This window comes from Orcinus orca, chromosome 11, assembly GCF_937001465.1.
Source record: "Orcinus orca chromosome 11, mOrcOrc1.1, whole genome shotgun sequence".
NCBI lineage: Eukaryota > Metazoa > Chordata > Mammalia > Artiodactyla > Delphinidae > Orcinus > Orcinus orca.
The window spans coordinates 37,675,761-37,819,939 of NC_064569.1; the positions used below are offsets into that span (position 1 = coordinate 37,675,761).

General features: G+C 38.0%; 1 protein-coding gene across 5 annotated transcripts; it reads right to left on the minus strand.

The window, feature by feature from the left end:
* Nucleotides 1-7,988: 7,988 nt before the first annotated feature.
* SLC38A4 (solute carrier family 38 member 4) lies at nt 7,989-76,049 on the minus strand. 5 transcript variants are annotated; one of them, XM_033436491.2, is made up of 16 exons: nt 75,916-76,049; nt 38,032-38,261; nt 33,610-33,700; nt 32,987-33,102; nt 29,910-29,983; nt 29,352-29,444; nt 25,125-25,206; nt 24,956-25,038; nt 24,797-24,855; nt 23,636-23,911; nt 23,425-23,504; nt 21,994-22,094; nt 20,149-20,273; nt 12,968-13,112; nt 12,000-12,097; nt 7,989-10,496 (listed from the first exon to the last, which is right to left on the minus strand). In XM_033436491.2, exons 2-16 carry the CDS (start codon nt 38,148-38,150, stop codon nt 10,395-10,397), a joined length of 1,644 nt encoding a protein of 547 aa, XP_033292382.1. In that variant the 5' UTR covers nt 38,151-38,261; nt 75,916-76,049; the 3' UTR covers nt 7,989-10,394. The 5 variants fall into 5 exon arrangements, with proteins under 5 accessions (XP_033292382.1, XP_033292381.1, XP_004274468.1 ...); XM_033436490.2 differs by lacking the exon at nt 75,916-76,049 and adding an exon at nt 69,091-69,292; XM_004274420.3 differs by lacking the exon at nt 75,916-76,049 and adding an exon at nt 47,549-47,691.
* Nucleotides 76,050-144,179: the final 68,130 nt, after the last annotated feature.

Here is a 144,179-nt window from a genome sequence, read left to right on the forward strand (position 1 = left end):
TAAAACTTGTTGATTCCAAAATTTTAAGTTAAAAACCTGTCAATGACAGAAAAAATAAGCCCATCACTTTATGGAGAACAGTCAAGTTTTCCTTTGAGATAACAATACCAGGAACCTGACCATAAAATAATCAATATCATGTAGCTTATTCACAAACAACCCTGATAAAATGTTCCATGACCCTGTGCCAGGGAGGCTGAGCTATGAACAGGGGAGAACTGGGGTTCTGGTTTTCTCCCTGCACCCACAGGGCTGGTGGAAATACTCCAGCTTAGTGACAGTTACACTTAATGTCAAACTAAGAGTAAAGATTCTTGTCTAAGAGGCTTATTGCTGGAACTACACACTGCATGAGCCAGGCTTGGGACTTACGGAGACCAGGAAGGCCAAGTGCAGTGTGGAGACCATTTCACTATTATTCCTTCATTCCTGGAACTTCAATTTCCCTTTAATAAAATGAATATAATATTTTCTTCCTAGGAGTCTACTAAATTGACCAGTTAGTCCAAAATTAGGCTGATTCGGAAAAAATTCAGATTGCAGTGAGTTCATGTTTTATTTGGTCACCTTCTGTAAGCCTCCTTTGGTTGGCCTGGCCTGCTCCATCCCACCTCCAAAGCACAGACACAGACACAGACACACACACACACACACACACACACACACACACACACACATACAATACCATTCTAGAATTAGAGTAGCCCATGGTGATAGTAACCATACTGTTTTGTACTACCATGCACAGGAACTCTAGAAAAAATAGACTCCATATACTTTTGACCAAAGAATGTTAATAAGGTGGGGTTTGTTTGTTTTTTTACAAAAGTATATTTTGTTAAACTTAAGATGTTTTTAAATTTTAAGATGCACCATTATTTTATGAACCACTAGAAAAGGAAAATTGCTGTCAATTAAACTAAAACACTGCTTTCTTTTCTCTTTTTATTTTGTCAGTCTTGCTAGAAGTTTATCAATTTTGAATTTTCCAAAGAATCAGCTTTTGTTTTGTTGATTTTCTCTATTCTTATTTTCAGTTTCATTGATATATGCTCTTACCTTTGTTGCTTTTCTTCCTTCTGCTTTCTTTTGATTTATTTTGTTCTTTATTTCCTAGTTTCTTAACATAGGAACTTAAATTATTGATTTGAGACCTTTCCTCATTTCTAATGTAAGCATTTTTAGTGCTATAAATTTTCCTCTCAACACTGCATTAGATACATCCCACATATTTTGATATGTTTTTTTTTTTAATTTTTAGTCAGTTCTATGTATTTAAAATTTCCTTTGATACTTTTTCTATGACCCATGGATTATATAGAAGTGTGTTGTTTAATTTCCATGACTTTGTGTTATTGATTTTTGGTTGATTCCATAATGGTCAGAAAACACACTTTGTATGATTTTAATTCTCTTAAATTTGTTGAGGTTTGTTTCATGGTCCATGATATGGTCTATCTTGGTCAATGTTCCATGGGTGCTTGAAAAAATTCTGTGTATTCTACTGCTGGAGATGTAGTGTTCCATGTGTATCATTTAGAACATTTTGGTTGATTGTGTTGTTCAGATCTCTATCTTTGCAGATTTTCTGTCTGGTAGTTCTATCAGTTTCTGAGAGATTAATGTGGAGATCTGAAACTAAATTGTGGATTCATCTTTCTAGTTCAGCTCTGTCAGTTTTTGCTTCACGTATTTTGAGGCTCTGCTGTTTGGTGTGTGCACACTTCTGCTGGTTTGATCCTTTTATCTTTATTTACATGATAGGGACAAAGGCTCATCTTTTTGTCCCTAATAATTTTCTTTCCTCTGAAGTCTACTTTATCAGATATTAATATAACCACTCCTGCTTTTCTATTATTATTAATTTTTGGTCTGTATATATTTTCTCACCCTTTTACTTTCAACCTATCTATGTCATTGAATGTGAAGCAAGTTTCTTGTTATCAGCATAGAGTTGGGTCATAATTTTTATTCATTCTTCTAATCTTTTTTTTTTTGATTGGTATACTTAACCATTTACATTTAAAATAATTACTGGTATGTAATTGCTTAAGTCTGTCACTTTATTTTTTCTTTTCTTTTTGTTTCTTCGCATTCTCATTATTCTGTTTCTCTTTCCTTGGCTTCCAGTGGGTTAACCATTTTTGAGGAATTCATCTTGGTTTATTGATAGTGTTTTTGAACATATTTCTCTGGATAGTTCTGTAGTGGTTGCTCTGGGTATTGCAGTATACATATGTTGCTTATCACAGTCAACTGGTATCAACATTTAATCACCTTGAGCAAATTGTAAAGACCTCACTTCTATTTAGGTCTCTGTTACCTTCACCATTTAAAAAATTATTTCCTTGAGCATGAGATGGTATTATGATTTTTGTTTCAATCACAAAATGTATTTATAAAACTCATGAAGAGAAGAATAGTCTATTGTATATATCCATATTTCTGGTCTTTCCTTTGTTTCTTCTTTACTGTTGTTCTAACATCTGTTCTTTTATCATTTACTTTCTTTTTGAAGGATGTTCTTTAGTCAATCATTAAGAGTAGGTCTGCAACAATTCTTTCAGCTTTCCCTTTTCTGGGAGTGTGGTTATTTCCCTTCATTCCTGAAGGATAGTTTTGCTGGATATAGAATTTGCAGTTGACAGTTCTTTTCCTCTCAGCGCTTGAAAAATGCTGTGCTGTTTCTTTCTGATCTCCACATGTTTTGATAAGAAATCCTCAAACATTTGAATTAGTGTTCCTCTATAGATAACATTTTATTTCTCTTGAGATGCTTTCAAGACCTTTTCCTTATATTTAGTTTTTAGAAGTTTGACTATTATTTGGTGTGGACTTTTTTGATTTATCCTTTGGGTATCACTGAGATTTTTAAGATATGTAGCTCTGTATCTTTCACCAAATTTGGGAAATATTTAGTCATTATTTCTTCAAATAGTCTTTTAGCACCAATTTCTTTCTCATTTCCTTCTAGGATTCTGATAATACAAATGTTGATTTTTTTTGTTTGTTTTTGCCACATATGTTCACAGCTCCGTTCTCTTATTTCCTTCTCTCTTTCTCTCTCCCTCCCTTCCTTCTTTCCTTCCTTCCTTCCTTCCTCCCTCCCCTCGTCCCTCCTTCCCTCTCTCTCTCTCTCTCCTTTTCTTTCTTTCTATCTTTCTTTCTTTCTTTCTTTTTCTTCCTTCCTTCCTTCCTTTCTTTCTTTCCCCAGTCTCTTTCCTTTCTTTCTGTTATTCAGATTAGGTGAATTCTATTGATATTTACTCAAGTTCACTGATTCTATCCTCCATCATCTCCATTCTACTACTGAGAACAACCAATGTATTTTTCTTTAAATTTCTGTTATTGCATTTTTCAGTTTATAATTTCCATTTGGTTCTTTTTTGAACTTCAGTTTCTTTGTTGAGATGTTCTATTTTTTTCACTCATTTCACGGAAATTGATAACTGTTCATTGAAGCATTTTTATGATTGCTGCTTTAAAAAGCTTTGTCAGATAATTCCAATATCTGATTCATCTCAGTGTTAGCATCAGTTGATTATCTTTTTCAGTCAAATTTTAAATTTCTTCATTCTTGGTATGACAGATGATTTTCAATTGTGTATCATTCTATTTAAATTTTTTACTGTAGCAGGCAGTCACTCTGTTTAGATTTGACACAAAGGTCCTGACCTACTTTGTGGCTGTAGTACTAAGTACAGTTTAATGTTAAGAATCTTTGTTGTTTTATTTGCTCTGCTTGGTTTATGTGACTCTGCTGGGGCTTCTACTGATCCCTGCTATTTCTGTGGTAAGAAAATAAAATATATTCTTTTAAGTCACTAAGTGTGTGGTAATTTTTTTTTTTTTTTTTTGCGGTATGCAGGCCTCTCACTGTTGTGGCCTCTCCCGTTGTGGAGCACAGGCTCTGGATGCACAGACTCAGCAGCCATAGCCCATGGGTCCAGCCTCTCCACGGCATATGGGATCTTCCCGGACCAGGGCACAAACCCGTGTCTCCTGCATCAGCCGGCGGACTCTCAACCACTGCGCCACCAGGGAAGCCCATGGTAATTTTTTATAGCAGCAAAGGAAATCTACTACACAGTATGTGGAAAGCGTGTGCATATATGTGTGTGTGGGGGTGAGTGGTCAAAGAGAGGAATCATGTTCTTGTGCATAATGCTTGCTCTTGTACTCCATCTCTTTACCTGATAACTCCAATGTGTACTTTAGGATTTAGCTTATGGAGTATCTGTTGCCAGCAATCTCTGACAACTTCTCTTTCCCAAGGCTGATGTGGGCATTCCCCTTAGTAGTTCCAGGGAATCCTGGGTATATACTAAAGAATTTTCCATTTTATATTGTAACTATCTGTATACATGTGCTCCCTCCTCTAGACTATAAGCTCCTTAAAGATGAGGACTACTCTGTATTCTTGTACCTAGTGTGGAATCTGGCACATGTTCCTCAGTGAGTAGATGTTTACCTGTTAAATTATTCAGCCTGAATGGCAAGGCAGAGTGTTCTTCAGAAGCACTTGACTTATCTACTCATTTCCAGGACCAAGCTGCAGAAATCATTGCTGCATGGTATGCTTTGGAATTCTCCCATTGGAGAGAGTTCTTCCATCCCTTATTCATGACTATTGCCAAACATTTGAACTAGAGTTGTGACTATGTTCAAGAAAGAATCTTCTGACATTTCCAAAAATTCCAAGCTAAATGATCTTGGGAATTGCATTACACAGAAATTATTCCAGCAAAAATGAAGAAACTAAAGCTCAATAAAATTAAATGACTTGACCAAAACATGTATATGGGACTCAAATCCTGGTCTACTGACTATGCTACACCATTTTCTTCATGTCATCCCTATCTTGTCCCAGCCCTACCTCTGGCCATGGTCTGCCCCATCCTTTTAGGTTCTGCTTCAGTCGTCAATGACTATTCCCTAATTGTGAATTGCAATTTCATTTAATTCTGCCTTTAGACTCAGCTGAATATATAGAAATTGGGAGTATGCATTCATTCTTTTTCCAGAAAATATAAATAGAAAATTTTTTTCTTCTGAAAAGCTTTTCCTAACAATAAAAGGAATATATAGTCTTTGTAGAAAATTTAGAAAATAACAGAAACATATGAAGATGAAAACTAACATTGCTAATTATTTTACTACTTACAAATATCTACTTTTAACATTTTAGGTCTCTTTAATTTTTTTCTATGCCTATTTTTTCTATTCCATGTAGTTTTAATATGTAAACTTGAGATAAGAAAGCATTTATTCTTGGTTTTTTTTTTCACTTAATATTATACCATAGTTTTTCATTTCATTGGTGATTATTCAAAAACATTTTTAATGACTGTGTCATATTCTAGCCTATGAAGGTCATAGAATTTATTAAATCATTCCACAATTTTGGATATTTGGAGTATTTCAAAATTGTAACCCATTATATGTTGAAAGAATACATGAGTACATATTAGTCAATTCACTTCTCTGATTATTTCCTGAGAATAGATTCTTATAAAAGAAATTGGTGGATCAAAAGACAAGAACATTGAATTTTGTAGTTTCATATTGCTGCCATAACAAATTATCACAAATTTAGCAGATTAAAATGACACATTTATTATCGCACAGATTTGTAGGGTCACAAGCCTGGCTGGCTCAACAGAGTACTCTGCTTAGGGTCTCTCAAGCCTCAAATCAAGGTGTTGGTGCCCTAGGCTCCTATTTGGAGGCTCGGAGAAGAATCATCTTATTGGCTCATTTAAGTTGCTGGAAGAATTCACTTCTTTTTCACAGTTTCCATGTGGTCTCCTCCATCTTCAAGCCATCAATGACAAGTTGAGTCCCTCTTACACTTTGAATATTTTTGACTTTAGCTGAAGAAAGTTCTTTGATTTTAAGGGTTTATGTTACTAGATTATTCAGGATAATCTCCCTGTTTTAAGATCTGTATTTCATTTATATCTACCAAGTCCCATTTCCCTACATATTTTCAGGTGCCAGGGATTAGAGTGTGAATACCTTTGGGGGACCATTCTGACTACTACAAACATTTGTGAGGATCTTTATAAGTATGGTCAGAATGCTTTCCAGATAAGATTAGCAAAGCAAAGATTTCTGTCACCAGAATGAGAGTGATCCACTCCCCACACTCACCAGGACAGAATATTACTTTTTCTTTATCTTGGTACTCTGATGGGCAAAACAATTTTATTTAATTATGTTTTTACTTGCCTGTCTTTGATTCATAGCGAGGTCATACTATTTGTAAATACTCATTCACCATCCATTTCTTGTCAGTGATTTCATGACCGTTGCCCGTTCTTCTATTAGATTCTTGGTATTTCTCTTATTAATTTGTATTATCTTCATACATTAAGGATATATTGGTCTGTATTTTGTAGTAGCTATTATTTTTAATTGTTTATTCTTTAATGTACAGAATTATTTTTTACTGTTGTGTAGTTATGTGTATTCATCATTGCCTTTGTGATTTCTTCCATTGTGTTCTACTTTCACATGCAGCTATCAAATAGTTTTTCCTAAAATGTCTCCTGGTTATGTTTTGGATTTCATATTGAATTTTTTCATTTTGGTGTGCGGTGTAAAGTTTTTTTTTTAAACTTTAAAAAAAATCAGTTTCTTCATCAGTAATAATTAGTACAAATTTTTTTATTGGGAAAAGACAGTCATGAAGATGCATGCTACAGAAGCAAAGATTATGCAAACTGCTTCTGCACATGAAGGAAAATGCAGAGAAACTGGCAGAACTTCCAAGCTGGTAAGTAAGAACCAAATGAAATAATTTCTCATTTCCTTTATATGTGCCTGTAACAAGGGATGAGAGAACTAATGAAGTTGATTACAAGTAGCCAGAAAGGATTTTTGATGTTCTGGGCTTATCTAGGTAGTTCTGGGCCTCCTAATGAAGATTTAAAGTGACTTAGAAAAAGTTATTTTTAATCAAAGAGCTGTATAAAAGAAGAACTAAATTAGCATACATTAACTAAAGCTAACTACAAGGCAAAAATACACCAACATAAAAAAAAAAAGAGAGAGAGAGAGAAAGAAAAGAAGACTCTTACCCTCCAAATTTGAAAATCTAAAAATTAATTATGACAATACCATTCCAATTAATCTTATCCCAGTAAGAGAGGAATTGCAGAACACCTTTAGGAAAATGAGTAAACATGCCATAGACTGGGAAAATATATTTGCAATTTGACAGGGGACATGTATTCAGAATACATAAAGAACTCTGACAAATACACAATAAAAAGACAAACAACTTAATTTTAAAAATAAGCAAGAGATTTGAACAGACCCTTTACAAAAGAATAGATGAATGGCTATTAAATACATGAAAAGTGTCCAACACTAGTCATCAGGGAAATGAAAATCACGATGAGATAACATTTCACACCTACTTGAAAGGCTCTGAAGTACAAAAGACAATGTCAAATGTCAGCAGGGATGTGGAGCAACTGGAACTTGTATGTATTACTGGTGAAAATGAAAATGGTGGAACCACCTTGGAGACCTACTTGGAAGTTTCTTAGAAAGTTAAGCATAAACTTAGCACATGACCTGTCAATCCCACTACTAGTCCATTTCTACCCAATCCTCATCACTCCCATGTTGCTTTCCCTTGTCCCAAATCTTCCATGTCTTTATTTTACTATTTTCATCTTTCTTCTAGTCCCTCTTTTTCCATCCCAAATGAATTCTCCCTAATTCACCATAAAGAGTCATTTCTTCCACACTCATTCTAGGATGATATAAAATAAGAACGATTTAGAATTAGCTGTGTATTTTGCCAAAATAAGATGGCAACTATATTTTTGAAAGCTATAAATGTTAGTTATATGTCAAGAGTAACAATAAAAATGGAACATATACCAAAATAAAAGAGACAATATTTAGATTAAAAATGTTTTTTTCATGTATAAATAATTCACAGCCTTCAACAATAGAAAGAAAATTACATCATAGTCATTTGAAAAGTTCATTTATTATATACCAATATACACTTTCTGTAATAAAAAAGCCTCCCAATACATTGAACCATCTTATAAATGAAATAAGAAAATAAAGTTTTCATCTGTTTTGAAATGGGGCTAAATTAACCAGTACAAGATGCCATATGTATGTCTGCCCTGCAGTCTATGAGATCTATGATCCTGAAAAAGGCCGTGAGAAAAAAATGGTGCTTTATTATTTGGCACTGTAGTATTGCTCTTGAATATTTATATAATTAAACATGTTGATATTTTCAAGTCAGTCATTTCAAATGTAAAGCATTCAAAATATATACAGATTTTACAGTTTTTCAATTTTTTGGATCAATCTTTGTTATTTACATTTAAATACATTCAGACCAAACATTTTTTTTAACACTCAGAAGGTACCTTTTTTCACTTTCTGTTTTGATACACTCTTTAGATGAATGAAAATAGAAATATATCTTAAAAATGTTATTTGGCAAATTTTTTCCAATAATAGTATGTCAGAAGTTATGATAGTTTCTAGTAATGCTCAATTTCCTTAACAAAGTGCACCATTTTACAGTATTATGACTCTAGAAAATAATACAGAAAACAAATATATATTTACTTAAGGCACATTCCAGCAAAAACTATTGAAATATGATTTAATTTTATCATACTTATATATACCTATATTTCATACTTGGCTGTACTAAAATATACAATAAATGTGCTTGATACTGATTGAGAAAAAAAAAAGGAGCAAACTCCAGAAATTCTAGGCAATGAATACTTAATTTTAAATCCATTTCATGAAACTATGTTGTAGAAGTGAGCAAGAATAATCATTTGCATCTCTTTGTAGTGTTAGCATTTTTATTTTTATAGAAAATGGCTCAATATTGTATTAAATAGCAAATGAATGTCAGCAAATACCTGTGCAAGCTAAACTGAATGAAATCCTATTTTAGACCTGCTAAATTAAAAGAACAACCTTAGGGCTTCCCTGGTGGTGCAGTGGTTGAGAGTCCGCCTGTCGATGCAGGGGACACGGGTTCGTGCCCCGGTCCGGGAAGATCCCACATGCCGCAGAGCGGCTGGGCCCGTGAGCCATGGCCGTTGAGCCTGCGCGTCCGGAGCCTGTGCTCCGCAACGGGAGCGGCCACAACAGTGAGAGGCCCGTGTACCGCACAAAAAAAAAAAAAAAGAAAAAAGAAAAAAAAAAGAACAACCTTAGTATTGATAATTATTTGCAAATAGGGAACTTACTTTCTTCTAGATGATTACGATAATATTGTAAACATTGAAGAAGAGCATTACTGAACTATATAACTCAGATTTCAAATTTAATATATCCCCAATAAACAGATACGTACACATGGATTTTTGAGCCCATCAAATTAATTCCCTACTCTCATCCCCAATAATATAAATGTTTGACTGTGAAGAGAGAAAACTACACATGTAAAAAATAAAAATCAAATGTACCATACATTAAAATTCTGATGACTACAGAATAAGATTATATACATAAACATATAGCAATCACAGTTTCCTGAACTGAATGTTTATCAAATAAAAATGTATCAAACAATACTGGGTAGTGTAGCTCCACATGAATCGTGGTCTTCTAAAAATTCTGAATGAGAATGGAAGACGAGAGGGAGGGCATTGTTCAGTGACAAAACTATGACAAGAGGATTGGGAATACCATTGATAAATGCTTCCAGAACACACAGTTTAGCTATAAGCATTGTTTTGCTGTTGTTCTATAATTTAAATAAAGCCCCTCTCTATGTTTCGTAAGATGTTTTAACATTTACAAAAGATCTACTGAATGAAGAAGTCACTAATTCAATGTCACAAACAGGATGGGCAAAATATTCCTTTAGCGTTGACCATAAGATGTTCTAGCCTGGTGTCTCATGTACCGTACAGAGACAGTTCATAAAACATGCCTTTTGCCTCTGTTATTAAATACACCCAGAGTATTTGGTGCAAGATTGAGGGAAGGCGTTAAATAGTAATAGCTTTGCCACCAGGGCATTTTTGTTTGATGTTCTGAGAATACAGGAATTTGGTACTTTTGTGGGGGGAGAAGGTGGGAGGAGAGGGAAGAGGGTATTATCATGCAGCTACCCTTATTCTGCTTGTGCAGAAGCAAAAATACATCATCTCACACTGCTCTAGTAAAACCTGGGTAGAAGTGTGCACCACAGATTTTAAACACATAAACAGCCGTTTGTGATGAAAATGATGATTTCCTCTTCTGCAGGTGCCTGGTGATATTGCTGGTAAACATCTTTGGAATCTTCCTGTTATTTCCTGTGAATAACATTCCAATCGAGATAACTCAAAAGTCTTTGGGTTTGCAACTACCTCCAACAGGAAAATACAGTATTTTTCCTTGGGTTAGTGATGCTTGGAATTTGGGGGATTGTAAATCCAGTCAATTATAATGAGTGCCATGCTTCCAATCATAAAGATGATTCCAACCACAAGGAAAATTAAAGCCTGTAAGTCAGAGAGAACTTGTCAGGGAACACAGAAACTATACTTCCTTAGTACAGTTTGCTTTTATAAGTTGCTTACTTAAGGCAGCCATCTGATTTGCATATTGAATTGTATTATCCTTATAGCTTAGATGTCCATGCCTAGCAGTTCAATCAATTTAGAACCCTAGCTGGGGAAAGAGGGTGAATACAGTAGCAGTGAGATTTAACCCAAATGTTCAAAATAGAAAAATGGTTAATTGATTTGGTACATCAGAATGATGGAATACCCTGTAATCATTACAAATCAAGCAATAGAAAAAGATTTAATGACCTAGGGAGCGCTCACAATCTTTTAGGTGAAAAGGGTCAGGTTATAAAAGAGTCGTAAGTATGATATGATTAAATTTTTTAAAGCAAACAGAAACAAAAGCCTACTATAATGCATGTTTCATATTCCTTGAAAAAAACTTCAAAGTGTATGCATGTGTATGTAATTACATATATACACATATATATACATGTACATATAATTACATACAAATATTTCATAATTTTAACACTAGAAGGAGCCTTATATATTACCACACAGATCAATCTCCTAATTCTGCATATGAGGAAAAAGCAGCTAAAGTTTTTATTTCACTAGAAAGGATCTAGTAGATAATTTTACTCGCTTTTATATCTGGTCAAACTGAAAATAAAAAGACAAGTAATTTGCCAAGGTCACACTGCTATAAAAGTCCAAGCAGAATGGACTACATTGAATGGAAATTATGGGGCAAGATGATGGGGGGAGCTTTTGATACCAAAGTCCCTGAACCATCTAGAGAGGAGAATGATTCCCAGGCAAAACTCAGGGTCAGTCAGTCAGACTCAAGCCTTAATATAAGACTTTATCAAGCAGTCATTGATAATATTTAATATTGGAAAACAATTATTTCTAGTACATATTTTTGCAGTACTATCATGGGAAAGAAATATATACTCCCCAGGTTAATAAGACTGTAAATTATACTGTAAGAGATTAACTGGAAAACGAATGGTTCTGTTTCTTAGTCCACACCAGGGAACAACAAGATACCGAGGAGGGGAAAACAGAAGCAACATTTTTTTTTTTTTTTTGGCCTTACAAACCTAACGAATATGACCAAAATGTTTAAATTTTTTCATCACACTGCTAGGGAGCCTAATTCCTTTCTGCATAATTTCCGGCGGATAATGCAGCAATAGCTTGGTGGTGGAAACTGGAATATATGGAAACCTGTGGGCAAACTCCATTAGCATTTGACAGGTAGGAAGGACTCAGCACAAGACATTTAATATTTGAAGAGAAGAAGTCCTGGAATCATCTGAGTGACAGAAATCCATGCCCCCTTTCTCTCCACCAGAGAGTTCCAGCCCATCTTTGATTTTGGTTCTTGTGCATCAATTCATTTTTTGGAACTGTGTGCATGCATTTCCTGGTTTACTCTATGTAGTCAAAGAGCAAGTTATAATGGGAGAGATTGCAAACCTTACTTACCCCGACCTTTTGGGGTGACCTAAGAGGTTCTTTCTTGACAAGTTTAAGATAAAAAACTGCTGGAAGAATGAAAATCAGCATAGTGGCAGAAGAAGCCCCTGAGGAGAGACACCGGACAGGTCAAAGTCTTACTCAGCAGGGCAGAGACCCAAGGGCATACACTTGAAAAAAACCAAATCTAAAGCGACCCTAATCAAAGCATGAAAAGCTCTATAAGTTCATGGATGCTTATTCAAAGAAGGTATGTTTATAAATAAAATTTAAATGCACCTAACATCATAGCTGGCTAGTAAGTATACATCACATATAATAAACAACAAAAAGGCTGAATGTTACAAATTTATAGGAAATTAGTATTATAAACACATACTAAGAAGGCTGAACTCATCACACACCCTTCTGATCCACTTCTAACTTTTCAAGTTGCCTACACCTGAGTTTTTAAAGTTTTATATTGTATTTAAAATGTGAGTAAACCCTCAAATCAGCAGAATGGAAAATCAAATATATTACAAGGCCACCCAGTTAAGGGAAATAATATGCTTTACAAAGTCAACCTCCTCTTCCTCCAAAGACATCCTTTAAGGCTCAGCTGATACTCACAGACCTAAGAGGGCATCCTGTAGGTAAAATCTATCTTCCTTCCTCTTTTTGATGCAGAGTTAAGACCTAGGTCCAAATCCTGGGTTCACTCCAAGGTATATGACTTGACTTCTATGGGGCTCAGCTGCCTTGTCTGTCAGAAAAGGCAGCTAGACTAGATGATCTATAAAGTAGGTTTTAGCACTAACATTTTCTGATCCCATGAATAACGTCCAGTGTTTCCTGGGAGGGAGGGACGGTGACCAGCTGGACTACTAGGAATTCTGTGAGCCTGAGATGGACTGGGATGCTTGACCTCCCTTCACTGGCTCCCTCCATTTATGGACAGCTTGAGTTGATTCGATAAAAACCTTTCTGAAACTTACCTATGAATCCAAAGATGTATTTTATAGTTGGCACCAGGATGACCAAAACATTATTAAGTGCAATAAGTATGGCTGCAATCAGGAAATGTCTTATCCAGCTGAAGGGTCTTTTGGGAAATAACAGTGTGATCACTGATGTACGAATCTACAGCAAGAAAGTGCAAAGGCAAGGTCACTGCTTTGTTTTTGTTTTTAATTGAAGTATAGTTAATTTATAATGTTGTGTTAGTTTCAAGAGCATAGCAAAGTGATTCAGTTATACATATATATATATATATATTTTCTCTTTCAGATTCTTTTCCATTATAGGTTATTACAAGATACTGAGTATGGTTCCATGTGCTATATAATAGGTCCTTGTTGGTTACTTATTTTATATACAGTAATGTGTACATTTTAATCCCAAACTCCTAATTTATTTCTATCCCCTGTCACTGCTTTGTTTTTAACTTTATCTACTATTTCAAATATTCTCACCCCTCTAAAGCATTTTCTTTGTTTTTCCTTTTTCTCCCAGAAAAGATCTTGATGCTGATCTTTTTTCAAATTTTAAAAATTTCAGTAAAGTAAAAATAACATAAAATGTACCATCTTAGTCACTTTTAAATGTACAGTCCAGTGGTATTAAGTACATTCATATTGTTGTGTAAGTTTGACGCTGATTTTTGATGTTTGGGAAAGTGTCATTTTCCTTGGTATCTATCTTGTGCTCCCTTTCTCTGCTTTCAGAATTATTTTCTTGAAAATAATCTCAGTCAGAAAGAGATAAAAGAACAGATAAGATATATAACTCAGAGACACAATAAAACCCTTGTTGATTTCTAATCATGTCTCATCAGCCTGGATTAAGTATGAAGGGCAAGCACTGAATTTATTTGCATGTGATTGTGAACAGAATTTTTACACACCTGGTGTTTCTTAATTTTACATTTGATTTACCATTTTTGCCACCTGATATTTTAAAAAATATGATATATTTTGCGTTCATTCCTTTCACCTCCCCACAAGTATAGATTATAAATGCACAAAAGGAAAAGAACAAGACCTAATAATCTTAACATTCCTCATTTCTACCTTAGTGTCTTGAGTGCAGGAGACACTCAATAAATGTTGACTTAAATTGAACAGAGCAAAACTTTTTCCTCCCTTTGAGATCCTTGACAGATTTCAGCCCTATTTCAGCAGCTGAAATAAGTAGGGGAAGGGTCAAGAGAGGCTCCAGTTGTAGCACCTGCTCAAGTTACCCTGATGTAACCGGATAAAAAGATCCTTGTGGGTAGAGGGAGGGAGTGCCATTTATGTTTGAACAGCTTAACAAAGTTGGAAATATTCTTATCTTTGGAATCTTTTAGAGGACACTTTTGGACTTAGTGGAATTCATTTATTGGCTTTTCAATAAGTGAGCACTTGAGTTAAGCTAGAACTTCCCATTTTTAGAAATGCTAGGATTGATTTTCACTTTAAAATTTTGCTTCTGAAGTCTCTTAATGGTGTGGAGATGGGAATTCACTTAAAAGAGAGAAAATGTAAAATATATTTTGAAACACACATATGAATGACAAAAACTTCGAGCTGAATTGCTTGCAGTGTCTAATGTGACATTCTCTTCATACCAGTACACCAAAAATTAAAGCCATCTGCTTAGGTTTAAAAGGCAATTTCACTTCCAGAATGGCAAGGCCAGAGAGTCTCTGGAAATGGTTTGTTTGTAACGGATTTTAAAATTTGGATGAGTGAAAATTATGAATGTCACTCTGAAAAGTAGACTGAGGAAAACAAATGGTTTGATTTTGTTTTCCCCAGCAGCTTGGAAATTCTCCATTATGTCCTACAATTAGTTCTTATTCAATATTGTCCAAACTTAATAAGCTTAAAATAAGCTTTCTATGGTTCATACATAGTGCTTAAGGATCTATTTGTCTGAAAGTGATAAACTTATAGCATACACAAGTAGAATACAGGTTATTTTCAGGCAGGGGTCACATGTATGTGCTTTTTTAGCCCTTTGTTGAAATAATGCCTTTAATTCTATAAGCTGAGTTAGAGGCAAACCTATCTGTACAGGGCCTCTGAATGTAAATAAATACAGTTTCCTAAGGTCTCATGTCTCCCAGAAAGATTAAGATTTGGCCTAATGATGTAACAGCATAGAAAGTTTACGGGAATAATGGTTGAAGTAAATGGTGAAATCTTGCTCTTCAGAATGAATAAGGAGTAACAAAATCCCAAACAGAACTGAAGGCATTTAGAGTTGCCAATGCATTCCTAAAATGGGCAACAGGGCAAATAGGGAGATGGAAGGCTGCTGATGGTGGTAGCTGGTGGAAAAGAATAGAATGAAACTTGCTAGTCATTCCATGTGTAAACGCTGCCTTGAGGAGTGAGCCTGGGATCGCGAGGTCCCCAGCAGCTCTGTTTACCTGTGTGTCAAGATAGAGGTGACTCTGACTTATTACCCAGAAAGCCTTGCCTTCTGCCCCACTTATCTCAGTGCCCTTTTCTCTCTGACACAAACTGATAAGAACCTGGAAATGTGGGTCAGATGCTGCGCGTGGGGAAGTCCCCAGCCACAGCCCCGTGAATAATTCTAGAAAAGTTCCATGCAGTTCTAGAGAAAACCTCTGTTATTTCCAGAGACAGCGTTCTGAACAGGAGCCTGTTAGGACGTGCTGTGTTCTAAAGTGGGGACTCAATGTGAGGTCAGAAACGTGGAGGCTGAGTAGAAATCGGGAGCCTTAGTTTGCACTCTAAAAAAAAATCCATTCTGTTGCTGAGAAGTGAACCATACTTCAGTAGGATTGCATAGGACAAGGGTGTAGCAAATACCTCTGCATTACTGTTCTATTCCAGTTCATAGCAACATCTGCCATATTTCTAGGCCTATATCTATATTCACTTCAAAACAGGAAGTCTGAAGGCAGCATAAGTGAGAAGATTGGTTTTACTAAAATAAAATGAAGAGGAAGTAGCCAAAGAATCTGAGACACGACCTCCTTTTTTTTTTTAAGGTGCGGTAGGTAGAATTTGAGTCTGTGTGTTCTTGATAAACACATTAGGGTTATTGGGGTTTCTATTTTTCATGGTAATGTGTGCATTTTCTGCATAAAGGGAAGCAGAAGCTGAAAATGGCATTATTCGTCCTTGGGAAGGAGGTGCAGTCCTGTAATAGACATCCCACTCCATATCACCTCCTCCCACTACTAAGAAAGACAAAACAGTGTTGAATGGCTTGTGAAAAAGCTAGAGTCTTAATTCTCTTTATTTATTTATTGTTCAATAAACACTTCAAGCACTTACTCTGTGCACTTTCTAAGAAGGAAAAAGCTAACCTGTCTGGAGAAAAGAAAGATAATAAATGGAGAGATAAAAGGAAAAAGCAACCACCACCATCAGCAACACTTGTCATCTCTTCTTGGGCTCTTAAGAAAAAGAACCAACATATTTGTTGAAAATAGGAGAATACAAAATAATACCTAAAACTGATAGATTTTAATCCAGATTAAACCTAATACATATTAGGTTTTATTTGTTTGTTTTATTATTTGTATGCGGGGATACCAAAGCAAAGTCAATAAACTTATTAGTCAAGAGTTTTCTTAATTCAAAGAAACTTGTCAGGAAAACCATGCTGTTTGACTCAGCATTGGACACATGGAAAATCTTGGTTCTAAACTGTAAGAAACAAACAAATACATCACAACCAACTTCTATCACTTTGGGAGAGAAGTGTCTGAAGGTAGCCTTGTGGCACTTGACTGGGACAGGGAGGCTGGACCTACCTTTATGTCATCCATCAAAGCCATGGAGGCTTGGTTCAAATAGCTAAGATCCTCACCCAAACTGAAGTTCATGGCAAATGTCGGCGAGGGGACGAATCTATGCTTTTGCTAGAAAGGGCAGTTTATACACCTCAAGAAAGGGCAAGATTCATTTGGAGACGATTTTCCTTAGCAAACCTTGTTGAGCTCATCTTGTGCCAGTCACTGTGCACACCGCTTACCTCCAGGGGAAAACGTGGACAATCAAACAGACCATCTCAATGTAACGTTGTAGGGGGTGAGGCAGAATTACACGCAAAATGTTTCATAAATGCTAATGTTGAGTTTAAATGCATAATGAAGGATAGCAGTTAGTTAGTTTTCTGAAATTTGGTTCTAATGGTCAATTTTGGTTTTAATGGGCATCGGATGGGAAATGTTTCCAAACTACTATGGGAGATACAACTAATGGGAAATGTGTTGCCATTCCTGGTGGTCAGATTTATGCCACTGCCTGATCTGTTATACAAGGGAAGAATTTCTGTGGACAACCTGGATTGTTAATGTCAAAGTGAAATGGTCATCACTAAATGAAAGGTTGACTTTCATTTCGTGTTATCATGACCACAGCCATCAGTGTCATGCCGTGAGCAATGCATTAGTTCAACTATTAACAACTAGCTGAGTAACGACAGCCAAGTCCATTAATCTCTTGAGACCACGGCTTGAAAGCACTGTATTTAGGGTTTATGAATAAAGCAATACAGAAGCATTTTCTTTTACAAAATGCTTTGATTCAACAATGATATGAGTGCCCACTGTATGCCAAAATTTAATCAGTAATATCTTTACACACAAAAAGAAGGGTTCCAGATATTCTTTTCTTGGCAATGCTGTTTGCTTGGAAATTTTACCCTATGGTACCCTTTCTGTCTACAGCTGTCTTCTGCCTTGTCCCCACAATGGAGCTGATTTTAGGCTAAATATGAGTGCATAACATTTGAAATACTTTCAGATATATGAGAGGCAAGACATTATTTAAAAGTAAACTCTTGGCCACCATAGTAATAAGGATCTGATTTCATGCACTCATGAAAAAGGAATGTGCTAAAAAATAATTCAGCACACAAGCTGCATTTAAAGTGACTGCAGTGTCATTATATGAGCAGTCCTCATCTGCTTGGCCCTGTATGGAACATTCTGTGCAGGACAGTGCTGGCTACTGATTTTTCCCCCTAAAATGAATGGTAAATTCAGTGCTTATGAAAGTAGAAGAGTTGGCAGGAAAGTGCAGACTTCTGTTTACCCACAGGTGGTGATTTTAACTCATGCAGCCCAAGTCTCCATGACCAGCCCTGCTCTGTGATCCTAGAACAACTGACACCAATGGCAAATGCCATGTAGGGACCATCTTAGTACAAGTCTGGCAAGAGGGTGTGTGTCAGTCTTGGGGGCAGTAGAAGAAGAGACATGTGATGGATAACATGACTATTTTTCAAGAAATTTAGTTCTAGTGTGTAACTTACTTAACATGAATCTCCTTCTCATTAGCCTTCAAGAAATCAGATTAAATAAGGTGACTTTTGGATGTTTAGGTAGCACAATAAAATCGGGGGAGAAAATGAAATACCTTCAGAACTGTGGTGAAAATGTAATATGATTTGAAAGTGAATGTGGTTTCAGCTTTCAAATTTCAGAAGTTATATGAATTCCTACTCATTTCTACTAATCCACAAGAGAGAAGCTCAAGATCTGCTTTTTTGAATTTGAGCTTAAAAATTAATTTCAGTTTCATTAGGTGCCATTTGTTTACTTTTGTTTTTATTTCCATTTCTCTAGGAGGTGGGTCAAAAAGGATCTTGCTGTGTTTTTGCACAGCAACAAGATGAAAAGACAGCCCTCAGAATGGGAGAAAATCTTTGCAAATGAAGCAACTGACAAAGGATTAATCTCCAAAACATACAAGCAACTCATGCAGCTCAATATCAAAAAAACAAACAACCCAATCCAAAAATGGGCAGAAGAACTAAATAGACATTTCTCCAAAAAAGATATACAGATTGCCAACAAACACATGAAAGGATGCTCAACATCATTAATCATTAGAGAAATGCAAATCAAAAGCATAATGAGATATCATCTCACACCAGTCAGAATGGCCATCATCAAAAAATCTAGAAACAATGAATGCTGGAGAGGGTGTGGAGAAAAGGGAACGCTCTTGCACTGTTGGTAGGAGTGTAAATTGATACAGCCACTATGGAGAACAGTATGGAGGTTCCTTAAAAAACTAAAAATAGAACTACCATATGACCCAGCAATCCCACTACCGGGCATATACCCTGAGAAAACCATAATTCAAAAAGAGTCATGTACCACAATGGTCATTGCAGCTCTATTTACAATAGCCAGGACATGGAAGCAACCTAAGTGTCCATCAACAGATGAATGGATAAAGAAGATGTGGCACATATATACAATGGAATATTACTCAGACATAAAAAGGAACGAAACAGAGTTATTTGTAGTGAGGTGGATGGACCTAGAGACTGTCATACAGAGTGAAGTAAGTCAGAAAGAGAAAAACAAATACTGTATGCTAACACATGTATATGGAATCTAAAAAAAAAAAAAAAAGTGGTCATGAAGAACCTAGGGGCAAGATGGGAATAAAGATGCAGACCTACTAGAGAATGGACTTGAGGATATGGGGAGGGGGAAGGGTAAGCTGGGACAAAATGAGAGAGTGGCATGGACATATATACACTACCAAACGTAAAATAGATAGCTAGTGGGAAGCAGCTGCATAGCACAGGGAGATCAGCTCGGTGCTTTGTGACCACATAGAGGGGTGGGATAGGGAGGGTGGGAGGGAGGGAGATGCAAGAGGGAAGAGATATGGGGACATATGTATATGTATAACTGATTCACTTTGTTATAAAGTAGAAACTGACACACCATTGTAAAGCAATTATACTCTAATAAAGATGTTAAAAAATTAATTTCAACCTCAATAAAACTGTAAAACAAACAAATACATAGGAATAAATTTTGTGATTTTCCCCCTACATTTAAAAAGTACTTAACATTTAAAAATACTTGCTCTAGCAAGTATTTCCTGGCAGTCCAGTGGTTAGGACTCTGTTATTTCACTGCCAAGGGCATGGATTGGATCCCTGGTTCGGGAACTATAAGCCCTCAAACCACGCAGTGCAGCCAAAAATAATTTTCAAAAAATTTTTAAATAAAAAGAACACTTGCTTTGTCTACATATTACATAGTCAATTTTAAGTGCGTTCAAACTGCTATATAAAAAAATAATGTTCCTGGGCATTTCATTATAATTAAATCAACATCAAGTCAGAACGTATGTACTAATCCGTGGTGTCAAGCAGGATTCTTTCACCAAAGCCATATACTTACAGGGAACAGCACTATGGGCACAGTTAGCGTTACAGCCACCAGGACGGCCAGGCGTACCATGAGGAGAGGGGTGTCAAATGTGTACACTTTGCTGTAAGCATGAAGCAATTCATCTTCAACTTCTCCTGCAAAGAGGAAGAGGAGAATGAGTTCACTAGGTGTAGTCAAATCGGCACTGCTTACCAAAGACAACGTTTTATAAAAGGAACACAGTATAGTAGAAAGAACCCAGGTCTGGGAATCCAAACACCTCTGTTTTTATCCTGTCTCTTAGGTTATGAGCTATATGACCTTTGTTCAAATGAACAAAGGGGCCCTGAAGCTTGTAAAGTTGCAGGAGGTAATATAAAATTGCTAAGGCTCTTCTCTAGGTCATTTGCATTGTGGTAAATCTTTCTCTGCTCTACAGAAGCACCACAAAACAGAGGACGGGCTGAGGTCTTCTGGTTGAAAGGGATGAAACAGCCAAGCCTCATCGGCCTGTCCGTCACGTCTTGCCACCTCCCTCCACCCTCACCTGCCCAGTGAGCCCCGAAGCAGCTTCTCCAAACCCAGCATGGAAACCCTAGGACAAATGATCTTTAACATTTTTTCAAACGCAACCATTATGACTCCATCATGACACTGACAGACATACTTCTGGGCTTTTTCAAGTTTTTGTTTGTCTCACTGAGTTGAGACTCATTGATTAAGTAACAAAGATGAATTAGTATGATTGTTATAGGGTCTCCCAATGAATACCGCTATAAGATTAAGATGCTGCCCTCCTGGAAAACACACTTCTTTCAGAATTCCAGGCATAAATGACAAGGAAATGCTTACAGAATCAGATGTACACTGATTTTCCCACTATTTCCCTCAAAATCAGACAAAGGGGGTTAAAAATACTTTCAAAGGCATTGACCCAATTTTCATTAGTTTACAACCAGCGAAGAGTTAATGCCCAATCTAAATCAGTGCTTGGTTAAAAGCCAAATATTAGTCAAAAAAAAAAAAACAAAAAAAAACAAGCAAATGGTGCCCCCTCCAGTCTCTTCCTACCCAATTTGTCTTGCAATCAATTTAATTTACCAAGTCAGCAGGGGAAAAACAATGCAAAATGTTAGAGAGGCTTATTTTAAAAATATATTTATGTTGATAACATTGATTCGTGTTAATGTTTGATTCCCTGAAATTTGTCTATAGGGCCATGCTTCGTCGAAGAGAAGAACAATCCTGCTCCTTTTGTGTCCTGTTAAGATGCCACAGAGGATATGTTTTTGGCATAATCAAACGTGGCCATAGTCACTTTGTTTTTTGACAGTACGTCCCCAGATCGAAAGGAATTCTGTCATGCCCTTTTTTTCTTAGGAAACCATTCACTATAACAGAATGGAATGAGATAATCCAGAAAATTTGTATAATGCTCTAAGCCCCCAGATTTGTCTTGACTGGTAAACAAGAAGCAGGTTCCAACTCAAGGACTTGGTACTTTTTCTGCCATTTGCTTGGTAGTTAGTTATTCCACTAAAAGAGCTTTACAACATGCGATCTGATTCACTCTCACAGTATGTATGTAGCTTTAGATGGCTTAGAAAATCAAGCCAAAGAAATATCCTCTATCCCCTAAGGAAAATAATTAAATTAGAGGGACGGTTTTTACAAAATATGTGTGAATTCACAAATTATTATAACCTGTTAGGCAGCCTGGTTCAGTTTCCATTTTCTTAGGTCAAATGAGACTAAAATAGCATGTTAACTGAGCATGTGCATCTACAGATCATGCTGTTTATTGAGAGTAATTAAAAGAATTATACTTACAACTAGGATTTGCACAAAGAAAATGACTTTGACAGAGTGACCTACCGTAAAAGGTTAGGTAACCAAAGAGGGCAGCAAGCAGGTACATGACAAGCATCCCCGTGATGGAAACATTTGACACTGTTTGCATCTTCCTCCGGGACCGACTGAAAAGAAAAAGAACACCGAGCTTTGGCTTTCTGAACAGATGAAAATATCACTACTTACAATTAAAATTTTAAAAATAATAAAAGAATGTGTGCCTGTGTTACTCATTATAAAACCACATTTCTAGTGCAGAAACACAGCTTATTTAAATTTGCCTTAGGGAATTATGGAGGATTTGTTTCCATTTTTCTTAAATGCTACTTCTTTAGTCTTAGAAAGGACTATTTTCCTATATGAGGATGAGTTTATTTTATGTTGATAAGTATGCTTGTCTATTGACTATTTAAGAATGTAATTAGCACAAAGGTCAAACTGGCTCCTAATGTAGAAAGACTTCCTATTTCATAGTGAGATAGATTTGAGGACCAGAATCCACTAGAAACTGCAAAGCACTACTCCCAGGAGTCTAGACAACCTAAAGCCTGATAGCATTACCTGGACAGCTTCTGGAAACCATTCTAGAGGCACCTGGCTGCTGACACTGGGGTAACTGCTATCACTTCTCTGTCTTTCGGCTCAGATCAAGTGTAGAGTAACTGCTACATGGGATTTTCCAAGTCAATCAAAGACATCAAAATAATTGAAAGTGCTCTATAAGTTTTTTAAGAGGTAAATCTGAATATATGGGGCAAGTTATTGTTATTTAGTGAGAACAAAGACTGAGGTTATTGATGTCTGGATAAAGAAGATGAGAATTATAGGACCACCTCCCCTCAGGGTAAAGGAAGAAGCTGTTGTAGTGGGCTCAGACCCACTCATCCCCAAGGGCATGTTAACAACCTCAAAGGGAAAAGAGTATTAAGGGATCATAGAATATGAGCTGGAAGAAAGAAGATTGTCTAACCAGTGTCTCCATTATACAGATTAGACTATGAAGGCCAGATACTGGCACATCCCAGTGGTGGAATGTCTTCTAGGCAAGGGTTAAAGACTGACCATAGGTGACATCAGTGGCTTAGCCAGGCCACCCTAATAATAATTTTTGGTCTTCACGGGTGTGGGTCATTTCCAGTTCAGGGGACCTCACTTCTTCCCACCAATATTCAAATTCAAATCCCTCATGCTTGCCAAAATCCTTACAGACATTGGCTCATCCTCCCTCTGTCCTGAACCCCAACCCTGGATCCTTAGGATGAAGGAACAGGAGAAAAGGAAGCAGTGAGGGGGCTGATTCACACCTTTGTGGTGAAAGCACATTACTGATGAGTGGTTATAGCATAAACCTCCTGTGAAGGCAAAGCTGTAAACTATGCTTCTGTATAAAGCACCTTTGAAAATACGAGCACATTTTCAAAGCAAATTAGAACGCTAAAATGATGGCTGCCTTACTCTTTGAGTTCACTGTAGATGGGAAGGACCTCAGGGTGGCATACAAAAGCAAATGCTAGGATGGGAATTGCATAGGCCGTCTGAAAAACAAAGACAACACCGCATGTTTAGCATTTCAACACAGAGAGCTACCCCAGGCCATCTCAGCTTGTGAGATAAAAACTCAGAGGCCACGTTGCTAGGCTCTTAGAAGCCTAGACCTCTCACTTACCCGGGAGTTGAATACAAAGTATTTGGGCTGACACTTGTCATCACTGTGTGCTTCATACTCTACTCCACTGCCATGAATAGAGCCCTTGGCCTGTTTCTCATCTAGCTCTGCAGGATTCTGGTGGGTGTAATCCATCATGAAGTTCACACCACTACTCTCAGAGTTGTTGGGTAACATCATCACGTGCATTGGAACTGTATTGTTGAATGTCAGATTCCCAACACTGTGATCCAGAACAGGCAGAGGGCAGGGTATTTGGAATTTCTTGTAAATCACCTAGACCCGGTCATTAACACAACAACAAGAAGTCAGCCTTTTGAGGAAAACAATGAAACAAAAATCCCTGTGGGTGGTTTATGGGGTAGAGGTGAGGGAACTCTGCTGAGGATTCCTTTTAGACTAATGGACAACGGAGACTCCCTCTATCCTCAGTTTGATGTAAGGAGTTGGAACTATGGTTGGCAACTCTCTCCCTTAGAGTCAACAAGACAGTATTTTGCGTGAATCTATCCCAAACTTCATGCATACTCTTCCATGAGAAAGATGATCATTTTCTTGCTACATTGCTTCTCTTTCATGTCTTCAAACTAATGAAAATATGGATCATCAGGAAATTCCCCCCTCCTCCTTTGCCTCTTTGGGGAAATGCTATATAAATTTTGGCGTTCATGATATTAGCATAAATCCCCCCTTTTGGAGGGGAGAGGGAGTGGGATGGGGAGAGGATTTCTTTCTTTAATTCCGCTGTGGTCACCTTCTCTTCATGGGTAGAATGAGTAAGAGAAAATGGCTGATTCATGTAAATATGGCTAATTCTACAGCCTACTCATTTATCTTCTGGGACTCTTCACTTCTTTTTCCTCCGCCTGTCTAAATACTGGGTTGTTGTCACATTTCTGCTTGAAGTGTTCCTTTCATCCAAATATACATTCAGTATGCCTAGAACATACTATTAGCAATGGTCTTGACATTCTAACTCAACTATTTTTAAACTCATGACTGTTCTTTTCTCATTCCAAATTAGAATACAAGGAAATTGCTTGTGATGCAAGAACTATTTCATGCTAATGATGTGCTTGAACAAAAATGAGGACACCAATTCAGGCACTGAAAGCATCACACCCTTACCAAGTTACAAGGATCATGTCAAAAATCACTTACCACACTGACAAAAAACACCATGCAGGTAAGAGAAAATCCACTGGTATAACCAAGGTAACCTAGGGGTTAGCAGAGAAATTCCGGAAGGTGAATATGGCATCCACAATCAGCTTACCTCTTGGAATACAAAATGAAAATAAAAATGGAAAATGACTTTACCTAAATTTTTAAGAAGAGAAAGTGGAAGAATGATTCCAACTGACACAAATATGACGAGGTAGTTGCCATTGACATACCATTCTCTAGAAAAGAGAGACCAGAATATTAGGATCAGAAAAGACCAAGTAGAATGAGTCTCTTGATGTTACAGAGAGAGCAGAAGACATACCCAGTATTTTCTTCAAGTCCCATGAACGCTCTGATTACTTCAGGTAGTTCGTATTTAATAATGAAGAGGTAGCTTGACATGGCTAAAATGGAAGACGTGAGAGCTTAGTGGTGTGCACGGCACCAAAGTCACAGGCAAGTTGTGAGAAGTCCAGGCATTGGTACACCCCTCCTTCTCAGTAATTCCCAAAGCGAAAGAAAAGCCACCCACTATGTATTCTGTACTGTTTCCAAGTTCTTCTCATGAATCGACATTCGGCCCTTTGGCTCTTGCCTACGGACCTTTGCTAACAGTATCAATGCTGATTCTGTGTTAAATCCAGCTCTGAGGTTTTCAGTGAAGCTACAGTTTCAAAGTTTTTTTCCTGGAGTCATACTGGATTGAAAAAAAGAAAAGTACAAGAGAGGATAGCTTCTCTAACCTTTGTCAATGAAGTTTTTTCTATATCCTTTGTCCAAATAAGAAATCATACAAAGTGGCAAAATTTCTTGAACGTCTAGATAAGTGATGTATGTGTGATCATGTACTCTTCTGAATACCTGATCTATAAAATCTATAAACCCTCTCCTTGGAAAAATAGTTATGCATAACATACAATTTTGCCTACAATTGTAGGGATGTATGCAACATCCCTTTCCCAGGTCCATCCACTCAGTGAAGAATAATACTAATTTGCTATTTCACACGTGATCAAAAGACTCAATTGAAAATAAAACTGACAAGTTTCGCATTGCAAGTTTTAAGTGTGTGCTACATCCTTCTGGTGAATTTTTGCTAACAGACATTTGAAGCAGATATCTAAGTTGCAGATCGAACTATTAATAGTTTAAAAATATTTCCTTAATCTCAAACGAAAGTAATAACGGTGATAACAATTCCCCACATTGTTTAGTTCTGCATGTAATCAGCTGAAAATCCACATGAAAGAGCAAGGTGCATCTTATCATCTTCATTCCACAGCTGAGGATATAAAAATTTTGAGAGCTTAACTGACGTGTCCAAGATCGCACAGCTTGAAAATGACAGACCACATCCAAAATATAAGATCCCTGATTTCAGGCCAGTGTGTCTTCTCTATTGTGAAATGAAATGATTTTTACAATACCTGATGTGTCTTCTGTAAACATGATTTGGTTAATCTTTACAAAGACCTTGGCTAAAGCTAAATCTTACAGAGGGTAAACAGAGGAGATATTTCTGATTAACTGGTTCAGCGAGGTACCATTCAATTTTAGAGCTATTAGTTGCTGACTCTCAGTGATGTCACCACTGTTAATGTGTTTGGTCTTTGAAAATTCAGAATGATCCAGACCTGTCTGGGTAATGTCAACATTATTCTGCTAATGGTCAGTGTTAATTTTTCAGGGGATTGAGAAAATTAAACGTTCTAAATGTGGAGTTGCTAAATACAGAAATACAAGTGATTTCTTTTAGGCCACAATAACCACTAATCACATAGAGTAACCAAAGTGAGAGATTTTCAGGAAAGGTGTATGAAATTTCATCTCACTCCCTTAAAGCCACACTGTGGGGTGAGGGCCTTGACTGAGAGACCATGTTATAGTTTATTCCATTGTTTAGAAGCATAATAGTAGCTATACTTGGAACAATAGACAATGCTGTTGCCACTCAGCCTGTTGAGCTCAGGGCTAAGCATGTGTATGTCCAGTTAGTTCAGTGGTCCAGACAAGTATATTAGATCACCTATGAAGAGATCCTATGAAAGGTTTGATATTTTAAACCTTGATAAGGCTGAGAATTTGAACCAAATGTAAAGCAGTTTATTTGGTGGGGAATGGGGGACTTATATGCTTGGGACCCAATGCCAGTGAAATGAATGAAACAATTCCAGTGTTACTGCCAAATTCTACCCAGGACTGTAGTCTTACTGTACAAAAAATATGAAAGACATAAATACAAATCATTAAGATATGACTGATTTTATTTATCTGCCTACCAACTATCCGTTATCAGGAGCAGGTATAGTTGGATAAAGGTTACTAAAGAAATTGCTGCATTCTAGAAATGCTGGATAATTCCAGTGATTTTATTAATCAAGAAGAATGACCTCCTTGCAAGATCTCTGTGTAAGTTTATTTATTGCAGAGTTGTTTACAATAGTAAAAAACCTGGAAACGATCCAAAACTGTTCATCAAGGGATTCAGTAATCCAATTATGGTGTATTTATACAATGGAAAGCTCAAAAGCCATTAAAAAGAGTAATATGCAAAAACATTCAAGGCATATTGTTAAATAAAAGAAGCAAGCGGTAAATCAGTATTAGAAGATGATCCTGTTTTAACAGTAACAATATATTTGTTAAATTTGTCATAGAGGAAAACTTGGCATGGGTTTTTCTAAGGATGACTTACATAAACATTTCTTTGTAATTTATATATTTATGTAATGTTTTTATCTTTCACAATTAGCATATATTTGTCTTATAATTATAAGAATGCCATTTAAAAACAACCAGGAAGGCTCCAGTGACATGGATATTGAATCCAAGAACTGGAGAGGAAGGGTGCATGTACTGAACCTGTATTATTATGACACTGTGAGGATGAGCTATTACTCTCAATTGCATAGGTGGAAAAATTGGACTCAGAGGTGTAAAGTGATTTTCCCAAGGTCATAGATAGTGACAGAAACAAGCTCAAATTCAGGTGCTATCAGGCGCCAAAAGTCTATTCTCTACTCATGGGTTTTAAAATGTCTTTTAAAAAACAGTGACATAGCAGATATATACAAACAAGGCTAAGGGAGCCCAGAAGAGCTAGTACCTAATAGCCTAGAGAATGATGGATCATGGAGCAAACAGAGAGGGAGAGCCAGAGAATGTGTATGTGTTAGGTCTGGAGAATTGTAAAAGTAGGGGAACTAAATATAGTTTGTTATAGTATGACACAGGACACATAGGGAATAGATGATAGATAGATAGATAGGTAGAGAGAGAGAGAGAGAGAGAGATTGGGGTTTGTAGGAAAGGTATCAGAAAGGTAGGCAAAGGAAAGATGATGAAAACCCTTATATGTCAGACTAAAGAGTTTAAATTTTATCTTGAACATCATGAGGGCATGCTGAAGAAGTTTATGCATGTGAGAAGCAAGAGTAGATCTGAATTTGAGAAAGTTCATTTGGAAGATGAATTACAGATGGAAGAGGGGAAACTAAATACAGGAATAACAGGTAGATGTCTACTGCAAAAGTCTGAGCAGAAATAGTAATCACCTGAAGTGTGATAGTGAGACTAGAAGGAAAGGAGAGATTCAAAGGCTAAATAAGAGAAAGAATGGATAAAAACTGGTATTTGATTGGATTGTCAGGGTTAGGGAGAGAGGGAAAAGTTTAGGCTGACACCCAGATTGCTGGCTTAAGAAACTGGACGCTGCTGGTATTGTTCACTGAGATGAAAGAACAGAAGTATAGAATAACAGGTTTGGGGACTGGGTAGGAGGTGAGGAAATAAGTTCTACTATGTGGTGATATAGTCCAGGTCGTGCAAGGAGACTTAGCCAGTAGGACATCTGAAATATGGGTCAAGATGACTTTTGAGGGTCAAAGACACGATAGGACCAGTGAAGCTGGTGGGCATGCATATCATCTGGAACACTATTAAAAAAATGTACTTCTCGGCTCTCCTCTGGAAGGGATCATTCAGTAGGAATTAAAAGAATCTGTAGAACAAGAAATCTGTGCTTTATAATGCTTCCGATGCCTAGCCAGATTTTTGCCTTAGCACAATTTCTAGGGATACTCTACAGTGGGCTGGCTCTGTGCAGGCTGTGTCTCAAGGACCCCCAAATTTGGCTATGTGCCTCAGATACTAAATTTCCCCTTTTATGAAATAAACTCAATCATACATGTGACACATCAACTGTTTGGGCAATGACAGATATAAGCACTAATGCTTTAACTTTTAAAAGTAATAATTAAAGCCATTTGAAATCAAGAAAGGTTTTATTTTATATTTTAATTCTAGAATTTATTTGGTAGGGTTTTATATAGTATTTCATATCTTAGATATTGCTATTTTCAATTAAAGAGGGATTAAGGAGCAATTAAAGAGCAAATCTATTTAGGAAACTCTACTTTTGAAATTTAAAAATGATAAAACAGCTATTTTTCTGTATTTAAAGGGCCTGTTCATTGCCATTGAGTTTTCTTATTTCTTGAACATCTTTTTAGAAAGTTTAAATGGTTTGTTGAAAGCCAGATCCTCTTACCTCCAATGTTCTGCATTGTAATGGAAATAAAAGCTCCGATTTTCCCAGGCCATCCAAATGCCTTTTCACCTAGTTTTTCATAAATTAAAGATCCTATAATCAAAAATGAAAAGAAACTTGTTTAAAAAAAAAACTGTCTTAGTGACTAAAATATTTCGATGTAATTCTCCACTGGAGCCTCAAACATGTAAATAAACACCATATAGAAATTACAAACCCCAAATACGCAATCTCAAAAGCCATTACAAAATATGGTAAATGTTCTCCAAACAAGAAGCGATGCCTTCATTCATCTTGGCTCCAGGGAGCAAGTCAGAACTGTTATTTCTATCATCCACCAAAAGTCTTTTTCTCTATTTGGCTTGAACCTGAGCAGGTTGACTTTCACTTGTCTCACTTGCCCAGATAACTAAAAACATGGAGAGACCATGTGATTGGGGTTAGAAGAAAATGAAATGTAAAATTGACCAACACCATCCTATAGGTATAGAGCTAAAGGCTGAAATACCCTTTAATGAGAATCGAAATAGCATGTCTTAGGTCTAGGGAGTGGCATACCTCCTTCCTTGGCAGTCTTTAATAAAAGATGAACTGAATAGAGAGATAGGATTGCCACGGCAAGCAGCATGATTCTGTGAAGGGAATAGAGAGGAGATAATAATGTTTCTATAAAAAATAAGATGTAATAATATTAGATGTTACAATACATTATTACACTGGTCTTTTCAATCATTAACTTTCCAAGAGTATGTGGATTTGGGGGAAGCTGAAAAATTCTTTTCAGAACTCCACCAATGCCCTTAAATGTCCCAGAACTGGAATTGGCTTTATTTTATCGGCCAAAACATACTATTGGAAGTTCCTAACGCACCTTTTTTAGTCTTAGATTCTACCCAATAGTAGAATCTGGTTTATAACTTAGATGCTAAATGCATAGCAAAATTAGCAAATACTTACTCAGCATATGGGTATATGTACACCATATCTGCGTGATATTCCCATGAACATTTATAATTGAAGGGCTATTCAATGACCTGACTAAACATTAATCTAAAATCTAGAAATACAGAAGTCAAAGCAAATTCTGAGCTCCGTTACTACTGAGTTTGCATATTAGATGACAGTGATCAGATGTGTGAACCAGAGGGTCTGGCAATCGCCTGTGTAATAGAGAAAACAGAGAAAGGTAAGTCTAGGGTGCGGGAAAACCTTTGCTGTATTCAGAAAAATCATTTCTGGTTCAGGACCCTCCACATGTCCACAGGCATATATGATTTCTTTATGTATACAGTGATCAATGCTTCTCCAAAAATCAAGAATTGGACAGCAAAAATAAAGAGTGTAGATAGAAGCATCTATATAATAAATTAATGCACAATACTAAACTTTACCTGAAATTAAAAAAAAAAATCGTATCCTTTGTTTAATATGATGAGAGCATACCAAACAGTCTCCCCTCAATCGATCTAATTCTTTGGTAATTCCTTGGGAAGTCAATGTTACAAATGTAGACTTAGACCGAGTTACAAATGTTATAGCTTTTCTAGCTCTATTGTACTGTTTGTTTTTTTTTCACAAAACATGTTCACCAGAACTGCCTAATCAATGTCTTATTCATACATTTTTCCATATACGTTATGAATTGACCTGTTTTTAAAGAATTATGTAATTCAGATTATATAATTTTGTTCCCCGGAAGAATAATAAGCGTACCCTGTATTCTAAATACATTTTCTGCTTTGGCAGAAAATACTAAAAGTAACACCGATGAAATCCTGTGTCACTTGTTGGGAATTGAGGGAGATTGCTGAATCCAGTTTGGGCTACTTGGATACACAAAACACACCTCATGATATCTAGCTATGTAATTGTTCTGGCCAAATTAATCTGCTAAATGTTTACAGGCCTGAAATGAGGCTTTCAGTTTTACAAGTGGAATATTCTCCTGCCATGAAAATGAACTCTAGGATTGGGGGGAGTGTTTCTTTCTTTTTTTTTTTTTCCTGCGGTACGCAGGTCTCTCACTGCTGTGGCCTCTCCCGTTGCGGAGCACAGGCTCCGGACGCGCAGGCTCAGCAGCCATGGCTCACGGGCCCAGCCGCTCCGCGGCACGTGAGATCTTCCCGGACTGGGGCATGAACCCGTGTCCCCTGCATCGGCAGGCGGACTCTCAACCACTGCGCCACCAGGGAAGCCCCCTAATTAATTTTAATGGTATGTGTAATTAGTAAGGAGAAGGCAGTCTTTTGTCTTAGAGATAGTGTACATTATAAAAGTGTACAACTATGCATATGAACATACCTCTAGCCATTAGGAGTCAGAAAATTTTTAAAACTTACTTTATTTCAAACATGGCTTAGAAAAGTAAAGCTGATATCAAAAGCCATTCAGCTAAAAAATACGACACCTAACAGTTCAATCAAAGCACTGACACGGTATAAATATTTATAGTTCAGCCCGATCCTTAGCCCTCAAATAGCTGTGTGATTACCTAATCATAAGTGATACTCAGAACACAAATAGCATATATTTATAATATAAATGTTGCATTCTTAGACAGTTATTTAAGACTCCAGCACTGCATTAGGGGTTGTGATCTGCATTCATACTGATGCCTGACTAACATTAGACTTTATTCTTGTGAAGTATTTCACTGCCACCAACTGTGTCTTTGAAAATACCAGGCTGTACGTAATGCACAGATGTCTGTGGCTGTCTGTCACAGACAATGTGGTGTCCAGCCTCCAGGTTGGCTATGTGATGCTGCTACCACTAGGCAGCATTTGACCAAGTTTGGATAAAGTGCATTGGTTTAGGTATAAACTTTGGCCACTCTGCAAAAATCTCCGCGTCAAGCACTGATTCTAGGTCTTGGGGATACAGACGTGCAGTGAGTAAAAACAGACATGGGCTCAACCCTTTGGACATGATAGTCTAGCAAGGGAGACAGACATTAACCAAATGAATCAGACGACCGCACTAAAATATTAACACTGTGATGAGTGTCTAATAAGGTGGTTTGTCCAAGTCATGGAGATTGGGGGAAGGCATAACTGAGGCGAGGCTGAGCTGAGTTATGAGGAGTTAACTAGCTGAAGAGGAAAGGAAAGAAGGTTCCAAGATCACGTGCAAAGGACCTGTGGTGAGAGGGAATGGCACCTTCATGGGATGGAGAGAAGGTCACTGTGCCCAGTATATCTTGTATATAGGGGCACAGGAGATGGGACCAGGGCATGCAGGACCCTGTAGGTCTGGTTTGGGAAGGGATGTTTTTCCTAAGAGTGTGTATAAAGTCAGATTTGCTGCCGGGAAAGATCTTTGTAACTATTAAACACCAAATTATTTTATAACGAATTACTTTGTGAAGTGGTTTCTATGGACTGGTAGGGCTGTTCCAGCAGTTTGGGGGATCGGGCACATAAACTTTCTGCCATTTGGTTAGGGATGGCTGGTTGAACAAGTATGGTGATTAGACTGCTCTGATTATTTTTGTTGCTGTTTTATTTAAAAGGAAGAGAATATGTTAATATTCTCTCAGATTATTCCTATTCACAAAGATCAAACTTCAGATTAATTGAAAGGGCACCAGGTATGCATGGGCTTTGAACCAAGTGGAGATATGTCCATTCACTTACATAAAAAGGATGATCCCTGTGTTGGCCATGGCATAGGACAGGCCCAGGATTCCACTGCCCATGATGGCGTTACTCAGATTGAATGAAGACATTCCAAAGGAGGTGGTTCCAGGATGCTTGAAGACAAAGGGATGCGTGACAAGCAAATATTTGCCAAAGGACGAACCTTTTTTTGGATTATTCTTATCCTATATTATCTTTACTGGAGGAGACTACCGTCCAATAGGGAAGATTAAGATAAAATCACAGTGAATAAAAGTCATGACTCAACTTCAATAAAAGTGTATAATTTTCAGTGGAATGTAGTACTTGATTTAAGCAGGGGTCTCAGTAAAAATAAAAAATACAAGTTGAGTAACATAAAGAAGGGAAAACATGTAGGATTGCAGATTACATTTGGGTTAGAATGATTTCTCCAAAAAACAAATAAATTTCATAAATGATTTATGCAGCCATATGGCGAACAGGAAAAACAAGCCCTTATTCCAGTAAGGGCCTGAATAAACAGAGAATGTGCTGATCAAGGCTTGGAAAATTTCAGTCACTTTGTTTTCGCACAGAGACCCAGGTAGATCAGACATCCTCAAGTCCTGTTTACTGCCAGAGAGCAGAAAGTCACTTACATGTTCATCGTCATAATCTGCCAACTTCTTTTTCCCCAAAAATCCATTTGTCAGAAATTTCTGACTTTCAGCATCTTCATTAGTAAATTGACTGAATACACACACACAAAGGAAAAAGAAGACAGTAAAAACATCTGGTAAATGCTCTGAGTTATACTTATGTTTCAGGTGATCTGTCACTGAATTAGGAGAGGAAAAACAAGACACTTAAGACTTTTTTTTCTCTTCTCCTCCACATACTACTGTTCCTTCCAGACCAATGACTGAGCCCCATTTATGAATATACTTTGGGAGGGAGGGAGAAAGTTATGAAGGAAGAAAATATTTTTTTAGTTGGGATCTTTTATAAGCCACATTTCTTCTTCACACATTGACTATGCAAAAAAAAAAAGAAAAGAGAGAGAGAGAGAGAATAATTAGAGCTAATTTTGTTGCCATTTCGAGCCCTCCTAAAGAAAGGGAACAGAGTAGTGACTGAGTTTTCTCAACTGCTAATATACCACGATCAGAGGATCTTATTAATTCAGTAAATATTTATTAAGTGCCTTGGCAATGTGATCCCATCTCACTTGATGCTCAAGTGTCTCTGTGAGAGAAACTTCCATGTCTCTGCTCTAAATATGCAGCAACTACGGCTCAGAAGAGTGAGGTAGCGCGTCCAGACGCACCAGATCCCAGGTCTAGGGTCTCCCACAGCGCCATGCAGCCCTGGGCAGGGCACTGTAGCTGGTATTTTCCTCTTTTTTGGCTCCATCTTTTTATACACATATCCCTTGCTGGAAAGGAGTTGGATGGTAGCTCTGTGCTGTGTTTGGTTGTGTGTGAGTGTGTGTAGTTTAATTACTCTGAAAATGTACTTGAATTGTTAGACAATGAATGAAACTAAGAAAAACATTAAAGAAATCCAATGAATTAGTAGAAGAGTTGGGAGGACTTTAAGATGTCACTATCCATGGAACATTATGACTGCGGTCTGCTTGGTACAGGCTGGAAGCTGCACATCCCCTGACAGTACTGGTCGGCTCCTGAAGCTCTGTGCCAGAGGTTTTGAGGATATGGATCTAGTACCAGTCACGTTTCCGAAAGGCTTGACTAATGAGTTCAGCTGCCACCATTGCATTCTTTTTTTTTTTTTTTTTTTTTTTTTTGCGGTACGCGGGCCTCTCACTGTTGTGGCCTCTCCCGTCGCGGAGCACACGCTCCGGACGCGCAGGCTCAGCGGCCATGGCTCACGGGCCCAGCCGCTCCGCGGACCGGGGCACGAACCCGTGTCCCCTGCATTGGCAGGCGGACTCTCAACCACTGCGCCATCAGGGAAGCCCCACCACTGCATTTTGACACTGCAAAATATCACACAGTTTTTCTTTTTGTTACAGGAAATGCTCAAATATGTATACTTAGTTCTTAAAAGTGCTTTATAATTAGATAGATCGCAATTTTAGGACACTTTTTGCATGAGAAAGTAAAATAAAATGATTGGAGAGTATTTTATTAAAATAACCCTTAGAAATATAAAAGGGGAAAATAATTATTATAGATCTGTACAAATGATCTCTTATAATAGAAGCTACTTCTGAATATACCTTATGAGAAAGAAGGATAACAAGGTTACTTTTTGAGAATAGAGAACAATATAAAGTGTAGATAGAACGAGCAGACAAAATCATAAAGTTTTATGTGCTTTTCTAAAACTCAAGAAGTGGATTTTCTTGAACCTCATGGTGTACAAGTTAGGAACATATCCTGTCATTTTCCTCCTATTTCTGGAAGGAAGTATAATGCCCTCAGATGCTGCCTTCTTCCATCTCTGCACTTCTGCACTCCCCCTCCCTTTTGTGCTTTATTTTAATGTCCGTAGTTAATATACTTGCTATGTGGAGACTGGTACACAATGTTCATAGTTGGAAACGGAGACCATAAAATGAACTGGAGCCCCAAATGGACCTAACGATTATAAAAACAAAAGTGTCATCTAGATTTAAACTCTGGAACATACAATGTTCTATTTTAACCTTAATCAATAAGTTAGAATCCTTTAGTCCATGAGTAAGTTTTAAATGTTTAAATGTGAAAGTAAATAGACTTTCTCCTTTGAGGGATTTGCATGATCTTATTTTGGCATGAGATGAGTTGTAGTCATAAAACATGCCAAGATTGTATAAAATATACGAGAAATGTCCCCAGTGTCTTCAATGATTTAATACCAAACCCAGCATATATTGAAAACATAAGTATAATGATTCCAAATAAATGTATTATGTTGAACTTCCCTCTCAATTTACATTTAAGAGATCTATCCAAACATAAACAAAACCCATCTTTTTAAAGTGATCGTACAATTGCAAAATGATGACCCACTTGAGTCAGGAGTTACAAGCTAGGTCACTGTAAGTGTTCCAGAACACATTATCTGAAGCTAACAAAAGCATTCTTGCTCTTTCCATGACGGCTTTCAGAGGACCAAATGTCCTGTAGGACTGTTCTTAGGACCATGTCCCCTTCAGCTCTGCCACCTCCATAGAGCTCATATCTGTGTGCATCCTTCTCAGAAACAAAAGAGCCCTCAGATTTGATCAATTTCCTGAGGGTGATGAAGTGGAGGAGGAAAAAGAAAAGTTTACAGAGTATCATCTATCTCAAAGGCACTCACTTAATCCTCAGCAAAGTAGGCGTTGGTTTGCCATTCTGCATTTTCCACTGAAGCTCAAAGAAGATAAATATCTTCTCCAAGATCAGGTAACTCCTCTGCAGATTCCAAAGCCCTGGTTCTACTACATTGTGCTTCCTCAAGGGTCACCTAACTAGAAAGCATCATATTTACATCTCCAGAGTCTCTCTCGTCCGACAACACTAACGTTTACTACTGCGCTGGCTTCTTGGAGGAAGAGCAGTGCTTCCTCCCGACACCCTTCCTGGATGTTGTGAATGCAATAAGATGTCTTGGTTTGAGGATAATATTCTCTACTTCAGACCGAGATTTGGTCAAATATTCACTTCTGAATGTCTTAAGTCGTGCATAATTTGTGTTATATAATCTTTTGTGAGAAATTAATAAACTTATCAAATAACAGTTGTGCAGCTACTATGTACCAGGTAGTACCATTAACATGTTGTAGTGGCATCGTGAACATCTGGACAGGGAGAGGTTACGCAAAGCAGGGGGTGGTCACTTCTAACTGGGGGAAGGCTTCACAGGAGAACTAACATTGAGCTGAGTCTTGAAGGTTGAGTGCAGTCAATAGAGAAAAAGGGGAAGGTGAGTGGGTAATACTAAAAAAAAAGGGCATTCCAGGCACACAGAGCAGAGTTAATGAAGGAACAGGAGCTCTGAGTGGCTCGACAAGGCTAGGAAAGAGGGTACAAACAGGGAGCAGGGCAAGAGATGGACAGGAGAGCTAGATGAGGGCCAGATCATGCAAGGCCTTATATGCCAAGCAATATATGTACAGTCTAATCTTTCTCCTATAGCTAATGGGGAACCACTGAAAGGGTTTACCCAGGGATGGAACATAAGTCAATTTGCAATTGTAAAAGATTACTTTTGCAAGGGATGTGCAGGGCTAGTTGGAAGAGAGCAAAATATAAGACAGGAAGACAAATCAGGGCTGTTCTAGTAGACAGGTGACAGATGATGAGGGCCTATAATAAGATGGCAATAGAATAGGTACAGACAAGTGGGTAGATTTGAAATATTAATGAGGTAGACCCAACCAGATATAGTCGAACATTGGATGTGCAGTTTCGGGGAAAGGATGAGTCAAAGTTGACACCAAACATCTTTTGATTGAGCTCCTGAATGATAGTGATGACTTTCACCAAGATGGGTTTGCTTGAGGAGGGACAGAGTTTGAAGGGAATGGCAGTAGTTCAATATTAGACATTACAAGTTTGACTTTATCAATGAGGCAATTCAGACACATGAGTCATCCAGTAGAGATGTGTAGTAAACACATCTGTGAGTTGAAATAGAAGTGGAACCGGCGGAAGATATGGCATATGTTCAGTGGGTGAAGCCTGATGGCTGTGAATAAGCTTGCTCATAGGACACTTTTAGCCAGAGAAGAATCCCTGCAGAACTCTGGAGATGCAGCAACACTTACAGGGCAGTCAGAGGAAGAGGAGTCTGAGAGAATAGTCCAAAAGGTAACAGAAGTGATAGGCTAATATCATTTAAATTATTCTATATTATTAATAGGGACAAGAACACTGTAACTGCAATTCTAAATTAATCACACAAAGATTGACATACAATAATAATATAATAATGTGTACTTCAGGATCAGGGAGTTGATGTGTTACATCAAAGTCATTGTTATCTCTCAAATAGGTAATAAATCCAACTTTTCCCAACAAAAAACTTGTTTTCCATGTCCATAAATGTCTCTTATTTTTCCATGGAACCTGGTTATTTTAACCCCATACCTGCTCATTGCTGCCTTTTCTAAATTTCCCATCCCGGTGTAGCTATCTTGAATACTTTCTCCACTGATGCTCTCATCATCAGGTTCGATGTTGACATTGCTCAGTTCCATGGGATCCATTTGAGCTGTCAGCGCTTTCTTGTCCACACACAAGCTCCTTCAGTGTAAACAAGATACCGTACCTTCAGCTTGAGGCTCTTCTACTTGGAGTTATGTTCAGAACACTCTGTTCTGCACACAGAACACAAAATAAATCATTATAATTTACTTTAAATTATATAAATAAACACTAGTCACCTATTTGTGTATGTTCTCTGTAAAAACATGGAAAGGAAGTAAACTCCTAAAAACTTCACATAAACATGTCCCCAAAGGTTCCATTACCCAATACAAAAAAAAAAAGAAAAAGAAAAAGAAAATGGAAGAGAAAAAGGAAAATTCTTAATAAATTGCTAATCAGCAGGTATTTATAGAATGCCTATGTGTGGCAGGTGCTTTGCTAGTCACTGTAGGAAGAAAAAAAAATCTTAAGACATGGCAGCAGTCTTTAAGAAGCTTTAGCTATTTGTAAGCAGATTGCATGACTTAAAAGGGCGACAATAGTAAACTGTTGATAAAGGAAGATCTGCCAAGGCAGAATCTACCAGTGTCTCTACCAGCAGTAACACAGAAAATTACTGCTTTAATTTGTTAATTGGGCATGAAAGAATTAACACCACCCAAATGCTTGATAACATGCAACACAGGGTAGGATCAGCCTCAGGGAACCACTTTCCAGGCACTTGGATCATGAAGCCAAAGTTAAGAATAGTAACCAAAGCAAGTACAGGTTTATCTTTGAATCAGCCTCAGTCACCATTTATATAAAGTTGAAATGCACTTTAACAAGAAAAGGGTCCAGCTTTTAGGCTCTGCTCTGCCTTTAATTTATTGGATTTCAGCACAAGTTATTTAACTTTTTGACCTCATTTTCCTCAACTGTAAAGTGAAAAGGGAAGGACTGGCACTGTGTTAAAAGATGCTATGAACCCATTAATGGTAAGGTTCTGAAATTTTTACTATTGAAATTCTTGTTGAATTGTTATATTGGGAGAAACACTATTACTCTTGGAATGTGTGGTTCTGAAACATGCACTACCCATTTGGTAAGGAAATCCTGAGTAGAGAAACTAACATAAAAATTGCTCCAGAATTCATGGAATCCACAAATCCCCTGACAAATATGAAACAGCCACACGAGAAGGCCTCCACAATCCAGTGCTGCAGCAGCACATCTGTGAAAGACAACTCACACTCAACATGAGTTCACACCCCGAATCACAAAAGTTACAAGTCACACATGGAAACTCATTAGGAGTGTCAGCAGGCACAAGAAATAATAAGATTCATACCCGAGTGACTACAAACTGCAAAGTAACTTAAAATGGACTTTAAAATTAATATAATAAAAAGTAATAAAAGATTCAAAATAAGAAGTAACATCCACAGATTAAGAACATAGTAAAAAAAAAAATCAGGTTAGTTTGAGAAACAGCCAAAAAAGAATTCTAAAAATAAAATGTATAGTCATATAAAAAACTCAGCTGAAGGGAGAGTAATGAAACTGGAAGACAGATCAGTGGAAATCACTCAGATTATATCCCAAAGAAAGAAAGAAAAATATAAAGAAGTTAAGAGACGTGGGGAAGAAAAATGAGAAAAAGAAGGTTAAACATACCCTAATAGTTATTCTAATATGAGAAAATTATGAGACTAGGGAGAGACCAAAAGGACATAATGGCAAATAATTGTTGGGAACTAAAGAAAGATAGTAGTTCTCAGGATTTAAAAAAACACACAGTACTTCAAGCAAGAGGAAGAAAAATGAATATATTCATTAATATGAGGTAGTGTAAGTGTATAACATCAAAGATGAAGAGAGAAATGTTAAAAGCACTAGAGAGAATAGAAGTAAGACACACATACAGTTAAAAAAAGAGAGGGCTTCCCTGGTGGTGCAGTGGTTGAGAGTCCGCCTGCCGATGCAGGGGACACGGGTTCGTGCCCCGGTCCGGGAAGATCCCACATGCCGCAGAGCGGCTGGGTCCGTGAGCCATGGCCGCTGAGCCTGCGCGTCCGGAGCCTGTGCTCCACAACGGGAGAGGCCACAACAGTGAAAGGCCCGCGTACCCGAAAAAAAAAAAAAAAAAGAGAGAAACTTGTACTAACTGAGTACAAAGGCTTCTCTCAGCACCACACAGTATCAGTTTCACTTCCCAGTAGCAATCACTAACGACAGTTACTATTTTTAGTTCTTCATTTAAAGTTAGTCATTCTAAATTTAAATTATTCACTAAAACCTCTCTGACTTGGTTTATCAACTCTAGACTGACACTTAGGAAGGATAAGGAAATTAGCATACTTCTTTCTATACTCCTAATTCCTTCCCCCACCCTCCTAATTGTTTCAGTTCATGAAATACTTCTACAATGTTAAGATGCATAATAATTTCATCCTATTCTGTAAAACAAATCATAATTTATCTAAAGGATGTTTCTGAACACTGAAAATGAATAATCAGTATTTACAACATTATGATTGTGTAAATAGTATGCCCAAAGAACCTACAGTATATTTGACTACATAATAAAGGAAATATAATCCTATATTACTAAAACTTTGAATGCAAATTATCCATGCTCTTTTACTTTCTGAACGGCTTCCTCCTACATCCTCTGGGTCTTGTTCAGCTGCCAATGTTTCTTGAATGCCATGCCATCTCCGTTCTTCAATTCATTTTGCATTGTGCTGAAATACTGCCTTGAATAACTTTTTTTCACACAATAGGTCCATGTTTGTAAGCAGAATTTCTGAGTTGTGTCATGTTGGAAAATGTCTTTACTTTGCCCTCAAACTTTTTTGATTGTTTGAATTCTAGATTCAAAATCACTTTCCTTCATTATGTTGAAGATATTTGCCTCTTGACTTCTAGCTTCCACTGACGAGTCAGATTCTCATTTCTTTGACTTTTTTTCTTTTGGAGGGTTTTAGGATCCTTATCACAATCTGAAATTTCTCCAGTATGTAACTAGATGTGAGTAGTTTTAAAAATTCATCTTACACCGCACATGGAGAGACCATTCATTGAAAAGACTTGTGTCTTTCTTCTGACCATGAAAATGTTCTACTATTTTAAACCTCTTTCCTCTCTCTAAAACTTGTATTAGTCATGTATTGGACCACTTGATCTCTATTGCCAAGATTTTCTCTTTATTTCCCATCTCTTTATTACTCAATGTTCAGGGATAGTTCCTCAATGTCCAAAATAACAAATTTGATCTTCAGTTGTGTGACATTGTGATATAATAATAAATATACATTTGATCTTCATCCTCATTCCCGGCACAGAGCTCCAAAAGCAATACAATAAATTAATATTTGGGTTTTGTCCCCAGTTCCTGAAATAGCTCTGGAATGATAAAGGAGTTTTTGTTGTTGTTGTTATTCATAACAAGACCCTTTCAACCACACCTGAGTTTACCTTAATGAAGTGACTTTTGTAAAGCCCCTAAGGATGAGGGGGCTGGTTGCCAGGGGAACCAACCAAGTGATTAGACAGTTGGAGCTTTCAGCCCCACTTCCAACCTCCTGGGAGAGGAGAGTGGGTGGGGACTCACTAATGGCCAGTGAGTTAATCAGTCATGCCTAGTTAATGAAGCCTCTATAAAAAAATCCTAACTAAAGGGGTTTGGAGAGCTTCTGGATTGGTTATCATATGGAGGTGCTAGGAGGGTGGAACACCAGGCAAGGGCATGAAAGCTCTGAGATCCCTCCCTTCATACTTTGTCCTATGCATCTCTGCCATCTGGCAGTTCCTGAATTATATCCTTTTATAATAAACCAGTAATCTAGTAAGTAAACTGTTTTCCTGAGTTCTGTGAGCAATTCTAGAAAATTATTAAATCTGATTTATAGCCAGCTGGCCAGAAGTACAGGAGGTCTGGACTTGCCATTGCATCTGAAGTGGAGGCAATCTTGTGGGACTGAGCCCTTAACCTGTGGGATCTGATGTTGATTCCAGGAAATAGTGTCAGAACTGACTGAACTGTAGGACTCCCAGCTGGTGTGGGAGAATTTGTCAGTGTGAGAAAAACCCATACTTTTGGTATCAGAAGAAAGTATTAAGAGTAGAGTAGAAAAACATTGTTTACTTTTAATCTGTACCCATTTTATTTTTCAACCTGCCCACTAATTATTTTTCACACTCATGTTTTTAATTTCTGAGAATCTGTTCAGTCTCTTCCTCTCTTTTCATAACATCTTTTTTTGTTTGTTTTACAGATGCAGTATTTACTCAACCCTTTCTAAGGCTATTGATTAGAAGTTTCCAAAAGCTCTTTTTGTCCCCTAAATTATGTCTTTTTTTCTGGAGTTATTCTGTTTGTTAATCTTGGCCCTTCTCTTCCATATGCCTGGTTTTCCTTAAACTCTTAGCGATCCTAGGTTGTCTGTTCATATTTGTGAATGAAGAATATATTGGTTAGCTTAGAAAGCTAGTCCTTGGGGTTTCTCTGAACTCTTGCAGGCTCATTACACTGATGGGTTGCTCCCTTGTGGGTCCTGGGTAAGTGGGGTCTATGCACCCGGTCTGTGTGCAGAGCACCCGCAGGACCCTACTCACAGACACAGCTGGCACTGTAGGCGAGGTGTCTCTGGAAGAAAAACCACAGTGATGTATTTTCCCCTTTTGACGGAGCTTCCATTCCTGCTTGTTGTCCCTTTTTGCCTGCTGTGGAGGCCCTGGTATTTATTATAGAGTCCATTCTCAGGCTCTCTTTCAGACTAGATTACAGCCTTATCCTTTGGGCAAAAGAGGCAGCCCAAACAGACCAAGAGTCCAAACCAAGGCTCCTTGGTGAACACCTGGTCAATGGTTGTTGGTGATTCACGCCTCCTCTTTATATATATTGACCTAACTTGGAACCGCTACTGGGTCCTTCTGGAGAAAGCCCATTTACCTGGTTTACCCCTGTTCCTTTTCTCTTTCACAGGTTTTCCAGCCCTATCTGCTTCCTGGCTTCTAGGAATTCTTAAAACTTCCATTTGTTACTGACACTGCTATTATTTTACAGAACATTTGTTTGTTTAAAAAGTACCATTTTCTTTGAAGTTTCGTTCTTTGAATCCCTCAATGGTAGGTCATAAGCCCCCTATTTTAATCTACTCTCAAAGCTTCATTAACCAAGGATTCCTCAAGTCACAGCTTTGGCCCAGGCCTCTACTGTGACCTCCAGTTCCAAGTGTCCAGATATACACTTGCATATCTCAAAGGTAGTTTAAATTCAACGTGTCTAAAAATCTAACTTGTGATAGTTCCCCTTCTTCCAATATTTCCTCTCCAGAGAAAGTTGTCACCATTTATACAGCTCCTCAAATCAGAAATATCAGTCTTTTATTATAATTTTGTTTATCCCTTACATCCAGTCTTTTCCAAAGTCTAGTTGATTTTACAAACAAATTATTTCTCAAATTAGACTACTTCTTTCCCTTTCTTACACCATCAGTCTTGTCCAAGCGACCATCATTTCTTACATTGTCAATTGCAACAATTGTAATTGATGCCTTGAGTCCTTTCTTGCCTACTTTCTCCCTCCTCATTCATTTTCCACACAACATCCAGAGTGATCTTTTAAAAACAAAACTTAGGTCATGTCATTTATTTGCATAAAAGCTTCTATTGTCTTTACTTTACTCTTAGGATAAAGTCTAAGATTCTCAGCATGCCCACAAGGTTCCACATGGTCCCTCCACTTCTGGCTTCATTCCTTCCACACTCTCCCCACCTCGTTGTACTAGCTACTCTGGCCTCCTTTTCATTTCAGGGACTTCCCAAGTTCTCTACCACCTCAGGCCATTTGCACATTCAGGTCGCTGTGCCTGGAATGATCTCCCCCTCCTGCATGCCATGATTTGCTTAGTCAATCCCTCTGGGGGATTACAGGAGTATACATGTCAGCAGTCCTGGGGACTTCAGCTAAAGTCTATTTCACACTGTACTTATTCATAGGAACATCATTAATTTCATTCACATTAAGCAATGCTAATCCCAGGGTTAAAAACAAAAGAGAAAATGTCAAACACTCTTATGGTACTTACTACATGCCAGACATTATTACAAGGGCTTCACATCTATCAACTCATTGAATTCTCACAGCATCCTACTGAGGTGGGTACTATTTTTGTTCTTATTCCCATTTTACAGATGAGGTAATGAAAGTCCAGAGGGGTTGAGTATACTCTGTGCTACACCACCTCTGTGCTGTTGTCTCTACTACAGAGAACTAAAGCCCAGACAGGAACAGAAAATCTGGCTTTGGTGATAAATAGAACTGGTTGTAAGTCCTGACCAAATTAACTAACTTCTGACTTTCTGTCATCCCATATGCAAAATAAGAATAAAGCAGTGTGAGGGTTTAAATGATATTATGCATGGCACAGTGTGGTTTGTAGTAAGCCCTCAATAAATTTAAATCCCTCTTCCCTCTCCCAATCATCAGAATTTAATTACTGCCTACATCTGCATGCAAATGTGTATAGTATTTCATATGAATATCTACACACGCATATAATTTACCATAGGCAGTTAGAGGACCTTACAGTTCTCAAACTCTCACAAACATTGTAAGCAAGGTAGGTACTCCTTCACAAATAAAAAAATTGAGACCTAATCTTATACTATTTTCACCATATATAAAACACTTACATGTTTAGTTGTATGATTATTTGATAAATAACTGTCTCCTCCAATAGGTAAAAAATTTCATGAAGGTGGGAACAGGGCCAGGTTTGTAGACTATATATACATATTCCCATCATCTAGCACAGTGCCTGGTGATACATTCTCCTAAGACCAAGGCAACTTTGTATGATCTCCTTTATAGATACAAGTACACATTCTTGTTATAGCTTTCTAGGTTAATATTTCAAAGTGAAATAGAAATGTTCCCTTCTGGTTCCCAAGAGAAAGAACAGCTTTGTTAGACAAAGAATTTTCAAAATTCTTCTAAAAGAGAAATCAGATTTGGTTTGACAGAACTTTTGGTAGTCTAGCCTTTCTAGCTAATGATGTTAAGTTTCTCTGCAAAGGAGATTTTGCAGAAACAGACTGGATATTCCGGTGCAGTGGTCTTCTGCATTGCCATCTTACTTCACTCATTCATGAAGGTGCAAAATCAAAACTTGAAACAAAGGTATTTGGCACACTATCACCATTTGGAAGACTTTGTTTCATCATATTTATTAAGCCAGCCAGATGTCCTAAATAGCTGATTCCTTGTATCCAATTTCTAGTTATTAAACATTATGCATAACATTTCTTTGAAACATGATTTATAAGCATTTATTTTACCCGATAAGTGAAAGTGAAAAAGGAGCTAGCATTTCCCACTATCGCTATTTGTTTTGTCTTTCATGCCAGTTCTGATGAACATACTCTGAAATGCAGGTTTAGGCGGCAGAGTTTACACTTTGGTTGAGTGCGCAGGAAGTAGCTCGTCCTGCAGCTTCTAAAAGCCAAATTATCTTGCATCCAAGGAACTGATTTAAATCCACATCCAAAATATATCTTAGATAAATGAACATAGGTTTGACAATGAAATAAACCTAATTACCTTTATGTGAAATTCTCTTAAACAATTTCCCCAACAATGCCATTCTAGTCACACATTGATATTCAGATGGCGTATGAGCCTACGGCATGATTTCTCACAGAAATTAGCTTCCATAAAAGCTTTCACTGTCATTCAGTCTGATGTACGTCTTAGAAAAGAAACTGGCCATAATAGCAGAACCATATTCACTTGACTACTTCCTATTGCTGGTGATAATAGTTTAGCATTTTTCATTCCCTTCCTCTACTTAGACATAGCTTAGAAACAATATCAAGGGAGAACTAGAAAAGTTAAAAGAAATAACCTTATGCTGAGGTCTTGTCCCTTTGCTAAGAATATTACATGCTTTTTAATATAAGAATTAAAGCAGCCCTTTGATGAGGTATAAAGGACTATTCATAAAATCTGAATACATTATTTTGCTTACAAATTTTCTAGTCATTCTCTAGTCATCTTAAATGTTAAGAAATGTTAAGAAATATCTGAAATTCCTGCATAAATTTTAGTTCCTATTTTCCCAAACAATAGTTTGTTTCCAGAAATGAACAGCAATATGTAGCATATATGAAATTAACATAGTGAACTGTTTGTTCTATCCATGTTAATACATGATATTTAATAATCTGTCATAAATTATGTATACACTAAGTTCCAAAATGTCTACATTGTATATAATAGATACTGGACCACCCCCAGAGTTACTTTTTTCTTCTGAAAATAATTATTTTTTACTTTCTTTAAAGTAACTCATGTGTTAAAAATAATAGCTTCAATAACCCATAAAGCACACTGTATAACATGGTTAAAGAAAACTCAACAGTTTAGCTCTCAAAACTACATTTCTCGGTACTTAAAAGTTACTGATATACTCCCTAGGAGTATAAATATAAAGACTTTCCAGAAAATCGCAAAACATTATCTAAATATAAATCGCAACAAATAGAAGATCTTGGTCTGTAAAATAAATGGCGATCTTTTACAGGAAACATACCTAAATTTCTTTAGTTCGTCAAAAATAAAAATTCTTTCATCCAACAAGTTGCCCATAAATATGATATATATCATTTCAATTACTTTTCACTGAGTTATAAAACACTCAGTTTTGCTATCACCTGTGCATTTAATTAAAATAATCACCATACATTCTGTAAGAAGCTCAAAATACAAGGGTACTTAAATCCATTAAGAATTCTCCCCATCTGATTAATAAATTTGAGGAATAGAGCTCAAATTTTTAATGATTCCAGTCCTTCCAAATCCAAAGCTTTGCTTATATTCTACTCAATCTCTCAATTTCTTCTAGTAAGTTTGCTGCAAAAATACTCCTTCACTAAAATGGTTACATAAGAAGACAAGGTAAGACACAACTTCTGTTTTGCATTTGACAGTGATGCAGCCCAAACATTTAGCCTTTCACATCTGCTGCAGTGATGTGATGTTCCTTCTTTGATTAGACTACATTTTTGTGGGCGTTTTTGTTTTCAAGATAAAGAAAACCTTTAATGTTATAACACTGAGAATGCACTTCTCAAACATTAGACTTCCTCCTAAGACAAATTAAGTTGGTTCCTCAGAGCGATTAACCAGGAAATGTAAATAACTAAACCCTTGTTACCTGCTGGTTTTGCAATGTTTCCCTTTTCTATTATCCACCTAAACTTATCTGCAAAAGAAAACTGCAGTCAGGATCTGGGTAAATAATTTCAATGTCTGACATTATATTGAATTGAGCTTTTTTTAAAGAGAAAAAAATATTTACCCAAGTAGTATTTTCAAATATTTTAATTTGTAATAAATAATCAATACCATAAAAAGAAGAAAGGAAGCATTATTTTAACACTGCAAATGTTCATGTAAAAACAGCTTTACCTTAATTATTTATCCAGTCCTGTGCAATCTTTCCGGAATTGTTTGGAATGGCAGACCCCTGTTGCAGAGGTGACTTATGTGAACCTTTGGGGATCTAGACAATGATTTAAAGACCAGTGGGAGTGAACTAGATAAGCCAATCACCACCACCACCTCTCACCCCAACACCTCCCTCTGTCCAACTTGCGTCAGCTCTTAAAAAAAAGAGAAGCTAAATCAGTTTACTGTTGTACATTTGGATTAAACATCAGTTACACCAATTTCTATTTGCTTTTAGAATTTTGGCTTTTATGCAACAAACTACTCACTTACTGAAAGTTTTTTCTTGATTCGTGTCATTCTGTATGAAGATTCTATAGGTTGGTTGACTGATAAATCTCAAAATGTTAATTTTTCAACAGGTTTATGAACTTAAAGTAAAAATAATACCAGAATAACGGAGTCAGACTGCTTAATGAATGTTGTAATCAGAATGCATAGAAGATATTAATTGAATAGCAAAAGAGTTATTTTCTTTTGAATTGTCAATTTTATTCAGAGGAAATGTTATAGAATAACAGACACTCCCAACAGCACCAAGTTACTCAAGGTGCCGTGAGGTTGGAAATCATAAGCTCTGTCAGCCTCTGCTACCATTTCAAAGGCAGTGTGCTGAGTAAGCAAAACACTATTTGGAGTTTTTAAAGAATTTCTAAACAGACATTTTCTCCCTTTCAAAAAAATCTACTTGGCTTTCCACGTATTAGAGGAAGAGTTCAAAGATGTTGGCAAATAATTCATTCTGTTATGAAAATGTATAAAGCAGACTTATTTCTGAAAGTGAGGTGAGAAAAACAAATTTAAAAATCAATCCAGAATTAAGGGTTCTTTGCCTTTTTAATATTTATAACGTGGATAAACTATCCGATAACCAATCAGAAGGAATGCTAGATTGCAACAGTTGTGTCAATTCCCTATTTCTAAAAAAAAACCCGACTAAACATTGTTCTTTGAGTAGAAAATTCTTAAGTTGATGCAAGACATTAAACATTAAACAAAACGTCCAGTTATCCATTTCTCTTTTCCATTTTAAATGTGCCCATTTCGTCTATTAACTTTATCATGGTATGTTTACATTCATTTGTCTTTTAGTTAGCTGCTTCTTTATTTTTCAGAGTTACCTTGTAGTTTTGTGCCTTATCAGATAAAAATTATTATGGTCTAGGGGAAAAATGATAATAAATACACTAATTTTAATTTCAGATAAGTTTAAAGACTATTCCTTTTCAAATTACTTCCGTCATTTAATTATAATCTTTCCAACTTAAGATTTCCTTCTGTTTGCAAAGTTACAAATTTGCAAAAAATTAAGAATAAAATAAGTATAAAATTAAGTATAAATAAGTATAAATAAGTATAAAATTAAGAAAGGAAAAATAAGTATAAATAAGTATAAAATTAAGAAAGGAAAAACCTGCACTAATTGTTAGAAGATGAAACACTTGTATTCTAGTAAAAGTCCATTTAATAGTGGAAATCCATTTCATACTATATCTTCATATAAAATAGGGTGGAGATAAATGTATAAACACCTACAGCTTTACTTCTCTTAAAATTTTAAGCTTTGGCTTCCATATAATTCTGATCTTCAAGTTCACTAAATAATTATAACAAATTAGCGTGTTGGATTAAAATTAAAAGTACACATAAGAGACTTCTATGAAGGGTCTTTTCATATTTCTTTAGAACCTACTCTAATTGCAAAATTCTTATCACAGAACTTTCCTAACATTGACTCAAAAATCAAATACACACATGCAAAAACTAATTTGACAAAAGTTGGCTGAATTAAAATGACTTAGGAACGTTTTTGTTATTTAACTATTTTTCCCCTAGATATTTGGCATGTTTAGACATGCAAAAATTAATGAAGAAATGTATGGTCTGGTCTTGACAAAACTCACAGTAACTTTCCTTTCATAAGGAAAATACAGACTTAAACATTATAGTTTCATGTCCTGAACATTTCTTAAAATCATATCATAATGTGATTTCACATATATATTTGGTAATAGATTCTTCTCTTTTGATTTTTAAAAAATGCAAATGCTACATATTCTGTTAGGTTCTGATCTGGTTCAAGCATCACTGTACAAAGAGGTAATGGACCAGAATATGCACAGAATTTAAAAAAATGAATAAAATGAAAATGAAATGAATAAAATGAAACATATATGGGTAGTGAATAATGAAGCAAGTCCTTCACATAAGGAATTCATATAAATGCCACCAAGAACAGGTATATGAAACTTGGTCAGGGTAGGGGGGTAGTCTGCAGGCGGTAAAATATGTCCACTTAAAGGGATACCGGGCTTCCCAAATTATAACATGACATATTAGCAGAATTGCACCATACGCCATAGGATGCCAGAAGATGAAAAGTCCCCAGGGGCTGAGGCCATCCAAGACGACTTCAGGGAGCCTAAGGACCTAGAAGAGGGCCTTAAAGTCCAGGTGAGATTGCAACGGGTAGAGAGGAAAGGGAGAGGCATCCTGGACGCAAATTGTAGACATGATAAAAGCATGTTCTGGCAACGGTGAGTAGCCTGGCTGCAGCAGAGACTTTTCAGAGCAAAACGGAATAGAACAGAAGAGTCCAGGCTGTAGAAGGCGCTAAATCTTGGGACTCAGATTTTTGCGATCAGGATCTCTTGAAAGCTTCTGAAGAAAATCATAGAATCAGCAGGGAAGGGAATAAGATGGGATGATAGGGTGGAGCTAGAGATAGGGACAAGAAGGATGCTGAGGATGTTGGCTGATGGCTGAGCTTTGGTGCTATTGGCCTGTCTGAGAACAATGGCAGAAGAGAAGGCAGATGGAAAGGATTTAAAGTGGGGTCAGTGGTAGTTTGACTCTTTCTTATACTACTGCTTCCATTTATCACTCTCACTAGCTCACAACACACGCTGTGAATTTTATGTGATCATTCTATGAGAAATAAGAAACTTGCAATAAAATCTTCATATTCCTTTACATAGAGAAAGAGAATATATGGTGGTAACTCATCCATTTCAGGACCCCTTCCATTAATCTGTGGCTGTTCTTTTCAAATAGTACAGAGAAGGTCCTAGAATGTATATCCCAATATGTTATCTATTAAAAGTACAAAATTGCTGACTCAAAATAAACTGATTCAGATCACATCCATGCATTGAATCAGGTTTTTTTCTTGCCCATGCTTAAAAGCATTGCTCTTCTTGTTTCAAATTTCTACCTTCATCGATTTCTTCGAAGGGAAAGTTGCAGCTGGATAAAGTTAAAATTGGTCAACAATTAAAAAAAAATCCCTTAGCCAGATCATCATGGCATTTTTCAATGACACTGGGAAAGGCAACCTGTTGTTCTCATCATGACTGTACCTAAATTTCTAATTTTAGTCATGGGACAAAATAATACTTGGCAATACAATACAATACAATGTGCTTATAGTCAAATTGGAAGAAGATGGGTAGCAACAGTAACAACTAAGAAACACAATGACCTAATTTTTAATAATTTTGTATCGCCTTTCTAGTTGTATTCACTTACTTTTCTTTGCCCTTACTTCAATTTCCCTTTAGGTCACCTACTTTTTCCTTGCTTCTGTTTCTTGTTAAGTTTTCTGTGTCTTTATGATGTCTTAATTTCCAAGAAGAGAATTTTATCATGTCCAGGCTTTAGATTTGTAAACTCAAAATCTGGTATAGTAGATCAGTTTCCAAGATTATAGGTCTGTTCTCATCCAACAGCCAATATTAGTGCTTCCAAATATGGACAAAATGTGCATTAATCCAACTTTTCTATTTTTTTTTTATAGTATTATAGGTAAACGTCTGTCTGACCAAATCACTCCTAGAAATGGAAAACACTAGCACAGCTGCAGTTAGAAACAAGATTTTGGTTACTTCTTTTTAACATAAGATTTACTCTCTGGCTTTTGGGTTTCAGGCTTAGGGTGATGTGATCTTTTTTGATGTCACTCTTTGGCCCTCCAAATTCTTCACCTTATCTCTCTTAGTATGAATACATGCAAAAAAGAAAAAGAAGAAAAACCGTACAGAAATGTTGCAGAAATCTTCCTAAATCATTGAAATAGCAGACTTCATGTTATCCTATAGGTGACCTGAGCACGTAGGTCCTTCCTGCAGAGTGAGGGAAGCATAGGCGTGCTATAGTCTCTCTCTTCATAGTTATGACATTATTAATCTCAATTTACAGAAAAAGAAATAAGGACTACAAGAAAAATATGAAGACTCTCAAAAGCCATATACCAAATTAATTGTAAACATAGAAATAGAGATGAATCATTTTCTAATTCCCCTTCAGCGGAGTCTCTCAGATATCTATGGAAGCTTAGGCCACTTCTATTTTTTGAGGCTCCAAATATACTTTTAAAATTTTTTAAAACTCCTGAACGGGGTTTCTAAATTGTCTAAATTTTTCAATGATCCTATTCCACAAAATAACACCTCAACACAAATATAATACAAGTGACTTAATGAATAGCCTTATTTGATGATAACTTCAAAAAGTCTAAATTTGGGACCCTCTCAAATATGAGGCCTTAAGGGGCTGCCCAGCCCTGGCCCCTGGGAGAGGCCCTGCTTTTCTGTTCAAAAAAAAAACCTCCCTGACCAAGAGAAGGGCAACAACCCACGTGTGCTGAGGAAATTCCTCGGTTGACAGCATCCCCCTCTCTTGAGCCCAGCCTAAACCACCTTTACAGTTATACAATGGAGCATTTTGGAAATGTTTGAATAGTCACTGTGTTGCAAAATTAGCAAACAAGTTTGGTGCAGGTTGACAAACTTACTGACTTGGCCACAGACCTAAATAGAAAATTCCTTTTAGCCTTAGCTGACGAAAAAATAAAAACTAGTTAGAAGACAGCTCGTGCTGTTCATGATATTTTGTTCTCTCCATTTTGCCTTTCAAGCAACTCAAATCTTTCTGGTCCATTTCATTTCTTGATCCCACATGGAAATGATGCAGAGAAAAGGGTATCACAAGTTCATTCCAGGCTTCTGCTTAAGCAAATACACCAAGGTGAAGAAGGATAACAAGGTCTGTGTGGCTTATGGGTGATCATAACTTAAATAATGTACTGAAATTCTAAATGTTAAATGAGAGCTCTTAAAAGCTTGCCTTAAAGAATGATTCTTATCCTTTAAAGTGCCTGCTTGAGAAAATAGCCCTGCTAGGAGAAGTATGATTATAATGAGTAAATTACAACAACACTTCCTAAATAACTAAATCACGTTGTTAATTTAAGTTCTTCATACAGAATACAGTATTAATATGGTGCTAAACTGAGTCGACTGCTTTTCTAACTAACAGCAACTGATGGTTTAAAAATTACATCCTGGGCTTCCCTGGTGGCGCAGTGGTTGAGAGTCCGCCTGCCGATGCAGGGGACACGGGTTCGTTCCCCGGTCCGGGAGGATCCCGCATGCCGCGGAGCGGCTGGGCCCGTGAGCCATGGCCGCTGAGCCTGCGCATCCGGAGCCTGTGCTCCGCAACAGGAGAGGCCACAACAGTGAGAGGCCCACGTACCGCAAAAACAAAACAAAACAAAAAAACAAACAAAAAAATTACATCCTATTTGGGCAGCAGCACATTCATTTCCATTGCTCTCTTTTGTAGTCCCTCCCATCCCTTTCCTTTCAAAGCAAATTCTCTTCCAGAACAATTTCTGTGTATTTGGATTTTGTAATTTCTTCAGTGATTGGACTTTGTAAATCTGGTGTCATCTTGCTTGAATTCAGACAACCAACAGTTTCTAGAGCTGGGACTCAATAGGCTGCCTGGTTGTACTGGGAGGAGAGAGAGGGCAAAGGAGACAGAAGAGCGCCCAGCAGAATTTTTAAAGGGAAGGGGCTCTCCGGAAAGGTGATGACATGAAACCATCCTGTAAAAGAATCAGTACCCCTAATAACAAAAGGTATGCTCAGGTGGGCTCACCAGTATATTGAAACAAGGAATGCAAGTCCACCATAAAGTGTTCTTCAAAGGAATTTTTGAGCAGAATAAGACATATAATAGTGATGTTGACCTTTCTTAATGGACTTTTCAGGGAATGCAGAGGATTTCCTGAGTCAGGTCTCCTCAGTGAGAGGGCAGGTTTCTGCCCAGCGAGCTCTGTCTCGCTGAGCTGTAAGCAGCCCCAGGGCCCAGCCATGTTGCGGTCAGAGCTCTTTGCAGTATGCTTGTTGACAGGTGTACTGTCCTTTGCTACAGGTGTTAGCAGTGTCCAGCATGACAAGATGCACTGAACTTTTTGTTCTTTATGTGTTGCATGAGTTAGGAATTATACTTCCTGGAGGGCTGGGTTTACAGTTGGTAGCACAAATCTTTCTTTAAACATAGGAAAGCTGACTCGGAAAAAGTAAATGTCTTGACCTCATTCTTCAGGACAGCAGTAGAGGGGCAGATGGTATATTTACGAGGTTTGGGGATGGATTCAAGTATGTCTAGACAGCCGATTTAGATTAGCTGTAAGCAATCTGTTTTGTTTGTTTACCTTATTAATATTAGGTTATGCCTGGTTCATAGTAGGTACTGTATAAATTTTAAATGAAAGTCTTTATTAAATGTACTGATTCAATCTGTGCATCCAAAACAATTCTTTAGAATTTATTTAAGGGTTGCAACAAGAAATATTCTAATAATTATTCTAATCGAGGATCCTGCCATATATTAAAATGCAGTAGTTCCTTCTTATGCTCAGAGCCAATTGTGAGATGGTAAAGTGAAAGCCCATGCTATATGTAAGGAGCCATTAGTCCTTTTATAGAGTGCTGCATTCCCGGAATATTAAGCAGTAATTACCAATGATGTGTTCAAAGAATATTCAAAGAATAATAAGGATATCGGAAAATTATAATAAGTTTTCAAAAGCAAGATACAAAATCTAACAGTAATATGCTCCCTGTGTTGTTTTTAAAATTATACATATAATATATAAAAACATATATTTTTTATATATTAATGTATAATATACTATTTCCCTTTTCAGGCCAAGGGAAAAATGCCTGAAAGAACACATATCAAAATACAAAGAGTGGTTATTTCCAGATTGTGAAAATGTTGATAATGGTTTTTTTCTCGTCTATATTTTCCAAATAGCCTTTTATTTTTTAAATTTATTTATTTAATTAATTTATTTTTGGCTGTGTTGGGTCTTCGTTGCTTCATGCAGACTTTCTCTAGTTGTGGTGAGTAGGGGCTACTCTTCATTGCTGTGCGCGGGCTACTCATTGCAGTGGCTTCTCTCATTGCAGAGCACGGGCTCTAGGCGTGCAGGCTTCAGTAGTTGCAGCTCGCAGGCTCAGTAGTTGTGGCTCACAGGCTCTAGAGCACAGGCTCAGTAGTTGTGGCGCATGGGCTTAGTTGCTTGGCTGCATGTGGGATCTTCCCAGACCAGGGCTCGAACCCATGTCCCCTGCATTGGCAGGCAGATTCTCAACCACTGTGCCACCAGGGAAGCCCCAAATAACCTTTAAAAAGTATGGATTACTTTCACTATGAGAAAACCAATAAACATTATTAAAAACAAAAGCAACAAAATCAAAGAGTTCCTCTCTTAGGTTTTGTAACAATTGTTAATCAATGCCAGACATGAACCACTAGCTAAACCTCTGTTCTTAGTGAGAATATTTTGGGTGCTTGACTAGGAACAATCAACTCTCTTTAAAAAAATCTTCAATTCTGGGCTTCCCTGGTGGCGCAGTGGTTGAGAGTCTGCCTGCCGATGCAGGGGACACGGGTTCGTGCCCCGGTCTGGGAAGATCCCACATGCTGCGGAGCGGCTGGGCCTGTGAGCCATGGCCGCTGGGCCTGCGCGTCCGGAGCCTGTGCTCCGCAACGGGAGAGGCCACAACAGTGAGAGGCCCATGTACAGCAAAAAAAAAAAAAAAAAAAAAAAAATCTTCCATTCTGAATGGGCACTTGTGAGTTATTTAGGGTCTAGATGAAATTATACATGTCCAGTTTGTTCTGGAGGGATGGATTGTTATTTTCCCCATCAGCAAGAGGTACTCTAAGAGATCTCAAAATATTGTTGAGAAAAATGGGATTTTAAATATATTTGGAGCCTCAATGTTTTCTCATAATGCTGTGAGATAGTCAATTTCTATTACAGCTTAGTAAGCAGTCATCTTCATTTGTGCATTCAATAAATATTATTGAACACCTATGTGTCAGGCTTCATGGTAGGGGCTCAGGCAAGACAGACAAAAACATATAAGACCCAGTCTCTGCTCTCAAGAAGCCCTGGTATCTCCAGGGAATCCATTGCTTAAGTGGTCATGATGCTATAATGTGGCAGGTGAAATGCCCGTGAGAACTGAGGGGTCGGAGAAGTGTGGCACCCAACTCAGCTTGAAAAGGACAGAGAAGACTTACTGGAGAAGGTGACAGCTAGGTTTAGACTGAAAGAATAAACAAGAGCTGGCCAGGAGTAAAGGCATGGGGAGTGGACTGCAGGCAGAGGGACAGCATGAGAAGAGGTAAGAAACTGCTCCTGGCTGCCTGTTGTTCCTGGAATGCTGAGAAACACGACTGGAGAGGTCACTGGTGGGATCACAGCAGGTCAGGGGGCCATGTCTTTTCTTTGGTCTGTTCAGTTCAAATGAGTTCATAAAAAAAGACCAGTCCAGCAATGCCACATAGAGCTCACAGTTTCGGCTATGTGAAGAAAATGTGCTTTGTTAGGAATAGTGATAATTAAGGTTACTGCAAACAGTAATAACCACCAGGGTAGCACGAGGCAATTCTTGAGTGCGTTGCATCCTTGGTGTGTTTAAGTGGGCTGGGGCCTCTGCTCTGTGTTTGGACTACCAGGTTTGTTGTATTATAATTTGGCTAGGAACAGAAAAATTCAGGTTCATGAGGTATTTTGCTTCAAATGATATAAAATATATAAGGAGTTAAGGAATTAATTACAAGACTTACAGAAGTTCAATTTTTAACTATAGAAATCTTGACTCTTTAGTTATTCTTAGATTTTTTTTTTTTTTTTTTTTTTTTGGCCACACTGCGTGGCATGTGGGGTCTTAGTTCCCCAACCGGGGATTGAACCTGTGCCCCCTGCAGTGGAAGTACAGAGTCCTAAACACTGGACAGCCAGGGAAGTCCCACATTCCTAGATATTTGAAGATTATTTTTTAAATTAGAATCTAAGTTTCAACCTATTTAAATTTTTCTTAATTATTTAAAAAATACATCTGAGTAAAGATTGATAACTAAGTAAATTATATAAGAGTAATTTATTCAGTAATATTAATGTCCTGATTTGCAAGCATCTATAGTCTCTAATTTTTTTTTATAGTATCTAGTGTAGTATAATAAATAACAATTGGAAGACTGATACTTGCTTTTCAATGATGGGTGATTTGATTTTTACATGGGCATAAGACAATCATATTGATGAAAATAATTTTGCTTGTGGCCTTTTTTCAAGTTTAAAAGGACATTTCCTTTGAAGCCTAAGGCTTTTAACAGAGGTCTGAGAGGAGCTCACCTTTTTTGTGTTGAAACTGTATCTATTCATCTCTCTGACCTCTGACACCCAAAGAATCTGAATGGCTGAAGAAAGTCTTCCTCTTTCGTTATGCTGTCATTTAGCCTTGCACTTGATTCCGTAGATTTGGGTTCACTCCATCACTTATTAGCTGTGGAACTATCAACTTGGTAAGCTATCTGGGCCTTTGTTTTCTCGCTTCTAAAAAGTATATAATTCCTGGGTGACAAGACCATTGGAAGAAGCAAATGGAATTCATTCATTCATTTATTGAGGATTTCACATGTGCTGAAAATACACTTATAAACATGACTATAGTTTAAACTGGCAAAACTGTTATTTATTTCTTCCCGTTGAGTTCCTTTTGCCATTGTTTGGACCACAAAACTTAGAACTGTAAATAGATGGTAGCCACACTTACATAGCTATCAAAGAAATAGCAAAGTGGGTGTCCACTAGAGGCACATTGGACATAAAATTCTGATATGTTGACATAAAATTCCAATTCTAAATATTTAGAGTTAATTAATTCTCTTTATCAAAATTTTTACCAAGTTAAAAGGTGAATAATGAAATGAACTGCCTTTAGTCTTTTTTTTTCTTTCCCTTTCCCGTTTTCTATCAGTCAATCAATCAATCATTCAATTAGGGAGTAAACACTGAACACCTATTATACACCCAGAATGATGCCATCAGGTTTTCCCCTTTAGGCTTTCCTTCTACTTCTGAACATCTGGCTCTGTTTTTTCTGACTGACCACAAGTTTTAGAGAAACTGGAGAGCTTTACAGTTGAGTTGAGATACACAAGAGTTCTGTGGTTATCTACATGTATATTACATTATATATTCTATGTTACATATAGAGAGAGATTCGTATCTATGTTTATAATTGTATCTATTAGGATCCACAGTACATTTTTTTCCCCTATTTAAAAAACTCAGCTTTTATCCTTTGTTCATATGCTATCCTCCTGCAAGTGCATTGTTATTTTCTCATGGTAATTCCAAATTCTTTTATTAAGCATGGAGTTACCCTATGAAATGGAGAGCACACTGACTCTGGAGTTCAAATTCAAGGATTCAGCTGTGATCCCCATTCTGCTATCTACTAGTTGAGAGACTTTACAAAGTAGAATTAATCCCTCCCTCCTCTGTGCTATCTCTGCTTCCTACAAGCTTTGCTATTAGGTCTACATGCTGTACTAGCATATTTGTCTATATGTCTGCCCTTCTAGATTTTGAAGTCCTCTGGAGCAGACATTGTGCCTTATTCAGTGGAGCTGAATCTACTATAGCTTCTAGACCTTGACTACCTAGACTTAAATCTGATTCCTGCCACTCAGTGACCATCTGACTTTGGGCAAGTTGTTTGCTATCTCCATGCCTCAGTTTCCTCCTCTGTAAAAAGGAGATAATAATAGTGCCTACCTCACCCTGCTGTTATGAGGATTAACTAAGTCCCTATTTCTAGAACATTTAGAAGAGTATCTGACACATCTTAAACATGTAAGTATTTGTTAGATGTGTATACTTAAGGAATTGTCACTAACTTCAAAATCTAGTTTGGTACCTACTGAATAAGTCTGTTGAAAAGTAGATAAAGGCATGTAAATATTCTAGAACTCAGTTTTCTCATTAAAACTGGGTCTAATAAGAACCATTATGACTGTGAGGATAAAATGAGATAATGGATATTTAAGCATCCTAAACATAAAAAGTATTTTTATGGCTGTTTGATTATAAGGGTAACACAACATTAGCAAAATTTCTCATAGAATTAAACTGGTTTCAACACCTTTTGCCTTGGAAGTGTATTGTCACTGTTTATTTGACTATTATTTCATCTGTTAAACTATTGATTAGCGCTGTTGAAAAGCTAGAAAATGGCAGGTTTTGACCCTGACCCATGGAATCTCAGAAAACAACCTCGTAATAAGACATGGTTTGCAAGCTGTGTTTGTTTAACATTAACCAACCAACCTGTGAAGCTGAACGGTACCATGGTACATATTTACCCCTGAACCTGCTCTCAGAGCCAGTGTTTAAACATGCAAACGTGCTGGTAGATTTTGGAAGGTTTGATTTGGCTTTGCTCTGGATTTTCTTTCTGTGAGATTGGCAAAACACGAAGACCCCCACACGTACCAAGATGCATGTTCCAGATGCCACAGTAAATGGTCCACCTTTTGCTTACATTCTGGGATTTGAGATGGCTGGCATTTTCATACTAATTCTCAAATTGTTCAGCCACATAGTTTTGGTCTAATCAGAATCAGTTGATTCAACGGTAAGACCTTTTCAGTCATTATGAATCAGTGTCTGGATAAGCTGGCAACGTGACTGGACGACTGGCTCTCTTTGAGGCACCTTCTTGATCAAACAGGACCCACAGCTTCCATCTTTGCACCTCTTAAATACAGGGAAGTCTTACAAGCATGTGCGTATGCTACTTCTTATTCATTTGAGGTTAACCTAGATAAGACTGGTTAGATTTTGAGTTGAAGTCTAGAAGACTGTTGTGTCAAATTTTTTAGTACATTCAGGCCAATGTTCTTAGAAATTTAGAAATGAGGAAACATATATGCAGGTGTTTTCAAACAGAAAGCTTTATAGAAATGAAAAACAACATTATGTAAAAATCTTTAGTGTTCTTATCAAATATTCTTATGCTCTTTGGGAAACAGGCCACTTTTTTCCTAGGTGCTGTGGGTAGAAACGGGAATAAACATAATACTGGTAGAAGTTGGTGATGTCCACTTTGAGACTTTACTTTCTTTCCATCTCCTCCTCTTTCAAACAGTTAGTCTTCCAGTTGCTGACTTACGGAGCTGTTCCCACATGAGTGTAAGTATACTGACATCAGTCTCTGTCTTTATCCTAAACAGAATAACGTTTAAGTATATTTATTACATCAATATGGATGTCTTGAGGCTTAATACTTATCCAGACTACTAAGACTCATGGTCTCAACAACCCTGTTTAATTTTTATAATGTAAATTTAGCTGTTGTTTTAAAATCGGTCCCACTATTTGATGGTAGGATAACAATAAATAATCTGTTGCATTATTCATTGTCCAATGTGCAGTCATGTAGACTGGTTTTCCTGGGGCAATCATTAAGTAAGCAAGATTTTTGTCTGTCCCATGTCCAATTATGAAAAGCATCAACAGGAACAAGAACTATGATATGAAATAGAAAAAATGAGGCTGCAGTGAGTTGTTGAAAAATCCCCTAAGGATTTTACTCAGTGTTTTCTGGTCATGTTTTAGTCACAAGAAATATTATTTAAATATTTCTTTAATATCCAGTAGAGTTAGTTTTTTATTGCACTAATATAAGGATTTAGAAATATGTGGCAAAGAGATGAAACACATTTTTAGATGTCTTCTCACTCCAGCTAGAGTGAAAACTGCGAGATTCTGTTTATGCTTTTTTTCCTAGGATTTCAGCAAATAAAAGTATTCAGTTTCTATTTGCATTATCACCAAGTTTAGATCTACCCATGAGGAATGTTTAGGTGTATGTACAGGTTCATTTTCAATGTGTAGAAACAGATGCGGTCACATGGCCTCCTAGAGCATGAGTTTCCACTAAAAATGTTTAAGAAACAATTTTCTTTCAAAGTTTTGCATTATCTCATCTAATCATACTTAGTTATTCTATGCTGTGACCACTGAAATTATTTGAGAGTAATTGACGCAGGATGTACATGAGACAGTATGCCTATACTGAGTAGATTTGGTGAGGGAGGGGAGGAAATAACTTTTCAAAGATTCTAAAGGGTTAGAAAGCACCTATCTTGCTCTCTATATATAGCTCTATGAATCAAATGGAGATGACCTTTGTTTTATATCTTGAGTAGACTGATAAATTAAGACTTTTTATTTTTTATTCTATTACTTTTTCCTTCCTTCCTTCTTTCCTTCCTTTCTTACTTTTGCACAGAACACAGTAACTTACTAAAGAAGGCATGTGTGTTCTTTATTTACTTTTCTGCAAGTGGGATCATACATGTACAGAGCTTAGAACAGGGCTTGGGATATAGTAATAGAGATACAGATATAGAAATATTAATAGTTGTTGTTGGTTGTATATTTTTAAATCGGTGAACCACATAAAATAGCCTAGGAACTTAATATTTTTATGAGAACCTTCTTAAACAGTAGATTATTTTTGATTCAGAAGAACAGTTATCATATATTAACTAAACTCCAGTTTACACATTTCATTCCGTATTCTTGGCTGAAAACCAGGTGGCAAATGTAGTCCCTAAGCCTACTGGCAAACATTCCAGGAATGGTCCCCAAACTTTCATTATTTGCAATATTCACAGATCCCCAGGAGAAATAGCTTCTTTTCGTGGGCTTCTTAAAATAGTCAGCCTCTTAAACATTAGCATTCATTGCCTCGTGTTAACTTGCTTTGGAGTTAACATTTCACATGTAGGAAATCCTGAAGACATATATATTTATAACAGAAATGCTGACATGATCTTGGTGTTTCCAGCTACCTTGGCCTGCTGTTTACTCTGGTCCGGTATTTATTAAAATATACAAACTTGCTATAGCAACCATTGCAACACAAAGCCTATATGTGTTTCTAAGATAAGGAGAACTATTTTTAAAGAAACATACAAAACTATGTTAGTTGTCCAGGTCCAGATTAGATATTCTGCAAAATGGAAATGTGTATAGTAATAACATTTTCATATGGGACCATAAGAATATTTCCAAAGATTATACTTAGACTGTTTCTAAGTATTATTGCTACTATTATTATTATTTACAAAAGAAATCTGAAAGGTGTGGGGTATTTGGATGTATGACAGTGACTCTGGCAAAGAAGACACAAGCACAGCAATGTAAGAATTTGGGTTGATGACTACCATTTTATAAAAAACATGATTTGTAAATATAACGCCTTATTTTTATTTTGCATGATACTTTACATACATGTTTGAGGGATTGGGGGATCTGGGTATAGAATAACCTCTCACCAGTTGAAAGGATCAAATTCCTGAAAAGTCTATGATGGGAGAATTCCAGGTTGAGTAATTAAATAGCTTAAGAGAAGATATGGTTTCCGGGGTTGGGGCAAATCCTGAGTGAATCTGTAAAATACTTTTACACTCATAAAAGTAAAAATATCACCATTGATATTATTACATATTTTAAATTGACGATGATAAATACAATTAAATTTCGACTTCTCACCTTTTGCTCACTAAAATGTTTCTAGAATCTTAAATTTTGCTGTTGCATAGCAGATTATAATTAAAAATTAACTATTATTAAATAAATTAATTAAATGTAGTACCAATGAAGTAATAGAAATTTATTATTAATGGGAGCTAAATGTCCTTTGAAAAGTGTTTTCTAGTATATATAGCTAATGTAAGCATAAGGTGTTAATTCTCTTATCTTGTCAATCGTTAAACAGAATAAAGAGAAACCAAACCAGAGTTAAAAGCTAATAGGTTTTTGTAAAGTTTTGCTTTTGACTTTCACCTTGGAAAATAAAACCTGGGTGTTCATCTGGCATAATAGCAGAGAAAGCTCATAAGTATGACTGTCAAAATCCATCCCAGCGTATTTTCTTATGGGATAGTCAAATGGTTTGGGCCATTCCTCTCCAGGGCGTCTTTTGTCAGCTATTGGTAGACCACAGGGGTGTGTCAATGGCTTCTGCATCCTAGAGTCTTAAAAAAGGCAGCTTAGACACATCACAAAACCTATGAAGCACCTCTGCAGGAGTCATATTTTCAATCACTCCAACCCATTTCCCCATTCTATTTATATATTATTTAATGCTGATTATTTTAACCTTAAAGCTGACTGTTTTTAGGCAAACCAGACTTGCAAAATGAGAAAAGCAAGTATATTGCTCCTTAGACATGATTTTTTGATTGTCCTGGGCAAAAATATTACAATAAAGGTTCCCAAAGTGAAATGTTTCATTATGTAACTTCGCTTATGTAGTATATTTCATTTTTATTTCGTATTAGGGATAATTTCAAATTTATACAAACGTAGATGGAATAATATAGTCAAACCTCACATGTGCATTATCAAGCTTCAACAGTTATCAACCACGGCCAATCTCATCACCTCCAAACCACCACTCCCCTCCTCTATTATCTTAAAGCAAATCACAAATATGTAATTTCCTAGTAAATATATCTTTGCATATCAGTAATAGAAAAGTACTTTTTAAAAAAGTAGTCATGTGGCACAGTTTAAAAATCTAAACACCCCCTACTGTTTACTGGCGATGTCTTGCAATCTTAGAGAAAGTTGAGTAAGCACCGGGGTTAGTAGACCGGTCCACATTTTGAAACCAAACTGAAAGGGCACTCTAGGTTGACCAGATTCTGTCATGAAGAAATGTTAGGTAAATTACAGATACTAAGAGGAAGGATATTTGTGCAAAACTGGGCAAAATGTAGGCTGGAGGATCCTCAAGGAAACAGGCAAAGAAATGACAACAAGGTGCAATTTTTCTTTAAAACAGAAGCAATTTCATGAGGGTTAGATTGAAGAGGGCAGAAAATTATAGAGTTTGACATTTTTAAGGTTGTATAAATCAACAAAATTGAGAATATTGGAAATTCTATAGGACAGAAGATTGGGTTTCATCATCAAATAAATTGCAAGAGGAAAGAAAAAAAGAGATGAAGGGTGGTTGAGCCTATGTATTCAAACAGATTTAGGGGACTACCCTGGTGGCACAGTGGTTAAGAATCCACGTGCCAAGGCAGGGGATACGGGTTCGAGTCCTGGTACGGGAAGATCCCACATGCCGCAGAGCAACTAAGCCTGTGTGCCGCAACTACCGAGCCCTCATGCCACAACTACTGAAGCCCGTGTGCCTAGAGCCCGTGCTCCGCAACAAGAGAAGCCACCGCAATGAGAAGTCTGCGCACCATAATGAAGACTAGTCCCCGCTCGCAACAACTAGAGAAAGCCCGCGTGCAGCAACAAAGACCCAACACAGCCAAAATTAAGTAAATTTATGAAAAAAATAAATGAAGGCAATATAAGAAAAGAAACAGATTTAGGAGACACATCGACCAATGAGCGTGTGAACCTGTTTCAATTCTGATTCAGACAAACTAAGGGTAAAACGAAAAAGAGGAGAGAATCAGATATTTGAACACCGCCTGGATATTTGATAATATTAAGGAAATGTTGGTTTACTTAAGGTGTGATGGTATTTTAGTTATTTTTAAAGACATCTTTTTGAGATACATCCTGAATCATGTATGGATCAAACTGTATGATGACTGGGATTGCTTAGAAATAATCTAGTAATGATTATGTTAGGGGTAGTAGGAAGGAAAGGCTTGGGTACAGATGAAATGCAACAGACAAGTATTAATAATTGTCGAAGTTGAATGAAGATGGAGTTACATTATACCATTCTCTACTTTGAAATATGTTAGAAATTTTCCATTTTAAAAATGGTTAAATTTCCTAGTTCAGAACTACTACATGTATTTTCCTTGATATTTCTCCCCAAAGTTTGAAAGCAGAGGAAGACACTATAAATTTCTTCAACCAACAAGAAATTTCTATTAACTGGCACTTTTGAGTTTTGCCGTTACAGATGAAGTTCACAATGGTGAGCCTAAGGTACTCTGAAACGTAGAAAGATTAAATTATATCTGATAAAATCGTGATTTGATAATGGATCTTGCTGTGTTCTAATTCTTTGAAAATTGCCAATCCATGGAAGGTATAATTTCCTCTTAACCAGAACACTCCATTCCCCAATCATTTAACAGAGTTTTTCTATATCCTTAGTTAGACAAATGAGACTTTTAAGCAAATTTTCCTCCCCTGTGCCTGTGAAATTTATATATATATCCATGTGCATATATGTACCTCACCTAATTTTGAGGACACCTTCGGAGGGAGTTGTTATTCTGAAACACTTGCACACAAATCACTTAACAAAGAGTAATTATTTAAGGCGTGGCCCCAGGAACAGGAAAAAGTCAGAACCTGTATGGGCCTGCCCCCCCTTATCCCAAACCCAATCTACATTGCTATTTATTTAAAGTATGGCTGTTCTGTTTGTAATTGCATGCTATGGTCTAAACACATCCTTTTTAGGTCTGTAATTCAAAACAAAAAAGCGTTTGTTTAGACATCATTGTAACCAATAAAAGTGCTAATGGTTATGCCGTTGATTTGACTGAAGGCATGCTTCAGTAAAACACCAACCTATTTGTAGGGAAGTATTAGAAAATCTAGTAATTTGGTATTATGTAGCTCAAACAACCAGTTAATTCATCAAAATTTTCCCTTTTCTAAGGCTACAGGTTGTATTTGTAAATAGCTTCAAGGATAGATGATTCATCATGAGACTATTTTAATTACTCTCTGAATCTAGCATTTGTTCCCTTCTTTATAGAAATTCATCCATCACTTGATTATCTCTAACCAAAAATAAAATCTGTGCCAAGCCACACATATTTCTATTAGATCTAAGAAGGGAAGAATCATTGTTTCCATCTGTTTGTGTCCAGTCTCAGTGGGTGGGCAATTGGAGACTCTCTCTTCCTGGTTGACAGGCATAGAGGGACTCTGTTCCTTCTTATGATAACAATTAGGGTTGAAAGATACTGAGAGGCCTAAACAATCAAGTTTTGTGGTCATCATCCTCCACTCACACCATTATCCTGTTAATTCTGTAAAGTCTGAAATCTCTTTTTTTTTAAGTTCTCATTAGTAATAATCAGATTCATTACAGCCCTGCATTGTGCCAGGCACTTCACATGCATCAGATCAGTAACAGCCCAAACTTTGGGGGATGTATTATTATCTCCCCATCTTCCAAGTGAGGCAACTTATGCTCAAAAAGATTGAGTAATTTATCCAAAGACCAAAGCTGGTGAAGGATTGGCTGAGCAGGACTCACAACCCCAAGTCTAGAGCCCAGTTCCATGGCCATCGAGTACCTACTCTGTGTCGGACACTATTCCTAATAGGATCCCCATCTTTAAGTCATGGAACTGAACTGGAGGGTTCAGCATGAGAGTTGGGGCGAATAGAGCAGGTGTCATGGAGGAAAAACGGTGAGGCTTCTGAGAGAGGAGGGGGGTTCCAGGCAGGAGAAATGGGATCAGAAGTTTGGGCCTAGAAATATGAAAACAACTAGAGTCTACTTTAGCTCAAACGGAATGTTTGTGTACAGTCTGGCTGAGGTTGACCTTGACCGCCAGGTTAAGGAGTCTGAACTTTCTGGAATTCTGGTTTAAAATGTAATGTAAAGCATTGGATTTGGTTTCATTCTTCAAAGTATTGATACTGCTATAGTGTTACAAAATTGTTCGAAAGTGATTGTACAGCTAATGCTTGATTTCTGTCTACATTGATACAATACATGAGGTATTTCTATTTTATTTATCTTTCAGAAAAGCTCTATTTCTTCTCTTTATAGAAAAAGTTCAGAAAACAAACACACCTTCCCATCACACCTTAAAAAACAACTCCTGCAATGTTGAGACCCATAGTCTATGTATGTGCTTATATTTTATGTCACTGTTCCCCTACGCCAATGACTGTCACCATTAGTCATATAAGTCAATAGCATAAGAGAGGTAAACAAAACTCAATGGGCCTTCTGTTTAGTCTCCCCATTTACAGCGAAGTGTTGGCTCCTTCAAGATTACAGGGCCGAGTTATCTGCCCCACCACATGCTGTGGGACCATGTGGTCCAAGCACAGGAGATAGGACCCAGAAGAACAGCCTGTGAATCAATACAGGGCATCTAACATTTACACAAAATAAAATAAATCATAAAGACAGCACGATTATATTCCAATTTGAAAGATTCAGAAAAGTAGATTTGCCTGTCAAAGGAGGTGTAAGTTATTTTACCTATGACGATCCTCTCTGTGTTTTAGGCTTTGGAACCAGCATCCCGTATCTACTCTCCATCCTTGGGCAGTGTTTCAGATAAGGAATATTTTTCTGGTAACAGAAATCATGAACATGGAGACTTAAGGCAATGCCTTCAGTTAAACTTGGGTCTAGTCAGTGTTCCAGACTGATAGTTTGTGTTATTTTGTGAATTGTTATGTCTCAGAAATTCCAAAATGTGAAATTCTAAAAACTTAAAGGAGTATGTGCACTTTCAGATAGTAGCGGATATTTTGTTTTCTCCTCTGCTCCGGGGTACGGTGGTGTTGCAGGGTAGAGAGCTCTCTAATAGGAGCTGGCTGACAGAGGGGCCAAGCCTATCTCTTCTCCATACTATTCAGAAGTGATTCATTTCCCTTAGCCAGTTACAGCCACCAGCGTCCAGTTTCCCCATGCTTGTGGACATTCAGGTGAAGGATAACATCCTCTTTTAAAATCTGGCTTAAGTGATCTCTAGGAGATGCTCCTCCCATCGGCAGGTGGGATGAAAGGCCAGAGTAGGGTAACACTGATTGGCTCTGGACCCTTGATAGTTGCCCTGGGGCTAAAGATGCTGTTTTGACTCTTGGTGACCCCTATCAAACTAAAGGGCCATTGGCTGGCATTTCCAGCCATGCATCTGTCCCTGAGTTATCAGCTATGTGGCAGGGAGTTTCCTACTGCAGAGGTTTTGTTTTTGTTAGTTTCAAGAAATCTGAGTTGTCTAAACTAAAAGTAAAAATCACAGAATGCATTATTATATGGGTGTGGAAATTTTAACAGGTACTAGATTTTATACCTTATTGCCTGAAAACATACTTTCTCTGCCCTATTCCTTTCCTCCTTTCCACCCCTCCAGTGCCTCCATTTTAAACGGAGATGTAATTCATATATCTTTTTGCCCTATCATACAAATGTCATTTTTAAGAGAAAAACAGTCAAATTTTGTCCTCATACTTTTCACTTTACCAAGTGCCTTCAGCACGTCTTTAATCCAACTGAAGTTCGAAATAAGTATATCAATTGAGAGGAAAAAATATACCAGTAAATATAGTCAAGCAACTGGAATACTACTTGGCAGTTTAAAAGGACCCAACTATGGATACAACAACTTGAATGGATCTCAAGAGCATTACACTGAATGAATGAAAAAAATCAATCCCCAAAAGATCTCATACACTATGATTCCATTTATATAATATTCTCAAAATGATAAAAATATAAAGAAGGAAAATATCTAGTTTCCATTGGTAGAGAGAAAGAGGTGTGACTATAAAGGTTCTGTATCTCTGTGGCATGGAAGCTCTGTATCTTGGTTGTGGTGGTAGTTGCATGAGTCTCTGCATGTGATAAAATGACACAGAAATTATATACACATATTGCACCAATGTCAATTTCCTGGTCTTGCTACTGTAAGAAAATTATGTCTCATGTAACCATTGGAGGAAACTGCGTGAAAGCTATATAGGGCCTCTCTGTGTTACTTTCGCAACTTCCTATGAACCTATAATTACTTTAAAATAAAAAGTTTAAATATATACAAGTCAACCAAAAGTGTGGACTCCTCCGTACAGCACGAATAAATACAGTACAGCAGAACAATGCCCCAAAAGTGTCAGATCTTTTTTTAAAGATGTGCTGTCACTAAAGAATTGCTTCAAAGGCAAGAAGGAATAAAACCGTGATGAAATGTTTTCTCGGGACCATCACAGAGGCCTCCGTTTCTGCAGTGCTCTCAACCATCTGACTGCTTTCCAGGCCTTTGCAAAGCAAGGCTGGAAACAAGAACCCCTTTAGCTCGATCTCACGAACAATCAAGGGCAGTTTGGTCTTTTAGTTTACAGGAACATTCTGCATCCAGGTACCACATTCCTCTCTCCCATTTGGAAAAATTCCGGAAAATAAGACCATAGCGTGTAGTCCCACGTAGCACGCAGGAAACGTTTCTCAAAACGGAAAGCCACCTTAGCCTCTCTCTTTAACGAATGTCTCCCTCTCCCCGCCTTTTTCAGTTCTTTGCTACTTCTCCCTCCAAGTTCGTCTCACTCACTAGCCTGGTCTTTCTAGCGAAGCCGTCCGTAGCATCGGCAGGCAAACCTGTGAGCGGTGCAGCGTCCCCAGGCGGCGGCCTCCCGCGGTCCTTCCTGCGCGCCGCGACCCAGCTCATGCTCCCCACGCCCCCGCAGGACGCGCGCGTCACCCGCGAGGCACCAGCCAGCCCCGGAGATGCTGCTGGGCAGCCCGCACGGGGTGCCAACACTGCAAACAGCCTGATCAGCTGGCGGCCAAAGTTGCCTCCTGGTGAATTGCATCTTTTTTCCTTTTCTTCTTTAACATTTTTATAGTACCGTGAGTGTGTGAGTGTACCCAGTGTTATAAAATTATGCCAAAACAAAGAGCAAAGTCCTTGTCCTGAGGAGTATGTGGTGTAAAAGTTGCGAATGACGCAAGGCAAAATGACAGGACAAACACTGGGTGGGGAGGAAAATGTAAGGTAGAATCAATAAGACTTCCAATGGACCAAGAATGGAAAGGCTGAGGCAGAGCTCCAACTCCTTTAGAGCACAAAACAGAAAGATTTGCAATAATAGCAATAGTAACAGTAACATTTGGGGGGGTTATTAGGTGCCATGCAGTATCATCAAATTAATTCTATAAAGTAAGTACTTGTGATTATATCTAACTGGAAAACCGGGGTTTCTTTTAACTGTTTAATTTAACAAACACCTCTAATGCTTACAAAGTGCCAAATATGTTTCTGAATGCTTTATACATATTAGCTCATTTAATTCTCATAAAATCCTTCTGAAATAAGAATGGTTTCACTCCATTTACAGATGAAGAGAATGAAGCAGTCAGGTTAAGCGACTTGCTCAAGGTGGTTCAGATAGCAAGTGAGCGAGCCAGAATTTGAACCCAGGGAAAAGTCGGAAGGACGGCGCCAAGATCTGAATCCAGGAAGCCCAACTCCACGATGGCACTGGGATTCATACCCACACTCCCTGACTCCCAAGCCTGCATGCTTAATTATGTGCAACAACGCACACTGAATAAATCATTTAATTTTAAATATTTATATTGACTATGAACAATGCAGATTTACTTTGTAAATGTAAATGCGATGAAATAGTGTTTAGTTGAACCATAAATATTGTTTAGAAAAAAAGGTGGGGGGGAGGACAGTTTTCCTCCTTCCTTCATTCAACAAACACGCATGAGTGTCTGTTTACCGCAGGCACTTATGTGAGGTACCAGGGCAACAGCCACGACCAAAAGAGACAGATATGAGAGAAAACAAGGGAACCGGAAATGATGTTCATTTTAATGATGGATACATGCTAGATTTATCAGGAGCAATAGGTGCGAATAGCCAACAGGAAACAAGGGAACATTTCAATCTTATTATACAGTGAATGATATTATCTGGGCTGGACTGTCCTGCATGAGTATCATTTAGCCCGTTTCTCATTTCCTCCCTTCTGTTTCCTTCATTTTAGTTACGGCAGTTAGAGGAAAACACATGATCAAAGAACACTTAGTATAGACATGTGTTAACATTTCTAATAGTGCTTTGGGTGGCAGGGGGAGCAACATTAAAAATAAGAGCTTTCACACGTTGAACGTTTATTATATACTAGGCATTAGTCTAAGAATTTTACATGTGTTAACACATTTAATCCTCATAACAATCTCATGAGGCCAATACTATTATGATCCTGATTTTATAGATGAAGAGATGGAAGCTCAGAAAGATTAAGGAACTTGCCCAAGGACATAAGGCTAAAAAATGAAGGTTTTAATCTGTTAACTGAAGTTAGGTTTTGGATTATTTATAGGTTTCATTTACTCTTTGAATTCCCTTACTAATGACAACACGAGTGAGACTACTTTACAAATGTGGAAATGGTGCCGTGGCATGCAGACCTCTGAGCCTGCAACGAAAACTTGGCATAAAAGATCCCTAAAGAAAGAAGAGACATTGGGAGTTAAGTTTGTCAAAATCTGTTATCAAAAGCCAGACTCTTAACTAGCGTAAACATCTACTTTGCAGGTAAGAGGGTGAAATTCATTACTGTCTTCTCACCTCATTTTTTAAAAATACATTTTTACTTCCTGATTCTTCTCTAGCACACTAAAATAAAAAATAAGACCATTAAAAACTAAAATAAGGAGAGGAATCCCCACCCACCCAAGCTACCTCCTAAGAAAAACATAGAAAAGCATTTGTTTGGAAGTTATTTTCATGATTGTGTAGACTGCACCTATGCTAAAATAAAACATCCCCTTGAATATAAGAAAAATAATTTGGTTTTCCCATACAGAGGACAACAAAGTCTGGTCTTTGCATTTGAGCTTAGGTTTTAAAACACTAACATTATAAAAATTAAACTATAGTTCTCTATTATAGGGCCATAATAAAATGATAAAATAATAAAATGTATTGCTGACTCCTGTATTCAGTTATTTTGTTCCCTGTTAGCACAGTTCACTTCCGACATTCAAGGGGAGTGGGCAGAGCTATGGGACATTTGCAGAGAAACCATGCAAGGACCTCCGGACCACACCTCCCCCCCACCCCCCTTGCCTCCCCCCAGCAATCTCCACTGAGCTCTTAAATTCCCCAATGTCTCCTTTCTTTCTCTGTTTAGGCCAGTCTTTCTGTTGAGAATCCTCCCCTATTTCCTTCACTTCTTTGCCTGGCTGACTTTCATTTCTGCTTCAAAACCCAGCTCAGGCATCATCCGGTCTCGAAATGTTCTCTGACCCCTTTCCTAAGCCAGATTCTGTGGCAGAGTGCTCAAACCTGACTTTTTCCCCTGGCCCTTCACATGCTGTTAACACAACTGTTCGTTTATTTATTCTTTCCCCCACTAGACTAATTCCTTTATTCAACAAACATTTCTTGAGCACCCAGTATTTACCCTGGACTGTGCTAGGTGTTAGGGAGACAAGGATAAAAGAAACTCCCTAATATACTTTCTGGGAGATAATGATACTCAATGGTTGTTTGTGGAATGAATGAATAGAATTAAGTCATTGCAAACAGAGTGGAAGGAAGACCAGAAAATTAGCAGGCACGTAAAAGTGATTTGGTTTTTGCATTCCCCCACCTCTCACAGGCTCCTCTGTTGTGTACCACCTCTCTGAGCTTCTTGTTGCTTTAAGCATTTGCTCTCCAAGTAGTCTTTATCTTACTGCTGTCTTTATTGGAAGCAGGAACTTTGGCACAGGAGGGACCATAGTTCTGAGGCCAGCCCCGTCACTTACTAGCGCTGTGACCGTTGGCTCTTCCCTTAATTTCTCTGAGCTTCAATTTCCTCCTCTGTAAAATGGAGATACCAAACACCTAGACCATGGAGTATCATGTGAAGATTAAATGTGATTTACACATGGAAGGGGCTTGGTTCAAAGTCTGGCTTGGAAGACTCTTCCTTTCCTGTCTTTTGTCTCTCCCCTTCTTCCATTCCTCACCTTCCTGCAAGATGTCATCAGGGTAGCAGTAGCATGTGAGATGGTTTCATGTGATACATGGAAGCACATTTTTCAGAATTTTCATATTATTTATATACATACTAAAATATGTAAATAGTCATTAAACTCCATGAAACCTTTGATTTTTATAGAAATGATTGCTTTGGATTTGTAAAAATTTTTTTAAAAAGAGGGGTTTAAGTTATTTAAAACAGAGGAAAAGAATCGGAAAAAGAATGGATGTATTGAATATGTATATATACATATATATATATATATATATATATCTGAATCACTTTGCTGAATACCTGAAACTAACACAATATTGGAAATCAACTATACTCCAATATAAAATAAAAATTAAATTAACTTAAAAAATAATAAAAAAGAAAACAAAAAATAGAAAATATTATTAAGTCAGTACAAAGCATAAGGGGGAAAAAAGGAATATATGCCTAAAAAACACTGCAGAAATGGACAAAGACGATGACATAAATGAAGAAAGACATTTAGCTCAAAAGTTCACAAGGTAACCAGAGTTATATTATGCATTTCTCAAATGTCACTTGTAAAACAATCCAATCCTGGGGCTGGCAAAGATTAATTCTTAAGGTACACGGTCATGCTTTTGGCTTTCTTAGGATAGGATTAGTCTCTAATAGACTAAGAAGTCAGTTTTGGGTCCCTAGATGTCACCTGTCCGGTGACATGATAAAGTGCAAAGTGAAAGAAAACTGTTCTTTACACTTAAGAATAATGTCCAAATAGAACTTCCAAAGATGTTCTATGCTCCCCACACTGTGTATCTCCATTTCTTGATCTATAAAATGGGTAGAATAATAGAATCTATCTCATAAGACCGTTATGAGGGTCAAATGTTAACATAAAAGAAGCACTTAGTCACATATAAGGAATATAGTAATTGATATCTATGTGTGAGGCATTAGTATGATGAATCTAGTAGAGACTAGCTTCCTTGGACCACCTAGTACTGCATACTCTCGCAGAAGAGCTTGCCTCCTATCCCTGCCGCAGGCTTGAAAGATTTTTATCCCTTTACCCCAGTCTTCCTGCTTTTTGAAGTTTTGTGGTAAAATCAGACCAATAGAAGCTTTCTGTCTCTGAACACATATGGTAATCTGTAATTTGGGGAGATCAGATATTCTCTTCAGTGTCTCTGTTCTTACAACTTTTTACCCAGAACACAGATTTTCTGTAGATTCATTTGTTAGAATCTCAGAGACTATACCACACACACACACACACACACACACAGAGAGAGAGAGAGAGAGAGAGAGAGAGATTTCTTGTGTTCCGTATGAGAGAGTCCACCAATCTCACCCAATCCTTAGAGACTTGTTTGCAGTGCGGAAAAAAAAAATACCCATAGGCTAATTTAAACCTCCTTCCCCCAAAAGTTAAGGTCTATAAAAAGTTATAACCAAAGTTAAAACAAACCCAAGCTACCAGGCCTTGGAAATTGTGATCTGGATGAAGGATGCTCTCTTTACAACATAAGGCAATTTAGTCATAATGATTATGTCTGCACTGCCGGGAAGCAGATAAAGATGAATATAGGAAGGTAGGAAATTGGGAAACAGACCATTCCTGGTGAAAGGCTGGCCACTTCCTCCTTTCCTTAAGGGTGACAAGGTGCACCACTACTCAGCCGATAACAAAGCAAGCAGCCAGCAGCTTGGGGGATGGGGCACCTGACCAGGAGGCCGCTGAGGTAAGTGCCTGGCCAGGTCTGCTTACACCTCCAGGGCAGAGGCTACCCCTTCTCTTCTCTTCTCTTTTCTCTTCTCTTCTCTTTTCTTCTTCTCTTCTTCTCTTCTCGGGGTCTCAGATCCCTCTTAGACAGGTAGCGATACACCTTTTGCACTGAGAGATACACATCAAGAGCCAACCCGTCCTCCTCCGGTGAAACTAGACCCAGGTATTTAAAGGCTCTGCGGAGGACTGCAGGTGGGGATCTCCAGGTCATCGCCAAGTACCTCAAGGCCCCCAAATCTTGCCCCCTCACTCCCCCGTACATGCCCTGCACACCAGGGACCCAGTCTCCCTGGCTCTGGTTCCCCGGCTTAGTTCACCCCGTTCCTCTAACCAAGTCAACCGCCCGGTGCGCACCTCCTGGGCTGGTCCCGGGGCACATGAAAGGGGACACTCTCCACCTCTCCCTTCTGGATCACTCAGGGGAGCTGGGGGGCGCGCGAGTTCCGCACTCCGCGCCTCCACCCCCAGCCCGCGCCCACCAGGACGCACGCCCACCTGTGCGAAGAGCCCCTACCTGCACCGCGCCCACCTCTCTCCTCTCCCGGACTCGGAGGTGCTCTCAGCTCACCCTCCCAGGGGGCTCCCTGCGTCCCCGCTCCCGTCTCCGTCCTCCCTTCCTTTCATTCATTCTCTCCTCTTTTCTCCATTTTCCCTCCTACTCCTACCCCTCTCAGGGTCTGGACCCTTATCGTTCTCTCCTTCTCCTCTCCTCCCCGACGTCCTCTCTGCGTTCCTTCCGCTCCATTCGTCTTTCCTGCCCACACTTTCTGCGGCGCCCCTTCCTTCTTTCCAGCGGCCCCCAGGCTTCTCAGTCCGACGGCGCGCGATGCCTCCCTCGGAACCTCGGGCTCAGTCTTGGAACCCGTTCACTGCCCGCAGCCAAGGCCCCCAGACCCAGCGCTGCTCTCGCCTTCCTCCTCCCCTGAAGGAGCCTCCCGGGCCGGATCCCCGGGCCGGAACCCCCGACCCAGGGAACCGTGCTGGCCTCCTGGGCGGCCCAGCTGTCAGCGACGATGGGTCTATTTTAGGTTCTGCACCCAATGTCCCCGCCCTGAGGACGCGGGCACGGGTCCCGCGACTCGGGTAACACCTTGCCAGCGCGATCCCGAGCTGACGCAGAGCCAGCTCCTGCAGCGGAGTCTCGGGGCCCCTGGCCAGGCAGGCCGGGCCACGGTGGTGGATGGCGGTCTCAGTACGAGCATCTCGAGATTCAAGTGCCGAGGGAATCCCGGGCCCGGGGCCGTGGGCGCCCCAGCGCAAGGCACCCCTTGCCCGCCCCCCAGGACAAGGCAGCCTTGGCAGTCACCTGTCCTGGAAAAGGGATTCACAGGATCTCTCCCAGCCTCTATCCTTTCCCTCTGCTTGCCCCAGCTTACTTAATTTCTAGTCAATCCGGTCATTAACCTGCAGTAATGCACCCAAAGGGGATCCTTTGTTAAATGATAAGGATTTGGGGCCATCAACAAGATATGAGGAGCCACAGCGCCGGACCAAAGCCCCAGACGGGTGAGAGACCGAGCTGCACACGTGTGCGTGTCCCCATGCGCACAGGCGCGCGCGCGCGCACACACACACACACACACACACACACGCATTCCGGCTGGGATCCAGCCACAAGTTTGCACACTGACAAGTCTTTTAAGTCTAACAGAAAATATAAACAGCTTCACTCACCCTACTTTTTCTTCCCTCTCCCGATTGGGATCCAGGGGAAAAGGGTGGATTGAGAGACCCTTCTTTCTTTTCTTTTCGCCTTTCTAAAGAGTGGAAATTTCCATCATGTGATAGGGGGCAGCATCCCCAGTGTCGCGTTTCCTATGGACCCTCCCTTCCAGCCCAGCCACCAATCATCAGGCGGCAACCTGAGATGTCAACAAAAGCATCCTCCCAGGTGGGGCTGAGTTGTCCAGCTGTCCCTCAAGAGTGAAGCCTGGGACCTGCCAGCCCCTGCTCCAGTTTTCTTGGGTTCATGATAACAGAGAAGATCTTGGTGTGAGTTGAGCTTTTCTGTGGGCTTTTTTTTTTTTTTTAACGATTAAGTTTCTTCATTAGTCAAGGTTGCATTTATTGGATCTGTCCTATACACAGAAATACCTGTCAGTGCTCATTTTGAAGTCTGTAAAGGAGTCTTTCTTTCAATACGTGGCTCTAAACTTCCTCCAGGTTTGGGGATGTCAAACCTGAACTTGACATAAAGGAAAAAACATTTGGGGAAGGGGTACAATCGAAAAACCTGTCATTCACAGTAAAAATCACTTAATGCAAGTGCAGAGCAGAGGATAGCTTGCTAGCACTTAACCATGGCTAGGGGTCTTTTGTGGTCATTTTTTTCCTGGGATTCCACTGTAAGCATAATCCTCAGTACATATGAAGAAAGAATTAGGATATAATAAATAGCACTAAAATTTCAGTTCTGCTCATTAAGACACCACTCACCATTTTAAGGAAAATTGTTTATATTTTACAAGCAGCTCAATATCAAAAAAACAAACAACCCAATGCAAAAATGGGCAAAAAACCTAAATAGGCATTTCTCCAAAGAAGATATACAGATTGCCAACAGACACATGAAAGAATGCTCAACATCACTAATCATTAGATAAATGCAAATCAAAACTACAATGAAGTATCACCTCACACCGGTCAGAATGGCCATCATCAAAAAATCTACAAACAATAAATGCTGGAGAGGGTGTGGAGAAAAGGGAACCCTCTTGCATTTTTGGTGGGAATGTAAATTGATATAGCCACTATGGAGAACAGTATGAAGGGTCCTCAAAAACTAAAAATAGAACTACCATATGACCCAGCAATCCCACTACTGGGCATATACCCTGAGAAAACCATAATTCAAAAAGAGACATGTACCAAAATGTTCATTGCAGCTCTATTTACAATAGCCAGGACATGGAAGCAATGTTAAGTGTTGTCCGTCTACAGATGAATGGATAAAGAAGATGTGGCACATATATACAATGGAATATTACTCAGACATAAAAAGAAACGAAATTGAGTTATTTGTAGTGAGGTGGATGCACCTAGAGAGGTGGGATAGGGAAGGTGGGAGGGAGATGCAAGAGGGAGGAGACATGGGGATATATGTATATGTATAACTGATTCACTTTGTTATAAAGAAGAAACTAACACACCATTGTAAAGCAATTATACTCCAATACAGATGTTAAAAAATCCCCACCATTTTCTGACATTAACCAAAATTTTTGTTTCCAAAAAGCCCATGTAACATATATGTTCACCATCCCATTTATTTACTACTCATTTGTCATTCTTTAAGGGAAAAAACATTCTCCTGTGGAGACTCGATCCCCACAGTTTAACAAACTCATCAGGCGGCACAAATTACTTTCTAAATTCTCACATATGCAATTTAACTTTATTCAGAATGGTAAGGCTCATTGTTCAGACCATGAATATCTAGAACCATCTCATTTTACAGTTCCCATCAACTAATACATCAGCGGCACATTAGCACTTAAGAAACAGGACAAGAACGGCAAGAACAAAAATCCATCTGGATAATGCAGTTGTATATTAGTCAGGAATATTAAAAACTCCATTAACACACATGCACACATGTCAAATTGTACTAAAATCATCCAACAATGAAAATCCAATAGAAGAATGATAAGATGAATGCCTTCACTGGAGTTATCATTTTGAAACCTAAAAAAAAATGCACTATTTAAACAGAGTATAGAAGAAATATTTTTTTATGAAAGCTGATTATCCCCTGCCTAACCAAATATGGTAAACCTCTTTAGTTTGTCATAAGAGGTTTCCATTTTATGAAATTAGAATACATCAGAATAATTTAGAGGTCCCTTCAAACTTGATTATCTTTATCACACTTTTTCATTGATTCTTATTTAATAAATATAAGCATCTTTTATAAAACTACTAAATTGTCAAAATTGGTAAGATTGGGAGGGGATGAATGGGAGATCACGATAGATATATATTTCTCTCTACTTACACTGAGATTTAGTAAAAGCAAAATCCAAGATACTAAAACAAAAATCCATTCCAGAGAAAATATAAATGAAGATGGGATCAATGCAATCCTAAAATAGATACTAGTTCACTGTGCAGCTACTTAACTTTTTAATGAATTGCTTATTTATTTAGTCAGTTCTTGGTGTCCATATCTTAGCTAGTACAGAGAAGCTCAGAAGCAGTGGTTCATTGCCTAATTTACTAGAGAACTATAGGTTGTTCATCTACATATGTGCTACTTATTTTAACCATGTGTGGATTGAAATAAAATGAGTTGCATTCATCTATAAAGCAACAAAGTGCTGAGCAAAATTCAAATTTGTCATCTTTTGTAGCTATTGTATATCCTTAGAGTTTTAGGAGCGCTCCAAGCAATGTCCAGGTGGTATGAGATAACTGGCAAGCCATTGTCTTCCGTGATACAATCAAAAACTTGAGCCTTTGATGACTACGCTGGATCTACCCAACAACCCTCAAGGGTTTCTTTAAAACTTGTGTTTGAAAGAATGTGAAGCAGCCCTAACCAGCAACATGAATATCCCTGCAAAACCGCACTGTGAAACACATTTTGATTTACCATCCAAACATTTGCTGGCTCTGGAGCAGACAACTTGAGTCCTGATTTCAGAGCTACCACCTACCAACTCTGTGGCCTTCACCAATGGGCTTAAGTTCTAAGTGACTCAGTTTCTCAATGAGAAAAATGTAGAACATCCCTTAATACATTGTTTTCCTTACTTATTCTCAGACAGTACTACAAACTCAAATAGTGCTGGAGGAAAATAAAATGTTTGCAACTGAGAAAAAAGGGTGACAGAAGAGTTCGAATTTCTACCATTTTGACAAAGCTGAATTGATTGAAGCTTTCCACTCTAAAATTATATTAACACACTGGTCCTAGGAATGATTATTGGTTTGGTAATGGATGCTTCTGCTTTAAGTCTCTATTAAAAATATTCCCAAAACATATTCCTTTGAACTAAAGCTAATACTTGAAAACAGAGTTCCACGCTGCTATAAGTTTGGAAAACATTGTGCTAAAAATTATTGTGGGATTCCTCTGGGGTTTGAATCAGTCTCTTAAAGGTGGATGGAGCATGTAGTATCTCTCTATCACCATGAACCCTTTTTGGAGAAACATTTCTAAGGTTTAATCATCCAGAGAACAGTCATTACTAAATTTTAGTATAAATAAATGTCTTAGGAAGGAAATAAAACACAATTATTATCCTGCCATCATACGTATGAAGTTCCTTGATTTATGGTGAAGTTTGTTGCAGTGACTTTAAGACACTTTTGTTTAAATTCTTTCTTTGATAGATTTTTAACATGGATTCTTTTTTCAATGAATAATTATTGAAATTAGTAAAATGACTTGAGGTTACAAAACACCTTAACATATATTATGCCACTTGGTACTAAAATAAACCCACCGTGTAGCTATTATTTTCTCCATTTCATGGGAGAGGAAAATGAGATTCAGAGATGTTAAGTGACTTCTCCAAAGACACAGAGCCGATAAATGACAGACTGGAGCATGAACCAGGTTTTCTGGCTTCAAATTCAATGTTAGACCTTCCACAGCTCACCTCCCTTTTTTCTAAGCATTTTCTTTACTGAAACTGATTACTGTTTTTCTTCCTACAAGGTCACCAGCTGTGAATGGCATGCTTAGCCGTAAAATAATGATTTTTAAATAATTATAATACTATAAAAGTAATTATCTTTTTATTATAATTACAAGAGCCTCTACAAAATTCTAATGTCAGTATCACAGTTTTCTTTTCTATGAATTTGAATTTGATTTATGTGAGAAACCAAGACATACCATAAATTATGCTTATGGTTGAGTTTCTTTAGTATTATATTGTCTAAATGGACTACTACCTCTTACTGGCACTAGGAAAAAGACACTTGATCACTCACTGTCTCAGTTTCACACATGATGAAACAACTAGATACTGGATCTCAAAACAAAAACGAATATCAAACTAGATCTAGGATCTTAGAAGATCCAACTCTAGAGTCCAAGATTGGGATGTCAGGTTCTAGACTCTGAAGTCCCATCCAGGAGGTGAAAAGGGGAGTAGAACCCACGTCCCATCGGGAAATAGCTCAGAGAGGAGAGTGGGCATCCTGTGGTCAATATTCAATACCAGCCCCAGGGAGGTCGGCTTTTGTCTCTCTGTTCTGGAAACAGCACTGCTTACAGAGAGCTGGCCAGTCAGATCCACCTTCCTTTTCCAGCTTGATGCTCTCGGCATCTCACTGACAGTCAATTACATCCCTCCGTACAGCCCATATTCTAAATCACTCACTGCCTCCCAGCTCCCGATGCTCCGGACGCGCAGGCTCAGCGGCCATGGCTCACGGGCCCAGCCAGTCCGCGCCATGTGGGATGTTCGCGGACCGGGGCACGAACCCGTGTGCCCTGTATCGGCAGGCGGACTCTCAACCACTGCGCCACCAGGGAAGCCCGCCTTAGAGCTTTTGAACACACTGTCCCCTCTTCCTGGAAGCCCTTGCTACCAGCTCTGCCTGTCAATTTCACTTTTTACTAGTCTTTCAAGCCCCAGCTCACATGTCACGTCAAGTGAATGAAACTGTCCAACTCATCCGGCTATTTTTTCTTTTTTCTTGGTAGACTGGGAACATGGAGTGGTGGGGAAGTTTGAAGAGGGGTGGAAAAAAAGAACTAGCATGTTTTGGACATGGAATTTAGTATTTACAACCATCCTGTGAGCTCGGTGTTTTTACCTTCGCTTTTCAGATGAGAAAACAGAGAGTGAATGAGTTGAGTGGCTTGCCAAAGGCAGAATCAGAATTAGGACTCAGCTGTACCTGATCCCAAAGCTCTCTCCATTCTGTCCCATCATTAGACTTGTCCTCATTGGGGCTCCGGAAGCACATCGTAACACACTAGTCTGGCCCCCACTAGACTTCAGACTCCGGAGCAGCCCGTCTCTGTGTCATTCTCATCAGTGTTCCTGGTATTTACCATAGCGTAACTCCATAGTTATTTATTGAATGAGTGAATGAACAAATGAAGAGTACCCCTATGATTTACATATTGTAACAAACACTATCTGTGCCTGAGCTAGTTGTTAAATAAAGTTATTTGTGAGTTATCCCTAATGATGTTTTCCATCTTCTCTCTATTTTTTCTCTGAAATTAAGAAGTACCATAATTACGAGGCCAATTATAATTTTGGTGCCCAGAGAGACAATCACTGATTGAGTCTGCCAGGCTACCAGCTACGCTGACATGGTTTGCACAACTGGTGTTTGAACAGAGACTGACGTTGATGTGACATTGGCAGGTAACGCAATAGCCTGGCAGCTTTCAGAAAATATCAAATTACTCTAAAAGCAAATTTTCCCCTTTTTGACATTCCTCTGAGAGTTAGAAACTCATTCGTGTCAAACTTAACTTCATATTCCCTTTATTTGGAAAAATAAAATGAAACACCTTATCACCAAAAACTAGACATGTTTAATGAGAATGACCACATTTAAAATAAACATTTTATATATATATATATATATATATATATATATATATATATATATATATACATGTTTTCCAAATAAATAAGAGATAGAACATGTAAAGTTAAACACTTGGTTTCTGATTTCTGGAACCAGACTCCCGGGTTTGAATTCCAACTCTGATATTTACTAGCTGAAAACTAGTTATTAGTTATATAATAATTAGGTAAATTGTTAACCTGTCTATGCTGCAGTTTCCTTATCTGTAATTTGGGGACAACAGTTGTACCTATTCTAGAGTTGTTTTAAAATTTAAGTAAATTTCTTAATGCAGTTAAACCATCATTTTTCAAATGGAAAATACTGATTATAGTTGTATCATCTGTTACTGAAAAATTCTTATAATTACCCTAAAACTTTATTCTATTCTTCTGGGCCTGTTTTCTCATTCTTAGTACAAGAGGGCAGATTATTTGATCCTTGTGACCTGCACGATCTTAACATTCTACAATTGCACAGCTTCCGGGGATTTACTTTCATTCCCGTGTTTCCACAGCAAAACCCCAGTTTCCTAAAATTCGCCTTCTGAAGAGATGGAGAACAGGAAATTATTAACCTATTATTTAATTTTCACAAGACTAAATATAAAATTAAACAAAACTTGCACTTTAACTTTGAAACCATGTAGACATTTAACTTCTAGTCTTCAAATATAAGAGCTAGATGGTGTGAAAGAGGTCGGAATTGTGTGCTTATGTCTCCATTGCCCTGTTCCAATGCTGCAGTAGGTTTCATTCTTTCTCATTGTATAATAGTTTGTTTGCATGTTTCCTCTTGAGACTGTAAGTTCTGTAGATGTGATATCAAAACATATTTGCTGAATAAATAAATAGATGGATGGGTCAATCAATTGATGTTTCTCTGTTTTTCAGGAGTTCAAAAACTGAGTAATAATTTTCTTAAAGATAAGGATGGAATGTTATCAAAAAAAACATTTCAGTTTAAAATACCACTGTGAAGATGATTTTGGAACTCATTGGTTTTACATTTTTATTTATTTTTAACATCTTTATTGGAGTATAATTGCTCTACATTGTTGGATTAGTTGCTGCTATATAACAAAGTGAATCAGCTATACACATACATATATACCCATATCTCCTCCCTCTTGCATCTCCCTCCCACCCTCTGTATCCCACCCCTCTAGGTGGTCACAAAGCACCAAGCTGATTTCCCTGTGCTATGCAGCTGCTTCCCACTAGCTATCTATTCTACATTTGGTAGTGTATATATGTCCATACCACTCTCTCACTTCATCCCAGCTTACCCTTCCCCCTCCCCGTGTCCTCAAGTCCATTCTCTATGTCTACATCTTTATTCCTGTCCTGCCCCTAGATTCTTCAGAACCATTTTTTTTCTAGATTCCATATATATGTGTTAGCATACAGTATTTGTTTTTCTCATTCTCATTTACTTCACTCTGCATCACAGACTCTAGGTCCATCCACCTCACTACAAATAACTCAATTTCGTTTCTTTTTATGACTGAGTAATATTCCATTGTATATATGTGCCACATCTTCTTTATCCATTCTTCTGTCGATGGACACTCAGGTTTCTTCCATGTCCTGGCTATTGTAAATAGTGGTGCAATGAACATTGTGGTACATGACTCTTTTTGAATTATGTTTTTCTCAGGGTATATGCCCAGTAGTGGGATTGCTGGGTCATATGGTAGTTCTATTTGTAGTTTTTAAAGGAACCTCCATACTGTTCTCCATAGTGGCTATATCAATTTACATTCTCACCAACAGTGCAAGAGTGTTCCCTTTTCTCCACACCCTCTCCAACATTTATTGTTTGTAAATTTTTTGATGATGGCCATTCTGACTGGTATGAGGTGTTACCTCATTGTAGTTTTGATTTGCATTTCTCTAATGATTAGTGATGTTGAGCATCCTTACATGTGTTTGTTGGAAATCTGTATATCTTCTTTGGAGAAATTTCTATTTATGTCTTCTGCCCATTTTTGGATTGGGTTGTTTGTTTTTTTGTTATTGAGCTGCATGAGCTGCTTGTACATTTTGGAGATTAATCCTTTGTCAGTTGCTTCATTTGCAAATATTTTCTTGCATTCTGAGGATTGTCTTTTCATCTTGTTTATGGTTTCCTTTGCTGTGCAAAAGCTTTGAAGTTTCATTAGGTCCCATTTGTTTATTTTTGTTTTTATTTCCATTTCTCTAGGAGGTGGGTCAAAAAGGATCTTGCTGTGATTTATGTCATAGAGTGTTCTGCCTATGTTTTCCTCTAAGACTTTGATAGTTTCTGGCCTTACATTTAGGTCTTTAACCCATTTTGAGTTTACTTTTGTAGATGGTGTTAGGGAGTGTACTGATTTCATTCTTTTAAATGTAGCTGTCCAGTTTTCCCAGAACTGCTTATTGAAGACACTGTCTTTTCACCATTGTATATTCTTGCCTCCTTTATCAAAGATAAGGTGACCATATGTGCGTGGGTTTATCTCTAGGCTGTCTATTCTCTTCCATTGATCTATATTTCTGTTTTTGTGCCGGTACCATACTGTCTTGAATACTGTAGCTTTGTAGTATAGTCTGAAGTCAGGGAGCCTGATTTCTCTAGCTCCATTTTTCTTTCTCAATATTGCTTTGGGTATTCGGGGTCTTTTGTGTTTCCATACAAATTGTGACATTTTTTGTTCTAGTTGTGTGAAAAATGCTATTGGTAGTCTGATAGGGATTGCATTGAATCTGTAGATTGCTTTGGGCAGTATAGTCATTTTCACAATGTTGATTCTTCCAATTCAAGAATACGGGTATATCTCTCCATCTGTTTGTATCATCTTTAATTTCTTCCATCAGTGTCTTATAGTTTTCTTCATACAGGTCTGTTGTCTCCTTAGGTAGGTTTATTCCCAGATATTTTATTCTTTTTGTTGCAATTGTCAATGGGAGTGTTTCCATAATTTCTCTTTCAGATTTTTCATCATTAGTGTATAGGAATGCAAGAGATTTCTGTGCATTAATTTTGTATCCTGCTACTTTACCAAATTCATTGATTTACTCTAGTAGTTTTCTGGTAGCATTTTCAGGATTCTCTATGTATAGTATCATGTCATCTGCAAACAATGACAGTTTTACTTCTTCTTTTCTGATTTGGAGTCCTTTTATTTCTTTTTTGAGTCTGATTGTTGTGGCTAAAGCTTCCAAAACTATGTTGAATAATAGTGGTGAGAGTGGGCCACCTTGTCTTCTTCGTGACCTTAGTGGAAATGGTTTCAGTTTTTCACCATGGAGAACGATGTTGGCTGTGGGTTTGTCATATATGGTCTTTATGATGTTAAGGTAAGTTCCCTTTCTGGAGAGTTTTTTCATAAATGGGTGTTGCATTTTGTTGAAAGCTTTTTATGCATATATTGAGATTACCATATGGTTTTTATTCTTCTGTTTGTTAATATGGTGTAACACATTGATTGATTTGCATATATTGAAAAATCCTCACATTCCTGGAATAAACCTCACTTGATCATGGTGTATGATCCTTTTAATTTGCTGCTGGATTCTGTTTGCTAGTATTTGGTTGCAGATTTTTTGCATCTATGTTCATCAGTGATATTGGCCTGTAGTTCTCATTTTTTGTAACATCTTTGTCTGCTTTTGGTATCAGGTTGATGGTGGTCTCATAGAATGAGTTTTGGAGTGTTCCTCCCTCTGCTATATTTTGGAAGAGTTTGAGAAGGATAGCTGTTTGCTCTTCTCTAAATGTTTGATAGAATTTGCCTGTGAAGCCATCTGGTTATGGGCTTTTGTTTGTTGGAAGATTTTTATTCACAGTTTCAATTTTAGTGCTTGTGATTTTTCTGTTTATATTTTCTATTTCTTCCTGATTCAGTCTCAGAAGTTGTGCTTTTCCAAGAATTTGCCCATTTCATCCAGGTTGTCGATTTTTTTGGCATATAGCTGCTTGTAGTAATCTCTCATGATCCTTTGTATTTCTGCAGTGTCAATTGTTACTTCTTTTTCATTTCTAATTCTGTTGGTTGAGTCTTCTCCCTTTTTTTCTTGATGAGTCTGGTAATGGTTTATCAATTTTGTTTATCTTCTCAAAGAACCACCTTTTAGTTTTATTGATCTTTGTGATCGTTTCCTTCATTTCTTTTTCATTTATTTCTGATCTGATCTTTATGATTTCTTTCCTTCTGCTAAACTTGGGGGTTTTTTGTTTTTCTTTCTCTAATTGCTTTAGGCATAAGGTTAGGTTATTTATTGAGATGTTTCTTGTTTTTTGAGGTAGGATAGTATTGCTATAAACTTCCCTCTTAAAACTGCTTTGGTCGCATCCCATAGGTTTTGGGTTATCGTGTTTTCATTGTCATTTGTTTCTGGGTATTTTTTGATTTCCTCTTTGATTACTTCAGTGATCGCTTGGTCATGTAGTAGTGTATTGTTTAGTCTCCATGTGTTTGTATTTCATACAGGTTTTTTCCTATAATTGATATCTAGTCTCATAGCATATGGTCAGAAAGATACTTGATATGATTTCAATTTTCTTAAATTTAACAATGCTTAATTTGTGACCCAAGATATGATCTATCCTGTAGAATGTTCCATGAGCACTTGAGAAGAAAGGGTATTCTATCATTTTTGGATGGAATGTCCTATAAATATCAATTAAGTCCATCTTGTTTAATGTATCATTTAAAGCTTGTGTTTCCTTATTTATGTTCATTTTGGATGTTCTCTCCATTGGAGAAAATGAGTTGTTAAAGTCCCCTATTATTATTGTGTTACTGTTGATTTCCCCTTTTATGGCTGTTAGCATTTGCCTTATGTGCTGAGGTGCTCCTATGTTGGGTGATTAAATATTTACAATTGTTATATATTCTTCTTGGATTGATCCCTTGATCATTATGTAGTGTACTTATTTGTCTCTTGTCTTTATTTTAAAGTCCATTTTTTTCTGATATGAGCATTGCTACTCCAGCTTTCTTTTGATATCATTTGCATGGAATATCTTTTTCCATCCCTTCACTTTCAGTCTGTATGTGTCCCTAGGTCTGAAGTGGGTCTCTTGTAGACAGCATATATATGGGTCTTGTTTTTGTGTCCATTCAGCCAGTCTATGTCTTTTGGTTGGTGCATTTAATCCATTTACATTTAAGGTAATTATCGATATGTTCATTCCTATTACCATTTTCTTAATTGTTTTGGGTTTGGTTTTTTATGTCTTTTCCTCCTCTTGTGTTTCCTGCCCAGAGAAGTTCCTTTAGCATTTGTTGTAAAGCTTGTTTGGTGGTGCTGAATTCTCTTAGCTTTTGCTCGTCTGTAAAGGTTTTAATTTCTCCGTCAAATCTGAATGAGATCCTTGCTGGGTAGAGTAATCTTGGTTGTAGGTTTTTCCCTTTCATCACTTTAAATATGTCCTGCCACTCCCTTCTGGGTTGCAAAGTTTCTGCTGATAGATTAGCTGTTAAACTTATAAGGATTCCATTGTATGTTATTTGTTGCTTTTCCCTCGCTGCTTTTAATATTTTTTCTTGTATTTAATTTTTGATAGTTTGATTAATATGTGTCTTGGCGTGTTTCTCCTTGGATTTATCCTGTATGGACTCTCTGCACTTCCTGGACTTGATTGACTATTTCCTTTCCCATATTAGGCAAGTTTTCAACTTTAATCTCTTCAAATATTTTCTCAATCTCTTTCTTTTTCTCTTCTTCTTCTGGTACCCATATAATTCAAATGTTGGTGCGTTTAATGTTGTCCAAGAGGTCTTTGAGATTGTCCTCAATTCTTTTCATTCTTTTTTTTTATTCTGCTCTGCGGTAGTCATTTCCACTATTTTATTTTTCAGGTCAATTATCCATTCTTCTGCTTCAGTTATTCTGTTATTGATTCCTTCTAGAGAATTTTTGGTTTCATTTCTTGTATTGTTCATCATTGTTTGTTTGTTCTTTTGTTCTTCTAGGTCCTTGTTAAACATTTCTTGTATTTTCTCCATTCTATTTCCATGATTTTGGATCATCTTTACTATCATTACTCTGAATTCTTTTTCAGGTAGACTGCCTATTTCCTCTTCGTTTGTTTGGTCTGGTGGGATTTTACCTTGCTCCTTCATCTGCTGTGTATTTCTGTGTCTTCTCATTTTGCTTAACTTACTGTGTTTGGGGGCTCCTTTTTACAGGCTGCAGGTTTGTAGTTCCCATTGTTTTTGGTGTCTGCCCCCAGTGGCTAAGGTTGGTTCAGTGGGTTGTGTAGGCTTCCTGGTGGAGGGGACTGGTGCCTGTGTTCTGGTGGGTGAGGGTGGATTTTGCCTTTCTGGTGGGCAGGACCGCATCCGGTGGTATGTTTTGGGGTGCCTGTGACCTTATTATGATTTTAGGCAGCCTCTCTGCTAATGGCTGGTGTTGTGTTCCTGTCTTGCTAATTGTTTGGCATGGGATATCCAGCACTGGAGCTTGCTGGCCATTGAGTGGAGCTGGGTCTTAGCATTGCGATGGAGATCACTGGGAGAGCTCTTGCCTATTAATATTATGTGGGGCCAGGAGGTCTCAGGTGGACCAATGTTCTGAACTCAGCTCTCTCACCTCAGAGACTCAGGCCTAATACCCGGCCACAGCACCAAGACCCTGTTAGCCACATGGCTAGAGTAATAGAAAATGGATTTATGCTTCCTGATGTTATCACTTCCTTTTATTAGGATTTTCTTGTCAACAACTCCCTTGGTGTTATTGCTTCAGATATTTGTTCACTCTCACACGCTGGCCCATTCCTGCATGTAACCGCTGACATCACGGCTCACTGTTACCCAATGCAGCCTTTGTCATCTCTATTCTGCCCCCAGGGCTCGAACTCATTGATTTTAAAATTATAACCTGGCTATATTGGAGGTCTTATCTTACTTCAGTCTGGAAGGGGGGTCTTCCTAACCTATGTGGAACATTGGAGGTGTTGAGTCTTCCAGGGGTTTTCTGTGCCAATCCATGCAGCTGCCACGGACCAAGAGATATTCTGCCTCTATGCCACCTAGGCAGCCAATGCTTTTCCTGCCTTCTATTCCACCTAAGGGGACAGTGCTTTTCCAGCCCCTTCTCTGATGAGGCTCTTAGCAAAGTGGAAGGTCCAGGCCCTTCTCTTTCATGTCATCTTTCTTGGACAGCCTTCAATAGCCCACTAATGCAGGACTATGTAAACATGCCACGTTCTGAAGAGTGAGGTCCATCTCCAAAGGATATTCCAAGGTAAATGGTTCAAGGTTGAAATTCTGACTAATTTGACTGAACAAAGGAAGGCTCTGACATGAAGCCTCACAAATGTTGCCTTCACTTGAGACATCTCTCCCCTCTGAACTTTGCCTGCCTACAGGTAGCCCCCTATTTAAAGTTGGCAACCCCATATCCTCCCTCAGAAAATCCAGTCCTATCTGCATTTGTTCATTCTCTTATTTAACAGACATTTATTGGGTACCTCCTAAGTTCTAGGTGCAAGGAACTGAATGGTGAGTCAAAACAGACACAGTCCCTGTCCTTGTGGAGTTTCTAATTTGGTAGGAGAAAATATTTTAATCAAAGTGTGACACTAATAAACATAAAATGACAAAGACTGAAGTGAAGGATGGATACACTGATCATAGGGACAGATTTCCCTGAGGAAATGAGTCATGAAGATGAAAGTGAGTGACTTTAGCATATTCCAGTGCTTGTGAGAAGCCCATGCCTGTGGTAGAGGGAGGGCAGATCTTGTGCTCATGAGATGGTGGGATGGGTGGATCCATCTCATGTGAAGTGATCACCTTTGGTAACAAGAGGGACACCTTCCCTGCTCAGTTTTCTTCACTCAGTCTCTCCAGGGGTGGAAAATCTCCTCTCTGCAAAATGGGATAAATGCAAGAACCTGATTCTAGTTCTGTCTCCCCACCAGTGAGAGGCACGGGCTGGCCAGTCTTTGTTACTAGGTCCCCTGCAAATTCACACACTTCTCAGAGACATGATTTACTCAATTAGAGATAACCAGAGTTACTCCTCTTTTTGCTTGATCCTTTAGGAATCGTAGAGAATTCCATCCCGCCCCTAACACAGTGCTTTTGGCTCTTTTTATGTCCTGTTTTAAGCCAAGCACATCACATTAAACGTCATAGTAGTTACCAGAGGCTGCTCCCTTCACTTTCTGGAAGAAATGATCCAGCTTGATGGAATCTTTTTCATACAAGATCCTCTGCTGACCCTCTAGTAGGGGAGGGAGGAATCTAGTTCAATCTACCATATAGAGTTCAAGGTAAAAAAAGCGTTCTGGCTCTTATATATAATAAGCCAGACTGTAAACTGGAGAGAGCATCTGAGTGAGACAGTATTGAATGAGTCTCAAACTTGGGGACACTGCGTACCATCATTTTGAGGAGGGTGTGGTAAGTGAAACAGAGAGAGTTTCCTTTAAACCTTAAACAAACAAACAAACAAACAAGTGGGGAAATCAATTTGAAACTGAGAATTACAGTCAGTGCCTGCATTTTTTCTTAAACTTATGTTGACACATTGCAGCATGTAGTATGTTAGGAAAGACCTGTTGCAATATTTAATGTGTAAAGGACAAAGTCACACCTCAAGCCCAGGTTCTGGGTTCTGGGTTTTTTAATGTAGCCAATTTTCATGTTAGCAGTTTCACTTATAACTTAAAGGGAAAATCCCACCAGAAAACTTGGCTGTCCTTCTTCAAAGGTATGAGCTAGTACACAAGTGTGTCAAGGCGATCATTACAGTTAGTTTCCAAACGTAAATTTCAAGTATCCTCATCAAATTGAGTCTTCTGCTCATGAAACTAGTATTTTGTTACCTTTTCTCACACTTTAAAATCAGCTCACCACACAGCGTCCCCATTCTTTAGGTTGGCCTTAGACAGAGGAGTAAATGGGATGGAATGCGACTGGCACATTGTCTTACTTTCCCCTGTTGAGTGTCTTTGGGTCCCTGCCTGTCCACTGTCCTATTTCTTATTTTTTGCAGAACAAGGAGCATTCTATCCATTTAGGAAGGCAAACTCCCTATTTTGCTCCCTGAGATAGTATCCCAATCTCTGGACACCCCATCAAAACTTAATGCCCTTTCTCTCATTTTATCAGAAGCTTGTTCTTCTTTAGGGCAAGCAGACCTTTAGGCATCAAATAAACCCAAATCCTCAGAATCACCCACTCTGTGAGCAAGCCCTGAAAAGAGCTCTTTTATGGCAGCTTAAGAGGCGTCCTGATGTGGAGGAGACATCACCCTTTTAGAACTGACCTCAGCACAAAAGATGACTGTTTGACATCTGTCTGATGTGTCTTCAGCTTTCTCTTGCCCCGTGGGATGCGGGGGGTGGGGGGTCCCCTTGTCCTCACATTCTCGTCCTTCTCCATGTCAAAACCTGCTCAGAGGAAAAGGCCTGTAACTCACTGGCATTAAGGTGTGAGTATTTAAGGTACTATCTTCTGTTTATTAACATGCTGGATAATGTCTAAGATACAGAGACTAATTAGACATTCTCTGTTCTTAAGAATTTGCAGTCTAATGGAGGGGAGCATACAGGTAAAAATAATTATTCTAAATGAGAATAATTGTTGGGGTGGGTGGAGGACAGCGTTGAGAAGCAAGTATGAAGGAATGTAGAACTAACCAGCCTCATGGTTACATCTGAGACATCGCTGGAAAATATCTCAATACCCTCCCCAAAGCAATGTGGTAGTGCTTAACGTTAATTATTCCTATTCTCCTGAATAGGGACCTACTTTCCCAGGAATGTTTGCTTGAAGGGACCTACTTGAAGGGACCTACTTTCCCAGGAATGTTTGCTATTAACAGAACAACCTTTAGGCCAAAGGAATGAATCACTAATTGTGGGATTTCAGGCACCAGGAAGAAATATGCTATATGCTTATAGTTTCTAATCACTGACAGGTCCACACACAGATTTATACCAGATTCACCTGGAGCATGGGGTATATAGAAACTCCCAAACTCCATTCTGGAGAAGTTGATTTGGTAACATTGAACTGTGGTCATCCTAATGTGTGACCAGGTTTAAAAATCACAGTGCTACCTCTTGAAAACCTGAAATTATATCAGCTCAGAGAATGTCTATCTGGAAGGCCAGCTCTCACCCTTTCTCAGGAACCTAACTTAATGTCAGGGAATGACTTAGGCCCCGAACAGATTGGGTTCTTTCTATTTCAGTGTCCATACCTGTTACATGGATCCTGCTGGCTTTGGAATCCAGGTCCATGAACTTCAGCTGGATGGGATCAACCAGCCTGGGACCTGGGATCAGATCAAAACTTTGCAAAGCAGGGTCCCTGGAAGGCCTGAATGGGAATTCCCCAGAGTACTTGTGAAAAATTCCCTAATCCCAGCCCAGGCCTGCTGAACCAAAATCTCTAGAATGAGGGGAAATCCACATTTTTAATGAATTCCTCAAGTGGTTCTCACTCCCGCTAAGATTGAGAACATCTAGACCAGACTTACCCGCTGAGGAGACAGATCTGAGGGATGTGTTGGGAAGGTGACAGGTCCGGCAGTCCAAATACATTACTTAAAGGGTCTGGCGACAACCCACTATATTATCTTTGATGCAGCTTCTTCCATGAAGGAGTGAGAGGACCAAGAAAAGGGGGATGCTGAGGAGGAAATTCTAGTGGGTGGTGTGGGGAGGATGGAGAGAGGCCCTGACGTAGGAGATTCAGGAAGCACTTGATCATGAGCAGAAGGAACCTGGTTATGACACTGAGAACTGAGGACAGGTGGCACTTTTGCACATGAATTTGCTCAGCAAGAATGACTCATCTCTGCTATACAGAGCATCAGCTGTGAGAATTCACTTGCAAGACAGCTCACTGACATGGCTGGCAAGTTGGTGTTGACTGTCAACTGGTGGCTCAACTGGAGCTGTGGTCTGAGAGCTTCAGTTCTTTTCCACATGGGCCTCTCACGTGGAACTGCTTGAGTGTCCTCATTGCCATGGTGACTGGTTTCCAAGAGTGAATGGTCCAAGGGTTAGGAATTGGAAATGCTAATCTCTTTAAGTCAGGGCCTAAGAAAAGGAATAGTGGCACCTCCAGCATATTCTATTGGTCAAGCAGTCACAAAACCTGACCCTCATCCTCTTAATGAAAAAGGTGTCAGAACTTTGAGACCACGTTTAATCTATCACAATGAGAATGAATTGAGTCAATAGGAATAAGAAATATGATCAATTACAATATTGTGTTAGTTTCAGGTGTACAATATAGTGATTTAGGTTTTTTTTAACTTTTTATTTTATGTTAGAGTATAGTTGATTAACAGTGTTATGATAGTTTCAGGTGTACAGCAAAGTGATTCAGTTATACATATACATGTATCTATTCTTTCTCAAATTCTTTTCCCATTTAGGTTGTTACATAATATTGAGCAGAGTTCTCTGTGCTGTACAGTAGGTAGTTGTTGGTGATCCATTTTAAATATAACAGTGTGTACATGTCAATCTCAAACTCCCTAACTATCCCTTCCTCCTATTCTTCCCCAGCTGGTAACCATAAGTTTGTTCTCTAAGTCTGTGAGTCTGTTTCTGTTTTGTAAATAAGTTCATTTGTATCATTTCTTTTAGTCTGAAAGTATACATGCACACCAATGTTCATTGCAGCACTGTTTATGATAGCCAAGACATGGAAGCAACCTAAATGTTCATCAACAGAGGAATGGATAAAGAAGATGTGGTACATATATACAAAGGAATATTACTCAGTCATTAAAAAGAATGAAATAATGCTATTTGCAGCAACATGGATGGACCTAGAAATTGTCATACTGAGTGAAGTAAGTCAGACAGAGAAAGAGAAATATTGTATGATATCGCTTATATACGGAATCTAAAAAGAAGTGATTTAGTTTTTTTGCAGATTGTATTCCATTAGAGGTTATTACAAGATATTGGGTATAACTCCCTGTGCTATACAGTAAATCCTTATTGCTTATTTTATGTATAGTAGTTTGTATATGTTAATCCCATGCTCCTAACTTATCCCTCCCCTAATTTCTCTCCTTTTGGTAACCGTAAGTTTGTTTTCTATGTCTGTGAGTCTGTTTCTGTTTTGTATGTAGATTCATTTGTATTATTTTTTTAGATTTCACATATAAGTGACATCATATAGTATTCATCTTTTTTATTTCACTAAGCATAATATTGCCTAGGTCCATCCATGTTACTGCAAATGGCAATATTTCATTCTTTAATTTATGGCTAATATTCCATTGCATGTATATACCACATCTTCTTTATCCATTCATCTGTTGATAAGCACTCAGCTTTCATGTTTTAGCTCTTGTAAATAGTGCTGCTATGAACATTGGGGTGCATGTATCTTTTCAAATTAGTGTTTTTGTTATTTCTGGATATATATCCAGGAATGGAATTACTGAATCATATGGAAGTACTATTTTTAGTTTTTAAAGGAATCTTTATACTGTTTTCCATAGAGGCTGAACCAATTTACATCCCCACCAACAGTGTATAAATGTCCCCTTTCCTCCACATCCTCTCTAATATTTATTTGTAGACTTTTTGATGATAGCCATTCTGACAGGTGTGAGGTGATATCTCTTTGTTCTTTTGATTTGCATTTCCCTAATAATTAGTTATGAACATATTTTCATATGTCTATTAGCCATCTGTATGTCTTCTCTGGAAAAACATCTATTCAAGTCTTCTACCCATTTTTTTTATTGGATTGTTTGTTTTTTTGATATTGAGTTGTATGAGCTGTTTGTATATTTTGGGCATTTAACTCCCCCATCAGTCACATCATTTGCAAATATTTTCCCCCATTCTGTAGGTTGTCTTCCTGTTTTGTTGATGGTTTCCTTTGCTATGAAAAAGGTTTTTAGTTTAATTAGGTCTCATTTGTTTATTTTTGCTTTTATTTCTCTTGCCTTGGGAGACTGACCTAAGAAAGTATTGTTACTATTTATGTCAAAGAATGTTTCAACACAGCATGATAAGTCAACTATGCTTCAATAAAATTTTTAAAAAAAGAATGTTTCATGTATGTTCTCTTCTAGGAGTTTTATGATGTCATGTCTTCATTTAGGTCTTTAAACCATCTTGAGTTTATTTTTGTATAGATGTGAGGAACTGTTCTAATTTCATTCTTTTACATGTAGCTGTCCAGTTTTCCCAGCATCACTTCTTGAAGAGAGTGCCTTTTCTCCATTGTATATTCTTGATTCCTTTGTTGTAGATTAATTGATCATAGGTGCCTGGATCTATTTATTTCTGGGCTATATATTTTCTGCCACTGATCTATGCGTCTGTTTTTATGTCAATTACACACTGAAAGAAACAACAATTTAAAGTCTCTGGAAAATGTCCTAAAAGCATACCGCGAGTAAAGAAAATCTTACTTACTCAAGAAAATCTACTAAATTTGAGTAAGAATAGCAAGAGTCTGTGGCTCTTGATCCATGATCCTGTCCTCCACTCCCCAGCTCAGTGTAATGGAAGCTCCACTCTGGGGGATGTGGCTAAGAAAATGGAGCTCTCCTCAGATCTCAGTTAAGGGATATAATTTCTCACCAGCAGGGCAGGTTGCCAGCATTTCTCATCACTCATAGCTCCTGGTTGCAGAGGCTAAATTCCTGGTGAGTACAATCAAGAGATCAGGGATTCCTTCCTTCATCTAGCTTGAATTTATAAGAGAGATAGTTACACCAAGAATACTGGGAACTGAGAGCAGAAGTTCCACACTGAAAGAGCCAAGCAGACACGAGAGGTTATCACCTTCACCCAGCACCCTGATCATAAAGAAAGGGTGCCAATCAGAGAGAAGTAGACAGCTATCCTCATCTGCAGCTCTAGAGCAGGAACTCAGAGATTTTGCCTAGAGAGAGAGGCAGTCAATAAAAACAACTCAAAGCTCTTCCTAGAGAAACTGATTTTATTTGAAACAGACTTTGTGGAAGTTCGAGCCTAAGCACTCTTAAAAATAATGGAGGTTTTGGTGGTAAGCAATTAAGTAGAGGCTAATAGCTTTATGAAGTAACAAGCTAAACTGTAGGTCAGCTAGTTTAATGAGAGAACCAGGAAAAGAGACAACTGAGAAGATCTCTTCTGGAGTCAGAAAATCTCAGAGACTGGCTTCAAAGACTACCGTTGCAAAGGAGCCTGAATTTAATTGGATCATACTGTGGGACAATGTATACTCCAGGGCATCATCAAAACAATAGAGTAACCAGACAGCACTTAGTGGAGCCTAACATCTGGATATGATACCAGCAGAGGCAGACAACTTAATAGTGAAATCAGGGAAAGACAGTCAAAGAGAACCCTGTTAAAAGCACTATACTCCCAGGGTGAATATGTACTTGCCCAAGACTGAACCCTTTGAGAAATAACATCAGAGACTTTACATTGCATGGGAAATAGACCTCATTTAAAATATTCCAGTGAAGTCACTAAATAAATGCACAAGCAAACAATAGGAAAAATAAACCCTAGGGAAATGGGAGAACAGTATCCAAAATTACTACAAATCTTACCTAAAATGTCCAGCTTTTAACATACAAAAAAGTATGAGACATAAAAGATGAAGGTCAAGAGGGAAGAGATATGGGAACATATGTATATGTAAAACTGATTCACTTTGTTATAGAGCAGAAACTAACACACCATTGTAAGGCAATTATATCCCAATAAAGATGTTAAAAAAAAAAAAAAGATGAAGGAAAGTATTACCCATACACAGGAAAAGAAGCAGGCAACAGAAGCTACTTGTGACTTCTGTTCAGATGTTGGATTTAACAAACAAAGACTCCACTGCAGCTATTATAAATATACTCACAAAACTAAAGAAAATCATGTTTAAAGAAAAAACACTGCAGCTATTATAAATGTATTCACAAAACTAAAGAAAATCATGTTTAAAGAAAAAAAAGTTATGATGATAATGTCTCATAAAATAGAGAATATTAATAAAGAGATATAAATTATTCAAAAGAACCAAATAGAAATTCTGGCAACAAAAGGTAAAAGACCTGAAAGGAAGAATTCAATAGAAGTGTTCATCAGTTTATTTCCACTGGCAGAAGGAATTAGTGAACTTGAAGACAGATCAATAGAGATTATGAAATGTGAATAACAAAGAGAAAAAAAGAATGAAGAAAATGAACAGAGCTGCAGAGAAATGTGGGATACTACTAAAGTGCACCAACTTATATGTAGTGGAAGAATCAGAGAGAGAGGAGAGGAGAGAGAGAAGGAGCAGAGAAAGAAAAGAGAAGAAAAAACTCAAAGAAATAACAGCTGGGGACTTCCCTGGTGGTGCAGTGGTTAAGAATCTGCCTGCCAATGCAGGGAACATGGGTTCAAGCCCTGGTCTGGGAAGATCTCACATGCTGCGGAGCAGCTAAGCCCATGCGCCACAACTACTGAGCCTGCACTCTAGAACCCTCAAGCCACAACTACTGGGCCTGAATGCTGCAACTACTGAAGCCTGTGTGCCTAGAGCCCGTGCTTTGCAATAAAAGAAGCCACCGCAATGAGAAGCCTGTGCACCACAATGAAGAGTAGACCTCGCTTGCTGCAGCTAGAGAAAGCCCGAGCGCAGCAATGAAGACCCAACAGACCCAAAAATAAATAATAAATAAATAAATAATTTAAAAAAACAGAATTAATGGCTGAACACTTACCAATTTGATTTAAAAAAATTAATCTGCACATCTAAGATGTTCAAGAAACTCCAATAAGATAAACACAAAGAGATCTACACCCAGACGTATCAGTAAAATTCCTGAAAGCAAAAGACAAAGAGAAACTTTTGAAAGAGCAAGAAAAAAACTATTCATTATATGAGAAAACTAATAAGATTAACAGCCAACTTCATTGTTCAGAAACAATGGGGCCCAGAAGGCAGTGGGATGACATACTCAAAGTGCTCAAAAAATAAAAATGTCAAATAAGAATTTTATATTCAGCAAAACCATTTTTTAAAACTTAAGGTGAAATATTTTTCAACAGAAATAAAACCTTTTTCATTTCAGAAAACAGTCTAGCTGTTCCTCAAAAAGCTAAACAAAATATTACCATATGACCTAGCAATTCCACTCTTATGAAAATATACATCCACCCAAAACTTGTACACTGATGTTCATAGCAGCATTATTCGTAGTAGCCCAAAAGTGGAAACCACCCAAATGTTCATTGATTGACAAATGGATAAATAAACTGTGGTCTGTCCATACAATGGAATATTATTTGTCAAAAAAAGGAAGTATTGATATATGCTATGACATGGATGAACATTGAAAACATTATACTAAGTAAAAGAAGCTAGCTACAAAAACACATATACTGCATTTGTCTTTATATTAAATGTCAAAACATAGACAAATTGGTGGAGAGAAAATAGATTGGTGGTTGCCCAGGGCTATGGATGGGGATGGAGTGTTAGGATTGAGAGGAAATGATGAATGACTGTTAATGGGTATGGGATTTCTTTTAGGGGGTAATGAAAATGTTCTAAATTTGATTGGGTGTAAATAAAAACCTCAATGAGATATAACCTCACACCTGTTAGAATGGCCATCAAGAAAAAGAAGAGATAACAAATCCTGGAGCAGATGTGGAAAAAAGGGAAACCTTGTGCACTGTCAGTGGGATTGTAAACTGGTACAGCTACTATGGAAAACAGTGTGGAGGATGCTCAAAAAATTAAAAATAGAGCTAATATATAATTCAACAATTCCATTTCTGGGAATATATTCAAAAACACGAATTCAAAAAGACATGTGCATCCCCATGTTTATAGCAGCATTATTTACAGTAGTCAAGATATGGAAACAACTTAACTGTCCATTGATGGATGAATGCACATGGTAGGATTCCATCCTTTTTTATGGATGAGTAATATTTCACTGTGTATATACACCACATCTTTATCCATTCATCCATCCATGAACACTTAGGTTGTTTCCATATCTAGGCTATTGTAAATAATTCTACAATGAACATAGGGGTGCATATATCTTTTCAACTTAGTGTTTTCATGTTCTTCAGATAGATACTGAGAAGTGGAAGAGCTAGGTCATATAGTAGTTCTATTCATAATTTTTTTGAAGAATCTCCATACTGTTTTCCATAGTGGTTGCACCAATTTCCATTCCCACCAACAGTGTACGAATTTCCCCTTTTTGCCACATCTTCTTCAACATTGTTATTTCTTGTCTTTTTGATTATAGCCATTCTAACAGGTGTGAGATGATATCTCTTTGTGGTTTTGATTTTCATTTCCATAATAATTACTGATGAACATCTTTTCATGTGCCTGTTGGCCATGCATATATCTTCTTTGAAAAAGTGTCTATTCATGTCCTCTGCCCATTATTTAATCAGGTTGTTTATTTTTTGTTGTTGAGGTGTATGAGTTCTTTATATATTTTTGATATTAAATCCTTATTGGATATATGATTTGCAAATGTCTTCTCCCATTCAGTAGGTTGCCTTTTCATTTTCATGATAGTTGCCATTGCTATGCAGAAGCTTTTTAGTTTGATGTAGTCCCATTTGTTTATTTTTGCTTTTGTTTCCCTTGCCTTTGGCGTCAGAGCCATAAAAACATTGCTAAGACTAATGTTTATGAAGTCACTGCCTGTCTTCTTCTAGGGATTTTATGGTTTTGGGTCTTACATTCAAGTCTTTAATCCATTTTGAGTTAATTTTTATGAAAATTGATTTTTGCAAGATAGTGGTTTAGTTTCATTCTTTTACATGTGACTTCCAGTTTTCCCAACACCATTTATTGAAGAGACTGTTCTTTATCCATTGTATGTTCTCTGCTCCTGTGTCATAGGGTGTGGATTTATTTCTGAGCTATTCTGTTCTGTTAATCTATGTGCCTATTTTTGTGCCACTACCATGCTGTTTTGATTACTATAGCTTTGTATATAGTTTGAAATCATGGAGTGTGATACCTCAGCTTTGTTCTCCTTTCTCAAGATTGTTTTAGCAGGTCCATTACTGAGCCATATATCCCTTAATATAGGGGCAGAGTAATTTCTTAGAGAAAGCACCTTTCTAAAATCATCTCTTACCCTCTCTTGGGGGTAGTGGATAAGAAGGGATGTTGGCAGTTATAGTAGTAAATGGTATTGAGGAGGGAGTCAGAGGTTTCATTATTCTGTTATACTAACAAAGCCACTTCTGATTACAGATCACTTGTGGATCACTACTCTTATTTCAGACACACTTTGCTTCCAAATTTTAAATAATATTCTGGCTTATATAGTCTCACAGGAGTAACATCCATTCATTAAGCCAGACTAGTGATTTTGATGTGCAGCAAAAGCAAATAATATTGGCCAATTTCCTGTTTCCCATTATTCAGAAATATAAATAGAGCCAAGATTTTATTTGTTATGGTTTCTATAATATTGGAAATTCCTACAGAAATACCAGCAGAATCTTTCATGGTACATCTTATTAGGTTGGGACTAAAACCTTTCCATTTGGGACCAAGAGGCTCCTTGGCAATACCTATGATCCTTTATTTTTCCCTTTACTGCTTCTGGTGTTTAATTTTCTGGCCTGAGTTTTTATTGCCTTAGATTTTATTTCCTGGAACTTTTTGCTGTTACTTTTTGTTGTTTAATTATGAAATATGTCATTCATTCAAAAAGTACAGAGACATATAACAAACACTCATGTATACACCTCTAGACTTAAACAAGTGCCAATATCTTACATACTTTGGAATTTTTTTAATAAGTAAAAATTTACAGATTCATTTGGGGCCACAGAGGTGCAGGGTTTTTTCCAAACTTCTTATTGATGTTAATATTTTTAAATATGTTTAAGAGAAATTTATTTTAAGAAGCTCATACATTTCTTCAGAGAATGTTTTTCCTTTAAATGACTGGAAAGTGAATCCTTTACATGAAAGCATTCTGGCTGCTTCAGTCCTAGGCCTCTTCTCTTCTCACTCTATAGTTCTTCCCCCCTTGATCTCATTCATGCCTGTGGCTTGATTACTACTCCGCTGATGACTCCTAAGTTTATATCTTCAACCCAGATCTCTCCTTGGAGTTCCAGACCCATACATCCAGCAACCATCTTATTATGCCACGAACCCTTCAATGTTAACATAACCCACCAAAACCAAGATTTCCTCCAAACCTGGACTTCTTCCTTTCCCTTTCTCAGCAAATGGCACCATCATTCATGCAATTAGGCATCTCAGATGCCTAGGATGTAACACTGACACCTTATTCTCCACTTCTTACTTAATCTGTCAGCAAGTCCTACTGATTCTACAACTCTTCAAATATGTATCAAATTGCCTCACTTCTCTCGTCCTTCATGACCACCACACTAGTCTAAGCTATCATCATCTATGCTGACATGATAGCAGTAGCTTCCTAACTATTGTCCATGCATCCTCCCTGGACTCTTCCAGCAAGGTTCTCTACACTGTAGCCAGAGTGAACTTCCAGAACACAAATTTGATGATAAGATCCCATCAAGTTAGACTATGATTCTTAAGATTAAAAAGAATGGCCTGGTCAACATAGTCTGACCCAGGCTACCCCTCTTGGCCTCTTTCTGTTACTCTCACTCTACACCTCAGCCTTCTAGGTTTTGAAAGCATTGTACCTCCTCCTCTCCCCAGAGCCTTTGCATATGCTGTTCCCTCATCCTGAAGTGCTCTTCTTCACCCATTTATGAGCTTAACTTCTATTCATCTCTCAGGTCTCAACTCACATCTCACTTCTTTAGGAAAGCTTTTCTGATCCCCCCCCACCCCAATCTGGGTCAAGTTTCTTTGTTATTATATTTAACTGTACCCTTTTCCTTCCTGGGACTTTTCTCAGTTATAATATATTCTCTTATTCACTTAATTGATTAATCTCTGTCTCCCCATCTCCCTGTCCTCTACTAATATATTGTAAGCTCTGAGAGAACATGAATAAATAAGTGACTCTCAAGCTACCTGATTATAGGTAGCCTTGTCTGGATCGTGTGGAAACAAGTGAGATGGTGCTGATAACAAAGTTATGGAATTCTGGATTTTCATTAGTATGAATCTCTCCCTCCTATGTTTCAAAAACAACATCAGGCCATAGGTTAATGATATCACTGGTATAGTAAGACAAAGGAGAGAAAACTCCTGGCATAAGATATGCAATGAAAGATAGAATATTTTTTAGATATTTTAGTGACATGGAAAGAGCTGTGAATTCAAATGCCTGGTCTGCCTCAAGAGCTTTAGCCAAGGACAATTCCCAGCCTGTTTCATCATCTATAAAACTACAACATGCTATCTTCTAAGTTAATTTTAATAATTAGAAATTATATATCCATAGTGCCTGCACCATAGTAAGAGTCAGTAAATACTTACTGACTAAAGAAATAACTTAATGAATAAATAAATAAAAGTAAGTATGCAGTGAAGTTTCTGGCAAATAGCAAGTCCTCGATGAGTCACAACCACAAAAATATGATAAATGACAGTCAAGAATACTTTCCTGTAAGAGAAAGGAAGACTGAGCTGATGTAGGAAGAGAAGACTGCAAGTAAATGGGGAACGGAGCCGGACAGTCACCCAGAGCAGGTTTTGTTTCAAGGCGTGGTGCCCAAGCGCTCTGACTCTGTTAGCTGCCCCAGAATGGGAAGACACATATAGCCAGGTGCCTACCACACAATGTTACCTGATGTCCATAGACAACTAGAGGTAGAGGTGAGTGGAGAAATAGGGTCACACATAGAAAATTTTTAAAATGAGCCAGAGATAGAAGAGCAGAATCAGTGGAGGGGAGTGTCAGAGATGCCAAATGAAGAGACAGCAGTCAACAGAGTCAGATCTCAAGGAGTCAATTCAACTAGACTTGAAAGCATGTCATTTATATCTAATGATAGCAATCGATGATTTGACAAGATGGTTTTCAGCAAAGTGCTGGGGAAGAAGGCAAACTCCATTGAGTAAGGCAGTTGAGGGGGGGTGATGAATATAGACAGTGACCTTATATTTCTTTCAAGAAATTTGTCTAGAATTAGCAGAAGAGAGATTGGGCAGAGTAGTCTGAGGGGGAGACAGGGTTGAGAGAAAGGTCTTTTGGTTTGGTTTTGTTTCTTTTTTAGGTGAAAGAAGCTTAGCATATTTATAATCTGAGAAAGAAAATTAGAGGAAAGGGAGATGTCCAATGTCCAGGAGAGAGAGGATAATCAATAGAGTTGAAGTTCTGAAGAGGTGTCAGGGTGCCAGCTCAGCCCTCATTAACCTACTTCTTTACTGCTTAGCAAACTTCCCCCAAATTAATTTAAAAACGCATTCTCGGTATCCCTTCTCCATTCATCTATGTGGCCCTGGACCTCTCACTTCATCTTGCTTTGCATTTACATTCTTGACTTCCTGCTGCATCCCCCTGACCTTTTACTTTGCCTCTTATTTTCTGTCACCTGGATTCAGCCTTAAGATTTGATGACTGATTTAGCTTCTCTGGCACCTGGCCACTGCTCTCCTTGGCCACACTAATGCCATCACCCTCAGCTGTTGCAACTCTTGGCCACTATGAGTAAGTGCCCTGCCAAGCCCGCCTCCCTGACTTGTCCATGTGGAGGAGAAGTGCCTCCTAGAGGAGATCACAAGAGAATAGAATCTGGGGCAGAGGGGGAAGGTTAGCTCCTAAGGCTGGAGAAGGGGTGAGGAAGAAAGCTAGTGGAATTTATTGGAGAGGGTAACTTTAACATTTCCTCTAATATGATTCTGTACTATTCTGTTTTTTTTTTAACCGTGGTAATATATGTTAAAAACAAAACTTTTGTTTTTAAAACAAAAAGTTATAAATGAGAGGAAGGAACTGTGTTCATTCATTTAGGCAACAGCATTCTATTGAGCCCCCACCAGACCATGTGCTGGGTGCTGGGGACACTGGTGAACAGGCTCCATCCCTGATCTAACAGAGTTTTCTATCTAGCAGGACAGATGCCCATAATCAGATGCCTATTTATATCAGAACAAAAGTTGGGACTCTGGGAGAGTTCAACTCTGAAAGCTTCTGTTTTTGCTGAAAGGTAAGAAGCAAGGTCATTTGCTCACAAAGGAGATGGAATTGAGCAGAGGGCTTGAAAGAAATGATAAAAATTAGGAAGAGGAGTTGTAGGGAAAGGGGGAGCAGACAGACCAGGAATATGTAAACAAATGCAGAGCTATGCATACTTTTTACTTGAATGTCTCCAAATTCAAGTCCCAGAACTTGATTTTCAACTGCCCATGGGTGCCACATATTTGCTTAAAAAAAACCAAATCCCTTTTCTTTCAGAATCTGTTAGTCATTGCTCTCTTTTTAACAACACTGTCAACAATAATCTCTTTTTGAAGAATGTCTTCAATTCACAGTAATTGTACTGGTAATAAATAGCTCATCCATGTTTTCAGGACTGTTAAGTGACAAGATAGATTGTAAGATTAAAAGCAACACAACTGTGTCCTTATTCCGTTCTTAACTAGAGTTTAACACAATACCTGGAAGAGTCACCTGTAATTCCAGACCTCTTGAGTCTTGTTGGTGGGCCAACTCTCTTCCCCTGGGCTTTAGCAAGCTTGGAACACCACTTTCCTAGGACATAGGCATCATAGTCCTGGTTAAGCTTCATAGTGTATCACTAATAATTCCAGTTGTATCTAGCATACTGCAATAATAACATCTTAAATTCTTGTAAATTATAAGTGCACTAAAATTTTTTTAAATCTTAAATGCACATTCCTTAATATTATTCACTATTTTATGATAATATATTTGCTGAATATTGGAAAAGAGACATCTCTAACATTTTTCTCTTGTATGAAGGATGCTTTATTTAATTTATTTATTTAATTTATTTATTTAATTTATTTAAATTATTTAATTTATCCACAGGTTTTATCTTCTATATAGTGAATTTCTAAATGTATTTAAATTTTGCTGCTGAGTGGTATACTAAAATCAGGGTGTTTTCAGATATTAAAGAATAACAACAATAAAGAATACTTCTCAACAAAGAGAAGTATTTTACTGATATTTTATGGGTAATAGATTCATTTGTTCTGTGTGTATCTTGCCTATATCCTTCCATTCATCTCATTTGTTTTTACAGGATATCTATCTGGGGCAGCTTGATCTGCTGTGAGCTGTGGAGAGGGAGACAAAGAGAAAAAAGATGTGTTGCTGAATTTTTAATAACATCTGTATAAGTTGTCAATAATAAGCAAATAATAAATATTTATTGACTTGAATTAAACTGAGCCAGGATCAAGGACGTGCAGCTGATGGTTGAAATATTTGTTGCTGTGGGATCAAGTTGAATCAATAGTACTGGAGGAAAAAGGGAAAAGGAAGGAGGCAAAATACAAAGCAAAGTGAGAAAACAGAAGCAAAGTGAAGAGAAAATGATTACAGTGATGATTATTGCTACATATATACATTATATATACTGTTACACACACACACACAGGCTTATATAGATAGCAGTCTCCATCTTGGTGTGTGTGTGTGTGTGTGTGTGTGTGTGTAGCAATAATATTACAGGGTCAAACTTTAATCACTAAGAAATGGAGTTAAACTTAATCATATCTAGTGCTTTCATTTTAAACCAACAGCTCAGTTTCCACATCTCCTCGCACCACGCAGTGATCCATTGTGTTGGAAGGCATATCAGTAGCCCAAAGCACCCTACAGTTAGTGGAAAACTCTTTTCTCCTTTAAGTCCTCCCTATCCATGGGCTGATCCCCATTTCAACTTTGTGCTGACTTCCTGTAACTTTCTATTGCATGTAGGCACCGTCTCATTTCTCTGTGCTTCAAATGCCAGGTAAAGTCAAAATAGAGGGTAAAAGAAACAAACAAGGACAGGAAACAGCAAGAAGTTACTGTTGGCATTCTCAGCTGCCCAGCAGAGTCTCTTCCCATGTTTGGGAAATTTCTCACCTCCTGGGTCTTGGTGGGTGGCTCATACACTGCTGTTATCACAGCAGAAGATGTCAGGGACTTGCTTTCCCCACCTTCTTTGAAGCAAGGGCCAAAAGCAACTCAGGTATCGCCACACCCTGGCACCACTGTCTCTGCCAGTAGCAAAAGGAGGGCCAGTAGTGTGGGCTGAGGCCCTGCTTGCTCTGTCACCCTACAGGCTGCAGTGCTCAGGGAGGTGCTAGTGATGGCATCCCTAGACCAGCCCTCTGGAGCGGTAGCATTGTCTGGATGTGTCACCCTGTATCAGATTCTTCACCCAAGGCCTCTGGAATCCAGCTGAGGCCTTTGTGTGAAGAAGAAAAAGACGCCCCTCCTGGCAGGTGCAAGGCTCTGCCGGCATATGGTGGCTTTGCCTCTCCATTCCGTAGGTCCCTGAGGTATCCATGCTACTTTTCATTTCTTTTCTATCTAACTCAGTTTGCCTTGTTGCTTACAAATAAAAACTCTTGCTAATATAGTAAGACTACCACACTGTCCAGTTATATCCATAACCTCTTCATAGTGTTATGCCCCTTTTAACATAGGTCATATTCCTAAATAGGCATTTCTCCAAAGAAGATATACAGATGGACAATAGGCACATGAAAAGATGCTCAACATCACTAATTATCAGAGAAATGCAAATCAAAACCACAATGAGGTATCACCTCACACTGGACAGAATGTCTATCATCAAAAGTCTACAAATAATAAACGCTGAAGAGGGTGTGGAGAAAAGGGAACCCTCCTACTCTGTTGGTGGGAATGTAAATTAGTGCAGCCACTATGGAAAACAGTATGGAGGTTCCTTAAAAAACTAAAAATAGAGTTACCATATGATACAGCAATCCCACTCCTGGACATATATCCAGAAAAGACAAAAGCTCTAGTTTCAAAAAGGTAACATGCATCCCTGTGTTCACAGCAGCACTATTTACAATAGCCAACACATGGAATCAACCTAAGTGTCCATCAACAGATAAATGGATAAAGAAGGTGTGGTATGTATATATAATGGAATATTACTCAGCCATAAAAAGAATGAAATAATGCCATTTGCAGCAACGTAGGTGGACCTAGAGATTATCATACTAAGTGAAGTAAGTCAGACAGAGAAAGACAAATATATGATATCACTTATATGTGGAATCTAAGAAATAGTACAAATGAACTTATTTACAAAACAGAAACAGACTCACAGACACAGAAAACAAACTTATGGTTACCAAAGGAGAAGGCGGGTAAGGGATAAACTGGGAGTATGGGATTAACAGATGCACACTACCATACATAAAAATAGATAAGCAATAAGTTTTTACTGTATAGCACAGGGAACTATATTCAATATCTTGTGATAACTTATAATGGAAAAGAATTTTTAAAACTACGGTCATATTATCTGGCATTTCCACAAGACTATTATACCCTCCCTAAATAACACAACTAGCAAATATTTAGCCTTGATCTACTAACTCGGAGTAAATAATTAGCTTACATATACTTTTAAGTGTTCATACTCAGGCTTGAATGTTTCAACTTCTAGTATTTAAATGTGATACACTAAAAGCTGAGCTTATCCTGCCTTGGGAAAGGAGGAAAGGACAATCATTATCAGCTTGTACATGGAGAACCCCTTAAAGTACGCAAAACACGAACCCATTCCTGGGAGGAGTAAAGTGGGCCACCTGGAGACCCCACTTCCTCCTCACTGGGAGACTACAGGCTCACACTTACTGCACATTTTCTCCAACTATACAAACCAATCCTGAAAGCCACACCAGGTCCCCACTATAGTCACTGGATTTACTTCAAGGACACAGCCAAATTCCACTAAATCCAGGTGCTCACCTCCTCCATTGCACCTTCTAATTGAGTTTATGTGGGTCACATAAAATGCATGCAGGCATCTCTGGTCATCTACTGTCTGTGGAGTCCTCATTCCCAGGCTGCCTTCTGTGTCCTATCTGTTCACAGAACCCCAGATCCTCTCCTCACTCTCACACCCATACCTCTGACCTCTATACTTCTAGCACTGCAATCACCAATCTTCCCTAGATCTGCAACTTCTTTTCTGGACATGTGTTCCACCTCCTTGACTTCACTGAAATAACCCCCAGATGGCACTATCTCCCCTGCAGCCTTCTCACATGGGGGTTATTTCCTTTTGTGCTCTCCAGAGTCAGGTGGGTTGCTCTCCATAATTTCCAGGCCTGCATCGAGATTAATGTTTCCCTTCCTTCTTGTAAAACTCTTGCCATTGAGGCTCATGCTCTCCTGGTACAACACATTTTTCCTTCTAATCACCTGCATCTCACAACTTCCTAAGCACTCTTGTTCATTGACTGAGACAGCTCCTGTTGACAGTTTTCTCCTCCCCAGTCCAGAGGGTGATTGGGCATCCATGCCCACAAAGAGGTCCAACATCCCAGTCTCTTGTTCCTTGACCTCCGGTGACCTCCTCTTCTTCAACTCAGACACCCACTTGATTTTTCCCTGTGCCTTGTCATCACCAGAAACACTCCTTCCCTGAAATCACTGATTCTAACATTCTTCTTCTATCACAACCTGCTATCTTTCTGGTTCTTTGCTCAAGAACTCTCTGAAATATTTTAACCTCATTCAGACTTCTAACTCATTGACCATGCCCATTTCTCTCATAGCCCCCCTTCTACCTTCATTAACTCTTTATCTAGCCTTGATGTCCTGGTACATCACTACAACCTCTCTCCCCTGGTAATCTTCATTTCCTTGGTCAGAATTCAAATCCTGTTGCTTCATCTTTAAAATGAGAATAATATTAGTATTACAACTTATAGGGTTGTTAGGAGAATTAAATCTTAGTGTATGTGAAACACTTGGAAGTTCACCTGAAACTTAAATAGTACTAAATAAGTAGTATTCTGTCATGCCTTCCTGGAAAAACCCAACTCCGGATAAATCTGATCACTGGCATTCTCAGAATATGTGTTCAAAGACTGAACATTACCAGAAATTTTTAAAATGTAATTGTGAAAAATAACAGCTGTAGATACTCTTGATCATCAAACTCAAATTGCCCCTCAATACTGCTAGAAGTAAATTCATTCTTCCTTCTACAAGTGTTTCATATGCTTTTCCCTCATCTTCAACATTGCATCTGACTTCCCTAAACTTACATGACTATCTTATGACTACCTCATAAGTTATAAAGAATCACTCATGAGCCCCCCCTTTTGCTCCAGCAAGTCTAAAACTATTCTTGTATCTGTTCCTTTCTTCTTTTCATCCTTTCTGCTAAGAGATAAGTGTTCCCACAGTTATCAAAAGCAAGTGTCTCCTTGAGTGTTCTGATCTTTTCCTGCCTTCCCAAAGACCTCCATCTTTGAATTATCCTATCCCTGTCCTTTACCTTCCCTTTTATGCAGGTCCTTCTTATCTTAAGAAGAAACTCTAGATTTACAAATTTTATACATATGTTTCAATACCCACTCCCAGTTTGTGGATTGTCATTTCAGTTTCTTTGTGGTGTCTTTTGATGAACATGTGTTCTTAAATGTAATTAAACTCCTCAACTTTTCATGCTTTATGCTTTTATATCATATTTACAACATTCTCCCATATGCTGAAGTCATTACGTATTTTATTTTCTATTTTTAATGTTTAATAATTTTGGCTTTCTCATTTAGTTTTTAATCTATCTGTGATTGCTTTTATTTACAGTGTGAGAAATGCATCCAACTTTATTTTCTTCTGAAAATATAGCTAAGTAATGCACAGAATGGTTTAGCGAAAAAAAATTGTTTCCTTATTGATCTGCAGTTCTACCCCTGTCTTATTTCAACAGCCCACATATTAATGGGTTTATTTGGGGAGTGTCTAATTTTTTTCTATTTGTCTATTTCCCCATGCCTGCATCAATACCTTATAGTATTAATTACTTTAGCTTGATAATGCCTTATGGAAAGGATGTCTACTTGGGTGTGACCCCTCACCTGTTTTTTTCTTCAAACATGTCTTAATTATTCTTGGCCTTTTCCATATATAAAATTTTCAATTAGCTTAACAATTTTCAAAAGAAACATTTTAGGTATATATTATGTTTTATTAAATTTATTTAGCGAGACAAACTTTTTTAAATATTGCATTTTCTAATCAATGAACATGGTCTATCTTTCCACTTATTTAGGCCTCCTTAAACATCATTCAGAAAAGTTTTATACATTTATCCAGAAAAGTTTTGCCTATCTCCTGTTATATTCATTATTAGATACCTCTTTAATGTTATTTTAAATCATATCTCTTTAATTTTATTTTTAAACTGCTGCTGGTATGTGAAATGCAAATCAACATTTATTTGATTTTATTTCCAGCAACTTTGCTAAACTCTCTTGTTATTTCTACTAATTTTCTGAAATGTCTTTTGTAGTCTTTATGTACAAGATCATATCATTTGCAAGTGATTTCAGTTTTGTTTCTTTCTTCATAATCCTTGTAATTTTACTTTCCTCTCCTTGTCTTCTTTTCATATAGGTATGCTAAATTCAAAAGGAACTGTGCTGTGTTGTACGTACTACACAAATTCCACCTTTATTTGTATCCATTTGCTATAGTTCTTTGGTGTAGAGGTAAATATATAATGAAGAATGTTCAATAAACCTATTAATGTCAGGTTAATAATGATTTCTAAGATGTTGTAATGCTATATCATCTTGATATAGCATTTTACACTTTAGTACACTTTACAGAGCTATCAAATTGTGCCTCATTAAAAATGTCATTTGAAGATCGGCAAATTGCTAAAATTTTGACTAATATGATATCTGATTATCTTGAACTAGCAAGCAGAGCTTTGATGTTAATAACATCACTTTTTACAACACATTTGAGAGCAGACACTGGCATTTATATTGTTGATGTTAAAAAAAAGAAAAGAAACAGGCTGCATCTTTCAACTACTAAGTCAAGCTTTGGCAATTTATCTTCTGCAAAACAGCATCTTCTGTAATAGTATATTAATGTTCTAAATTTGAGTTATATATTTCCTAGTGTTTAATTTGTAAATGTATTGTGTTTAAAGCCATAAGAACTATAATTATACATTGTTTATGCCTAGTTTTATTACATGTTTAAATAACTTTATAATTAAAATAGGTTTAATAAATCCTGGTAACCTATGTGCACTTTTTTCCTTTGAAATAGTCTCTCATTCTATTACTTACATTTGAGAAATTCTGTTCTAATGAGTAGGAGACTCTTCTTGATCTCACTTTGGGGATCCTGGCTTTGCTGGTCTTCCTAAATGTATAAGTTACCTACTTATATTGGGTGATTGTACCTCACTGCATCTGTTTAACCACAAGGGCTCCTGAGTGCTCTTTCTAAGAGGCAAATTGATTATAAACTTTGTCTACTTAAAAGTATTCAATAATCTTCTTTTATTTTTAAGGTAATATTCAAAACTTCTTAACGTAATTCAGAAAGCTCTGTATAATTTTTTTCCTACAGACCTCGCTAAATGCATCTCTGAAAACTGCTTCTCCCACAGTTGACTCTATTTCAATGGAAACACGATCTTTGCAAATGCTCAGACCAAAAACCTTGGAGGGACACTTGGCTCCTCTCAGTTGTACACCAGATCAGCAAATCACCCAAGCTCTACCTTAAAAACATACACAGACTCACCACTTCTCATCACTTCCATACTGATGCCTGGACCATGCCACCAACATCTCTTACTAGAATTTTGCAGTAATTTCTTGATTAGTGTTTACGCCCTTACTCCTGTATTAGTTTTCTGTTGCTGTTGTAACAAATTATCAAATAAAATGTTCAGTTAATTTGCTGTAACAAATTATCAAAACTCAGCATCTTAAGGGACTTCCCTGGTGGCACAGTGGTTAAGAATCTGCCTGCCAACGCAGGGGACATGGGTTCAAGCCTTGGTCCAGTAAGATCTCACATGCCGGAGCAACTAAGCCCATGCGCCACAATTACTGAGCCTGTGCAATAGAGCCCGCGAGCCACAACTACTGAGCCCTGCACGCTGCAACTACTGAAGCCCGCACGCCTAGAGCCTGTGCTCTGCAACAAGAGAAGCCACTGCAGTGAGAAGCCTGTGCACCACAACAAAGAGTAGTCCCCACTCGCTGCAACTAGCAAAAGGCCGCACGCAGCTGCAAAGACCCAACACAGGCAAAAATAAATACATAAATATATGAAAAACAAACAAACAAAAACTCAGCATCTTAAAACAACATTAATTATCATTTCACAGCTCCATAGCAATCCAGTCGGCTTGGCTGGCTTTCTGATGTGGAACCTACAAATTCGAAAGTATTGGCAGGGCTGCTCTCCTTTCTGGAGGTTCTCAGGATTATTCTATCTCAAGCTCATTCAAGTGGTTGGCAGAATGTAGCTCCATGTGGATATAGGCAATGCAATGTTTCTGTGCTGACAATCACATGCAGACTGAAGGTCTTTGTAGTGTGGAGAATCATGCTCCAATGATGGAGCTGGCTCTCACTGAGCATGGGGGGAACATGCATCCACAGTGCACTGCCATAGAGTGTTTTATATATAATGTGCTATGTGTGTGTCTTGTGTGTGTGTATTTTTAAGGAAACTGTTTCAAAATAAATGGTGTTGTAACAAATCAATGCTGCATACATAGGCTGGCTTTAAAGGAGGTTTGTGTGCACTTGCAGGACTGTTTATTATTAGGCTCTTCCCCTGCTAGACTGTAAGACTTGAGGGCAGAGGCCCTGCTTATGTTGTTTATCACTCAGTCCTCAGGGCCAAACACAGTGCCTGGCACAGAGGAAGCAGTCAGTAAGTACATGTTGAAGAAATAAATGAACAACGGTTTTATATTGGTCACCAAAACGAGACTACAGAAATGTTTTAAATCTTAGTTAAGTGTTATATTCATAAGCAAAATAAAACCGTTGAGCATAGCTTTAATCTGCACCTGAGTGAGTTTAGGAGAAAGTAAGTCTATGAGAAGTAAATTTCTGTTCCTCATGTAGTAGCCCTGGGGTGGATCAACCAGAGATGAGCAGGTCCTGCCCTAATGGACAGATATGGGGTGAGACCTGAGCCCCAGGCAGGCCAGGGCTGCTGTTTTATCTAGCTCACTGGTTTAGGTGGTGCTTTGAGACCGACCTGTTCCCTATGTCTTCTCCCTCTGGACAAGATTACAAGGATGGAGATGCAGCAGCAATCAAGCCTTGGTCCAAGAAGAAGCCCTAATTCTTCATTTGTCCCAACCACAGCTGCCCCAAAGGAGACCATGTAGACCCTCAGAATACACTACCTTAGAACTAAAATAGCAGGTTATATGGGGGATGGGCTAGTCAGTCTTCGTGAATTTTTGTTATTGTATATGATTCCCTTCAAGTAGGCCCTTCGTCCTTGTGTGAGGGCCTGTACTGAAGACTCAAATCGATCTGACAATGTGGGTGGCTTACAATGGGTTGTCTTTAACTCCACTCAACTACTAGAGAAGAGATCCAGATGAAACTGTGCAAAATAAAGAGAATGAACTAGTGCCATTTGTGAATACTTTTCTCTACTTCCAATATTATAGAAGCTGGAGGAATGATTATACTAATGTGTGGAGTCTATTCCATACACCAGAAACTATTCAGTAAGCTAATGAGGAGCAGGATTCATAATGAAAGTACCTCTTTAAACAGGAATATTAGCTCCATATCTAAAAGTTAAAAACATATTTGTTCAGTTCATACCTTCAAACAGACATTTAAAATAAGCATCATTCAATTTCTGCTAATCGTCCAAAAAAGGAAGTTGTATTGGATAACCCCCTCTGAACGTTCCCAGGGTTTTGTGGATTTCCCTAGTATAGTGAGCAGTTACACGTCAGGGTCAAAGCCAAGGAGACAAAGACACTTTGTGGTGAGAGCTAATGATTTGCCACATGACTTTAGATGCTGTTTTCTGATCTATCTGGGCTCAGTCCCTAATCTCTAAGAGAGGGTGAGCATTTCTCCTTAAGGGTTTTGAGAAGCAATCAACGAGCTAATTATAAAACACTTTGCCAATGTACCATGCCACACAAGTGCTCGAAAATAAAGGCTGCTTTGTAATTGCAGAATGTCTTGAAAGCTGATCAGAGATGATGAGGGTGATGTTCATTTCGAAGCTAAAGTTTTGGTTAGATTTGTTTTCTTTTCTTGTGGGGTGGTCCTGTTAGGAGGGCTGCAGTCCCAGGGTTTAGTGACTTAGGACTAGTGTCCTGTGTGGTGGGCATTTTGACAGGCAATGGGAAGACAGCAATGAATAAATAGTTCTTGTCTTCAAGGAGATTAGAGAATGGGGGAGGCAGGAAAATGGGCACTTACAAAAGCACTTTGTGTTGTGTTTGTGCTGTGAAATAGAAGCTATTTTGCCGTAAAGCAGCTAAAATCTGGGGGAAAAAATTGTTGAGGGGAAAAGAGGAGAAGGTCCCAGGAGGAGTGAAGAGAGAGAAAGCCAATCTTAGAGGAACTAAAAGTAGTTCCTGTTTGGCTAAATTGCAGAGAAGAGTAGCCTCATGGCAGGATAGTGGAGGGCTTTCATCCGCATTAGGGATTTCAAACTTTATCCTAAGGGAAATAGACAATCAAAAGATTTTAAACAGGGAAGAAACATAACCAAATTTGTGTCTTAAAAAGTCACTATGTCATGTATATTTTGCCACTATGTATGTGTGTGTATATATATATATATATATATATATATATATTTTTTTTTTTTAATGGCCACTATGAACACAACTTTCCAAAATCCATGGGACACGGCAAAAGCAGTTCTAAGAAGGAAGTTTATACTGATAGAGGTCTGCCTCAAGAAACAAGAAAAACCTCAAATTAAAAAAAAAGGTCACTACAGACAAATTTTTTCAAAAAGGAAAAAATTGGACCTCATCAAATTAAAAACATGTGCTCTATGAGAGTGTATGTGAAGGGGATGAAAATACAAGCTGCAGACTGGGAGAAAATGTTTGCAAACCATATATCCAACAAAGGTTTAATACCTAGAATATATAAAAAATTCTCAAAACTTAATAGTAAGACAGCAACAGCAACAAAATAATGCAATTAGAAAATGGAAAAAAAACCATTAGCTGTCATTTCACTGAGGAGGATATACAGATAGCAAATAAGCACATGAAAAGATGTTCAATATCATTAGCCTTTAGAGAAATATAAATTAAAATCCCAATGAGATATTACTACACACCTATCAAAATAGCTAAAAGGAAAAACTATGCCAATACCAAATGCTGGTGATGATGCAGAGAACTAGATCACTCATACTTTGCTGTAGGAATATAAATGGTAGGAACAGCCACTCTGAAAAATAGTTTGGGAGTTTCTTACAAAACTAAACATGCAACTACATACCACCTGGCAATTGCATTCCTGGGTATTTATCCCCAGAGAAATGAAAACATACGCTCACACAAAAACCAGTATATGAATGATTCAATAGCCACTTTTTTCTAATAGCCAAAAACTGAAGTCAATCTAGATGACCTTCACCAGGAATGATTAAACAAACTGTGGTACATAAGTACCATAGAAATTACTCAGCAATAAAAAGGAACAAACTGCAGATACACAAAATTTGGATGAATCTCCAGGGAATTATGCTGAGTGGAAAAAGCCAATCCCAAAAAGTTATGCACAGTATGTTTCCACTGGTATAACATTTTCACAATGACAGTTTTAGAAAAGGAAAACAGATTAGAGATGGCCAGAGGTTAGGGATGAGGGAGGTGGGTATAGTCATCAAAGGACAAACTGAAGGATCTTTGTGGTGTTGGAACGTGCCTGTGGTGGGGGATGCATGAAAGCAAACAGGTGAAAAAACTGTATAGAGCTTAATACACACACACAAATGACTACTAGGAAAACTGGAGACATCTGAACAAAATAGGTATATTTTATCAGTGTTAAAATCCTGGTTATGGGGGGCACTTTCAAGATGGCAGAGGAGTAAGACATGGAGATCACCTTCCTCCCCACAAATACATCAAAAATACATCTACATGTGGAGCAACTCCTACAGAACACCTACTGAACGCTGGCAGAAGACCTCAGACCTCCCCAAAGGCAAGAAACTCCCCATGTACCTGGGTAGGGCAAAAAAAAAGGAAGAACAGAGACAAAAGAATAGGGACAGGACTTGCACATCTGGGAGGGAGCTGTGAAGGAGAGAAAGTTTCCACACACTGGGAAGACCCTTCACTGGTGGAGACTGCGGGTGGCAGGGGGGAAGCTTTGGAGCCATGGAGGAGAGCACAGCAACAGGGGTGCAGAGGGCAAAGCGGAGAGATTCCCGCACAGAGGATCAGTGATGACCAGCATTCACCAGCCCGAGAGGCTTGTCTGCTCACCCGCTGGGGTGGGTGGGGGCTGGGAGCTGAGGCTCGGGCTTTGGAGGTCAGACCCCAGGGAGAGGACTGGGGTTGGCTGTGTGAACACAGCCTGAAGGGGGCTAGTGCGCCACAGCTAGCCGGTAGGGAGTCCGAGAAAAAGTCTGGACCTGCCCAAGAGGCAAGAGACCATTGTTTCAGGGTGCGCGAGGAGAGGGGATTCAGATCACCACCTAACTGAGCTCCAGAGATGGGTGAGAGCCACGGCTATCAGCGCAGACACCAGAGACAGGCATGAAATGCTGAGAATGCCACAGCAGCCACCAGGAAGCCTGTGTGTGCAAGCACAGGTCACTATCCACAACTCCCCTCCCAGGATCCTGTGCAGCCCGCCACTGCCAGGGTCCCGTGATCCAGGGACAACTTCCTGGGGAGAACAAATGGTGCACCTCAGGCTGTCGCAACGTGATGCCAGCCTCTGCAGCCACAGAGAGGACCCGCATTCCATACCCCTCCCCCCACCCCCTGAGTGAGCCAGAGCCCCCTAATCAGCTGCTCCTTTAACCCCGTCCTGTCTGGTGAAGAACAGACACCCTCAGGTGACCTAAATGCAGAGGCGGGGCCAAATCCAAAGGTGAAACTCAGGAGCTGTGCGAACAAAGAAGAGAAAGGGAAATCTCTCCCAGCAGCCTCAGGAGCAGCAGATTAAATCCCCACAATCAACTTGATGTACCCTGCATCTGTGGAATACCTGAATAGACAACGAATCATCCCAGAACTGAGGTGGTGGACTTTGGGAGCAACTGTAGACTTGGGGTTTGCTTTCTGCATCTAATTTGTTTCTGGTTTTGTGTTTATCTTAGTTTAGTATTTAGAGCTTATTGTCATTGGTAGATTTGTTTATTGATTTTGTTGCGCTCTTCCTTTTTTATTTTTTATATATATATACATTTTTTTTTCTTTTTCTCTTTTTGTGAGTGTGTATGTCTATGCTTCTTTGTGTGATTTTGTCTGTATAGCATTGCTTTTGCTATTTGTCCTAGGGTTCTGACTGTCCGTTTTCTGGGTATTTTTTAGTATAGTTTTTAGCACTGTTATCAATGGTGGATTAGTTTTTTGTTTGGTTGCTTTCTTCTTTATTTCTCTTTCTTTTTTTTATTACTTTTTTATTTTTTTCTATTGTAATAACTTTCTTTTCTTTCTTCCTTTATATGTTTGTTTGTTTCTTTCTTTCTTTTTCTCTCTTTTCTTCTGAGCTGTGTGGCTGACAGTGTCTTGGTGCTCTGGCCAGTTGTCAGGCCTGAGCCTCTGAGGTGAGAGAGCCAAGCTCAGGGCATTGATCCACCAGAGACCTCCTGACCCCATGTAATACCAAATAGCAAAATTTCTCCCAGATAGCTCCATCTCAACACTAAGACCCAGCTCCACTCAATGGCCAGCAAGCTCTAGTGCTGGACACCCTATGCCAAACAACTGGCAAGACAGGAACCCAACCCCACCCATTAGCAGAGAGGCTGCCTAAATTCATAATGAGTTCACAGACACCCAAAAAACACCACCAGACATGGTACTGCCCACCAAAAAAACAAGCTCCAGCTTTATCCACCCAGAACACAGGCACCAGTCCCCTCCACCAGGAAGCCTACACAAACCACTGAACCAAACTTACACACTGGGAGCACACAGCAAAAACAACGGAAGCTATGAATCTGCAGCATGAGAAATGGAGACCCCAAACACACTAAGTTAAGCAAAATGAGAAGACAGAGAAACACACAGCAGATGAAGGAGCAAGGCAAAAACCCACCAGACCAAACAAATGAAGAGGAAATAGGCAGTCTACCTGAAAAAGAATTCAGAGTAATGATGGTAAAGATGATCCAAAATCTTGGAAACAGAATGGAGAAAATACAAGAAACCTTTAACAAGGACCTAGAAGAATTAAAGAGCAAACAAACAATGATGAACAACACAATAAATAAAATTAAAAATTCTCTAGAAGGAATCAATAGCAGAATAACTGAGGCAGAAGAACGGATAAGTGACCTGGAAGATAAAATAGTGGAAATAACTACTGCAGAGAAGAATAAAGAAAAAAGAATGAAAAGAATGGAAGACAGTCTCAGAGACTTCTGGGACAACATTAAATGTGCCAACATTTGAATTATAGGGGTCCAGGAGAAGAAGAGAAAAAGAAAGGCTCTGAGAAAATATTTGAAGAGATTATAGTCGAAAACTTCCCTAATGTGGGAAATGAAATAGTTAATATAGTCCAGGAAGCACAGAGAGTCCCATACAGGATAAATCCAAGGAGAAACATGCCAAGACACATATTAATCAAACTATCAAAAATTAAATACAAAGAAAAAATATTAAAAGCAGCAAGTGAAAAACAACAAATAGCATACAAGGGAATCCCCATAAGGTTAACAGCTGATCTTTCAGTAGAAATTCTGCAAGCCAGAAGGGAGTGGCAGGACATATTTAAAGTGATGAAAGGGAAAAACCTACAACCAAGATTACTCTACCCAGCAAGAATCACATTCAGAATCGACAAGTTAAAACCTTTACAGACAAGCATAAGTTAAGAGAATTCAGCACCACCAAACCAGCACTACAACAAATGCTAAAAGAACTTCTCTAGGCAGGAAAGAAAAAAGGAGAAGACCTACAAAAACAAACCCAAAACAATTAAGAAAATGGTCCTTGGTCATACATATCGATAACTACTATAAATGTAAATGGTTTAAATGCTTCATCCAAAAGACATAGACTGGCTGAATGGATTCAAAAACAAGACCCATACATATGCTGTCTACAAGAGACCCACTTCAGACCTACGGACACATACAGACTGAAAGTGAGATGGAAAAAGATATTCCATGCAAATGGAAATCAAAAGAAAGCTGGAGTAGCTTTCTCATATCAGACCCAATAGATTTTAAAATAAAGACTATTACAAGAGACAAGCAATGACACTACATAATGACCAAGGGATCAATCCAAGAAGAAGATATAACAATTGTAAATATTTATGCAGCCAACATAGGAGAACCTCAATACATAAGGCAAATGCTAACAGCCATAAAAGAGGAAATCAGCAGTAACACAAAATAGTACAGGACATTAACACCTCACCTCACCAATGGACAGATCAAGCAAAATGAAAATAAATAAGGAAACACAAGCTTTAAATGATACATTTAAAAAGATGGACTTAATTGAAATTTATAGAACATTCCATCCAAAAACAGCAGATTACACTTTCTTCTCAAGTGCTCAAGGAATATTCTCCAGGGTAGATCATATCTTGGGTCACAAATCAAATCTTGGTAAATTTAAGAAAAATGAAATAGTAACAAGTATCATTTCCTACCACGGTGCTATGAAACTAGATATCAATTATAGGAAAATCTGTATGAAACGCAAACACATGGAGGCTAAACAATACACTACTAAATAACCAAGAGATCACTGAAGAAATCAAAGAGGAAATCAAAAAATACTTAGAAACAAATGACAATGAAAACATGACAGGGGCTTCCCTGGTGGTGAAGTGTTTGAGAGTCCACCTGCCAATGCAGGGAACACAGGTCCGTGCCCCAGTCTGGGATGATCCCACATGCTGCGGAATGGCTGGGCTCGTGAGCCATGGCCGCTGAGCCTGCGCGTCCAGAGCCTGTGCTCTGCAACGGGAGTGGCCATGACAGTGAAAGGCCCACGTACCGCAAAAAAAAAAAAAAAAAAACATGACAACCCAAAACCTATGCGATGCAGCAAAAGCAGTTCTAAGAGGGAAGTTTAGAGCAATACAATTCTACCTCAAAAAACAGGAAACATCTTGAATAAACAACCTAACCTTACACCTAAAGCAATTAGAGAAAGAAGAGCAAAAAACCCCCAAAGTTAGCAGAAGGAAAGAAATCATAAAGGTCAGATAAGAAATAAATGAAAAAGAAATGAAGGAAACAATAGCAAAGATCAATAAAACTAAAAGGTGGTTCTTTGAGAAGATAAACAAAATTGATAAACCATTAGCCATACTCATCAAGAAAAAAAGGGAGAAGACTCAAATCAACAGAATTAGAAATGAAAAAGGAGAAGTAACAAATGACACTGCAGAAATACAAAGGATCATGAGAGATTACTGCAGGCAACTATATGCTAATAAAATGGACAACCTGGAAGAAATGGACAAATTCTTAGAAAAGCGCAACCTTTTGAGGCTGAACCAGGAAGAAATAGAAAATATAAACAGACCAATCACAGGCACTGCAATTGAAATTGTGACTAAAAATCTTCCAACAAGCAAAAACCCAGAACCAGATGGCTTCACAGGCAAATTCTATCATACATTTAGAGAAGAGATAACACCTATCCTTCTCAAACTCTTTCAAAATATAGCAGAGGGAGGAACACTCCCAAACTCATTCTACAAGGCCACCATCACCCTGATACCAAAATCAGAAAAAGATGTTACAAAAAAGGAAAACTACAGGCCAATATCACTGATGAACATAGATGCAAAAATCCTCAACAAAATAGTAGCAAACAGAATCGAGCAGCACTTTAAAAGGATCATACACCATGATCAAGTGGGGTTTATCCCAGGAATGCAAGGATTCTTCTATATACGGAAATCAATCAATGTGCTACACCATATTATCAAATTGAAGGATAAAACCATATGGTAATCTCAATAGATGTAGAAAAAGCTTTCAACAATATCAACGCCCATTTATGATAAAAACTCTCCAGAAGGTAGGCATAGAGTGAACTTACCTTAATGTAATAAAGGCCATATATGACAAACCCACAGGCAACATAGTTCTCCATGGTGAAAAACTGAAAGCATTTTCACTAAGATCAGGAACAAGACAAGGTTGCCCACACTCACCACTATTATTCAACATAGTTTTGGAAGTTTTAGCCACAGCAATCAGAAAAGAAAAATTAATAAAAGGAATCCAGATCGAAAAGAAGAAGTAAAAGTGTCACTGTTTGCAGATGACATGATAGTATACATAGAGAATCCTAAAGATGCTACTAGAAAACTACTAGAGCTAATCAATGAATTTAGTAAAGTAATAGGATACAAAATTAATGCACAGAAATCTCTTGCATTCCTATACACTAATGATGAAAAATCTGAAAGAGAAATTAAGGAAACACTCCCATTGACCATTGCAACAAAAAGAATAAAATACCTTGGAATAAACCTACCTATGGAGACAAAAGACCTGTATGAAGAAAACTATAAGACACTGATGAAAGAAATTAAAGCAAATACAGATGGAGAGATATACCATGATCTTGGAGTGGAAGAATCAACGCTGTGAAAATGACTATACTACCCAAAGCAATCTACAGATTCAATGCAATCTGTATCAAACTACCAGTGGCATTTTTCACAGAACTAGAACAAAAAACTTCACAATTTGTATGGAAACACAAAAGACCCCAAAAAGCCAAAGCAATCTTGAGAAAGAAAAACAGAGCTGGAGGAATCAGGCTCCCTGACTTCAGACTATACTACAAAGCTACAGTAATCAAGACAATATGGTAATGGAACAAACACAGAAATATAGATAAATGGAATAGGATAGAAAGCCTGGAGAGAAACCCTTGCACATACGGTCACATTATCTTTGATAAAGGAGGCAAGAATATACAATGGAGAAAACACAGCTTCTTCAATAAGTGGTGCTGGGAAAATGGGACAGAATGAAATTGGAACATTCCCTGACACCATACAGAAAAATAAACTCAAAATGGATTAAAGACCTAAATGTAAAGCCAGACACTATGAAACTCTTAGAGAAAAATATAGGCAGAAAACTCCATGACATAAATCACAGCAGATCCTTTTTAACCCACCTCCTCCTAGAGAAATGGAAATAAAAACAATAATAAACAAATGGTACCTAATGAAACTTAAAAGCTTTTGCACAACAAAGGAAACCATAAACCTTTGTCCCTCAGAATGGGAGAAAATATTTGCAAATGAAGCAACTGACAAAGGATTAATCTCCAAAATATACAAGCAGCTCATGCAGCTCAAAATCAAAAACACAAACAACCCAATCCAAAATGGGCAGAAGATCTAAATAGACATTTCTCCAAAGAAGATATACAGATTGCCAACAAACACATGAAAGAATGCTCAACATCACTAATCATTAGAGAATTGCAAATCAAAACTACAATGAGGTATCACCTCACACCTATCAGAATGGCCATCACCAAAAAATCTACAAACAATAAATGCTGGAGAGGGTGTGGAGAAAAGGGAACCCTCTTGCACTGTTGGTGGAAATGTAAATTGATACAGTCACTATGGAGAACAATATGGAGGTTCCTCAAAAAACTAAAAATAGAACTACCATACAACCCAGCAATCCCACTACTGGACGAATACCCTGAGAAAACCATAATTTAAAAAAGAGTCAGGTACCACAATGTTCATAGCAGCACTATTTACAATAGCCAGGACATGGAAGCAACCTAAGTGTCCATCAACAGATGAATGGATAAAGAAGATGTGGCACATATATGCAGTGGAATACTACTCAGCTATAAAAGAAACAAAATTGAGTTATTTGTAGTGAGGTGGATGGACCTAGAGACTGTCATACAGAGTGAAGTAAGTCAGAAAGAGAAAAACAAATACTGTATGCTAACACATATATATGGAATCTTAAAAAAAAAATGGTTCTGAAGAATCTAGGGGCAGGACAGGAATAAAGACGCAGACATCGAGAATGGACTAGAGGACACGGGGAGGGTGAGGGGTAAGATGGGACGAAGTGAGAGAGTGGCACGGACATATATACACTACCAAATGTAAAATAGATAGCTAGTGGAAAGCAGCTGCATAGCACAGGGATATCAGCTCGGTGCTTTGTGTCCACCTAGAGGGGTGGGATAGGGAGGGTGGGAGGGAGATGCGAGAGGGAGGAGATATGGGGATGTATGTATATGTATAGCTGATTCACTTTGTTATACAGCAGAAACTAACACACCTTTGTAAGGCAATTATACTCCAATAAAGTTGTTAAAGAAATATTACTTGTTATGACATTTTTGCAAAGTGTCATCTTTCTGCTGGGAAAAGAGTACAAAGAATCTCCCTCTATTATTTCTTACCTCTGCAGGTAAATCTACATTATCACAATAAAAATTTCAATTAAAAAGAAAAATACCACTCTTTCTCATAGAGAATGTGGGGCAGGCAGGGGTGTGTGTATAAAACACAGGTTGCTGGACTCTTCCTGTAGAATATCGGATTCATCTGGTCTGGGTGGGGCCTGAGAATCTGCATTCCTAACAAGTTCCCAAGGGATGCTGACACTTCTGGTTGGGGAACCTCACTTTGAGAGCCACTAAATTAGACGGTCACTGTGGATTTCCTCCATTTAATGCGAAAACCAGAGTTTGGCTTTTCCAAATTGTTTCTTTTCACAAAGCCTTGAGTCTCCGTGCTGGGCTTCTGCAAGGCTAGATCTTTGAGGACTTGCCTGAGTCTTGTGTTCTAGGGTGGCTTGGGCATACCCAGTTAGAACAGGAGTGCTTAAAGTGCAGTAGCATCAGTGTCACATAGGAACTTTCTAGAAATGCAGAGTTGGGGGCTTCACCCTAGATTTGGTGAACAGGAAGCCCCGTAATCTGTTGATTCTGAGACAGGCCAAAGTTTGAGGACCACTGGATTAGAGAGGATGTTGGGAAGCCATTTAGGATCTTTTTAGTTAATATTAGCAACTGCGAAGGGCTTTCTAGGTGCAACTATTTCAAGACAATATGTGACAAAGGAAAAGTCGAGCTGTGGTCTTCTTAGGACAGTGGTCACTGACTTCCAGTCTCTTATGAGTAGATGCAGAAGGCAGCACTAACTTACCTCCTTCACAGCCAGTTCTGGTCTAATTAACAAATTAAGGGATCATAGAGCAAGACTAAAGCCCAAGGTTAACACTAAGTGGGAATTTGTGGTACTAGGCAGTGCCCATTATGTGCTCATAAACACATCAACATTTTGCTCTTAAATGGGAAGGAACACCACCAGACAGCGTTCGTGAACTGCCAGGCTTCCAGAGGCCTCTCATTTACTGCAAGTCGCAGGATCAATTGCCCCTTGATCAATTACGTTTCATGTTGGTTCATGCTGCCATCCCAGAACTTAATCTTTCAACTGCCTGTTGAAGCCCTAATCTGGTTTTTCCATTATGCTGCTGTGAGGTTTCTGGAAGTAGTGAGTGGTGTCTGGTTTCTAAGTCCCCTTCTATTCCTAGCTGGGGTTTTAGATGTGGCTGGATGTCAACATTCAGAAACACAGTAAGTCACTGGGGACCACAGCTCAGGGTACGTGTGTGAGCTAGTGGGTTTAATACCAACCCCGTGTGCATGAGTCATTACTGCTTTCTTTGTGGAATGGGGCAAAGACTGCCAGGTGATCCTCAATGCCTGATGGCTCAAGAGCTGTCTAAGTGGAGGTGAAGTTGGATAATTCTACCCATTTATTGTTCTGCTTGCAAACTAACCAGTAAAAATACGTAAAACTTATAACATTTTTTTCAACATATCGTGGAGGGAAATTGACAACACTCAAAAATGCTCCTTTGGTGAAAACTTCCCCCAGGGTCTTCTGAAATGTCTTACCAACTTCTGACTTCATAAAGAGATGATATGGTGTAGAGGAAAGAACCTGAGTGTTGAAATCAAACAGATTTGTTTGAATAGCAGTACTGTCCCTTAATAGCTGTTTGACTGGTCAAGGGACTTAAATTCTCTAAGCCTCAGATTGCCATCTGTAACATGGGCTAACATGCCTGCCTTATGCGGTTGATTTGAGAAAAACAAAATGACACATGTACAGTGCCTGGCATGCATCTGACATAAAAACCTCTTGGTTCCTTTCTCCTAGTATTGAAGATAATTTCTTGGTCTTGGTGGGAGTTTTTTCGCCATAGATGTAATAGTATGTGGAAAAATTCAAGCAATCATTGAATCAAATTGCTTGAATCAAAAATTCAAGCAATTCAAGGTCCATTTTGCTTTCTGTTGTTTCCTTTTTGCGCTGCGTCAGTCAGCATAAAGCCAGTTCTTCTGAGGCTCAGTCAGTTCTAGTCCATTTGCCAAGGATCCTATCACTCCGTTTATGGTCTGAAAAGTGATATTCATATCTGGAAAGCATCCAAATCATAACGATACTTCAGCTCATGTTTGTCAGGGCTACAAAAAACAGACTATAAAGTATTTAAAGGAACAGAATCATTTTCCTATACCCTCAAAAGCACTGAATAAAAAACAACTGGGGCTTCCCTGGTGGCGCAGTGGTTGAGAGTCCGCCTGCCGATGCGGGGGACGTGGGTTCGTGCCCCGGTCCGGGAAGATACCACGTGCCACGGAGCGGCTGGGCCCGTGAGCCATGGCCGCTGAGCCTGCACGTCCGGAGCCTGTGCTCCGCAATGGGAGAGGCCACAGCAGTGAGAGGCCCGCGTACTGCAAAAACAAACACAACAAAAAAAACAAAAAAAACCTGAATGTTTAGAACAGTATGATCCAAAATGAGCTATATATATGACTATAACAAAATGATAAAGTAGGATACAAGTTGCTAATATTCAACTCCACAAATAATAACAAACTCATGTTAGACAGCAAAATATTTTGTAAAAATTATATGCAAATGGTTTTTGGCTGGGTGTGCATTCTCCAGCTAGGCACAGTACCACCCTTGCTGTTTCATGCCCACTGGTCCACCTGCTTCATCTATTATAGGGCTTGCCAAGTCCCTGAAGTCATTTAAGTTTGTAGACACCAGTGCCAAAAATTTAGATCAAATTACTGGGTTCTTACTCAAGCAGCTGGGCTCCAGTAGCAAGAGCCCTATCAGCACATCTGACCTGGCCTTTGGGTAAAGTTTTTCCTCTTTAGCACAGAGATGGTAGCAGTCTCCTATAGTTATTAATCTTTGAGTAAGTTCTTCTTACCATCTTTTGCATCTCCAGAATTTCCAACAATCTTGTAAAGAATCTCTGTATTAAATTTGACCTGTATTAATATTTGAAATACCTAGTGTGGTTGCTGTTACCCTATTTGAACTCTGACTGATATAGAGCCAGACTGAACACAGCTACACAGGAAAACAAACTCAGCATATGTAGTGATCAGTAATCATAATCATAAAGAGGAAATCAAGGGTTACTAGGCATTTAAGGAAAATCAACACCATGGAAGAGAAACACAAAGATAAACAAAAGAAATACTGACTCTAGGGAAAAGGACATAACTTGGTGAACAAACAAGAACTTATACTTTGTTTGGGATTAAAATATACACACTGCTATATATAAAATAGATAACCAACAAAGACCTACTGTATAGCACAGGGAACTATACTTAATATCTTATAATAACCTATAATGGAAAAGAATCTGAAAAACAAATATATATATATATATATATATATATATATATATATATATAACTGAATCACTTTGCTGTACACCGAAACTAACACAACATTGTAAATCAACTATATTTAAATTAAAAAAAAATTTAAAGAACTTACACTTTAAAAAGATGTTTAAAAGATTTTGCAGCCAAAAATGGGAACAGGCTGCTATGAAAATAGAGCAATCAGAAAATGGGAGAGACTTTATTGCAATTAAAAATACCATTGCCTAAATGAAAAAAAAATTAACAAGTGGTCTGGATAATGAATTAGACACTTAGGAAAGTTGATGATATGGAAAGTAAATTCAAGGAACTCTTTAGAATATATGAGCAAAGAGTCAATGAGGAAATAATAGTAGCATTTAATATGTGCCAAACTGTTCTAAGTGCTTTAGTTATGATAACATAGTTAATTTCCATAACAACTCTCTGAGCTGAGAACTATTATTAAACACAGAGAGAGGTTAAGAAACATACCCAGTCACACAGCTAATGAGGTGGTAGAGCTGAAATTCAAATCCAGGGAATTTGACTCCAAAGACCTTGCTCTTAACTAGTGTTCTGCATCATCTATTTTAAAAGCAAAAGATAAGTTGAGAGATGTGGAAGATATATTTAGGAAGTCCAATAGCCACCTAATTTGAGGATGAATAAAAGGAAGGAAATAATTGAGAAACAAGAGTAGAAATGTACTGAGTTGAAGAAAGATTCGAACGACCCTATTAAGTGGCAACAATAATAACTTTAAAAAAAAACATATCTAGACACATATTTAAGAAATTTTAGAACTCTGAGATAAAGAGAAAACTTAAAAACCTCCAAAGAAAAAATAACTAGCTACAGGGTACTGTGAATCGGATTAGTATCAGATGTTTCATATATAGCAATAGAATAATGGTTTATAAATTCTAAAGTTTGGATTTAGACTTCTGTACCCAGACAAATATTAATCAAATGGTCATGGAAAATTAAGACATTTTTGGACATGCAAGAATTCAGAAAGTCTAGTGTCCATTGCTATTTAAACAGACAAACCAACAAAATATAAAATGTGTCTTAGTTTGGACTGCTATAACAGAATTCCATTGACTGGGTGGTTTATAAATAACAGACATTCATTTCTCACAGTTCTGGGGGCCAAGTCCGAGACCAAGGTGTTGGCAGATTCAGTGACTGGTGAGCCCACTTCCTGGTTCTTACATAGTCACTTCTTTCTGCATCCTTATGTGGCAGAAAGGGTGAGAGACCTCTCTGGAGCCCCTTTTATAAGTGCACTAACCCCATTCATGAGGGCTCCACCTTCATGACCTAATCACCTCCCAAAGGCCCCATCTCCAAATGCCATCATATTGGGGATTATGTTTCAACATATGAATTTGGGGGGCATACAAACATTCAAAATGATTCTAAAAAACAGGAGAACGTGAGATCCAAGGAACATCAACAATTGAGTATGATGCAGAAATAAAAGACTCTAGAAGAAAATTAAAAGAGAACCCATCAGGCTGGGGCTTGTGAAAGGTTCTCTTTAGAAAAATATAAATGACAATAATATTTTTACCTCTCTGTAACTCCAGTATTTGGTTTTACCAGCAAAATATTTACATAATCATAATGTAAGCAACGTAAGTAAATGACTTTTCAAATTGTTATTATTTGAGATTTTAAAAAATTATGTTCATTAATTTTTAAATACCTAATTAATGATAATGAAGACAGTATGTTCCAATAATTATAAAGGGATTTAAGCCCAAAAAACAAGAACAAAAACAAAATAGGTTGTATTATAATTATCAAATAGACCTTGATTGAGATCAAACAACCCTTTTTTCCGCTTTAGAGGGAAAAACACTTTGCTTCTATATTTTTTCAGAATAATGGAAACATGTTCTTTTCTTGATTGTGTCTCAACTATTCTTAAAAAGACAAGAAACAACACTTTACAGCAAACCTAAAGAAATTGCTAGGCAGCAGTCCAAGACATAGGCAATGGTTTGAGACCAACTGAACAATTTAGATGTGCTGTATCTAAAAGTTACCTGCAACTTTCTCAGCAAGCTAAACAGTTTGAGAAGCCAAATCACTAACACCTCCTATTTTGCATTTTGCATTTCCAGAGTTTATTAATAGATTACATTTAGGTGTAGTAAAAATGTTGAGTAAAACCATATAAAATTATAAACATATAATATTATAATATTCTCTGCCTATTTTTCTCCTGCTTCTTCAACTTCAAATAACTTATTATCTTACTCAGCTATCATGGTGTTTTGGTGACTCTATACAAGAAGAATATTAGACTCAGAACAAATGTCTCTAGGTGGTATGAAGCTAAATATCTCTTTAGAATTTTCACAATAAAACGAAACCAAAGCTCACTTTAAAGGAATATTCATTTCATCTCCTATGTGTCTCAGTAGGCCTAAAAAGATAAGTTTGAAACAGCATGGTAATATACTAACATCCTGTTATAAATTTAATTACCTTTTAACCATCAAAATGGATTGAATTTATTAATTCAATCCAAGTCATGTTGGTGAAAAATAACACTGTCTTCTAGAACTGGTGGGAGGAAGAATGTGGGAAGGTTGATTTAAAAGTTTAATTTGCTTTGAAGTAAGATTTCTTTGAACTAGGAGTAAATTCTTTTACCTCATCAGTCTGTGCTGACTTGCATATAAGCAAAATACAGTTTAGCTTTGGAGCTATAGTTGAGAAATTAATATACTTCATCTACTTCCCCAAGGCAGGATGTAAAAGTCCGTCAAATTCAGTGCTGTAAGTGCTGAAAAAAATTACTATGTAACAGGAGACTACTCATGGTAGTTGGAAACTTTTTATCAGTGTCATATTGTTGCTCATTAATCTGTCCATCCATTTACAAAACATTTACAGAGAGCTCCCTATGCATTAAAAACTGTGCTAAACTCTTAGAACTCAATGGTGAAACAAAGAGACATGATGCTGCCATCAACGGAGGTTACACTTGTCAGTGGGATGATATCTAATATGGACTGTCATTTAGAAAGATGACTCTCTCTTACTTTCTTTAACTGTAAATTTACATTTGTTAAATTAGATTCCCCTACTGAAACAAGCAGTATTCTGATTTGAAATGAAGCTCTTTTGAAAGCTGTGCACAGTAAAAACTGAAGACAAATTTCCTGCTTAACGTGGCATACTTATCAATGGTTATCTTCTTTTCCTCCTGAACACCATTCAAATGATGAATGAGCAAAGCAAGAAAGGGAGACGAATCATCAGCAGACGATTTCAATAGACTTGCAGAGGATAAAGTGAAAAAGAGGCATGTAAGTGACTTAGAGTGGATGAAGATAACACTGCAGTGCCTGCTGAAAGGGGCACTGATGAGAAATAAGCCAACTTGCTGCACTGAAACTAATAAAGTCTCAGAACTCGGATGCACCAAGGTGTGGATATAGCAAAAGTTTAAAATCAGGGGAATAAGTTGGAAGTCTGCATTGGAAGTGGTTGAATACCCACAGATAATCTGTTCCAACCCACACTGGACAAGTGACAACCTTCTGCTAACCACCTACCCATCACCTCTCTCTAAGTGATCACAGGCTAACTCTTTGGAAGAATTAAGCAAGAGATGTTCTGGACATGAAAGCAGCATGTGCAACAGGTAAGGTGCAGGGTTAAGGAGAGAGTGATATATCTTTGCATATTAGCTATCTAGGAAGCTCAGGGAAAAGGTTAACTCACTGCCCAATAACCCTGGAGTAAAGCCTACCAGTTGATTAATCCCTCTCAGGCACACATCACTTCCAATTAGTCTTTTAGTATTTCACTTTTCGATATGGATGAACAAGTCTTTTTAGCAAATGGGACTGAGTCAATTGGATATCCACATGCAAAGAATGAAGTTGGACTGCTTTTTCATACCAAAAAAACTCAAAAGGAATAATAGACCCAAATGTAAGAACTAAAACTATAAAACTTATAGAAGAAAATATAGGATTAAATCTTTATGACCATGGGTTAGACAAAGCCTGCTTATATATGACCCCAAAAACACAAGCCACAAAGAAACAAAAATAGATAAATTGGACTTCATTAAAATTTAAAACTTTTGTGTTTCAGAGGATACCATAAAGAAAGTGAAAAGACAACACCCAGAATGGGAGAAAAAAACTTGCAAATCATGTATCTGATAAGAGACTTACATCCAGAATACATTAAAAAAAAAAACAACTCAATAATAAAAGGTAAATAATGTAATTAAAATAATCATTGTAATCACTGTAATCAATCATTTGTCTTGGACAAAGTATCTGGAGATACTTCTCTAAAGAAAATATACACATATTCAGGAAGCACATGAAAAGATGCTCAATATCATTAGCCTTTAGAGAAATGCAAATCAAAACAATAAGCTACCACATCATATCCGCTAAGATGACTGTAATCAAAAGGACAGATAATAACAACAGCTGGCAGATATGTAGAGAAATGGAAACCTTCATACATTGCTGGTAGGAATGTAAAATGACACAGCACTTTGGAAATCTTTTCTGGCAGTTCCTTAAAAATTTACACATGGAATTATCATAGAATCCAGCAATTCTACACCTAGATATAAACCCTAGAGAAATGAAGACATATGCCCACATAAAAACTTGTACAGGAATGTTTATACCAGCATTATTCATAATTGGCAAAAGTGGAAACAACTCAAATGTCCCTAAACTGATGAATGGATAAACACATTATGGTATATCCTTACAATGGAATATTATTCAGCAATAAAAAGGAATGATGTTTTAATACATGCTGCAACATTGGATGAATCTTGAAAATGTCATAAGTAAAAGAAGATAGTCACAAAAGACCACATATTTTGAGTTCACTTATATGAAATGCCCCAGATAGACAAATATATAGAAATGGAAAGTAAATTAGTGACTTCCTAGAGCTGGCTCAGGAGGAGGGAGGGGAGATATTGGTTGAGGGGAAATGGGGAATGACTACTAATGGATCTAGGGTTTCTTTCTGGGGTGATGAAAATAGTCTAAACTTTATTGTGGTAATGGCTGCACAACTCTGAATATACTACAAAACATTGAAGTGTACACTTTAAATGGGTGAATTCTATGGTATGTGAAGTATATATCAACAAAGCTGTTAGAAAAATATGCATGGTCAGCCACAGATGACCAAACATCTGTCTTAAGCTTCCAACATTAAACACAGTAATGGAAACAAACCACGCACACACACACACACACACACACACACAAAACCCAAAAAACAAAACAAAACTTGGAAGGAAAAGACACAATATAAGAAATAGAAGAAAAGGTCAAATTAAACATATTTTATTAGTATCCTCAGAGAGATAACAGAAAATATTGCATCTTGATATTTTCATAGCGGACCAAGCTGCTGCTGTGAAGAAATAAAGAGCAACCCCAAATAAAAATATAATTACAACTAAATCAAAGGAACGATCCCAGAAAAATGAAACAAAAAGGCAAAGAGTTTTAATCCAGTACAGATAAGATAAAATTGGAAACTCAACCAGGAATTTCAACAATAAGGTTTCTAGAAAGAAAGAGCAGAGAATATGGAGTAGAGGAAGGTAAAATAGAAATAGAAAGAAAATTTTATGTCTAAAGTACATGAGCTTCTAGAATGACAACTCCACAGAACACTCTGAATAACAATTTTTTTCAAAATTTATTTCAAAGCATCTTCAAATTAAAGAAGACCAAAAATATAGATATAAATTCTTAATACTTAAACACCCTGAACATACATACATGTGAACATATGTACAAATATGAACATATATGTGTATATATGTATGTATGTGGAGATATATGTATAAAATCAGTGGCATGGCATCTCACCTTTCATTTGTAATGCTGAAAGCTATAAGACAATAAATCAATATCTTCAAAATCTGAGGAAAAAAAAAAGACGTTAGGCCAAAAGTTCTATACTTGGCCCAACTACCACTGAAGTATGAGAGCAAAAGATATTTTTAGATATGCTAGGGCTCAGAAAAATAACCACCCCTGCACCCTTTCTTAGGAATGTACTGGAGAATATGCTTTAGAAGATGAGGAAATAATCCAAGAAAGAAGTTATATGACCCAGGAAACTAGGGGTCCAACACAGGAAAACAGAAAAAGGAAGAACCAGGATGAAATCTCAACTCAGGACTAGAAAGTAATTCATAGAAACTGGAACAGAGCAAAAGAAGACTCAGGAATGAAGATTTGTGTATGAGTTTCAGGGAGCAGATGTAAAATTGATAAATATCTGATGTAGGTATTTGTGTAATTTAATAAGTATTTTACAGATTTCATGGGGCAGTTGAACAGATACACAATAAACTACAAAAAAGGGGGAGGAAAACTAAAGAGCTATTATACAAAAAAGAAAACACGTCAGACTATAACGTTTGATCAGCAGTGTTTACGTAGCTATAATCATGCAATCGTGAACTAATCATGAACTAATTGTGCAATCGTGAACTAATCATCTAATTTTAGAAATTGTGATATTCCTGGGAGAAGCTTGGGAGAAGGGGCAAGGGGAAGTGGCTAAGGGGGCAAGACTTGTAAGAGAGTTAAATAATCTCAACAATAAATATTGGCTAAAGTTGAAATAAATCAAGATAAGAGATGTTACAATTTTAAAACGTGATGGTAAAACCCAGAAGACCGTTAAAGAAATTGAAAGTTTTTGAGAGGGGGCAGTGATAGGGACAGGTGGGTTAACCAACTGTTGATTTTTTTTTTTGCGGTACGCGGGCGTCTCAGTGTTGCGGCCTCTCCCGTTGCGGAGCACAGGCTCCGGACGCGCAGGCTCCGCGGCCATGGCTCACAGGCCCAGCCACTCTGCGGCATGTGGGATCTTCCCGGACTGGGGCACGAACCCGTGTCCCCTGCATCGGCAGGCGGACTCTCAACCACTGCGCCCCCAGGGAAGCCCCAACTGCTGATTTTTAATCAAAAAGTTTTAATACTGCTTGTTTTTAAACCGTGTGCGTGTATTAATTTGGATAAACTATTTTTAAATCCATTTTTAATTATAGCACTGAAAAAACTTATAGCACTGTGAGGTATAGACACAGGCTGCCAAAAATCTTACAGAGTATAGAAAAGACATATTCTTTTCTTCGAAGACCACTGTCACACAGAAAATCAAACTGCGATAGTCTGTTTTAATTCTGAATTATCTTGGAAAAACTCCTTAACTGCAAGATATATAGACCTTTTATAGACTTCCTTGCCATCCAAAGACAGTTGTTCCACCTTGCAAGAAAGATATTCCATGAGAAACAAGAACTCTCCCAACACCGACTTTCCAAATATGTTTTATGACCAGAAGAAGGTTCCACAGGCACAGCCAAGTGTACCTTGGAATGAAGCCCAGGAAAAAAGAAAAGAGGACAATGTTTCCATGCTAATCTCAAAGCCTGGAGCTGCCAGGTGGAAAGGTAATTGAGATAGAGTGAGAGTATCCTGGGGCAGCTCTGGAGAATCAACTGGGGGGTGTTGCCAGGGGCTGTGCGTTAAAGATACGAAAGGCATCAGGACAGAGGCTGGCCCGTCCCCTCTGAACCTTGCAAGGCCAACATCTAAGGGACAATAGAACCCTTCCCCTTCAACCAAATCTTTGAAACTACCTTAGATCAACAATCATGTCCCATCCTTTCTAAATCCAGGCATATGGACAGAGTAGTCAACTCTACTACAACGAGAGGGGTTCTGTGGTACAAGCCCTATCCCACTAAATAGATCACAAGGTAAAGAATCTGGCCTTCGTGGGAGCTAACACGTTTATCTGGCTCTGCCTGCTGGTCAGTTCTCATAGCTCTAGAATTTGAAGACACCAAGTCCGCTCTGCCTTGGCTGAATTGCTGGTCGTGGGTATTCCATAGCTCCCAAACCGGGAGGGGAGTGGTTTCTGATCCCTTTCCTTGATCTCCTGGGTGCCACACTCTTGGAAGATCCCTATCTACCTGCCCTTGTTAGGGTTCTATCTTGTCATTCTCAGGGTTTCCTACATTCTTAGTCTTATGCACTTATTAACCTCTTTTATTAAACGAAGAGTGAGCTTCTCAGGCCAGGTTCCCACTTTCTATTTTCTGGGGCTCCTGGGTTTCCTGTTTCAGATGGCCTCTGGTCACCACATTATTAACTGACGTCAAAATTCTTATGTCCATAGAACCTCGTAGCATGGCTCTCATCTAAAGCAGAAAGGGCAGAATTATAACATACATGTAATCGTCCAGCAAAGCAGAGCATAAAGTTGTTAAGAATCCAACTTGGAGGATATAATTAAGGAATGGAGTCTTTAAGATATACCTCTTTAAGACTGTGAATGCTCTTAGAGGGGCAGATGTCATTCCCATCCATTCACTTCAACAGATATTTTCCAAGTACATTCCTTGTATGCAGATTTCATGTGTTGTAAATCAAATAAGGTCCCATAACATGAAGGAATTTATAAATTGTAGAAGAGACTGGACAAGGGTAAGGGATTAAAATAGTGGAAAAAGGGTTAAATTGTATAAGAGAAGTGCTAAATGTGGTGGTTTGAGGAAAAATAAATTATATGTAGCTGGAGGGGATTTGTACAGAGTTTATTAAATAATTTTACACAGCATTTGGGAAGCATCTGCTCTGTGCTTTACTAGATGCTGTATTAGAGGAAACCAAAAGTGTAAAGACAAAGTTAGGCTATAAGAATGCCAAAATGCTGGAAGATGGGAGAAGAGGGGATAATTCATTCTCCTGGGCATGGGAACAACGGTGGAAGTGTCGGAAAAACATAACTGAGGATATTGGTTTTTGAACTAGACCTTGAAAACAAGGGGGGTAGTGATGGACAGAAATGCTAAAATAGATATTGTAGGCATAAGTTATAGCAGGAGCAAAAGCTCAGCTATTTACCAGAAGCTGTGTAACTTGAGGCAAATTATTTAGCTTGTCTCTTGGTTTCCACATCTGTAAAATGGGGTTAATAATACCAAACATGTTGGCTTTTGTGAGAATTAAATGAGCTAGAACATGTGAAATGTTTAGAATAATACCAGCCACGTAGTAAGTGCTCAGTAAGTGATGACTAATATTATTTTTATTGTGTGGTAAAAATGTCAATGCTGACGAATTTAGAGACTGGCATATACTTTTAGGGAGAAAAGCAGAGAAATTCCAGAACAAGTTTTAGTAGAATAATACATTTCTTAAAAATGTCTCTCAAAAATTGAGATTTTTTTTGTGTACATAACCCATTTCCCAAGTAGTAGTTCACATGAGTTCTAATAAGCCTATTTTCAAAACTACAGGCAAGTTTAGAGGGACTTGTGTATAGTAAAGTTTGGAGAAGCTTCCATTGATTAAGGTAATCTTAAGCTCTGAAGGATACTTTGGCCTTTGTAAATGGCACGGTATAGATGTCGAGTCTGTTATTACTTGCTTTGTATAGTTTTACATGTGACACAAATATTAAGTTTTTAGCATCTGAAGCTGTTTGTTAAACACTTTATTATTTGATTTTTTTCAACATGTTGGGGAAAATGTGGTGACAAAAATATTGTACTTAATACAAACTGGGAAGATGGACAGATTTTCCTTCCGGTTCATTTTATACTTGCTCGTTGTGACAAGACCTTACTGGCCTGGTGGATTTCTGATTCCTGAACCTCATAATTCTGAACCAGATTCCTGTCCTGTGTAATGTAAGAGGCTTTGCCTGGAAAGTGTGTTCTGATGCTCTTTCTGAGTGTCTCTCACTTTCTTTTTTTCTCTCTGTCTCTGTCTCTCTGTGTGTATCTTCCTAACTTCTTGGTACCTTCCACATGTTCTCAGTTTGGTATTTTCACTGATCTCCCTGCTTCTTTAACTCTACTTTTACTTGTTCCTCCTTTCCTCCCCCCCCAGCCATCTTCTCTCTCAAAGCAGAAGACATTTTTTTAGATATTCTAGCTGCATGTGTTGTGGTTATGATGATAATGTTGATGATAGTAACATTACTGCAATACACCTTTTATTTTAGACTTTTGGACTAATGATAAGTAACACCTGCTATACCATATTGCGAACGTTGCAAAGTCTCTCAGAAATAAAATATTTCCTATAGAAATGACACATCTATACTAACCATTAGTGTGTTCCTTGACTGTCACTTATAAAACATACGTGTAATGCTTCACGAGTAAATATCTTGAAGATCTCCTTGAATTTGCAATACAGCTTTCATAGGATAATTATCCATTTGTCAGTCCCTGAGCTAACACAGATTAAAACTTTTTAAAGCTTTACTAATAAAATCAATTGTAACATAAAATAAATTTTAAAATAAACCAAGGCTTATAAATGTCATGGAAAGTGCAGATTATTAGAATCTCTGACCTGTAAACATGGTGAGTAACATTTTAACAATTGATTTGGTTTAAATTAAGATACATGAGCACGATGTTTAAACATGAGAAAGATATAAATTAGAGGAGTATTCGCATGTAGATGGAGGTTGAAGCAGCTAAAATAAATCCAGGAAGATGAGAGTAGGAATGAGGATGATCAGGTCATCAGGCAAAGCAGTACCAGGACTCTGATAAACAGGACCACATGACACAGCTATTTCCTAGAGTTTTGATAGGTATTATCCCTGAAGGTTAAAGTATATTGTGGACAGTGATGATACTGACAACTTAACCAAGGATTTCCCATAAAGCATACAATTTCTGATACATTTATATTAATAAAATTTTACCTATACAAAGGTAACCTAAGAATGGCTGAGTGTCTCTTGTGATTTGACAACTCTTCCCATGTAACTCATCAAACAAACCTAGTTATTTCCAGCACCTTTCTTTTTATACTGTGAGAGAAACAATGTTTGTAATTTTTTAGGGGCCATCTGGGAAATCTCAAATAGTTTTAGGTATGAAAAATAGCTTGAGAATTTTATTTTTTCTATATTTAGGATTCCATTTTTGGAAGGCAAAAATGAAAAAACTTGTCAGAGGAAAATTGGACATGGTTAAGATAGTCATGGGTGCCTTAGAAACAACATGTGGTTGTCTGTTTAATCATAGTGACAATAAAATATTAAAAAAATAAACATAGATGGTAACATGATTGAAAAGAACCTTAGCTCTTTCAAAAGTGAGAGTGAAGAAACTGTTCTTAGCCTCCCCTCCGGCCCCTCCCCCAACAATCAAGGATTCAAGTAGGAGGAGGCTGTTCAAAGGTTGTGTAGGAAGAGAGAAAAACAGCAGTTTGGGATGAAGTAAGGAAGAAGATAGATGACCACAAGGGTTTGTCATCTGGGCAGTGACCCAGCATGACAGGGATGTGAAGTTGGGTAGGATTAACTGGACACAAAATTCCAAATGAAACTCTTGTGTCCAGTTCTTCCAGTATCACCGAGGGTGGACTATGGAATCAGTGTCAGACATTTGAGGAACTGGATAGTTGGGGCCAAATCAGAGCATTCCTGAACTGGTCAATAAATAGACCAGTTTAGAGAGGTTGTGTTACTATAACTTAATATGTTGATATGAGAAATTTTAATTCACAGTGTCCTTTCCATTTTTTCCTTAGGCCTATTTAAATATCTTTTTAAAAATTTTGTCCTGCTGTACACCATTTGCTTTTAAGAATACGATGTTTATTCACTTCTTCAGAAAACACACAGACACACACAGGATTCAGTGCTTGACTTGTGAAAGACAAGAGGGGTTGCAATCCCATTTCTCTTCCCACTGAAATATTTTTCAGAAGTTAGGCACAGAGTGGATGAATTAATTCACCTCCAAATTTCTCTAAATGAAAAAATATACAAACCATCACATTTCCTCCTCGCCCTTCCTCCACCTCGTCACTTTCATCCTTCCAAAGATTCTGTCATCTTGGTAATACGGACCCTGGATGTTGGAGGATGGGAGAAGGAGAGAGTTGGGGAACATACGGGGCCACCGGATCATCCCAAATGTAACATGTTTGTCTATAATGGAAGAAAAAACTTTTATGACCATGGCAAAGAGTTTTTGTTAGCTTGGGTGGGGAACAGAATAGGATTTTCTGGAAGAGTTCTCAGGATCTCTTTCCATTCTATTTCATGAACATGATTCTGAACTTTAAATCTATCTCAGGGCACTAAGCAGGTGGTGCTCAGTGGATCAGTGTTTAGGGGGAGTACCTACTGTAAACTCCTCTTGGAGCTTGTAATCCAGCAGGGAGTCAGGACTTAGAACAGGAAAGAGTGAACAATACAAATTTGAAGTTCTGTGACAGACTGTATACTCTGATTGTTCCAAGCTGAAGAATAACAATGAAAGCTGGGATTTGGGGAAAAGCACATGGAGAAAAGAGTTTTGAGTTGATCCTCGAAGGATGGTCAAGATTTGATTATGTAGAAAAAGAGTATTTTCTAATGGAGTCAACAGCAGCGTAAAAATGGTTAATTTATGAGCTTCATTGAAGAAGGGTGCTATGTGGTCAAATTATAGAAAGGAACGGTGGAAGCTCTCAGAGGCCAGTTTAGAGCATTTCACCTGATGTGATGAGGCTCAGGGAGCCACGTGAGTTCAGCAGAACAAAGGGACTGCCACCTACTTCTCTGTGTCTTCTACCACACCTGCCCTTAGTAAGTGTTTAGTGAATGTTCTTTGAGTCAAAATGTGACATGATGATGGGAGCTTTCAAAGACTTAAATTCCACAAATAGGACCTTAAAATAACTACTTAAACTACATTTTCTGCTAATTTTTGAGAAAGGGGGGAAAGGATATTACTCATTTCAAGAATAAAAGCTACAAACATTGTGAATGTACTTCATTGAATCAATACATTATACAGGTAATATTTATTGCACATTTACTGTGGGTCAGGTATTATTCAAGGCTCCTGAGATTCTACCATGAATAAGAGAGGCAAGATGCCTGTAAGCTCATTTTACCCAATGATAAATGCTTTGAAGACAACAAACACAGGTGACAGAAGAGTGACTGGCCGGGATAGGCTGATCATTAAGGAAGGGCTCTCTGAGGATGGGACATATGAGCAGAGTCCTGAATGGAAAGAGGGAGAAAGGAAAGGGAAGATCAGAACATTTGGCTAGAGGCAAAGGCCTACGGAGGGAACACTTAGTATGCTATAACTCATAACTTAAAGACAAATTTTGTCTTCGGATGTAAATTCATTTTAAGGTATGCTAATAAAAATCTGGCAGGGAAAATGTTTTTGCTTTTTTATTTCTCTATTCCCTTAGACTAGTTTCAAAAATAAAACTGAACCCTCCCAAGACCCTGTAGTAACGGGAGAAACTTAGCAAAGAGAACAGAAAGTAAATTAGCATTGAACAAAGGTTTGAAAAGTATCTGGAAACACTATTTCCAATAGCCAAAACATGGATGTAACCTAAATGTCCATGGACAGATGAATGGATAAAGAAGATGTGGTACATATACATTGGAATACTACTCAGCTATAAAAAAGAATGAAATAATGCCATTTGCAGCAACATGGATAGACCTAGAGATTATCTACTAAGTAAAGTAAATCAAAGAAAGACAAATATCACATGATATCACATATGTGGAATCTAAAAACAATGATACAGATGAACTTATTTATAAGACAGAAACCGACTCACAGCACAGAAAATAAACTTATGGTTACTAAAGGGAAAAGGGGAAGGGGAGATAAATTAGGAGTTTGGGATTAACAGACACACACTACTATATATAAAATAGATAAACAGCAAAGACCTGTTATATTCAATATCTTGTAATAACTTATAATGGGAAAGAATATGAAAAAGAATAGATAGGTATATGTATAACTGAATCACTTTGCCATACACCTGAAACTAACACAAGATTTTACATCAACTACACTTCCATTTTAAAACCTCAACCTTGGGGAAAAAAGTGTCTGGAAGATTGAGAGAGGATGGGAGCTCAAAGACACATAAAACAGAGGGAGGAATGGTGTTGGGGGCGGTGGGCAGCAGCGAAGGGGAGCCAAGAGAATGGCTCTGCCTGCTGGAACCACAAAGGCCTGTCTTGTGCATGTACTGTGACTGCACCGTCAACAATCCACATCCCCTTCCCCTCCTCTTCCTCCGTGGAAAAGAACCCGGAGATAAAATTTAGAAGGAGGTTGGGGTAAATAATAGGGCCTTGAAACTGACTCTGGAAAGCTTTAAGGAGATCAGCAGGCATGGGTAGAAAGCATTTTGAAACATTTGGTTGTGAACAGGAGAGACTATGGCTAGAGCTAGAGAAAAATATGGAGTCGCAGGAAGAGGTTTTTATGGTGGTGGCGATGGTGGTGGTGATGCTTTTCAAACAGCATGGACTTGAAGATGTTGAAACTTCGGTGAAAAGAGCAGTGGAAGAGAGCTTCCTAACCAGTGTTCCTACTTCCAGGTTTCCTTCTCTTTCCTCCGTCTTGGTTAATCTTAGCTAATTTTTCTAAAACACTACAGCTCCCCTTTACATAGCCCCCTTTGCCGTTGTTACACTCTACTCATGCCCTTTCTGGTATTGAAAATACTTTCTTCACATTTCAACCCCTGAAAATTCCAGTGAACTTTTGGCTGCATTTCAAATAAAGTCTTCTCTTACATTTTCCTGGAGGACAAGCACTTGAACTTATTTCTTGTTTGGTTTTATTTCACGCTCTGGCCACCTGTGCTGATTCTTCCTCCCCAGAAGGTTATCACTTTTTCTAACACCATTTGTTGAACAGCCATCCATGTCTTCACTTCCCACTCACCTCATGCTGGCTGCTGTACCCAACACACCCCTGAAAATGCATTTGGAAGATCTCCCACACGCTCTTTATGGCCAATCCAGAGAACACTTCACAGGCCTTACCCTGCGTCAGATTTCAGCAGGACTTGACTCTCTAGACTGTAACTTTCCCTCGAACGTTCTCTTCTCTTGACTTCAAGAGAAGTCTCTTCTCTTCACTTCATTCTCTTCTCTTCACTTCACTTTCTTGGCTTTCTTCTGACCTCTCTGCTTCTTTTCAGTCAACTTTTCAGGATATTTTCCCCCTTGTCTTTCCTTCAATATCATACTCACGGGCTCCAGCTTAGCTTTTTTTCTTTTCTCACTCTGCCTGCTCTGCCTGGGTGTGCTCTTCCACATGAATATCATCAACTGCATCTTTATTTCCAGCCCAGATCTCTCTCCTGAGTACCAGACCAATGAGCATCATTGTCTCCAGACACCGTCTCTTGGACATCACAATCACACTTTAAATTTAGTATGTCCAAGACGAAACTCCTCCCCTCTGCTCCACTCCTTCTCTTCCAACCCTTATCTTCACAAACCACTTTATCCTCCATGCTTCCCTATCTCAGTGAATTAAACTATCAGCCATCTAGTTTCTTAAATCAGAGTTTGACCTCAGCATCATCCCTGATTACCAAAAGATGAGTCAATTTGTATTCCTTGGAGAGTAGTGGTGCCCGTAACAGTGACTGACACCTTCAGGAAAAGTTTAGCTCTTGTTTGTTTATTTATTTGGAAAGGACAAGGGAAGAGTGATTCAGTTGGATTAGAGAGGTTGAATTTGAAGTCACTGAGATGCCTATGTAAAAAATGTTGATTGGGCATTTGGAAATGTAGGTACTGGAGTGATGAAGAGATTTCAGAGCTAGAGTTACATATTTGCAAATTATCTACAATACACAGAGACGATCATTGAAACCATGTGAGAGGATGAGATCATCATGGAAAAGAGTACATAGAAACAAGGATATGTGGAAACAAGTTGTGGGAACAGGTCATAACTCTTTGAAAGCTGATAGGACTTCACACATCATCTGACACAACTTTTCTTTTCACCTGAAAATTATACTAAGAGAGGAAGAGAGAAATTAAATTCTAAAGAAAAATCTACTTATAAGGTCTTTGATGCTAAGTTACTTGAAAGTTCCAAAGCTCAGACCAAGAAAAGATTCTGAAGGAGTTGACTGTACTCAAGTCAAGAGCAGCACCTCAGAATTAAGACGACATTCTTGCTGGAAACAGAAAGAACTTGTGTCTTTTATGAATTCCACGAACTAACTAATAAGCAAGCCCAAACTCTCACCCCATCCCCAGATTTCCAGTTAAACCAATATATTCCTTTACAGTGTAAGCCAGTTTGATTTGTCACTTACTGAAGTAAGTGCTGGAGCCAGCTCACCGGAGCTGATTGGGCATCTCTTCCCAACTCTGTATTCAGTGATGTCATTTTGCTAGCTTGGAATTGGCCATCATGGGACTATTTAAAATTTGGAAATTAGCAAGTCCTCTGAATTAGGGAATCCCACCTCCCAATCCTGGAAACCTGGCTGTTAAACATTTTCTTATACATCACTGGTTACAGCAAAAGGTATTCTTACTGATACACATGTTGAATCAAAAACAGAGGATGGTCTGGACTGCCAAGAGGACCCAACACAGGTGTGGACAGCCTGGGAGTCAGGAGGATGGGGCTGATTGATGGTGGCCAACCGAGGAGGTGTCTTCGTCCAAGTCAAAGAACTGTGAGAGCCCTCTTGGGATAATGTTAGGGGGTGTTGATCATATCACAAGAGTCCACAATTGTGCATCTGCCGTAAGAGAGCACTAATCCCAGATTATGACTGTACTATACAGTTAGAATAGACTCTCATAATTTCTCCCCTTTTCCATTTGTTCCAGCTGTGAAGGGGCTCAAAATAGCAGCTAGTAAGGGGTAAGGAGTAGGGGACTAGAAGAAGCAAGGAAGAGATCAACCTCAAACTCTTAACCCTGCAGATTTTCCAGCCACAGACAAGCCTTGATGGGAGAAGCAGAGGCTTTAAAGGGGATAAATGATGGACATTCCAAGGTTAGACTGGAAGATGCTTTTCCAAGCTACAGAATGAAATTACTCTTGTGACTGCTGAAGACTAGAAAAGCTGTGGAATATGCTTGGTATTTCCTCCAGGGGCAAGAAAGAACCTGCAAGAGGGAGTGTTTGAAGGGTCCTTGGGGAAAAATAGTAAAGAGAATCTCTGTTTGTGCCCTACTGGCTAATTCAATAAACATGTTAGATTTGCATAGATGATTGCAGCACTTAAAAACTTTATTAACTATAAGGACACATAGTAAGTGTGCTTAATTGATGTCTTTTGAATGAATGAATAAAACTTTAACTTGGAGTAAGAGAAAAGGATTTAGGAGGAAATTCTTCCATCTGAGCAAAGTCAGAAATTGTTTGAGTCTATGTCACGTCAGAAAGAAAGGTGTTCTTGTAATTCTCTGTATTAAACAAAGTATGTATTTCATGGATTCATGGAAAGGTGGTGGTTTGTGGATATTTAATTTTTCTTTCTTTTTAGCCCCATAAAGCTAAATACAAACACAGAAATCCCATCTCTCTTCCCAACCTCTGCCCTATGCAAAGGTGAAGGGAAAGATTCCTTTATGTCTTTTGATGGTTCTGCTCCACAGGCAATGAGGCTATGATAGCAATTTGGACTCCTAACTTTTTCATAGGGAGAACTAGAACTCATGGCTCTTAGGGCCTAGAAGCCCTGGATCTGCAGTGTCCAAAACAGTAACCACTAGACACAGATGCTTACTTAATTTTAAATTAATTAAAATTAAAAAGAATTTAAAAGTCA

Coding starts and splice junctions, on each gene's coding strand:
- SLC38A4 (XM_033436491.2), bottom strand. CDS start 38,150: ATGGATCCCATGGAACTGAGCAATGTCAACATCGAACCTGATGATGAG. Junction 33,701..38,031: donor GAAAAGGCAGCAATGAGCAG/GTATGGGGTTAA, acceptor GTGTGTATTCAG/TCAATTTACTAATGAAGATG. Junction 29,445..29,909: donor AAAGACTGCCAAGGAAGGAG/GTATGCCACTCC, acceptor TTTTGATTATAG/GATCTTTAATTTATGAAAAA.